The sequence below is a fragment of the Coffea arabica genome, chromosome 10e (genome assembly GCF_036785885.1).
Source record: "Coffea arabica cultivar ET-39 chromosome 10e, Coffea Arabica ET-39 HiFi, whole genome shotgun sequence".
NCBI classification, from domain to species: domain Eukaryota; kingdom Viridiplantae; phylum Streptophyta; class Magnoliopsida; order Gentianales; family Rubiaceae; genus Coffea; species Coffea arabica.
In genome coordinates this window covers 1,772,329-1,896,068 of record NC_092328.1, presented here as the reverse complement: position 1 = coordinate 1,896,068, position 123,740 = coordinate 1,772,329, and the positions used below count along the sequence as shown (strand labels likewise).

Below are 123,740 nucleotides of genomic sequence, written 5' to 3'. Positions count from 1 at the left end.
TGCATCACCAAACGTGGCAAAAGGCATTCTAGACGCTTGTTCGGCCATAATTTCGTCAAGTCGACCTTATGTTTTAGGTATATATACAGACAATCAAGCAACAATATATTCCAATCTGACTTAAATTGATTCTCCACCTTCGCGAGTCAACGACAAAATCGCAACCGAAAGTGGGGCATCATTCCTGAGGATGATTAGCGACTGGTTATACAGTAGTAAACATGCTCGAAGGCCAGATAATCAAAGCCTGTAGATGCTACGTATAGATAGGCTACAACTGTTATCTTTGAAGCTCTGAAGTAAATATCTTAACTAGCTAGCTACATTGTCCAAAAAGATACTATTCAAATAAGCTACAATTCAGAACTGTTAAAATTGTATGAAAAAATCTAAGAAAATATACTGCTAGCTTGATTAAAGTAATATTGAATAAAAAATATGGCCCCAGATTGTAGAGGTTTCGGGTTCTAATATACTGTTTCTTCCCTATTTCTTAAATTTCACTCCTTTCTTGTTAGAATTTTTTTTTTAAAAAAAAAAAAGTAATAATGAACACAAGAGCTAGCTACTTAGTTGTTTTTTTTTTTTTTTTTTTGGATAAGAAGCATTTTACAAGGTAGTTTTTTTTTTTTTTTGTGGCAAAGAATATTACCTTAAACAACACATTTCTCATTCTCATTCTAAAACAATCCCATGGTTTTTTTAATACCCTTTGTATTGCTTCACAATCATGTACTTTAATTTGTTTAACCATTGAATTGGCTTTGGCGTACATACATAGATTTCTTCTCTTAATTTGGGGGTTGAATGAGCAGTCAAAAAAAGAAAGTTTTAAGACGAGCTTTAACCAATTGGAAGACAGAGAAGCTTTTAACTTTGAAACCCACGGGTGCATTATTTTATTTTCTTTTACGTGTTCTGGATATGTGATTCTTAGTAATCAAGCTATACTGCGGGGAAGAATGAGCCATCGCTTCTTCTTTGTTCGACCATTAAACGAAGATAACAAAATTCTGTAGTGGCGTTAATTTTTTCGTCGGCCTCCATTTTTATGTGCCAGAGAATTATGCGAGTTCATTGATTCTATCGTAGTTTATCCCAGCGTGATCGCTTTCTGGCATAAAGCAGTTTGATTGACTCCTATAAAAAGATGCATAAATTTCTTTTTTCAAGAATCAGGTTTCCTCTTTTTGATATTCCGTGATGATCTCATGGCAGTAGTGTTTCTTGCAAATCGTACTGCAGTTCTTTCTGAGTAACTTGAAAATGTTTTGATGACATCCATCATATCAACTTAACAAACCATCCTAATCTTATGCTGCTTCAATTGCGGCCCTGCTGAGGAAAACGATAGATTTCTGCTGCATTGTATCCCACCTTTGAAACCACGATTGCCTTGAACCTGTAGGATGCGAAAGTTAGCAAGGAACGAAAAAGTGAGAGAATATTGAACTCCAAGTTGCATTGTTGTTGATAATTTTTTAGTTAGTTTATATGTAGGCCACATCGGCTAAAATGATAACACCGGAGATAAGGAGCATGATGTGCTTTTGAAGATGAAGCAGCACTAAGTTCAATAACAATAATAATATCATGCATCAACGACAATGATGGTCATAAAATAATTCAGCTCAAAAAGTGATATTCTACTGATAGCAATTTAATATTCTTTATTAGCACGTTATAATACTATGACAATAAGCGCATTAGGTACATCAGCCGTGTTTTGAATTTTGATGATGACACTACTGAATTCAATCTCTGTTTCGGGGAAATCTGGGATCCTGTCAATGGTAATACTACTAACTACTCAATATCGCGCGATAGTCCATTTCTTGCAATTAACGATCCCATGGACTTCAAATGTATAATTAATAGTTTGAGCTGGTGAGGTCGCGGCTGTTTAACTTTTACATGGGAATATTTTGTTTTCTTCAAATTTTCTTGAACAAAAGCAGGTCACAAGGGAACAAAAGCAGGTCACAAGGAGAAAAGAGATTGACGAACGTGCGTGCTGGATGGTTGGTTTATAACTGCAAGAAGAACCAAATTATTCGATACTCGAACTGAGCTCGGCTTGTTAAGAGTTCGTTCAAGTTTTTGATTTTTCAACTAATAAAGTGTGTTTGGATACCCCAATTATCCCAAATAATATTTCGCTTGCATCATAGATACATTTTCCAACACACCTTTTTATATTCCCAACCACCTTTTTATCTCACATATATCACATCACAAAAAGTGCTACAGTAATTATTTCAAATAATATTTCAAATAATACACTATCCAAACACACTAATTAATATATTTCGAACTTGAATAATATTTCGTGTTCGGTAACTTTCATATTCAGTTTGAACGTGGCTCAATTAGCATAAAATTAGATTTTTTATCTGTAAAAAAAATTCAAACTATTCGAAGTCAAAGTCGTTTGAACTTGTCTAATTAATAATCAAACCAGGCAAAGCTTGAACAGAATTTCAAACTCGTTAACGTAATCAAAAAAGTTTGAACATTGCAGTGTTCGGTTTGATTAGACTTATTTATACTCCTAGATTGGCAAACCCGAAAGAGAAAGCCAAACATTAGTCCATGCTTAATTAACTGCCTCTATAGGCCGGCTGTAACTGCCGAAAGAAAAAGCCAAGTCTGAAATGCCATTCCATATTCGCATTGCACTTATCTTGATAGCATGCTGTCATCCTATCATAAGCATTAAGCACAAACCTAATCCTGTGACTGTTTAGATTAAGGACAAATGTTGACTGCTGATGCAAAAAGGGACTTGCAAGTAGCTTAGCTAGAGCTTAGAAAGCACACCAGGACACAGAAACAGAGGATCGAGAGTGATGATGCTTCACTTTGCGTATGGGCCAAAGATGGACAGACAAAGATGTTAGAAGAGGTGGAACCGGAGGTTACCAATGCTCTTAGCAACGATTTTTCAAGGAAAGTGGGAGGACAGGTTAATGAAAATTACATGTGGCCTCATGTTCTTGAGACCACTATCCTTTTATATTCTCGATAGTTTGGGGCAAAAGTAAGTTGATTTCGTACAAGACATATTGTTAGAAGACAATGACATGAATTTGGTCTCAAGAAACAGAGAAAACCACATGGGGGAGATTGCAAGGCAAGTGGGAAAAATCTTTTAGATATTATTCCTGGAAAACATTCTGGTAAAATAAATAGTAAACGTTTTCTTCAATTGGTCGAAAATGGATTATTTACTCTAGATATGAACACCTACGGCGTAGGCATAAGATCCACTTCAATTGGCAATGAGTGATTAAAAAAAAAAAAACTGTTGACAAAGTGAGGTAAAACATGGTGAAGAGGAGGGTATTCCTAAATCTGTTGAGCCAGTCAACTTCACTTAAATCATTAAATAAACTCCCGCCTGTTTGGCAAATAAGTTTTTGATCAAATTTGTCTGCTACAAATTTTTTATTTACAGTAATATCAAAAAATTTCTCAAAGTTATTAAACTATATATTTCAAAATATCCAAAAATTTACACATTTAAAAAATTTTCCCCTACGACTTTTACAGTAAACTACAGTAAAATTTTAAATAAACACCAAAAAAACTCATTTGCCAACGGGGCCTATAGTATGCTTTGTCACCTAGAAAATTGGACTAAGAAAACAATTTTGCATTTTGAGGCTTTTCCAAGATATGTGCGACAATATTAAGGTATGCCCCTCTTTCCAAAAAAAAAATAAAAAAATTAAGGAATGCCCCAAATGTATAAATCCCATTGAGATGCATAGCATCTTTTGCCCCCCATGAATTTATTTATTTATTTCACTGGGACAAGTTCTTTGTCCCTATATATTTGCGCAAAACTATTTTCAAAATTCGACACCTTCGCCCCTTAAATGCTAATTAGATCTCGCTTGAGAGGTGAGATCCCATTTGGAGGAGAAAATGAAGGGCTACGATCTACAAAGTCACGGAAAAAACACAAAAAAAAAAAAAAAAGAGACATGATAATCAGACCGAGATTTTAATTTAACCAGTTAGCTTATTGATTCCTCAATACCATACACAAAAATGCAAAGCAACAATTATTTACTAGTCACTCTCCAATCTCCAAGTACAAAGTTTTAAAAACAAAAAAGAATTAAAATTTTCAATTAGCTCGGAATCCATTGTCGAGACCATTTGCATCTGGTCCATTTCGTTCACTATCATGTGAAGAAAACTTGGTCATGTAATGCTCAAACTTATCCACCACGCTTTCCGGCATCGACACAAGAACTCTAATAGCATCACATTCTCCGATAACCGGTAAGAACAAGCAGTAAATATCACTTGTTAGAGGGCCCATTTGCAAAGCCTTTCCTTCCCCAAAATCCAAGTCCTCTAATCCTAATTTTGACCACTGGGAAATTACCAAGCTGCAAGAAAGGTCCGTCTTCAACGTCTTGTCCTCCAAATGATCGATCATAGACTTCACATATTCCCCGGTTAAAATCGATTTTGCATGTTGCACCAATTTCACCCCACCATGCAGGTTGTCGTCCACCAATTCCTGGGCCGTGGCCTCGGCGCATCCTAGCACGAATGCATTCCCATAAAAGCCCTGCGGGATTTCGTAGTTTAATGTTTTTCTGATATTCACCGAAAAAAGAAGCTTCACTTTATTTGAGGATGGCAAGCCGAGCGCTTTAACCCAACATCGCCACGTGTGGGATGCCAAGACCTCAAAGGCGGTGCATTTTAGCGAGGGCATGCATTGCCTCCTGAGGTTAAGAATTTCGGAGGGGTTAAAAGTTATGGATGCGGGAACAAGGGGTTGAGATTCTAAATATTGGTAAATGTTGGGGTCCAATCGAGAAATGGGGTTGTCGGGTTTTGATTCGGTGAATGTGGGGTGAGGGAAAGTAACTTGTGCAGGATTTCGGGGTTTCAGCACGTGACGGAAGTGGGAAGGGGTGAGTGGTAGATCACTGTTAGGTCTCGTGACCAGGTGGGCCCAAGCATGCAGGAACTGGGACGTGCCAACGCCATCACAGAGACCGTGATTGATCGCAGTGCAGAGAATCATTCCTCCGCGACGGAGGTTGGTGACCTGGCATCAGTGAAAAAGTAAAAAAGAAAATTAGGTAAAAGTGAGGGTCTATTATATTGAAATTATGACGAGGGTACTCCTGTCATTTGATAAATTCTGAGAAAAAAAGAAAAGAAAAGAAAAGATTGAGGGTCACCGCACCAGCCGAGCTAATGAAAGGAACAGAAGAAAGAAAGCCAATATCGATTGCTGCAGAGTTCGTGGGGGGACACCCACTTTTTGGGTTGTACATGCTGGAGCCAGGACTTGTCTCAGACTCAGAGCAGTTATGCATCTATTAATATTTTCCTTATCCAACAGGGTAGCCTGGATTTGTTTTTTTTCTTTTATTCTACATATTTTTATGTTGTTTTTTTTTTTTTCGTCAAAGCCTTTCGTAAGGCTTTTGTGACTTTTACAAACCTAAACTCCGAGTAAATCTTTCAAAAGCCGACAACTCTTGAGGTTTCTCAGAAGACTTATAAACCCACTCAAATCCCCTCCCAACCTCGATGTGGAATAACCATCTAAGGAGGGCAGCTGCTACTAAGACCTAAAGAGATCCCATATTTTTATGTTGTTGATTAAGCTATACTGTGCTAAGTTGTAGTTAGAGGCGGGTAGGAATTTTATTGCTTTTCTTTTCTTTGATTTTGATAGAAAACAGATAAAGGCTATCACTAATCAATAGCTGAGCCAGCCATCACGAATGGCACTAGAAAAGCTTGGACGAAAAATCAACCGGTATGTCTTGAGTGTAACACGATTTTACGTTTTGGATAAGCGCACAAGCAACCCCATTAGAGCCCGTTTAGATCGCTATTTCCTAGAGTTCCGTGAAAAAAAAAACATATATATTATATCGATTTGACATATGTAAAATAAAAAAATTAATTAAAAAATGTGTCCTCGTGGAATTATAAATTACATTTGTCCTTTCTTACTGATTTATGAATTACATTTACATGCCAGATTTTATAGTACGGTACTTGGTACAAGGAGAGCTCAGAAACCAGAAAATGAACCATGATGAAGCCAAATTAGTTCGCCAAAAGGAGGAGGAGGCCAAAGAGTAAAATGTAAAGATGATATAAATAGAAAAGAGAATTGATGGTGTATGAAGAACTTGGGATTGCATACAGCAAAAAAGACAACAGGGGGACCCTACATGCAGTGGAGATCATATGAAGGTTGTTGTTAAAACAAAAGACTGGGAAACTTTCTTTAAGCTGCTTCAGTTTGGGAGTGGTGGCCGAGGGAAAGTTCCACATGTTAGTCTTGGAACCATCTCCACCCGGGATGTTTGATTGAAAATGAAATTTGAGTTATCTTAGGACCTTAAAAAAAAAATTTTTTTTTTTTCTTGAGGTATACAAATCCTTTCCCAAATTTATTCTATAATTGGTAAATCCTATTTTGCATATTTGAACCAGCTTCAATTCCTAAGCAGTGAATGGTGAGCATCTCCGAACAAACATGGAATATACAACACTAGTACCTTTTTACCTTGCTATCCGTTAGCATCATCCGATGTTGAAATCATACAAGAATAAATGGCGAGAAGATAATCAAGAGGCAAACTATTTTGGAAGCCAACAAAATAGTTTAATTAATATATGGGTTTGCTCTTTACTTCCTTAGCGTTCTAGTACTAGTGAACTTCTAACATTGGAAACACTAGTTGTCCTGCAGATACCATCAAATCAAAAACTAAAATAAAATCAAAGGAGTATTAATTCGAGACGCAAAAGCCATATGATCAGGAAACAAAATGAAGAATTAGCAAGTAGTAATTCGGGTTAATTATCAATTATCTGATAGGTACGATGACTATATATTATGTTCACTATGAGAAACAGAAAATCTGAAAGGATCATTTTGAGAAGCTGACCTGAACTACTAGAGGAGGTATATCCAAGAAACTTGGAGCTTCGACCTTGTACAAGAGTTTCCTAAAAGTCCTGTTTGGCTTTTGGAAAATTTCAGCAAACTCATCAGCAGTCAAATCCATAAAACCTTCAGCAAACACTGCACCTTCTCCATTGCACTCAACTTCAAGTTTATGATCATTCTCCGGGCTTTTCTTTAACCTCCCAGCTAATGGATAGTAATATACAAGAAGTCTGGAGAGAGCAACTTTAAGGCAATCAGTGTTTACAGACTTCCTGAATAGATAAAGATACTTGATCGAAAATCTGAGGAAATTTTGATCATCAAGATTTGAAAGATATAGAGAGTGCTGAGGTGTTCGGCTAGAGGGGGTGATTAACACAGGCTTGCATGAATAAAAACAATCTGGAAGTTCTGGAGATCTTAGCATATTGTGTTGTCTGCCTCTGCTCGTGATGAAGCAGAAAGAGGAAAAGGGGTGGAATGGATGGGTTGATTGAAAGAGAAGGGCAGCAGAGCAGAGAGATTTGAAGGGAAAGGAAGGAAAAATGGGACGATTGAAATCTACTGCTGGATATGGAGATGTACTACTAGATTCCTCCCTAGTGTAGGATATAGAGAATCATGGCCTTGTAGCGACTAGCAAGTGGAAATTGAAATGGTTTAGCATTCTTTGTGTCTCCAGACTTTATGTTTAGTAATCTCTTCAGTGACCCAAAAAAAAAAAAAAAAAGACTTTATAGTACTACAGGTTAATCTTTTTAGTGGATCAAAAGATTTGACATGTATGAAAGGGCAATTTCCCCCAAGCCATTTCTTTGGTTTTTTTTTTCCCCCTTATTACGCCCTAAAACAAAATTAAAGGGACACATTCCAATCACTTTGATTAAGATATGCATTGGCAGTTTTAAAACGAAAGAGAAAAGAGCTTTTAGTGCATGCTATGGATTAAAAAAAACTTAAAGACTTGTGCATGCCTCGATGACAATCATTCCTGTTGGTACAATGCTGCTTGATTTGTTAAACTAACCAAATCAAATTGTTCAAACTTGGACAGAAAACGAGCCTCCTCTCTTTGTTGAGTGCTTAGTTCTTTGATGCTTATCGATTTTCCATATCAATCATAACTCCCAGCCTATTCAAAGTCGACAGTGACGACGTATAAAGTTGATATCGGTAGTGGCAAACTGATGGAATGCAAGTCCATCGTGAAAACCACAAACTTGTGCTGCACAAAAACCACAGTATTAATTCAAAAACACTAGTGCCATGTATGACTTGCAGGTGGACCAAGAGAGAGCTTTGTTAAAGTGTAAGAATGACACCATATTTTGCTTCAGTCTTCGGTCGATATCCTTCTAGGAGATGCCACTATCGAGTAAGGTTTGTGGTTCATGCATAATAAAAGTAGTGTAATATATTGAAGAACCCCGTTTTTATTTGTGTACTAGAAGGAAAAAAAAAAAACTTGAAAGGGAGTCGAGCAAAATGTCGAAGTGTAATTTAAGAATTTCTTTTTTCTCAAGGAAGTAAAATTTAACCTACCCTTGATTTTAATTGCCAGTTTTATTTTGCCCTGGTTTCCAGAGGAGGGAGCTTGGCGTACGAAGGTAAACCACATCCTCAAATTGCTTTGTGGATAAAATCTTGTATTCCTGCAGTCGGCTTTTTGCGTTTAACTTGTATGGATGGAACGCAAAACTCTAACTTTATTATTAATTTTGACTAATCAATCATTGTAATCCCAAAACTTCCAAGACCTTGTTGTCAAAGTATGGGAACTTTTACCCTCAAATGTGCCGACGGACTCGTTGAGTTGTCCTCAGCCTCCAACTTCTTTGTACATTTCCGGAAAACAAATACCTACAAGAAGAGGAGAGATGATGTATTATCTTAATCCCATGCCTTAATGAACTAATCATATGCCTCGGGGCAAAACAATTCTAATTTTGAAATATTTTAAGTACAAACATAGTGAAAACTAATTCGTATTGGCTGGACTGTCAATTTAGGAGAAGTTTCAATATCGTCACCAATGGCAACCAAACTAGAAACCATATAAACAAGCAAAATTGACTGCAAGATTAATACAAGTAAAACCTTCCCTTTTCTCCACCTGGCCGTTTATTTATAGTTTTAATCTGTGTTCATGAAAGAATACCCCACTAGAATGAGTTGATAGGCATTTCACGAGATACTAGAAAAAGGCCAGCCAAAGCCAAACGGGCTAGAAATAACTCTAAGCAACTGATCAAACGCTGTAAAATTAGTAAAGACCATTCATTCATTCATTCTTAAAACCACACGCCAAATTCATTATTGTCGCCGAAAGGAAAGATATGTGCATGGACTACTTTAGACTTGCTGTCTGCTGTCTGGTGTTCTTTTGCTTGGAAGTTGGGAGACTCCATCATACGTTGCCAGTGTGGCACCACATATGATGAATGCTACACTCTTTTATCCCTTTTTTTTTTTTTTTTGGTATTTGAAACATATAATGCGTGAAACGCTAGTGACTTTGGAAAATGCAATTTGATTATTCAATTCCAAATTTCTTCCAAGAGAGTCCACAATTGGCAGAAACCTAATCGCTTTGTTGGTCTTTGAAAGAGTAGTCGTCTGCCTTTTGCCTGCCCAGCGCTCAAAAGAGGTGCAGCGGAATTGCCACTTTGCAAGTGAGAAGTTAGGGGTTGGAGTTCTATAGCATGTCTTATTAGCATTGTTTTAGTGGCCCTAATGTCAAAAATAGGTAAACATCTTTTCTTCTCAGGAAAAATGGTTAAACACCTCTCGTGCCTGCCTGCCTGCCTTGGATCATATTAGAGAATAATTAAGGGTAAAGTGCAGATAAACCCCTGCAGTTTTTCATATTATCACATAATTCCTTTGTAGTTTTAAATATACATATAACTCACTGTTGTTCTATGTAGTGAAAAATTGATTAAAAAAAACCAATAATTGTGGCAACTGAACTAGACTTGCTCCAAAAATGAGCTTGAAAATCCATAATATCAACTTATCCCCTGATGATGTGCATCACTATCCACCTTAGTTAAATAGTTTTTGCATGCATTCATCAACATAATTCTCTTATAATTTCGTGCAAGGTGGTTAGACAGCCGTTCAATTTAGTTCTTAAATAAGAGTAATATTGATATTTCAACAAACGACCTTGTTGAAGCTACTTTCCGTCAAGTTTTCACATTGCATAAAATCACACGGAGAATATGTGGATATTTTGAAACGTTAAGAAGGTCATGTGAGATAATTTGTGAATCCACAAGGGGGTTATGTGTAATTTGCCCAACAATTAAGGAGACTGATCGGTTTTGGTAGTGACAATATTGGAGGCTTGTGAACTCAAGAATTAACACTCTCAGAATTTGGATATCTAAAACATCAAAGAAAACTTGGTGAAGTAATGATCAATGCATGCAACACAAAAAAAAAAAAAAGAACGCATTGTCCTATGTGCACATTAATTAACATCAATTGTATGTACTACTAATTCAGGTATGAACGCTTGATTAGACCTACTATTTAAAGTGAAGCAGAAGTTTATTCTTCAAAAAATTTGAGATTCTTAAAGTAGGTTCAGCCCATCTATTCGTTTACTTTCCGTTCATCCATAGGCTTTTAGAATTGAAATCTGCAGAATCAAGTTCCTGTCATCTTGATGAGACGGTGTTCCCACACATTTGATACCACATACAAATGCACTTTAATGTGCCGTCTTTCTTGATGCCTGTTCAGCCCATCGGCATGATTGACGATATAGATGCTCCTGGAACTCTCATTTCGGCCTCTGATAAGAAGTGCCCAGTTTTAAATGTGTAAAAGAAAGCCCCAGTGGCATCAGAGACGGCCCTACGACGCTGTCATGTTCGTGGATGCCAAACGGAAATGTTGTGCTTTGCGTGTAAAACAATCACAACAAAAAAAAGCAAAAAGCTTGTAGAATCGAAAGCCCAAATGACGTACAAGAAAAAGAAAGCAGAGCCCAATCAGACTGAACGCTGCTGCACCTTGAAAACTCGATCCAACACTCAAAAGAACTCGTGACGGGCTGTAAGATTCAAATATGATTACAACAACTATTATCAGGACTCGGTAACTTTAGAGTATAAACTTCGCGGCTTTACGTCGATTATTAGAAGGTTCCATCCATCCCTTTGATGAGACGAGAATTACACTAACTTTTTTTTTCCCCTCCTGTTGAAATCATTAGCCCACCGGCAGGAGAGTGGAAAATTAAATGAAGCGCCTCAGAAATGTGAAAGTGACTTCACTAATCACTGGTATCAAGCCAAGTTCGAAATGTTTATACAATGTTCAAGATTGGAGACCCTTTATTATATGTACCAAGAAAAAAAATTAATGGAGAGGTTGTGGAAGGGGTAGGTGAGCGTTCTGCTTTGTGCCTAATACATTGAATCGGGTCAGTAAGAATTTGGTCCGTACAGTCTTTTAAATGTAGAAAAAGTTATCTCGTGAAACATGTTGTCTTGTCTCCCAACAATTTTTTTTTTTTTTTTGTCTAAATCCTTGTCCTAAGATTGCTAAAGACGACAAACGCTATTCTGATTGTATAAAATCTAGCTAATTTTATAAGCAGGAATACTACCAGCTAACACTATTTTCATTTATAATTTTGGGGGGGGGGGGGGGGGAGTCTGTTCTACTGTTTAAGGGAAGGTTGTGTGATTGTGAAAACCATTTAGTTGAAAGCATCCTCTTGCTTTGAATGGGAGTAAAATTTAGGCATAGATGATCGGAATTGAGTCTTGTAGATTGAGAAAAGCATCAACTGATCGATGCTGTGGGATACATCCTTCGTCAGCTTCTGGACTGGACTTGTTTTACTTTTCTCTTGTCTTCTTTTCTGGTTAATGCATCACGTGCTTGAAATGCTGGTGAGCTCGGAAACACCGCGGCAAATGTTGAACTAGTGCCTTTTGTAAAGTAGCCACTAGCTAGCTACCGCCAAGCTTTTTAAAGGGGTTGGGACTGTCCTCGGATGATGATGGATTAATTCTGCTAATCAATGCAAGCTTCTATTAATCCAAGAATAACTGGATAGTTTAGTTTTATCATCCACTGGCGGATGCTTTAATTTGTATCAGGAAATTTCAATAATTAATAATGTTTAATCAAGAAATTCTGCTAATCAACGGAAACTTCGTACTTGTATTAGTCAAGTATATAATATAAAGCTTTTCTGGAGCTACATCATGTATTTATCCCTGATAACTCTTCTCGAGCAGTGCTGTTACTGATACACACAGCGTTGAACAATTAACCTGACCAACTGCCCTGAACGAGAGCCTAAAAAAATTGTACATCGTTATCGAGATCTAATCTGTACGTACGACGAAACAATGCACAATTTGCCTTTGCACAAGTGATGAATCTCTTGATATTGTCATAATAAGTAGTACGTAGTAAATATGTCATTCTTTTTTAGGGTTTTTTTTTTGGCTCGAACAGTTGAATGACGGGATTCTAGATCCATCAAAGTCTCAAATACAGACACACAAGGTAACGAAGCATGCACGGACAAATTATTGCCACCAGTTGTCAAGCATACCGTAGCATTGTTAGAGGGTAAAAGTAAATTATAGGCAGATGAGTCCTGACTAAAAAGTTTGAAAAGGTTGGGAAGAGGAGCAGTTTCATAATTTTCTGCCTTTAATGTGAGCTAGTCACTTTAGTACGTACGTACTGTTCCTCATGCATGCACGATTTGACACAACTTGTGTGGGTTACCCTAGTCACAGTTGTGGCCGCTTTTAGTTCTAGGATGGCCACATTCAGTCATTTTCTTTGCTTTAACTGGAGAAGCAAGTCAGAATTGGACCACAATTTGGAGATGAAATCATAAAGCTAGATTTTCATGTGTTTAAAGAAAAACTACAACCGCTCTCACAAACATATTATCAATGTATGAGATACCACTATAATTAAGAAATTTGGGCTTTTTTTCACTTGTCAAGTAGTTGCAAGTCACAAAATCTTATGATGACATGAAATTGATGGTGGTTACAAAATATATATATATATATATATATATATATATATATATATATATATATATATATATATATATATATATATGATTTTTATGCCACAAATAATAAAAGTGATAGTATTCATTTACAGGATATAATTGATTTTGTGACTTGTAAATAAAGGCTACGATTTACATAGTCACAATTGATTTTAAACTATGTAAACCGTGACCCTCATTTACAAGTCATAATATCAATTGTGACTTGTAAATGAATGTCATTTATGTTATCTGTGACTTAAAATCGCACCTCTTGTGATTTAAAATCAACTTATTGCTACGTTCACCTGTTTCATATCACAAAAAGTAAGTTATTTGTGACTTCGATTCTAATTAATTTGGCTAAATTTCCTGCAGTGTACATGTAAAAGAAACTAGTTAATCAATACTACTAACTCTAGTCATATATTAATTGCAAGGAGGGAGATCAAGCAACCTAGATGATCAACGACTGCTTCATTCAAGAGCTTTACTTCACCTGCAGAGAAGAAACATTTCTTTAATTACAACTTACCAAGGGCCACGGCTATTTGAAACGAAAGCCCTCCGAATGTGGGCATGATACTATTATAGACATAGAAATCAAAACAAGTACTTAGTCGAGGGGATCTCATGCTCTCTTTCAACGTTCAAACAGACACCTTTGCCCTAGCCATTGCTTTCCTCTTTTTATGTTGGTCGCTATCAGGCCCTACAAACCGGCCAGCCTACTTTTCTTCCCAACACAAGAAATATATATATATATATATATATATATATATATATATATATATCTCCTTGATGAATAGCAATTAAGATGGATCCCAAATGTAGAATGGTATAGTTGTAAAGGAGTTCTTCATCAGTGTTTCGTTACTATAGGTGATGTAAGAGTTTGAGGTCATTTATTATAACTTGGCTCGAGCCTAGGCATGGCTTAGTTTTAGTACAACTTATTAAGGTTTGTATGTATTCACGCAAATTAAAAAGTTCTGTGGTCTATTCTGTAGTTTCGTCAGAGTTGAGCGGAAGCTTGTGACAAATTATCTAATAGTGTCGATTGGGGCCTTGACCATCACAATTGCAATTATAACTAATCCAGCATTTTGAAAGATAAATGCCTGTTGCTTTCACCCACTGGAAGTATAAGCTATCAAAGGAAGAGCAAAACCCAGGATTACGTACAGCCCACTGGTCCCTTCGCAAGTTGCAGCAGCTCTCTGTCTCTGCTATATAATTCAAAGCAAAAGTAATTAACCTTTGCGGCGATCAACATTTAATAATGCTACTTAATAAGAGTGGCCCTCTTCAAATTCCATCACTAATATCATACTCCCTCCGTCCCACTTTGATAGTCTTGTTTTCCTTTTTCGTCCGTCCCAAATTGTAGTCCACTTCCCCATTAAGGAATGTAGTAATCTTTCAAATTGTCTAAAATACTCTTATTAAATATCTTGTTATTAATACATTGTTATTAAATACTAACTCACTACATTGAATACATTGAGCTTTTCCAATGCACTCTTCGTGATTAGCATAAGGGTATTTTAGGAAATTATTAATCTAAATTTATGTTTCCAACCAAATTAATTACACTTTCTTAATCTGTGTAAAAAAAAAACCAAGACTAATAAAACGGGACGGAGGGAGTAACATAGAGATGTAATTAATACCTCCATTTCAGCTGCACCCGGAGGCCTATTGTAGTGGTCGAAAATGAAGAAATCATTACCAATAGAGTTCCGAATTTGCATTTCTATTATTTTTATTTAGGGATAATCACACTTTGCCTACCACCATTAACCTTACAAATATACACTTTACCCTTCTCCTCCATGAAGGCTAGTCAAGGTTTAAGATGCTTAAAAAAAAAAAAGGTAAGTTCAATAACATTAGTATCCTTTTCTTTATGAGATTAGTGATAGCTTACTAGCTACCATTTCGTTTGATTGCTAAAAAGATGTACATCTTCTCGATAGTAACTACTATACAAAAAAATATCAAATTGATAAAGGCTGAAAAAAGTGTACATTTAGTTTAATATATTTAAAATTTTTTCTGTTGGATCATCATGTTCACTTGTATATATGCCTTGTTCAATTTATAAGAATTTATATCAAACAACGAGGAAAAATAGCACAGTAATCACTACAATTAGCGAAATCTTGAAAAGAAAAGGTAATTCTAAATTTGTTAGTTTTAAAAAACAGTTTTTTGTTTTAGTTTATTTAAGCTGCTTAAATAATTATATTGTTATTTTTGTTTTCTGAATTAGTCAAATAGTAAATACTCAATCAAAATTGTAAAAAATGGTTGATATGCATTATTTTTAAACTTAGAGGAGGAAAATAGAGGTTAAACCAAGCTTTAATTTGTTTTCGGGGCAAAAAAAGGCCAACAATGTTGTTATCATAACACTCGCTCTTTATTTATGGAGTTAAAATTTCCAAAGTTAACTAGTTTTCATGGGATGTGTGAAGTGTTATTTTTCATTTTTTTTAAGGCAAGATGTGCGCAACGGATCTTCTGTCTCACACCTTGTGTCACTCTCTATCCCACTTTTTATTATATTACTATTTCTCCTTCATAAACATCATGTTTTAATTCTTTTTTGCTTCCTTAAAATCCAATAGCTATTAATTGAGTAATACACAAAATTTAACAAACTCAAAAAATCAAAATGCATAAAAAATGAGATTTTTTATGAACTTTCTGCTGTATTTTTTAATTTTCTATTATATATTACTTTTTTGAAACTGTTGTATTTATTTTTACTTAATTAATAGTTATTGGATCTTAAGAAAACAAAAAAGAATTAAAACATGATGTTTATGAAGGAGAAATAGCAATATACTCCCTCCCTTTTTTTATAACTGACGTTTAAGAAATTTGCTCTTAAGTACTTTTATCTGTCGTTTTACTATCCCCATGCAGCATTAATTATTTTTTCACAATTTTACCCTTTTATCTCTCTTTTCCAATACAGGTTCTTAATTAGTTTGCATTGCTTTTGACCTAGTAAAATAGCACCATTTAATACTCTAGTGAGAGAAAATATAGATGAATTGGATAATTAATGAGGGTACAAAAGGAAAGTAGTATACAGATTTAAGCAATGAAAAACTTTTCTTAATTGGTGTGCAAAACCTTAAACGTCAGTTATAAAAAAAGGGAGGGAGTAATAAAAAGTGAGACAGAAAGTGACACAAAATATGGGACAGAAGATCCGTTGCGCAAAACGTGACCGCCCAAAAGCTCTAGAGGGCAAAGCTTCATTAATTAATTCTATTATTGATGATGGCTTTGGGAGTTTGTCAAGGTGAAATAAGTCAAGGATGGACCATGGAGAGAAGCATATTCTTTGGAACTCATGGAATTCCTGTTGTCTATTTTGTCTGTTGCCGTCATTAATTTGGCCAACGCATCCTTGTATGTTCCTTTTTTTTTTTTTTTGGCCAATTTTTTCTTTCGGGGTCCCAAGAAAACTAGAAAAGCAAAGAAAGAGTGGACAAAATGCCAAACTCAAAAGAGAGAAAGTAATGCGAAGCAGTCGAGTTTTCTTCTTCTCGAAAATAACAGCGGCGTTTTGTTGGGCATCATCATCATCATCACCAAAACGAAACTTGGAAATAATCAAGAAGCTGATGACGCCAGGATTTTTGACGTATTTCCCTGGTAGCATTCTACAAACGTACTACATTTGACTTGCTAGGGGGAATGGACTATGGACTATATATGGAACATTGTCCATTGCAGAGGTGCCTGCGCTGTAACACACCACCACCACCACCTTAGTTGTCGCTTGTGACAATAATGTTATACTGTCGTGAACATTTTAACTTTGTCTCCTTAATGAAGCCAAAAAGAAGAGAGAGAGAGAGAGAGAGAGAGAGAGAGAGAGAGAGAGAGAGAGAGAGAGAGAGAGAGAGAGAGAGAGAGAGAGAGAGAGAGAGAGAGAGGAAAACATTTCAGAGTTCAGACTGGAGATACATTTTCCCGTTTTCCTTGAAATCTTCTTGGGACTCCTAGTCCATCAAACGACATTCTATGGTAATGTAGTATCCAGAGCTGGTGTGTCATCCCACCACCTTGGGTGGTCCAATGAATATGGTTGTTTTAGGAAGAGGATTTGGTTTCTCACAAAACCCAGACAAAATCACTTGGGAAACAACCCAGGAGACTAACGTATCGTAATGAGGATTTGGTTTCTCCGGAGTTTAGCTGTTGCATCAAATCTTTCGATTCGTGATTTTATGAGATACATTTATACAGCTGCGGGAGATACAAATGATATCTTTGTTGTAAAAAATAATTACGGATTCCTGTGACAGAAACACCACACATGGGGCTGCTTGACTCCGCAGGTTTTGGGTCTAAAGACTCTAAAAATAAAAGCTTCTGCTCAAGTCAAAAGAATCCCCAGATACGCATTCTCCTTGTTTTTGACTTTCAAGGCAGACAACGGCCTCATTTTGCAGTTGATGATGCTCATTGTCTCCAAATTACAGCTTGATATATTCCGTTCTGTCTCGAGCTTTCAATTGCAAATTCAATCGTTCATTCATCTAATTCTCGGGCAGCTGTTCTGTTTGTGAAAGAAAAATGTTAACCACGAGATCATAAAAGATTAACTAGGAGGAATGGTTATCTTCGGAATGAATGGAATTCTCTTCTTTATCGAGGGAAAAAAAAAAAAATCAACGACGTAAAGCTTTACCAAGCAAAGCATGCATCTTCAAGAACGCGGTTTGATTTTACCTATGCAGCTTCCTTTTTTTTTTCCTTGAATATATATATATTTTAGTTCTACTTGCTTAATATATACTATTTGAGGAGTGCCGACTCTAACGAACATTCCATCCAACTAAGCGTTAAAATCGATGAAATTAAAGATGGAGAAGAAAAAAAAAAAAAAACTAAGAACCTAGTACACACTTACCACGTCAAATAAAAAATGATACTGCAAGTAATGGAAGGGAAAAAGAATTAGTAAAATGGAGAACGTCATTATGCAGAAGAACAATAAATAAGGCAACAAAAGAATGTCGATCGAATTGCTTCTTAAATAACACATTCGTCTACCATGTAACTCGATTGAGATTGAATGTGTAGTTTTTAACTTTTAGCATTTACTTGTCATCCTGGAGAACATAATTGAACGGCGATGGTTATTTGAAGCAAGGCTTAGTAGCGTGTAGCACATTCAACAAGTCGAAAATGCCAAAATTCCAACCCACATGTCAACCCCACCACCCATAATCATCACACTCGATCATATCCCTTAGCACGAGAACAGCAAAAAAATATTTCACACCAGCAACAAGTTGGTTGTGCTTCATGATGTTTAAGGAAGGGTAGAACATTAATGGCTCAAAATATCTGAGTTATACATTAATTTGATCTTTTGTTAGGCTATCACAGTTGTCTTCGTTCTAACGTTAGTTTTTTTTTTTTTTTTTTTTCAAGCATAAAGTGGCCCTCGTATCAATAGTAGTTTCTCACTTATCGATCCCTCGAATCTATGACCTCTTGATTACATTACAGGTTAAGCATCTTAACTAGCTAGACCATATTTCAAAATATGGAACAGAAGCTGGAATAGACATATATGATGAAGAGCATCGACTTTAACCCTTAATGACTTGAATCTATGACTTTTCGATTGATTGATTACAGGTAAAACATCTTAACTCGGCCATATATACTTTGAAATATGGAACAGAAACTGGTACGGACATCATGATGAAGAGCATCGTTTTCTTTCTTTTTGGAACCAGAGTTAACCTTAAATGGGAAGGCCAGGCTGCCAGCTCCTAAAACAAATTTAATTTGTGGGGTTAAAAAGACAGAATCCAACAAAAGCTCTTATGCACACATTAAACACCGCCATTGATGGTGGGTATCTCCTTTTTTTGCACGCAAAATATATATATATTAATCCCACATGGCAAGCTTCTTCTCCATAATCACCCACATAAATTAAATTAACTAATTAAGAGTAGAGACAGAATATACCTCAAGGACATTGTTGGTTGATTATTTGCTTTGCTTTTCAATGTTTAGACATTGATGGACTATGCGGTCGACCACATGGATAAAGAACATAACTGCCATTTGAACTTTACTTTAAAAAAGAATTCCAATAATCTTTCGGTGGATCAGTATATGCAGGCTTTTGAATGCAGTCCCAAACTTGTAATTTACTGCTGTAACCAACGTTTCACTTATCCTGTAGCTAGCACTGAAAAAAGGAAAAGAAAAAAGGAAGAAGAAGAAGAAGAAGAAGAATTTGGTAGCTAGTGTATAAAATTAAGTTGAAGTGATTTCGAAAATTAAGAAAGAAACTTGAGGTCCAGGTGACATCATTTAAAAGGAACAATGGTGTATATAACGCAGCGATATCTTTCTTTCGATTTTTGGCGTGCGAGGATTGGATATTTAGATAAAAGGAACAAGTTAATCAGTTAATCTCATCATTTTCTTTTCTCAATTAATGGAATATAATATAGAGGGAGTATCAAAACTAGCAAGCCGTCCATTTATTGCCTGATCGACTACAAGTTGTTGATTGTTTTGCCACTCACATATATTATTAGTTTCCGTGATGTTTAGTAGTACATAATTGCTGATTTAACTCGAGGAAATCTAATAAAGTGCGATGTCGTCACCCTTTAAACCTATAAAAGAAAAAGAAAGAAAAAGGTTTGAGGACGTGCGATTATTATTATTCGTAAAAGAGTGCACCAACAAGAGTTCATATAGACTAGCTCCAAAAACGAACGATCTAGCTGTAGCAAAAGTTGTTTCTTTTGCAGCCAGAAAATAATTTTCTTCGAAGATAATTCCGACGCTAATCTGTTTTGTACGTACTTAATAAATACAACACGATTTCTAAGATATTATGCGCATATACCGCATTTTTCACTTCACTGAAAAGTGTAAATTTTAACACATATTCCTAGCATTCAAACAAGAAATAGTTGAGCAAAGTAGTTCATATGTATTAATTTCATGCTTGGCTTTACTTCACGAGCACAATGGGATTGAAACAATCAACTTAGCATTAAGAAAATTAGGGAAATAAACGTGTCTCTTTATAGTTTATTACGATTGTCACACTCAACTTTTTCAACCTCGAAGAAGTCATGCATTCATCTTAACCAAAATTTGTTGAACCAAATAGCACCTATTCGGATAGGAAATTTTTTTTTTTTAATCGCAAATATAATTTTTAAAATATTTAATTAATTTTTTATTTTATATGCATCATACTATTAAAAAATAATTATTTTAAACAATTTTAGATGATGGTAAAACGATTCTCATTTACCGCCAAGACGGTGGTGAAAACAAGGTAAGAAAATCTGTCAGAAAGCACAAGTGCATCTGCATTGATTTCATACAAAAAGTTTCGGTGTCTTCTTCTTCTATGGTTTGCTTCATACAGCTGGAACTTGGCGTTGGGCGGCCGTGGAAATCTCGTCTTCACCCCAGCCCCCCCCTCCCCCACTTCGCTAGTCTCATCGCTCATAGGAGATTTCAAAGCCCTTCACTTTTTCCCATTTTACCTTTTCATTTATTAACCATTAAATTATGGCCCTTCCCAACTTTTTTGTCTTTCCTTTCATTTTCATGCTTACCGTTTTTCTGCTATAAATCCTCCCCACCTCTACCTCAAAAACCTCTTCCTCTTCCTCTTCTCCTCTCCTCCTCCTTTTAGCCTTTGTACATCTTATTTCTACACAGCTGCCATCTTCTTCTTTGTAGTTTAAGTAAGGCTTTGCTTTCTCTGGGCTGCCTTGCTCTCTCTCCCTTCAGATTCTGCTTCCTTAGGGGTCTGATTTCTAGTTCAGTGTCCTCCTCCCTTTGCTTATTACCAAAAGCCCATTTGATATCTAGCTCATAAAGTTTCAATCTTGGCAGCAAAAGTTTCGATCTTGGCAAGAAAAAGATTGAATCTTTGTTGGTTTTTTTTTTCATACTTAACAAAAAAACTTTCTTTTGTCTCCATGAATCTTGAGGCTGCATATGTTCCAGTTTGAGACTCATGTCTCCTGTTGTTAGTGAAATCCTCCGTTCCGGGCTTATGATAAATTCCTCCCTCAGGCGCAGGACCCATCTCGTTCAATCTTTCTCTGTTGTTTTCCTCTACTGGTTTTATGTTTTCTCATAAACATCTCGCTCACTAGTGCTTGATTTATATATATATATATATGTATTAATAGTAATTAGTGCATAATAGGACATATCATAAAGCTGTTTTGCTGAAATAAATTTCTGGGATCTGCGTCTGTTTTTCTGGATTTGTAAGTTTAGGATTACTATTTTATATAGTATATCATAAGCTGCTTGGTGTAAATAGTGTAGTTCTGTCACCATGGCTTCCTCTAGTGGTAATTCTTCGGGGTCAACTTCTAGTCAGATCCAGAACTCTGGATCTGAAGGAGACCTTCAGCTGTTGATGGACCAAAGGAAGAGGAAGCGAATGCAATCCAATAGGGAATCTGCAAGGAGATCCCGAATGAGAAAACAGAAGCATTTGGATGATCTGACGGCCCAGGTGGCTCAAATCAAGGAGGAGAACAGCCAGATTCTCTCAACCATGAATATCACTACCCAACAGTTCTTGAATGTGGAGGCTGAAAATTCAGTCTTGAGGGCTCAGTTGACGGAACTAACTCAGAGACTGCAGTCTTTGAATGAGATCTTAAGTTACATGAATACCAGCAACGGCATGTTGGACACTCTGGAGCTTCAGCCCAATTCTGAGATTTTCATGAATAACCCGTGGAACTTGACTTATCCTAATCAGCCAATCATGGCCTCAGCTGATATGTTTCCTTATTAATTGGTGATTATTTTGATCATCAACTTGGCCTGCTGATCAATAGTATTTTGTTTGCCAACAGCCTTCACTGTGCCCATTGAATGTGGGGTGGAGAGGGGGATGACGAGCAGTAGCCGTCCTATTGAATTAAAAGTATATTATCTAGTTATAATTAGCATCTGAGATGTGGTGATGGAAAAATGCTCAAGCAGTCAAAAAAAAAAAAAAAAAAAAAAGAGTGATGTGGGGACTGGCTTAATTGGCGTGTAAATGATGCAGTATTACCATGGGAATTGAATCGTTTGTGTTGCTTACTGCTCTTTCAATTTTCACTTGATGTTTAATTATGTCCCCGTTTTTAGACTAGAATATATCTATTGTTATTGTTATTCTCGACTTTTGATGTGTAAGATCTTGCTAAACTTCTTGTTTAATTTGGCCATCTTTTTTTGTTTGTTTTTATTGTTTGGTTCCTGTTTCCTGGGAAATTAACGTTCCTTGAGAATTGAGTTTCAAAGGCTGTAGTAGTAGCTAGTATGATGAGCAATTGAGCATTAATTAAGAAGAAACTGGATTTATTCCGACGATTCTAGAAGTCATTATTATTATTATGGTGCTAGAGATCTCAATGGAAAAATTGGATATTGTACAAGAAAATTGGATTAGTTGAAGAAGTGGACGGTATGACTGAGATGGTTCCGGTGGCTAGTCATTGAATTGCTGGTGCTGCATTGATTCCTCTGTTGTCAAAGAATGGTAAATGACAAAGCAACCTGCCATTGCAACTACTCCTTCGGTTCTTCTTCTCCTTCTTTTAAATTTTTTTTTAAAAAAAAATGTTAATTCTATGAATACTGGAGAAACGAAAGTTAATTCTATGGGTCTACTTAGGTGGTGAAATTTTTTTTTTTCAGTTTCTATTATACTGGTTTTTTTTTTTTTTTTTTTAACAATTCTATCCATAGGAATTTTTGAAAACGTTACAAAATTTTTAAATGCACACCTAAAATTCTGAAAGGCACACCCAATTTTTCTGTCCTCTCACCACCTTTCTCAATCATTTTCACTTCTTCTGCAGTTGCCAAAGCCGGCTCACCCTTCCTTCCATTTTTTCGTCTCTCCCTCCCTTTCCTCCTCCCTTTTTCCCTTTCACCTTCCTCCCTTTTTCCTCTTCTCTCTTCCTCTCTTTTTTCATCCTTTCCCTTGCCACCCTCTCTTCCTCCTCTCTCTTCACCTGCCCATCTTCCATTTAACAAGAAAATGGTGGAATTTAAGAAGTGGAGAAGGAAAAGAAAGATTAGGATTCTGGACCTCTAAATCCTCAGGCAACCTTAAAATGGGAGGTTAACCCATTTTTTTCAACTTTTTTGAACCAAGAAAAATAATGAAGAAATTGTACTTAAAATCAATGATCAGATTAAGAATATGTTCAATAGAACTTTAATCTCTTGCATCATATAATTATTTGAAACCGCATAACCCCCCCCCCCCCCCCCCCCAAAAAGCCCCACCACCACTAGAAATTTGGCCAAGAAAACGACACCATTTTCTGAAAAGCCCAAACTTTCCGTGACACATGCTCTTTAGGGTCAATTTGATAACATAAAAAAGTACTGAATTTGAACCTTTTCAAACATTCAGATATTTTGAGTGTTTGATAAATGAAAATCTATTTGTTGAACTTGTATGTATTTTTTTGTTTTTGTTTTTCGTTTGTCCCAAATTGTAGTCCACTTTTCAATTGAAGAATGTAGTTGTCTTTTAATTTCTCTAAAATACCCTTATTTAATATATGTTGTTATTTACTATAAACTACCTTATTTAATATAGATTGTTAGTATTGAATGTAACCTACCCCATTTAATGCATTTAGATTTTCCAAAACACATTGATATATGAAAAGCCAAATTATTTAATGTAAGTGTATTTTAGGAAAATAGTAATCTAAATTTGTTTTTCCAATAAAGTTAACTACTTTTTCTTAAACTGTGTGAAAAAAAAAAACTAGAACTATCAAAATGGGACAGAGGGAGGGAGTAATTACTTCAACTACCATATTTTATCTACCAAATTTACCCTTATTTATTAATTATGTTCAAAATTTTTATTTAATTAAATAATATGATATTCTCTATCTAACGGTTTTCAGTTTCTCTTTTCTCCCTTTTTAATGACTTTCACATCTTCTCCATACTCCTCATATAATATATTTTCATCTTTTATATTAATTTGATCTAAAAATAAATATTGTCATTTTCATACCTAACAATTTTAATCTAATTAAATCATAGGTTCTATTTCTTTTTTGAATGAAAAGATATAAGGGCAAAATTGTCAAATTAAACTTATTAAACATTCAGTTATAAATATTTATCAAACAGTATAAATAGACTTAGTATTAAAATTAAGACATTCATATGTTTCTTTTCAATGCTTAAAATTCAACAAATTAATTATTTCAGTATTTGAATTTCAGAATTCAGATTCAATTTTATCAAACAAAACCTTAGTCGCCATCCCTTTGTGATCTACTGTGTTTTGCAAACCATTTTAAGGTTAGATCAGATCACAATTGCCAAACCTTTTGGGTTGGGAAAATGGCCAGGACAGGCTACATACCCAACGCAATAGGGAATCACGACAATATTTAAAGGTTAACAATGAAGGATAGTTGGCTGCAGGATTTGAACTTAAAAAGTATCCAAAGTTCCAAACTATATATATCAACTTATCTAATTCTATTCCATGGCATACTCAGTCTAATACAAGAGGTGCAAGCGAAAGAAATGTAGGCCCTTTTAATTATATGCCAAAAAATTCTTGTGGAGATACTTCGTTCTAGTCTTAATTACTGAAATTAGCTTACTTGATTATGGACCAGGACTAAATGATAATGATGTAGATGGGGACGAGTGAGGCCTGTCGCGATTAAACTTGGGCTTCCACTTTAGCACCCATTTGATTAAATTGAGTTTAGGCTTTTTTTTATGCCAGAGAAAAATTTGAAATTTTTTTTTTCTTGATAAATTAAAGGTCTTAAATTCAAAACCTTCTACTTACTATCCGTCCCACCTTATCATACAATCCAATACTTTCCGCAAAATGTGAATGCAGTACTAGTATCTTATAGTCCAATTAATCAATAGACAACAAGGAGGTTTCCATTATTTAGCTTCTAAGCACTTCTTTGAAGATTTTCAAATTATTTTTATTCAGTTGGTCCTACTGCATAATCTACTAACTATCACAGTCGCTGCATTTAAGAATTTCTTGGGATATCTGTACACTAAGCTGAGATTCAAAATCACATATAAAATTCTAGAATCTCTCTGTTTAATCATTTATTAAGAAATTGAACATATATTTCAGCAGCGGTTCAAGTGGGCAATCTGGGTGTACAATGAAGTAAAACAAATTTACCTAGGATTATTATCAACTCATGGTAACTTCTAATTTTTTTTCTCATAAAAATTTCATTTTAATTTGTATACTGGAAGCTGCAGACTCGTGTAAATTTTTTTTGTTTAAATGTTGTTCTGAAAGGAAGACTAATTAGTTTTTAATAATTTAAGATTTGAATTAGGCGTGAAATTTGGTGGAATTAAAACGGAGAGCAAGTGACACTCATACTAATCTCAAGGAAAGAAAGTGTATCATGCTGGGGCTCAGCCTAATCATGTAGAAATGGTGGTAATTTCCTTTGAAAAAGGGTAGAGGAACCCTCGAATGAATATTCTATCTGGGATTCCTGGTGTATCACAAGGAGGAGGGGAGGCCACCGCACTAAAGTTTTAGTGGCGCGAAATAATAACGAAGAAGATGACAATCAGATTGCAGTTGGGGTGGTCCGTTAACTGTTGATTTCAACTTAAATTCTTGATACTAGTATTTGACTTGTACAGGCTTTTCTGCAATGAAGTGGCTACCCAAGATCGATCTGTTTCATGGGCAACGGAATTATCGACCTTAAATGCAGTTCTCCATCGATTACATGGGCCCTGAATTATGGAATTTTCTTTCCATACACTCCCAACCAGAAACCAGAAAGTAGAAAGTAGAAAGATCTATTCCTGATGAAGATTAGGAACAGTCATTACTGGCTTTTCCTTCTCAAAAAAGCAAAGCTTAGCTTAGCTTCCTCTTAAATCTTTTACTCATTGTTACTCAACAGCTCGAGCTGCTTGTCTATCTAATCAAATAGAACTTGTCCCTGCTTCCATTCGCATCAGCATTTTCAGCAGCTCAAACTAGATGGAGGATTATATGGCGAATGTAGTTGTATTTGGTGTCATTTCATGGACAACATTGTTCTTGATAGCCAGAAGGATCTTTCCCAAACGTTCGTTTGATTTCTGCAATCGCCTGGTCTCAACAGTCCATGCAACTTTGGCAGTTGTTTTGGCTTGTCTTTCTGTTCAAGATTGGAGCAGCCCCGTTTCTCCCTTGGCCTCAAAATCTTCTCCAAGACAGGCACGTCACTGAATCCTTCCTCTGTAGGGTATCTAGTTGTGTATTAGTGCCAGTTATGCTTGCTCGTCTTTTTCTGCTGGTTTTCTTGCTGAACAAATTTGGAAGAAAACAAAGTTCAAGATTTCGAAAGAAATTGGTGATTCCCCTTTTAGTACTAAAGTAGTTTAAAGTTGTTGCAGATGCAAACGCTGGCGGTGACCACTGCTTATCTCATATATGATCTGGTCTGTTGCCAGTTTGACAAGAACGTCAAGATTGATAATGCAGTTCATCATTTAGTCAGTATTGTCGGACTTGGAGCAGGCCTTGCCCATCAGAGGGTATTTATTACTCGCTTTGGTACTTCTTTATTCTCTGTTCATTATAATTCACTCACATCAAAATTTTGTGATGCAGTGTGGAACAGAAATGGTGGCAGCATTATGGATTACGGAGATATCCAGTCCATTTCTGCACTTGAGGGAGATCCTCAAAGAGCTGGGCTACAAAAACACAGACTTCAATTTGGCTGTTGATGTCAGTTCATATCCCCATAACTCCCAACTTCATTATCTTCCAAATTTTGATATTATAAAATCTGTCAGTCACCCTGCATTAGAGTTACACATTCATTATCTGCAGTTAATTTGGTTGCATTATTTAGCAGAGAGCCGAAATGAAACTCTGGTATGTTACATGCCCATATTTATCTTGCTCCAATATCTGCTGTAACCATTTTTAATTTGGTACAGATCTTGTTTGCAATCGTCTTCACATCTGCAAGAATGATTGGTGGACCATATCTCACTTACGTGACTCTCTCCGCCGACAATCCGCTGCTCATAAAGGTAGTTTCTTTATCTAGTGAGAGTTTAATTTACCCTAGCACGGTACACTGCTACCATGCCCTTCGGCCTTGGAGAGACTGAATTTTCTCCGCTATCCTATTGTGTTTTACGCTGTATGAGCATCTTTTTTTTTTCTTCCTTTTATTTTCAGGCAATGGCTCTGGGGCTGCAGCTTGTCAGTGCTTTCTGGTTCTACAAGATTGCAAAAATGGTCATGCACAAACTATCTAGACGGACGTCATCCAGAAGGATGCAGTCAAGCTAGCCCCCTTGCCGGAAGTTCAGCGCCTTCATACTCTCTTGACTCCAAGAAATTCTACAATTACTTCTAAAGTGCTTCAAAAAGTTTTGAAGTTTGATGAGAGCTGACATTTCGAGAGGTGGTTATACACCAGTCAATCATATCATACAGTTTTCAAATTTTTAATGTCATTCCTATAAAAAGCGGCACATCTTTGACACTATCATAAAGATGATCAAGGTTTTCTGGTACTCTGATTTTCATTCCCCTCCCTATGTTATGATTTTGCAGTGACATGGATGGGGGAAGAGAAAAGTTTAAGCATTATTCTTTGCTTTACGCAGAACATCCTTTAAAACATCAGAAATTCTATGTGACATGTGGTGTTCCAGGAATATTTCTTTAACCCTCTCGTAGCCCTTTTTGCCCATTCTCAGCCTCATATTAACATCGGTTGAAAGTTTGATAATGTTCTCTGCAAGAGCTGTCACACCTTCTTTTCCAGCAGGATGCAGCCATCCGGTTGTTCCGTTTAGTACAATCTCCATTGTGCCTCCAGCAGCTGTGCCCTGTTATGAGAATAATTCATGTAACCAAACAATTTTACAGGCAGAACAGAGCTGAAATACAACAAATTTAGACTATTAACTACTTATCCCACGGAAATAATCTGTTTTACTAGATGTGTAGAGTTAATAATTTATCCTGCTGTGGGTTATCTGACATAATCAGTAGACCTTTTTCTCCATTATGTTTCGGTGGAAGCAAGAATGATCCTTGCCAAAGATGGTTGCATACAAATACATGATCTCACTGTCTAATAGCCTGAATATCAACTCAATCAAGAAGCCGATTTAAAAGGCAGAGGATGTTCACTTTTCCATTTCTAGTAGAATAATTAATACCATTCACAATAAAAAGGTTGATCATTCAGATGCTGAATTAGGTGGAGAATTCACGGATGAGTAAATTGTAATAATAGAAAAACTAAAATTCTAGCTCAAGCAATGTCATTTAAATGGTTTAATACGAAAAAGAAATGGATACAAAATGAAAAAGAAACAGGGAGAACGGTTTAAGGCTCACAAGTACAGGTAGCTGGAAAGCCATAGCTTCAATAGTAATCCTCCCAAAGCATTCTCCCCTGGCCTACATTTTAAGAAAAGGTTAAGGAGTCGAAATTCTGCAGAGAATATAACAAAAACCACGTACAGAGAATCAACATGAAAGATCAACAAAATTAAAACTGCTGGATTACTACATGTGAGCATAAAGTACCATGTGAATGAAGTAATCTTCCAACATTTATTGAAGCAAAGTGGCCATAAAGTACCATTACGATCATAGTGATCAACTAGGTTATCGCTTAAAACCCAACGGCAACGCATTAAAATGAGGTGAATTAGCAGAAAGTACCTGAGAGTTCTGGACAAGCACATCAATTGAAGCAAGGTAAGGAGATACATTAAGGGTTTTATTCACAAAGTGGACCCGGTCGTGAATCCTTTTCTCCACTACAAAGTTACGAAGTTCTGTTTCAAATTTGGTCTGCGCATTCATGTCACTTCCAACTACTACTGCATGTAATGATGGAACCTGCAGTTTCTTCTCTTGAATAATTTGCAGACTCTCATAGAATGACCGGAGGAACAGATCCTGACCTTTCCCACGAGAAACACCTAGAATAGTACAATGCCATTGCTCAGGAGATACATATCGAAAGGAACTTTGCAAATGAATTTCAACAAAGAAGACATAACTTTTAAAGTAAGTGCCATAATAGTGAGCACAATACAGTAGACAATACTTCTCTCTCATAAAAAAAAAAAGTGAAAGAAGGTCATGGAGAATGGAATCTTCTGATTAGAAGGTGAGGAAAAAGTTATAAAAGATAAATTACCAGCACAACATATTTTAGAATTCAAGCAGGCAGCATAATGGTCCAATGATTTGCTTACATCTACATAAGTTATATCAACACAACCGCACAAATGGGTAAAGAATCTCCAAGGATGAACTGAAGTCAAAAACATGCCAAAAATATAAGGTAGCGACACTGAAGGGTTTCAACTTATTGAAAGAATAAAAGAAGTTTGTAAGTTACATTCAGTTGGAGAAGATACAGGCATCACCCACAATAATCTATTTTCAAATTAGAAACCAGCAGTGGAGCACAAAATGCAGGTGAATCCATAACATTATTTCATACATCCGCTGTCCGTATGTGAGTTCTTAACCTGACTATCTAATATGTATCCACGCATTGCTATCATGCTTTGATGGCTACTACATAAGACCACAACAAATTTTAATTGGAGAAAGAAGGTAATGAAGGAGAATATATTTTTCATGAACCAGAAAACATACTATTGATAATGGCAAATACTAAATCTTCTTTTCGCACTCCAAGTGATTCCCTGACATGCTCATGAAGGACTCTTCTTGCCACGGTGTCTTCAGCCACTTCCATCAAGTCATTGCTATTCCCAAGGTGCACAACATAGGTATCAGGCATCTTAATTCTGCACCATTTGAAGTAAAGATAAATACCGGACAGGAAATGCATTAGGGATTACTTATTACATGTTGTAGAGCATTTTAAGAATGTTACCCTAAACGCTCTTGGGTCCTATTCTTCCAGTAATCTGCTGTGGTGTGCGAGTCAATCATGGCACCTGCAACAAAAGGGAGGTGCTTAACATACTCTAGTTTAAAGTAATGCCCTCGCATTTCATGAATCCACCACAAAACCTTGGGAAGAACACGAGAAACATCTTCCTTCAAGACAGCATCGAGCCACTTCCCAGCAACAGCAGTATTTAAAATGATCATATCAGCTTTTAGAGCAGTATCAATAGCCTCCTGACCCTTAGCTGGAAAAACCTAAAGACATATAACTAAGCACGTAAAGTCAAAGCTACAAATAACCCAACTGAGAATTGAAAAAATATATATATTTAAATCGAAGCAGAAATATGACATAAAAACTTAATAGCATGCTTCCTAGGACTACCTTTACTCCTTTTTCCAGCATTTTGTGTTCCAAGCTGTAAATAACTTCATCCGGTTCCACGGGTTTTTGATTAGTAAGCCACACAACTTCTGTGCCAACTCCACTTAACAAGAATGCAAGTTCCATTAATAGCAAAGGACCACCTAATTATCGTTTAAGAGAGCAACAAAGAAAAAGCTTCAGTTTTTCTATCGCCTGTAGCCTCAAGGTTATGAAATAACACAATATAATGGACCCAATTATGAGAATCCCACAAAAAATATATAATCCTGCATATCCATCTCAATTGTACTCAAAGAGTTTGGCATCAGTAGAGGAAGCCAAAGTAAAAAAGAGTACCAGAAAGGGAGAGTTCGTGGGAGACTAGGAGAACGAGTTTGAACTTCATGAAAGCCAGAGGATTTTCTTGGAATCTCATTGAAGGAATTGGCTTTAACCGATTGAAACTTTCTGTCTGGACATACCCGTGGGCATTGCAAGAATCATAAGCCGCTTTGATGAAGAAAATAATTGCGGTGAAGAGGACTATCAATAGCAGAACCATCAGTGGCCATCCTCTCACCGCCGCCGAATTCTTGGCCATCCTGCTAAGCTGTAAATATGAGCATTCAGATGTCAGCGGTGTAGTTTGCCCAGTACCCGGCGTCGGTTGACCAGAGCTAACAAGTCTCAGAAGTTTAATGAGAGGTTTCTGATAATTTCATTGAACCCTCTTAAAGTTTTAAAAATTATATTTACCGCCCTTATCCTCCTAGAGTGGCAATGCTAACTTTAACATTTTAATTAAAATCCATACAAAGGTATGCATATACAAAGAATGGTTTATAATTATTTTTTCTTTTCCTTTTTGTCTTTTTATTCCTCATTTTTATATTTTTACTAGTAAAACTATAGAAAACCATGAACACCAACTACCCTAAATGTTGAATTAGTGACCATTTTTTTTAAACAACTTTGAAAGTGATCAAGTTGTTATTTGTCAAAAAAATTTTTTTTTTGGTATCAAAAGCAACACTAATTCAAAAAGAAATGATAAAAAATATTATCAAATTTTGGTAATTCCATCAATCCAAAAATTCACGCAGTTTAAAAGTCTTATGATGATATTTTCTTCTCCGATTTAGAAAGAATATGTATCTATGGTAAAGCACCATTAAAAGCATTGTGTCATAACGATAGAATTATTGTCATAATTGCTTATCAAACAAAAAAAAAATGAAATTGAAAACTTGATACTCTTTTCTTATACTTGTGCGAAACATATTATAATTGCTTTGAAAAGTAATTAAACTTTATGAGCTGAGGGTATTTTGGAGGTATTCATTCAAATTGTTGACCAAGTCTGAGATTTGTAGTTATCAAAAGTAACGAATCAAAATAGATCGATGTAATTTTTGAAATTTCAAGAGAATTCAATAAAATTATCAAAAACCTCAAGGATGGTTCATGAGATTATCTCAAAACAAATATCATAGTTGAGCATATTTGTTTTCCCCGCTCCTTTGTGCTATTATAATTGAGCAATTTGAAGGGACTTATACAGGGTTTATAATGCTCAACGAGTCACCTGAAAATTTTTGTCAAAAAATGTTGGTGAGTTGTTGTGTCCATTTCATGAAAATTTTAAACATCATTTATGTTTTTAGATTTTTGCTCATTCCTTAACTCGGGCTTTTGTAGAATTTCTTGTAACACTTTAAATGATATCTCTGGAAAGAATAATTTAGCATACCCACTAAAACAGCTTATCCCTGCTTGGCTAAAGTTCAATTTACTTGTGATTCGTCCGACCTAGATCAGATTGATAATAATTTAAAAACATAATGCACGCAAGGGGGAAAGCAACAAAAAGAAAACCTTTTTGAAGTATAAGAACATTTTCATACTAGCAGATTTAGTTGCGCTATTTCATATATACTGGATGATGGAGCTGTGAATTTTCAAAAGAACCTTGACACATATAGGAGCTTTGGGGGCATCTGTTGCCATTGTTTGCATGCATAATGTCCTGGTGACTCAGTTAGATGTTCCTCTTTTTGATGAAGAAAAATGGATTTGTTGATAAAGGCAAGTCTTTTCACAATTGAGCAAGTCTTTTTTCGCAATTGAAAACTTCGATTTGCCAGTTTGCAGTTTTTGCTTTCTAATCATCATCAGAGAAGTTTGCAGTTTTCCTGCAGATATTAGATGGCGTACGCACAAGTTTATTTATTATCTACTTTGTAATTGATGAAGGCCATAAGCCACCTTCTTGTATATAATTGTGTATAAGTGTCTAACAATTGTATATAATTGTAAGCGGCATTCCCATATCCTTTTTCAGTCTCCTGATTTGCGAATGTACCTATAAAACAAGAATATACCTGCAGGATTACAAGAACGGGGTGGATTTTTATCTCATGACCTTTGGGCTATACCAAGTCTGTTTGAATATATTGCTTGACGTGGGGCAATATATTTACAAGTGCTGTGATATTACAAACACAAAATTTAATTGAGAATCGAATTTTGGTACAACACCGAAAAGGGTTTTCTTTTATTTCAAGTTTTACTTTTCACGTAAGTGGATAACTTCCAATCACCCGGTTGGATTTTGGGACGGTAGATTTTCAGGCTTTCTTGAGACAGTGGAATGCGTGAACTAGATTTGTCTAGAAAGTCCAAGCTGCTTTATGTAGGTTGCATTTGAAGGCTTCGTTTTTGCAGTGTACGTGACACATCGCAATTCAAGAACCAAGCAAAATTTCTAATAAGCAGAGGAAGACAGGAAAGTATTTATTACTATTTGGTGAATCTACACATTTTCTTAAAGAGTAAGAAGATAAATGCATGATCTTCAGAACACTAGAGCATCTTCAAGACATTGAAAACTTCCCAGAACAATCCAAATTTGAATAACAGGAATTACAAACTTCGGAGTAAATCCAACGCAAACTGCAATATTGGATGGTAGACACGCAAGTCTTTTTTAGTTGATGCGACGACAGTTGTTCCTAATTTCACCTTTCGAGCCGGTAAGAGGTTTAATGTTGCCCATCTTTATCATAGAATTAGCAAATTGGTGGAAGAAGAGGGATTCATCTGCAGCATAGCTTTTCACCAATTCCATAGTCCTGGCCACTTTTCCAGTCAGGAGCACTTCATCAGAATTGAGAAGGCCTTTGCCATACAATATGAGCTTGTAGTATGTGTTGTCAAATTTGACTGGGGATGCAATGTCCAGGGGCGAGATGTTATTATCACCTCCACTGTTCGGACAAACAGCTTTCAGACCGTTGTAATAGGTTCTCTCCAATGTCATGTCTGGTTGGTTGTTTCCATTTTGATTGTAAAGCCTCTGCCTGAATGTCACACATCTTGCCACCCCTATGGTGTGGCCACCTGGAACAAAAACACAGCATCATCAGGCAAGTTCTTGGACTTACCATCTTGCAATTTTCTTTCCACCCTGAATACTGATCTTAAGAATCATTAGCCAAGCCAATAAATAGGAAAGTTGCCAACTGCGGGTATATTCTTTATTTTGTAACTATCTCACCTGAAAGAGCCACAAGATCTTGTTCATTGAGACCTTGGCGCTGGAAGAAGGTTATGAGGTTTTGGATGGTAGAATTTGGTGCAGGAATGTCACTGTTTGATTTACTCAGGCTTGCTGTTCTTGAGTCTCTCCTCCCCAGTGGGACTTCCCAATGCGGTCCACCACTCTGTTTCACCATATTTACTAGCATTAATTTGCTAGCACACACTCAGAAATTAATTTCGAACAATTTACCACCCCGGTGATCTGACTATAACTTGGGGCTGGCCGCTGGGAGTTTCACATTCTAGTTAATAAATGGAGCTAATATATGTTCGATATAGCAAAAAGAAAAAAGCCATAGGACTCTTTAATCTTAAATGGTCCCAAGTTGCTTACTAATACAGTTGAATCGCGTGCAGCAAGGGCAAGAACATCTGCGCAGGAGACTGTATGAGGACAAACTTGCTCAAGCCTAGCCTTAATTTCATCAATCACTTCAAATCCCCGGATAGAATTCTTGTTTGGTCCAGAATTCTTCTCACTTTGTATTGTTGCACTATCATCTAAGAGTATTGATGCGTCACAACCCTGCAAGAAACAGAACATAAAATGGAGCCTGATCAAACCAAGGGAGTTTTACAAACTCTTATGTTTTAATTATTAGTCTCATGGTCCAAGGAAAGTTTCTGTTGTTAATCCGTGCAAGCTTCGGGAGTGCAATGGTACCTGCACAAAGCAATCATGAAAATGGAGCCTGAGCAACGAAGCTGGCATTCGGGGATCTTGTGCAATGGCCCTCTCCAGAACGGACATGACAATTTCATTAGCTTGTGGGCACGAGAACTGATAGAATTCTGGGAAAAGACCAGGGTAGCCAGCGCCACCACGACCAAAAGGGAAAGCTTGGGATGGATTGCAAAAGAGAAAAGCTGCTAAAATGAGGCTTAAAACAACCATTCGAGTAGCCATTTGTCTGGAGCTGAAATCCTATGTAGTTAGATCTTTTTTAGAACTAGTTTGTTTTGTGGACTTCATAAGCAAAATCACGTGGATTTATACATGCAAATCCACAGTAATCCTAATCAACTACTTCATTACCAAATCCTCTAATAAAAATGGCTTGAATGGTCATCTCTAGCGTCAATGCGTGCAATGTACTTGCACTTCTGACAGAAATGGAATTGAGAGAGTCCCATTCCCCCGACAGTGCTTTTGGTTTCAGTTTCACCTGCTCCATTGAACAAAATTGCGAATGGTACACTGGTTGTTCTGTTTATCCGAACTTTTTTGACTGATTAAATTGTCATCATGCAGTAAAAACTTTTTCTTTCCAATTCTAAATTAGGACCTGAATAAAACAGAACCAGCGAAAGATATTCAGACATGCCATTTCCCCTACACTAATGGTTTAATTATTCTGTCCATAGAAACTCCCCTCTTTGGTTGAGTTGATAGAATAATTACCGGGAAAGAGTCTTCAAGGAACTGGAAAAATTCAATTCTTTTTATGGTTTTTGGCGCACAAAGGATCATTTCTTCTACAATGCCGAAGCACCGACTCCTGTGATTCTATACATCTGAAAATTACACCTACCTTACCAAGAGTCAAGGCTCAAGATGAGGGGTGGTTCAGATGGTGACGAGAGGCCAAGACCAAGTATACGGTATGGGCTGGTTTAATGTTCACAATGATCCTATGCATACACAATGGATGCCAGTCGCACAGGTAATCTTACTCTTATATTCTAAAACCAGCCAAAAGAGAAAAACGGAATTGCACGCTTTCATAATTTGCTGCTGGCAAATCAACCCTTGTAATAGGATTGGGCCAGTGGTACTTGCTAGTATACTTTTCTTCCCATTTTCTTCCTTAAAAACATTGGAAGGGGAGACCACTACCAAATCATGGTTCCATCAAAACTGATGTATTATTATTTAACGCCAAACATGGCAGGTTTCAGACCAATCAATTAAGAGGACAGGCGCACCCTACCCCGATCAAAAGTTTCATGAAACATTAGATTAGGATATCTGGTGCTTAGAGGAACACATCCAAAGGACTCCCACAGAAGCTAAAAGTGAGTGGACATGCCAACATCTACAAGCTCTATGTACAAAGATGCATGTACAAAGATGATTACAACCAAGCCTTATCTTGTGACAAGACACTCTGAAGAAGGATGACATTTCATGAAATCATTAGGTCAACAATGAGCAATGACAATCTTCTTTATCGCCATTGTTTCCTTTGCCCTAGATGAGTTGCTTTTCGTGTTTGACAGTTGGCCATGAAAGCATCAAAGTAGTTTGGTATTCATGAATTGGTCTTCAAACAACCCATCGCATCCGAACATCATTTGTACAAATCCAAAGTCATGATACACACATCTGCCTCATTGGCGTCAGAAGCCTTGCAAACCGGAGAGGCACATGGGCTTTAACCACTGCTCCCTTGTCGATGTATTCCTGGTAACAGAAAAAGGAGAATTCGTATTTGTAAGAGAAGTAAGATGGGACAAGTATGTTAAAACAAGCATCCTTGCAATGTATAAAATGCACTCACAGTTTTCTCAACCATCCCTACACGATGGATGGTACTAAGAAGTTCCCCTTTGTCAAAAGGGATCAAAGCCTCAACCCAGACCATTGTATTCTGCTAGACAAATGTGTTTCATCATTTAAACAAGAATAATACACTTGTCCTAGAATACCTAGTTAACATGAATTTGATCTTTTCTTCTGTACAAAGTGAAAGTAAAAACCAGTTCAGCACCTTAAGCTTTTCCTGGACCACATTGCAGAAATCATCTAACCCTTCTCCAGTTAGAGCAGATATGCATACAACATCTTCTCCCCTCTTGGCTTCCAATTTTGTTTTTTCAGGATGTTCAGCTTTATCAACCTAGAAAACATGAAGGGTGAGGAAGATGCACAGAATAATTTACAAAACAAAGATACATACAAAAAGAGGTCATGGCGACGATAAACTACATTATGATGAAATCTCCTCAATCATGCAATTGAAAAGTGAATTAGGAAGGATGTTTTAATGTCATTGGAAATGTATGAAGTTTTAGGCCCGAATATGTGGATGACTCCCATTACCTTGTTCCAGACCATCAACTTTGGAATCGATGTGGCATCAAGTTCAGAAAGAACTTTCTCCACAGCCTCTATTTGTTGCTCTGCCAGTGGGTGGCTGAACTAAACAAAACAGATATCAGTAGCTAATGATACTTGTGCTTAAGTAATGCTTTTGGTTTATGAACTATACCTTATATCCACCACATGCACAAGAAGTGATGACTCTGAAATTTCTTCTAGTGTAGCCCTAAAGGCAGCAACCTACAACAAAAAGACTACGTCAAAGTAAAACACAGAGAAAATATTTAATCCAGAATTTAGTAAGATCCTACAAGCACATCAAGATGCATAAGAGATAAGAGCCAATGCTCTCGGGACGAAAAAAAGCTTACCAGGGTTGTAGGTAGCTTTTGGATAAATCCAACAGTGTCTGTAAGAAGAAATTCCTTCCCATTTTTCATCTGAATTGAAGACACATCAATTAACAGCCATACTTAATCTATTTCCATCGCATAGAACTACTGGCCACTTGTAAATAAATATTCACAAACAAATTATCATCAACCTCTAACTGCAACATATTCACATCAGATATTCTAAAGGAATGTCTAAATGAAAAGATTTTTGCTTTGATTATGAGACAGGAAACCAGTTCTAAACCATGGGAACAAGTATGAAAAATCAAAGCTTCTTCAAGTGTTGTTAACCTGTACTCTTCGTGTAGTAGGGTCAAGTGTAGCAAATAATCGGTTCTCAGCAAGGACGTTTGCACCTGTTAATTGATTTAGTAGTGTACTCTTTCCAGCATTGGTGTACCCAACCTAAATGGTGCAGCTGGATACAATTAGATAACATGTTCATTCTGGTTGTCATTATTTATAGGTTTGATTAAAAAAGGAAAAAAAAAAGTATACGCTATTTATTCCTCACCAAAGATACAACAGGAACAGGGACAGAGATGCGCCTAGTCCTATACTGCTTTCGATGTTTCCGAACCGATTCCAGCTCCTTTTTTAGAACACCAATCTGCCAGTTCAACAAAAACAAAAATCTTAAGCCTAACACATGAGGAGAAACCAATTCAAGAAGCAAAGCATAAGCTAGACTGCAGAGCAAGCAACTTACTTGAGTGCGTAGGATTCTCTTGTCCACTTCTATTTGTTTCTCACCCATACCTTTCACCTTGCCTCCAGCTTGTCGCTCAAGATGCGTCCACATTCTTGTGAGCCGTGGCAACTGGTATTCCATTTGAGCCAATGAAACCTGAAAGATTATCCCACTGAGCATCAAAACATGCAAAATGATACAGAAATATAAGTACCAGTAAAGATTTACCTGTAATGCAGCTTCACGGGTTGCTGCCCGCTGGTTGAAAATATCCAGAATGAGGGCTGTCCGATCACACACTCTGACATCTCCACCGAAAACCTTCTCCAGATTTCGCAACTGTCTAAATTGATCATTAAATATGTAAAAGATACAGATACCAGATCTCGCAATTTCCTTCATTAAACCATAACCCTGCCTTATATCACCTTATATCACTACAAAACCATAAATGTCTTCATAAGCATCTAGAGTAATCTCCGTCTAGTTATCCGTTGTTAGGAAGTTAAAATATATTTGACATACTTCACCATCAATCTTGCTCCTTATTTGTCATAAAAATAATTGCATTGTCTTTTTTTTTTTAATTGGGTGTGAACATTTTATCATACCATGCAAAGTATGGGTCGCTAGCTCATTAACCTGTAAAAGTTAAACATAAGAAGCAGTACTGTTCTTGAAGTATTTAATGATTCATTTTATCTCTAAAAACTCGCAATACAAACTTTCAACAAAAAAAAAGAAAATGGACATTTGACTCAAAAACAGTGATGATATCAAGCTAAATTCAGGAGGCACCAACCCTGGTGAAAGCTCGTCATCAAATATCACAGTCTCAACACCAAATGCTTGAATTGTGGTCTTGATTTCTGCAACTTTCCCAGATCCTATATATGTCCTTGGATTCGGATTGGAAAGTCTGCACCATGAAATAACAAAGACATTACGTTCCATACACATAGGAATAAGAAAGAGATTGCTATCCCAAGTCGCTCAAAAGCTTTTCTTTTAAGAAGACTCAGCCTCATCTAAAATTCTAGATAGCTACAAGTTGTTGTTCACTATTCAACTAAAGAAACATTAACACTAATTTCAGGTGCTTTTAGTAATCTAGCTAGGAGCAAATCATGCAAATGCATAGGTTCTTTCATAGAGTTTGCGAAGTTGTATTTACAGCATTACGCCTCACTAGTTACATACAGAATAGGAAAAAGTGAAAGCAAATACTCACTTCTGATGCGTGGAACCAACAACCAATAGTCCAGCAGTGTCAGCTAGCTGGGCAAGTTCTTTAAGTGATTCCTCTGTACCAAATGAATCTTCTTTATCACCTTTGCAAGCAACACCAACAAGATAGGCTTTCTCTTCAAGAACCTAAAGTACCCACCAAAAAATAAAATCATAATTTCCCCACTAAAAATGTTATCTTTTCAAACAGAACAATGTTCTGTCAGTTCCGGAACTAGAATAAAGCAGGGAAACTGCAATCAAGAAAGCCACAGGGATGGAACTACAAAAACACAACAAAACAAAAGAATGAATCAGAATCGTTTCCTTTCCTTCTCAAAGCAGAGTTGAAACTGAACCCAACAAAGAAAGGTGAAAAAACAGGAAGGGCCCGAGTTTATATACTACCTCTTTTCCGTTTCTAAGAGTGAACCTATTATCATCATCAGACTCTTTTTCTTCCTTGTCAGCAAGTTGTTTCTTTCTGGGACGGGTGTTGGGTACTTCTTCCTCTAACACAGTAGCTGCTACTCCATCATCAAGAATGGCTTCCTTGATTTCTTGGTGGGTGGTATCCTCAACAACTGCTGGGTAGTTTGGTAGTGAAACGGTGTCGTCAGGAGGAGGAAGGATTCCAGTTCCCTCCTCTTGAACAGCCCTCACAGAATGGTTATGCTTCTGCTGCCTAGTAGAATTGTTGTAATTGAGAAAGTGACTGGGCAGGGTGGTGAATTGAAGATACCTCGTATGCTTTGGAATCAGCCATCGAAAAGCGGGTTCTGAAGTTGGAATCGATGGTTTAAAGATTGAGCAAAAGCACAAGCTCATGATAGATTCTGGGAGGAATTTTGGTGAGGAGTAATGGCCAGTAAAATATCAAGTTTATCAGTCCTCTGTTTCCTCTGGAGTCTGGACTGTAAAGCTTAGAGCTTGCCCATGTTCGTCCTTTGTGGATTTTGGGACTGGCGACGGAAGCGGGACGTACCGTTCACGCCTTTAAGTGTTGGATAGGATATCAGGCGAAGTGTGATGCTAAGCCCACAGCCAAAATGAGCCCATGCCCATCCTAGTGAACTCAAACCTGCCCCTATCTCGGCCCGTAAGCTGGTTAGCCTGGCTTCTCATTAGCATCCTTTTTTCTTTTAAACAAAAAAAAAAAAATCTTTTTCTACGGAAGAGGTAAGATTTAAAAAGTAGAAAGGGGAAGAGAGGTTAGAATTCATGAGCTCTAAGTTTGGAGTTTCAATTTCAACTATTAGATCAAGATCTCCTTAATTGTTAATACTTTATATTAGCAAAGATGTAGTACAATTTGATTAGCGAAATCACTATTTGTTTACAATTTTTTTTTATAGTATTATGAGGGTTGGAGATGAACTTCTAGACCAGACAAGTGCGATACTACATTTCCTAAATTTTTTTTGAATGAAAGAAGCACAATGCTTCCTTATAATGTATAATGTATTAAATGGTGTTTGAACTCCAACAATGAAACATTATTGTTATTTTACCAAGAAAGTTACTTTATCTAATTTCCAAATGTAGTAAGTTTAATTGCAGAAGTTATATCTTCTGCAAAAAAAAAAATTGCAGAAGCGGGTTTGTTTGGATTGTTTCATATTTTCCCAATTTTATTTGCTTACATCATCTTTACAATTTCCAATACACCTTTTTATCTTCCCAATATCTTTTTATCTCACATACATCACATCACAAAAAATGCTACAGTAAAAATATCTCAAATAATCCCAAATAACTTACAATCCAAACAGACCAAAATTATTGTTGACTAGTAATAGCGAAGTAAGACCATCAATAGAGCTGGGTCAATTCGAGTTTGGCCTATTTGGTTCAAAAAAAATTCACTATGTCTAAATTTTAATTGGGTCAGATAAAGTTTGGGCCTAAATCTTAGACTCAAACTAAATGTGAGTCGAGTTTGGGTCAAACTAGGCTTGTGACGCCTCAAAAAAAAAATGAGTTTGAGAATCCAGAAATTTTCTAATTTTCTAGGGTTTATTTTTTTAATTGCCCGTCTTTTCTACATTTTCTTGATTAGAAAAATTCCCCAAATAAAGTTTATGAGCAAAGATAGTTTTAAAATGATTTTTCTAGTATCGATTAGTTTTTGAGAAATTAAGAGCGTATTTTGAACGTGGGACCCGCAAGTGCGGTAAATGCATTATATTTTTGACAACTTGTTGGAAATTTATATTAAGTGATATTATTTTATAAAGTGTTAACATATTTGTATTGGAGAGACAAAAGGATAGAGTTGCATTAAAAAGGGTGACAAGTGTCACCTTCCTATTCAACCTTGACTTTGACCATTATTTCTTACCGTTACTAATACTTAATTTTGACCCAAAAAGCACCTAAATTTCTGCAAGCTTGGCCGAACCTCTTGGAGCAAAAATACAAGAAGAAAGCCTTCAACTCCAACTTCATTTCTTGCTCAATCTTGTGAATCAACCGTTAAACTTTCAAATTCCTCCACAAAAGTCACTTGTTTAGGAAGATTGAAGGTAGTGGTGGAGTGATTAGAGAAGGCAAAGGACTAAGCCATCAACTTTCTTGATATTTCAAAGTTCATGTCTAGCAATCTTTTCTTTGTTCTTGATTATGCTAAATTAGTGACTTGTGATGGCTAAAGAGATGGTTTGATGGATTATATCTTGAGTTGTGGTTGACTTGATGAAGTTTTATCATTTTTGGGGATTTTTCTGTTTTAATATGAACATGATTGTGTGGTTATATATGATGATTGGAAATGATGTTTAAGAACTCTATGAGGTGGAAAAAGTGGTCAATTGCAAACAATTTCTGTTTTGGAAGAAATCTTGGAAAGTTAGGGTTTGATGTTCTTCATTCTGCCCGAATTTGTAGCTCATAGATAGAGGCCGAATTGGCCTTAGCTTAAAACATGAAAGTCGTAGGGAATGACATTTTATAGGTGCCTACAAAATTTCAGGTCAATCGGAGTAGCGTAGAATGAGAAAAGTCGAAATTACTATTACTGTTCTGGTTTTACCCTAATGTAAGAATTGCACCTGTAATTGGTTGTTTTGGCTGAAATTGCTTCCGAATTGGTTGTTGAGGTCTTCTGATGAAATTTAGCCCTGTTTCTTAGCTTTCAGCTGGTTTTGGAATTTATGGATTTGGACTTGGATAGAATGATTTATGATGTTTCCGCTAGAATGCGATCTGTGAATCTGTTTTTCCGGTTCTGGTGTAGTTTCTTGCATTTTTGACCTGGTTACACTCGAAACTGGGTTGAGTGACCTTCTGCAATATTATAGCCCTGTCTCTTAGCTTCGAAACGGTGTATCTTGCACCTTCATCCGACAATCATAGTGCCTTTGGTGCCATTACCGCAAAAGGATGTCAAAAGCTATTTTTCTGGTTTTTGAGCTTAACTTTCATTTCCGAACTTTTCCCTAGCTTGACTTGTACTAGTACTACTTGGAGCTTGCTGAATGACTATTGGATGAACTTGTTGTTGTGTGTGTACCTTTGGGACTGGCTGAGGAAATAATGAAGCCATGATGGCTGGAAAAGTTAGCTAAACACAAAGGGCATGCTGCCCAAATTTACGCTCGAAGACTAGAGAACTATACTTGCAACTTGAGTAAGGGTTAAGAGTGATTATTACTTGAACCGTCTAGAGTACTTAAGTCTTCTTGTTCCGAGATATATAAGTAAGGATTTGGCCAAACTTGTACCCTTGAGAAATGAAATAATGATTGCTCGAAGTACGTTTTCCTTGCACTTTCGACTCGCATGACAATTTCAAGTATAAATGTTACAAAGTTTTATCATTTAAAAAGTGAGCGAGTATTTCACGAGTATTCTCCAAGTGAATTTCCATTTATTGATTCTTATTGAACGAAACGTATAAGTTTCGAATTCTAGTCATGTTTCAAAGTTCTCAAACTGAGTTTTATCGCAGATTTGGACTCCGAACCCGGAGTATAACCTGAAAGTGACCAGTAAATGCACTATATCTTTTGGTGAGTGCTTTCAAATACTGAATTGAACTTGATACTTGTACTTGAGACGTGACCAATATGATTACATGCCACATGCGTGAATTGTTAAGGCAAAAGTGTACTTTATCGCACTTGCCCTTACATGATATATACTTGTTTATTATTGCAATTGACTTGACATACTTGTTATGATGCGCGCACTTCCTGGAATTCCAGAAACCCTGTGGCAAGTTACTTAAGTCGAGCCAGCAAGGGCTTGGTCGATTGGGTAACGAACCCTGGGTCTCTTGTTTTGTCGAGTGGAGTGATATCTCCTCGACTAATCGGTATACTCGAGTATTACCACCGTGTTTCTTGAGGATTTTGGGCCCAGCTGAGGGTTTGAACGGTGGACGGAGAGTCGTGTAAGTGGTGTTCTACTGGATGGGTTACTTACTTGAAAGTTGACGGAGTGTCAACTACTACGTGATCAAGCTTCTGGTAATGCAATGGGAATTTGGCTCCTGAGATCCATCTGTATCCTTATACTTTGGAGTGATTATTGTTTATTGGATTATTGTTTCTTTTGAAAAATTTCTACACTCGCTCATTTTAAGATTGCTACTTGACGTGTTATTGCTCACATTTATGAACTCTTCATGCTCGTTACTTTGTTATATCGAAAACTTATACTTATAAATAATGGTCAATTTGCTATTTGGAACCTCACTGGGCTTTTAGCTCATTCCACTCCATTTATTTTCCTTTCAGGGGTACGAGCGAGGTGTGAGATATGTAAAGTCTAGCATAAACTAGTTGTTTTGACTTTTGACTTATACTCGCGTTATTTCTCGAATAGAATGTTTTGTATTTAGATTGTATACGCCTTGAATCAGTTTGAGTATATTGAGAGGCTCAAGCCCAATTAAAGTTCAGCTCATATACGAGTATAATTTTATATATCAAATATGTATTATAATACGTAATTATACATATTTTGACATAAAATGTTAATAATTTATATATAAATTTGTATTAATTCATAATTATAAAATATATAGGAAAATATTATTTGCACTCTTATTTTTGTTAATCACACTCTCACTATTATTCTAACTATTTAGTTTTCATTTATTAGACTATATGATAAAGTAAATTGTGAGAGTGCAAATAATAAAAAATGGAGTGCAAATAACATTTTTAATATATATTATATATAATTATGTATTTAATTATGAATTTTGGCCAATCCCAATTTGGATCCAAAACTCATATAATATATAATAGTATGAGTTGAGATTGAGCCCTTTAATATGAACCTGAAGCCCTAAAGCCCAAAATTTGAAAATCTATATAATTTGTGAGCCAAGATTGAACTTACTAAAAGTCGACTCAAAAAGTCTAATTGACACCAACAACCATAAATAATACACACACACACTATCTAAGGGAACCCACAGCCCAACCTAAAAGGCATGCTGACTTTTAGGTTATATTGAGGATTTTAAGTAGTACACGCACACCACTTACAATCGATGTAACCTATGTGGAATAGAGGAAATACCAAAACTATTGCCAAATGCTCACCAAAAAGTCTAATTGATACTTACAGCAAAGTACCAACTCATATGCAAAAGTTAACACTTTGTTTGGGTAAATTGAACTCTTTATTAGCAAAAGTTTTCTCTTGAATAGATTAGATATGTAATGTAACTTCATCAACAAAACGTATCAATTCACTACAAAAAAGTTACTGCTTCTAAGTAAAATGTTTAACTTAATCGGAAAACTTATTAAAAATATACAAGCAATCTCCCAAATAGTGGTAGTTTTTTAAAAGAGTTTTCAAATAATAAGAATTTTGAAACAATTTATTCAGTAAATGCATTCTTTATACAATGTATTCACTAAATGCTCTTTTATATATATATATATATAACTATTTAGAAAAAATCAACGAACGCATTTGATGAATGCAACTTTTGAATAAACATTGCATTCAATGAACACGTTTTTGCCTTTTACAAAGAGATTTAAAAACTACCACATTTTGAGAATTTTTTTTTTTTTTAAAAAATCACTCTTCAAGAATTCACTCTTTTATATACCTATTCACTGGGGAAAAAAAATCCCACTCTAATTAGAAAGATGATATCATGCTCCACTTTGCTAGAACTCTACAAAAATGTACTGATTCATTACTATAACATACCACCTGACAGATAGAAATTACAACTCCTTGAGCAAAAATGTACCACTTGACTAGAAATTACCCAATTGATTGCGAAAAATACAAAAACAATACTGATGCTATCCGTTGTTGGGTTTTTTCCCCCTATTTTCCCTCTCAGAGGAACTTAAACTTATATAGCTTACAAAAGATAATTTCTTAATTTTTTGTGGGTTGTATAGACAGTAAGTCTGTCCAAAATACTGCCACCGAGAGATAAATGTAGTCCTCCTTGATTTACTATTTTTGACCAAAAAAGGTAGGAAGGGAATACATGTCATTTCATGTACTGGAGAAGAGATTTTACATCACAAGAAGAGTTTTGAGGAAATCCAAGTGCATTGACTAATCCATCAATTCCGGATATCAACAGGACTAAGATATCCTTTCTGTCTGCATTTTCCTCAGAATTCCAAAAATGACAGTCATAGCCAGCAATTGTCCAGGAGCATTATCCTGTTCCATCATGTCAAATGTCACTGGCCTCCATGTCTTGTTCATCAAAACTTCTTCCTGGAAATGCTGCCTACATATATAACATGGTCCAGATCAGTGACTGAATAGCCTCCAAGATGTCTAGGCTTCAGAGCATGACAAACATCAATTATTTGTTCTTTTATGCCATTTTACTGCTGCACTTTTGAGGAAATAGGACTTGTAAATAGACGTGTAATGTTAAATCAGTGAGATGGAATAAACTGGGAATGGGAAGCATCGATCTACCCCGCAATTAGATCTTTCTGCTTTTCAGTCCTCAGCAGAATCTGCAAAACCTTCACGGGATATTGATGGATTGGATTCAACAAAAGACTCCGCAAACTCCTCCTTGTACATTTCTTCGATCATTGGCTTCCACAGCCGAACTCGGGCATTTATGAACCAATTAGAAACCTGAGAAGCAAATCATGAAAATGACTTGTGTTGATACCCTCATTGGTCAATACCTGTGTATACTAGTATTTGATTGAGAGGAAGAGTTACTTGATTCTTTGACAGGCCCGTTTGTGATGCCAATGTTAGCTTTTCGGAGTCATTTGGGTAACTGCTGTAGAACCTTACTATCAGTAGGGGTAGAACTGTAGAAGCTATAGAACATGGAATCATTAGAGGAAAGAAAGAAATACATACGGATGTAGAAAATGTTCGAAAAGCCAAGACCGAAGAATTGCCACTGAAGTTTCTGGTAGTCCTCTGATTGGTCTCCATGCTTGTCTTGAGCTTTGGATCATGCTCAGCTGTTGTAGAGACAATCTGCTGTGCCTATTCTCTTGATCAAACAAGCTAAGCTGCGACATGTCCGAGCTAATTTTTGGCATGTCTTCTGATATCTTTCGCTTTGTGACATAAATTTGGGATAAAATTGCCTCTCTTAAGCAGCAGAAATGCCTGGACATTGCTTGAAGTGCAAGAGCAGTGTATGATTTACCTGCTCCTAAGCCTGCTATCATCTCAAATGATGACACCAACTCATCCATATGGTGATAATATTGCTCATACCTTCTTTCCACCTAAACACGGAGGAGACAATTAACATGAAAACAAAGTTATGATAGTGCGCAAACTAAACAGTTTTTGGAAAAAGTAAACCATTAGAAGCATTGGGTTGATTCCAACCTCCTCCAGCAACGCAATGAGCTTTAAAAGCTTGGCTTGAAGTTCATGTTTCTCGGTGAATACTTCATTGTTAGGAAACTCCAAATTTATTTCAGAGCGAAGTTTCAAAGAGCCCCGTTTGCTGCTGCTGGATAATCTCCTAGCATATTTCTCATTGCTTAAGTCAATGGCCTTGCTTCCAACCTTAACCACTTCATCCAGAAGCCACTGAGCAGGTCTCAGATATTTGGAATTGCTAATGGCAACAACCAGAGCTTCAGTTCCGTAGGAGATGCAAGAGGATTGATGATTTGGCGAAGTTGAAGATGCAGCAAAAACACTTCCTCCAAAAGAGTAACTACTGTTTATGCTGTCGCCGCGGGGATTGCAAGCTTCTCTTGCATTGTCTCCAGAAATTATGTATCCAGGATCCACGAGAGTAGAATTCAAGGTTCTCTGCCTTCCAGCCACGGGAGAAACGAGTGTACGGGTGCCTAGGGACAGTGACAGCCTCTGGGCGTGGTAATTAGCCTCATTTGATGCCCCAAGAAGATCCATGAGATGTCTAGGGTGGTTAACATCAGATTCGTCAGTCAGCTGAGGAGCATTGACAATATCTATGGATCTGGGAATCCTTTCCCCGAAACACTGAAGGCTAGGCGTGGAACCAAGTGAATCATATGTACTCCCTCCACTCAAACCATTTGCATAAGCATCAAAATGTTCCCCACCAAACTGATTTTGGCTAGCAATGGAGTTTGAAATGATGAACTGGTGTAAGATACTTGTATTAGGATTTGACGGCGAATCTTGTGAAACCATACTTAAAATATTGGAAGATGAATTCTACCAACTATGAGAAGAAACTTAATCAAAGCCAATTTTTAAATTGGCCTTGGGGGTGAAATGTGCAAGATTTAAAGGTTCTAAGATGACGAGTTTACTTTCTTTCAATTTTGTGGGAACAAAGTAGAAAGAAGGTTTGAGACCTCTAAAACGAGGAAAATGCAAGAGCAATGGTATGACATGGAACTAGCGTTTTATAGTTACAACTGAAACTGTTGTAAATTTGTAATGTAACACAGAACAATTTGACATTTTTGCGGGGAAGATCAATGCATCATCTATCACTATAGCATACAACAATGTTGTATATGCTACGCATAAAATGGGCAAAATAAAGCGAAGAACCAGGAAGAGATTTAGGAGTTACTGGGAGGATTGACACACAACCAGGATCAAAAATGATGCAGAACTCAAGTACACGTGAGACAACAAAATCTATGGATACAAACAGAAGAACAGAAGCGTTCAATGAGCAAGTATATGAATAAAAAGAGAGGAAGAGAAGAAGAGGAGGTACATTAACCAGGAAAATTAGGATGACAAGTCCGTATATAAAATGAACTCTAAGCAAGCATAATTAAAGAGCTTACATATTGTCAGGTGAGCAAATTTCGAAAAGAACAAAGGTTATGACTTGTGAGGGGCAAAGAAATATACATGAATGCGACAATAGTTCATTCAAGAAAGAAAGCAAAGATTCCCTGCTTCCTCCTCTGTGTGTGTGTGTTTTTATCCTTCTTTTTTTTTTTGTGTGTGTGTGTGAATGTATGCAGCAGCTTAAGCTATAGGACCTAGCTAGAAGTATATAGGGCTCTGCAAGTTCCCAGCGAAGCTAGACGCAATTAGCCAAGTGAAAATGCTGAAAAGGACGGGAAAATATGGTCCCCCTCCTTCCCTGACTAGAAAACAAGCAGCAAAAGCACCAACACAGGTTCAGCTTTAATGCTTACTGTTGCATTTCTTTGGAAGACTCAAAAAGCGCTTTCAGCTACAAAAAACTTCTCAGTCTCTCTCCCCATAGTCAGTACAGTAGTCACACAGAAGAAGTAAAAAAAACCGAGATAAGATGGTTTTTCTGAAGGTCTCTCTCTGCTATCAGTAAAAGGAAAGGAAAAAGCATCGTGTCTTTAGCACACTCGCAGTTTTAAGATTGTCTGATAGTGAATCTGTAACCATATGGGAATATCTAGTCATTTTATTGTTAGCTGATGTTATCATGCATAAAGATGTTGAAGGGACACTGCAATTCACAATCTACCAAGGGGAAATGTGCGCAGAAACTACAAATGACTTTGTCATGAACTGATGACGCTCATAAAAAGATAGGACTCTGCTCGACCATACTGATTTTATGTTGTTACATTACAATGTAGGCATTGCTTTTTGCCGGGTTTTGGACACTTTTCTTGTCTAAAGGGAAATGAAACTTGCATCCCAGTTTTCTCCTTTCTTGTTTCTCCTCAACCTCCTTCCCTTCCGTTTTAATCAGTGAATATGGTATAACCATATTGATGCGCTCAGAAAAATGGGGTGATGGATTCTAAGTAGTAGACCTTGGGGAGACAGTCATCCATCCTTTATTGTATTGGCCCCCGCTCTCCACCTGTTACCCTTCTGAATATTATAGTTGTATTGGTTTAGAACCTCAAGGCCCACTTACTGATTAAAGTGTCTGCACCATCTGAACGGCAAGTAAATACCAAAGAGAAGTTTGGCTACGCTAGCTCTCCTGTAGCTGATCATCGGCTTCCCAACCAAACACCCCAGTAGAAGATGAAATAAATATGAACAAATTATGACTAGTTAAAAGAACAACAACTTTGAGGCAAAAGCATTTTCAATCCTTTTAAGGTTCGCAATTCCGCTTAAGCATTACTGCACTGCTGTGTTGCTCAATGCATCCCATATGTGCTTACAGACCAGATTGCTATCATACACGACAAATCAAAACCTCCTTCAAACAGAGTTTGGAGCAATTAGTTGGCCGGAAAATGATTGCATGACTCCTTGTTTTGTCAAAATTGATCCTTGAACTAATCTGTTGGCTGAAAACTGATCGACTGCAGTTTCTTGTTCGTAACGCTTTGGTGGGTGATACTTTTCTAGCTGGCTAATAGCGGGATAACTCATTACAGGTTTTGAGCTCTGATCTTGAAAAGAGCACTCGGGACGAGCATAATTTTTCCCAAATACATTGCCCGAATGAGCTTCATTGATTTGATGTTATTAGTATCATTTTCCAGATATTCAATAAACCATCCTGGAACCTACTTCCAGATATTCAGGCGGGTCAGCCTCCTCGATAAGGAAACACAAGTAAAGTATTTCGTGTTTATAGACAATAAATAACTTTAAAACCGTCCATTTACTAGTTCTAAAGGATTTGATATACCAAAGAATACGCAAGAATGTTTGTACCGTCTTTATAAATGGGCTAATCATTCACCAATTTCTTTTCTATTATACAGCAGATTATCCATATGCATATTTACAGGCATGTTAACCCATTTCGTCAATAATTTCAGGCAGAAAAAGCCTGGAATTCATGAATCCAGCCAAAGCTTCTTTCAGACACTGTCTCAGTCTCTTGCGCTCACGCAGGCACACGCACATTTACAGATGCTTTTAACTGTGGTTTTTGCTGTAAGAGATATTAAGAATCCAATGACAAAAATGCAGGAGACCATATTCTCACAGAACAAAATCAGATAGCAAATGAGGGTGGGAAAATCTTTCTTGTTGGTTTATTGCATCTAGACAATAGTATTCTGCTTTGTCGAGGCCCACAGAAGAAGCAACTGTGTCATCCACTCCTGTATGTGTTCCATCAGATATAGGTTGTGAATCTTTTGAAGGATGCTGTAATCCTAGTGCAAGGGAGACTTGATTGCCTACTGGACCAGCCAACATGCAGAAATTATGCGCATTAGCATCAGAACTAATGCTTACATCACCAGTCTGCTTAGACCTTATGGTCTCAATGGCGCCAACTTTATGATCAGCCATGCTAACTACATCATCTCTACTTGATTTATTCACATGATCCATGTCATTTTCTTCGAGAGAACCCGCCTGAAAGCCCATTCTTGTTGCGTAGGCATGTACTTTAAGGTCAGAAGTGACATCATTCCTCAGCTCGCTAGACTGCGCCAATCGGCCACCATCAGCACTGGGAGACATCAAGCTTTCATGAAGCTCTTCTCCCGTGTCCTCAGATTCTGACTTCAATCTTCCTGTTGGTTGTCCATGTTCTTGAGAAGATTTAGAATCGGCTTCCATGTCAACAAACTCCTCTTTGTACATCTCCTCAATCATGGGTTTCCAAAGACGAACTCGTGCATTGATAAACCAGTTTGCAACCTGAACCAAAGACGAGATTATGGAATGCCAATTGACTATGACCGTTTATAAAGATAGAAATATTTCTTCGCTCATCTTTAAAGTGCCGATAAGATGATATAGGCGTTGGCAAAAGCAATCGTCTATCTAAACTGAAACATATTAAGGAAGCATGTTTCTAATGAATGCTATATTGCTATGCTTAGCTTCAAAATTTGAGGAACAATGGTGAGGAAAGAATAGCAGGACATTGCGATAAGCTACCGGTGAGAGATGAAGTCTACTCTAATAAAGATCAAGTTCCGGAGTCAGTGCAGTAGAAGCCAACAACTAACAAGCTTCTTTATTAGCAATGCTTCATCATCTTCGAGATTTTTCTAACACTTTGCAAGGACAAAGAATGACACAGATTTCAAGTGTAAATTTATACCTGGCTTCTGGTCAAGCCTGTCTGTCTTGCTAGCATAATTTTCTCAGAATCCTTGGGGTAACTGACGAAACACATAATATTAGATTAGTTAGAAACCACGATATCTATAATTGACAAAAACAAATGAGATGTAATTTAACCAAATACATACGGATGAAGGAAATGTTCGAAAAGCCAAGCACGAAGGACTGAAACAGCAGTCTCAGGCAAGCCTCTTTGTGGCCTCCAAGGTTGTCTCATCACACCAAATTGCTGAAGTGCCCTTTGTTGCCTCAACTGCTGGTCCAGATGGCGGAGACGAGATAATCCTCCACCTTGACCATTGGGAACTGTACCTTCCTCGCCTAAGCTTTGCTGCACAACTTGAATCTGGTTCTTGATTGAATCGCGTAAGCAACGGAATTGGCGGGAAATTGTCCTACGAGCAAGTGCTGTATATGATCTAGCAGCCCCACATCCAGCCACAATTTCAAAAGAGGATACTAGAACTTGCATCTGCTGGTAATATTGTTTATATCTCCTATCCACCTGGAATGGGGCAACAAGAAAATCTTCAGAAGATATTTCACCAAAATACATAGGAAACTCAGTATAAGACTAATTACATTCTACATAACCAACAATGGGTTAACAAAAGATAGAGATCTTCTGAAGTTACCCACAAAAAACACGGGAATAAGAACGCAAAACTATAGCTAATTCTGGAGTTCAGTGGATAGTTTTCCCTACTTGAGAGTTAACATCTTATTTCACTCACTCTATATTATGGAGAACAAGACGTTCAGAGGAGACAATATGATCACAGAGCATGCCATACAGAGGAATTTAAGCCAAACGTGATGGGTTCTTTTAATGGAAACACAAAATTAGACAGGCTAAATTCGGAAAATTATTCATATTTGACCAATGGTGTGCTTTTTCAATGAACTATGGCTGAATTTGTTATCTTTTGGAAGCATAGCTGCAAAAAGTTCCCACTTTAATGATGGAGAATATTAAAAAATACCAAAGAAGTTAACATGATGAATAAAGCATCTTAAGGAAATGAATGCAGCAGCCAGCTGAAAATTATATTAAAAAAATACCAAAGAAGGCAACATGATGAATAAAGCATCTTAAGGAAATGAATGAAGCAGCCAGCTGAAGATTTTGTCCCTACCTCATCCAACATGGAGAAAAGTTTAGTCAACTTGTTCTGCAGATCATTCCGTTCAGCAGGTGAAAGCACATCAGAAGAGATCCCAGTCTTAGAAGGGATTCCAGATTGATATTCAGCTTTCAACTTGGTCGCTTCTGTGACACCAAGACCAGAGGACTGGAACTCATTGCATTTTTCCGACTGGTTCAGGGCCTGGTGAACATTAACCACTTCATCGAGTAACTCTTTAGCTGCCTTGAGATACTTGGAGTTGTATATCGCTCCTGAAACAACTGTTTCCTCGTGTAGTTTTGGATCAGAATTAATCCCTTTGGAGCTTAAGGAAGACTGAGGTTCATACACTGCTCCAACTTTGGAGCTATTGTTAACTCTTCCAGCTAGATCAAATGACAAGTATTCAGCTGTTTTAAGTTCACTACTTTCAGAAAAGCGATCAGCTAGATGCTCAACATGGGAACTCAACAGAGAAGAAAGGCCTGAATTTGAATAAGGGTTTTGATACGAAGGCATCTCAACTGAGGACGCTGCCTGACTGCCCAAGCTGAGAGATAATCCTTGATTCTGAAGATTCTGGTCAGCGTTTTGGAGATGGAGCAGTTTTTTAGTGAAAATTTGATCCACCACAACAGCATTACTATCTGAAAAATTGGGAGCAAAATTGAGATGCTCGTTAATTGGTTGCATCATAACAGGGTTACCATGTGGGGCAATGAATAGCATCTCTTCTCTGCTTTCAACAGATTGAGCTTCAACAAAGTTGTGTGCTTGCAAGGAAGTTCCAGAAAACAACTCAGGACGCAATGAGGCAGTAGACGGCGGGTTTGGATATATTATTTCAGGAAGATCTGATGATTGATAGGAAGTAAGTTTTGGATTCAGCAAATATTGAGTCTGCAGGACATCTTGTTGACTGGTTAAGTTTGGATAATAAGCAGACATCTTGTTCTTGCACTGCCACAGAAACCCCTAGTGCCAGTTCAATAGCTTCAAGTAAAGTACAAATCATTACCCATGCTCTTGATTCTGATAAACAGCTGAAACTCTTTGGATGCTGGAAATGAGAAATGGAAGAACATCATTGATAGAACCATTCTAAAAGAAGTCAACAGTTGTTGGGTGAGATAAAACCAGAATAACTATTCTTTCTTTCTTTCTTTCTGCCTGGTTCTTTTCTTGGTTCCTGTTTTGACTTAGGAGGAGGTGCTTCTGAATTCCAATGACATTAATCTTGGAATCTCTCATACACAACTCTTTCAGTTCAGAACCATCAAGTTCGCAGCATTCAAAAGCATAACTTACAGTAAGCGTGATAATTTTAACTTGAGCAAAAAGATAGACCATAAAAAGGAAACAAAGGAAGCCGAAATCTTTTATCCTTGCTCAGACAAACTGGGAAATGGATTCCAGAAAATACTTGGAGAAGAAAGTAAGTTCACATACAGATAAAGGCTTAAAATTCTGTAACATGAATCACCCGGAAGAGCAGAAAGCTTTTGTATCTTCGTGATCATGAATGATGATGGTCGTCATCATTGAGATAGGCAATAATACCCAAATCACAAACATCATCAAGAAACAAGCTATCTACATTAACCCCTTTTAGTATATCATTTAATCACCGCATGAACCAAGAAACAGAAAGAGTAAAGGGAAAGGTTAACAAAAAGAAGTGAGGACTACCTGGAAAACAAATGCTCCTGTGATTGCCCTGAATTGGGGGAGCAGACAGAAGCAGAGAGTGATTGAAACAGGGATTCAATTGGTTCAAAACCAAGTCTTTCTCCGGATGGAGACAAAAACTGATCCAAATATCCCAAACACACCAACCCTCCTTATCATTGAACAATGACACCAACCATATAAATACTCAAAAAAGGCCAATAATAATTAAACAGAAAGCAAGGATGACAAGCTCCAACCTTCCGTTCTAGAGTTTAAGACAGTGGTACCATATTCCCTATATGAATCATTCCACCTTTCTCACGTGGGGACAAAAAAGTACAATCCCAACAAGACTTGTCAGCCAGTACCTTCTTTTTCTCCTGTTGGGAACATTTTTATTTCCCCCTTTTTTTTTTTTTTTTATTTCCAACAAGAACTCAACATTGAAAAACATTCGTAGTGGTTGTTTTGGGGGATTTGTCAATGTTAGTATTAGCTTGATGGTTGGAGGTTTTGAACCGGTAACCACCAGTTGGTGGACCTAAACACTCGTTCTTAAGTTTAAGGCTCCAACCGTTAGTTGAAATCATGCACAGTATTATAATCATTTTTAATCGATATCTCTTGCCATCAAATACTACTCTTTATCTTCAACCAGTTTTGTATTTAAAACTACTGAAATGCTGGTATATTCATATTCTTCCACCCATTGAACTTAAAAAAATGACACCATACCTAGAACTAGCACTTGTAAACAACACACACACAGCTTTGGTTTCTTGCGTGTCGGGACAACGTCACATAATCTTTTGGCCTGATTTAATAATGATGACCAATATGAATGGCAACATTGGGAAGACTCTTTTTAACTATAGAGGGAATTCAAACTCTTTAATCCTTAAAAAAAACCGGACAATATGTCCTTTTTTGTTGTTGTTGTAATAGTAGTAGATTGACATGCACGGATGAGCTAAGTTGTGGGCTTGTTTGGGGACGCATGGTTAGGTGAAGTCGTGAACGAGACAGATCCAATTCGATGACAAACTAACACGTTTTCAAACCCGACACGTGTATTTCTACGATATGTCATTTTTTTTTTTTTTATCATTTTATGTGCCGAATCTTACACGCATCGGCGCCGGCGGCCAGTCCAGCGGGGCCTTTCTTAACTTGAGCGGAAGAATCGGCAAATACAAAGAACATCTATATATATAGTAGGACATAAATTCTTATTGGATGACAAATTCATCCACTCTTACCTTTAGGCCTCTCCGTGGTTTAACCTTTTCTCACTTTTACAACAAACCAACTCATATGTTCTTGGTAACCCATGAAATTGTCGGTGCGTGCAATGTCGTACTTGCAACTCCAAATTATAAAATCCTATCCGATGCAATGTTCGATTACATGTATAACCCTAATACTTGTGTAAACTACAATTGAATGAGGGGTACAACTACAAACCACCCTGCTCGAGTTTAACAATCTATCTAGTGTTAAAAGAGTGCTAAACTTGGCTTGTTTTGATGAAAAACTTGGCTTGTTATGTTCATCAAGCTGAACTTGAGGGAGTTTAGTTTATATGGAATCAAGCTCGAGTAGTTTTAATTTTTTTTTTCTCTTCTTTTACATATGAATTTCAAATTTTATAGTATACAAGCCAAATTCTAATTGAATATAAAACTTTATCGAACATTTCACAAAAATACTGTTCGTGTTTGACTTATCAATTGGCAACTCAAATTTCTATCAACTCGAGTGTATCACAGTTTTTTTTTTTTTTTTTTTGCGTTTTGTGAGGGGGTGTTTTTTTCTGTAGGGGGGGGGGGGGGGGGGGGGGACGGGGACGGTTCATATAAAAAAGAAGGATAAAAGAACAAAATAACAAAAATGGAATTGCAGCAAAACGAGAAAAGATTATAACCTCAATTTCTATTGTTTCTTTTTTCCTTTTGTTTTAAATTTTTTTCAACAATTTAAAAAGCAGGGACGGGAAGAGAGATTTAAACCAAAACCACTAAATTCTAAGATCTCAGCCTTAACTACTAGAACAATACCTCCTTGCCCAATAGCTCTATTGTTTCGATTATGAACTAAAATAAATAAGGTAATTTACAGGTTGTGCTTCTCTTCTTAGCCTACGATGGTAGCCATAATACTTTGGGCGGCAGGGCGGTTTTATGATGTAACTGTGATGTGCAGGAGAATTTATGCATATAAATCTAAAGGGATCTAATCTGTAATTTGTCCAGATATCAGGGGTATATTCTTCTAGCAGGGTCTAAACTCAATCAAAGTATCAAACCCTTTCATATGAACGGTTTATGCGCTCATAGAAAGGGGATGAGAAAAAAATACAAATTATCAGTCAATTGACAATAAACACTGCTTATTTTCACTTTGAGTTTTAGGTCAACAATGAAGCATGGCTGCAGAAATCATAGGCCGTATCTAAGAGTGGAAGACAGAACCTTAGACCACAGAAATGCTAGAAACTACTGTTAATGTTGTGTAGCTGTTGTAACTTAAGCCATTTGATTCTCATTACAAGAAAGAGAGAGAGAGAGAGAGAGAGAGAGAGAATGTTGGACCATATATACTTGAAAGAGACTAGAATGTTAAAAAAGGGAAAGATGCCAAACTACAAAGCTAAACAAGAAATTATCAGTAAAGAAGTAATCAATCAAACGGGTTTTGTTTCTTGCTCTGGAAAATTGGTTATGATGGTCTAATGCAATGGTGACATAAAGAGTACATAAATCAGCCCATCAAAATGATTACTCTCAGTTTAGCGAATACTAGTCTATAAAAACTTGCCGATCCTTTCCGACTTCCTTTTGACCCAAAAAGATAATCTTGCTTACTAGTTCCAGGCTCACATTCGCAATCACATTGCCTGAGAGCATGGGGATTACGACAGGGACATAGGATTGCCAGAAATGTATCTCTACCATTGACTCTGGACGTTTACATCATTTGGTATTCCATGGCACATGAGAAGATGACCCTTAGCCTTCCTCCAGCAGCGACATCTGGAAGTTAACGCAGGTCAACCACATGAAAACAATTCCTAGATTTCATTTAATATAATTCTTCGTAAGCTAATGGTTATATTTATGGATTGAAAAGGTGCTATGAGCAAATCAGAAGATTGTTTACTTATGATCGAATAATTAAAAAAAAAAAATTTAGCTTGTTGGGATGCTTACATTCTTGTGGCACTTCATTCACTATGATCTTCAGTTATCTTCTGATTCAAATTGATTCCCAAATTTTCTCAAAGCAATAGAATATATTGTTTTTCTTCTCACCGATGTTCCTGCAGCCACCAATTTTACCGCCTGCAATCTCACCCATTATGGTTACTGCTAATTCTGCTTCATAGCTTTGTGATTTTACAGGAGCAAAAAAAAAAGGCTATAAAAGATGTACAGATTTAGCTCTGCTATGCTACATGAAATATTTAATATACAAAAATACAGTTGGCATGCTGGATCTTTTATGTCATGTTTGATTAACTGGTACAGTCAACATGCTGTTCTTAGTCGAAGACATTTCTGACTGCAGTTTGATTTGATTTATAGATGAAAAAAACCAAGAATTAGTGCATGTCAATAGTTTATCAGATGACACAATGCTCCTCAATATTGTGGTTCTGTACGTTATAAAAGATTGAGTACATTCCAGCTTCCAGTGAATATGATATTGTGCAGGTTCAATTAATGTAAGAAGTTCAATCAGATGGAAAGCATGAAATAGAGTTAATGCCCTGAAATGCAAAACACAAATCTGAACATGTTAAAAAGAGGACTATGAAAGAGTAGACCTTTTGGAGATCATTACAGTGTGAGAACAAGTATGGTCATGGAGAAAGAATACCTCTGAAAGAGAATTCCCTTTTGAGATCATTTCTCTCAGATCATTTTCCAGCTCAGATTCTGACGGAATTTCATCCACACAAGTTGTCTTTCCTTCAATGATGAATGTAATTTCTCCCTTGGGCTGGTTTGTTAAGAAGGCTTCTTGGGCTTCCTTGACGGTGCCTCGCCAAAACTAAAGTAAAACTCAAAACATAAGCCGCCCTCAAATTGATTAACAAATGGCTCTGATATATGTTAATATGATACTTTACCAAACTACGTAAATCCAAACGAGCAAAATTCATAAAAGAAACATAGCACCTCTCAGTTTTTATGCAATCAACAATATCATCGACCAGTATCATGGCTTACTGGATGGATCTTTCAAGTGCACGGACAGTAGAGTCAGTATTTCTAGATGAAGCACCTTAATGCCAGATATAGTGTGTGTTGAATCAAGGAACCTGAAGGCTTGGCCAAGTTAAGATTGAAAAGTTTCTGATATTAAAAGTAAAGCACCTTTTAATTTCCTTTATAACACCATTCATTGTCACGCAAGAATCAAGCCTATCCTCCAAAATTCTAAGTGTTTTTGGTGTCGATGTGTTTCCTATAGATCCAGCAATTTTGATTACGCTTTAAATATGGGGATTCCCACAGGGTGCATCCCATCAGAGCTCCCATGGTGCGTTTGTATCCTTAAAAGAGAGAAGGCAAGACATACACTTTTGAGGAATGCTTATTAATCCACTAGTTTCGTGATGGGTTATGCAGTTCAACAGTTTAAAGATCCAAAGAAAGACCAAGGAGAGACCATTTATTGGTGACAAATTTAGAGAGAACCAACCTCTTCGTGTACTTTGGTCATCTCTCGAGCCATAACACATTGCCTACAACACCCAAAACAAGTTGTTATTATAGAATCCTAAAACACAAACTTCCACAGTCTAGTTTTGGAAACAAAATAGACCAAGAAAATACCACGTGAAGCTGAAGTTTTACCTAGAGGCACCAAAAAGACAATTAATTTCTTCAAGAAATTGAGAAAGCTTGTGAGGAGGAATGAAAAAAATTTGAGTTGCTGCTTCATTAGCTGAAATCAAGAGTCTCTCCTTTCTGGAACCAGCATGTTTAGGTAGAAAGCCAACTGCATGGATATACAATACCAGGCATCTGAATTATGAACTTGCATAATCTCATCAATGTTTCCTGGTGTTCAAGCAAAACATATTGACACCTTACCAAATGTAAATTCATTTGTAGATAGTCCAGAGGCAGAAAGAGCAGCTACCAAAGCAGAAGGGCCGGGAATAGGGATAACAGGTATGCCCTTACTTACACACAACTTGGCCTGCATCATATTCCCGAATGATCAATGTCATCATTATGGAAAGATCATGAAGGATGCCATTCGTTAACGTAATGAATTGCTCTTTGCTAACACGAAATGTACTACTATCTACAAAACATATTGCCTCCTACAATATCAAAATAAAATGTGCAGGCCATGAAAAATCAATTGCAGAAGACACAGAAACAAGATATATTTTAACCAGCAATCCTGTTCTGAAGATCTAGGAGCACAACGGGTCAGCAGAACATAAACTAGCAGCACTCGTACTCACCAACTCTGTACCAGGGTCACTGATGCCAGGTGTCCCAGCATCACTGATTAAGGCCACAATTTCACCATCTTTCAACCTTTTCAATACTTGTTGTTCCCTTTGAGCTTCATTGAACTTGTGATAACTCAGCTGAAAATCTAAAGTACACGATCAGAGATATCTAAATACATGTATTACATAACAACCATCCAAAAAGGACAAAAATTCAGGCTACACATACAAGTGGTGTACTTATAGAGTAATGTTGAAGTAACTTCCCAGAATGCCTTGTATCTTCTGAAAGTATCACATCGGCTGATTTCAAGACTCTCAGAGCTCTGTATTTGTCAATTGAACGAAACCCCACGATGATAAGGAGATCAAAAACTGGAACTTGATTTAAATGCAAGTGAATTCTTGAGTTTAAAGGGAAGCAAAGAAAATGGTATTATTGATGCTCACCTAAGGGTAATGTCTTCAAGATTTCCAATTGGTGTCGCCACTAGATATAAGCCTGGTTTTAAAGTACCCTAAAATATATTTCAAAAAAAAAAAAAGTGAAAACCTTTTGTCTTTACTAAGCATCAAATACCTACACAACCATTTCCTAGTGTTTAATAAACAAGAAATGGGACAAAACGACATCGAAAAGGTTCAGTCTTTACAGAAAATGTGCCTGAATTATCTAGGAAAAAGAATAAAAAAGAGAAACAATAAACAGAGCATTGAATTCAGTTCAAGAAATTTGAAAATTTTACTTGTTTAGAGGACTCTGATGGGGAGTGATCAATAGAACAGGAGGAGAATGCAAGTTTGGGATGAGGAGCATAAAGGATTCGATAAGGCACGGATGCCGAACGAAGAGCTGAGGTGTAAACTGAGCAAAAAGAGCCTCGCCATCGGATAGTGGCAGAGATAGAGGAGGAAGATACCACCATTGATTGAAACCAGCCTCTCAACAACATTAGCAGCTTCTCCCCGCTGCAACTCTTGTTAGTATTCGACTATTTTCTACTGTTATGATCATCAAGTGGGCTCAGGAGAAGATAAACTCGACTGTGTTGTTGATACCCACTTGATAGAATAGAACTGCAATAAAATGTCCGCTTGAAATTTTTCGGTGAAATGTCTGCAGTGCAGAATTTTACTCCATGGAAGAGTAACTTTGGATAAATTTTTTGACTCACCGAGGGAGAAGAGCGGTGTAGGGGTGGGCTTAAAAGGACCGAGGAATGAGATGCTAATGAGCATTTTGGGCTTCGAAACACAAGTTGAGCATCATGTCAATACGTGAGAGAGAATTTGTAAACAGTTTCATTTTTTGGGTGTAGAGCGGCCCAGATCCGTTTTTCAAGCAACTCACCGTGACGTGATGATATATATTGAACCATGTAAATGAAATTTCCTGCTCAGCACTTTTTTGGTCCCTTGCTTGTGGGATTGGGCTTGTTGCCAGTTGTTGACTGTTTTAACTACAATAGATTCTAATCAGTTTTGGAGTTATTCTCGATTGCTTTTGTATTTTGATTATCAATTTTTTAATCACTCAAAAAAGTTAAAATTCATAATCACCTCAAATGTAACTTTGGCTTATTATGATTATTTTCTACAATCAATTTCTATAATCAAAATTTATAAAATCTAAAACAATAGAGAACAAGGCCTTTATGTATGTATTGGTGTATCCCATAATGGATCCTCTCACTGCTAAAACCTTTTGCATAATTAATGGTTAGGTTAAGAAGAGTGACCAACAACTCAGTTAAAGAAACTAGTCAATTAGGGAAGAGAGGAGGATTTGAATTATGAATTTAACAAACAATTTTAAGAAAAGTACTAAATGTAAATTTATGCCAAGCAACCATTTGAAAGCTTAAATGATTTAATCTTATCTCATTTCTCCCTAGCAAATTAACATAAAAGGGGTAGACAATCAAGTTAACTCACTTTATTTCTTGTTCTAATTCCCAACAACAATTATGGACTGATGAGAGGAACTAGAAAGCATGTATGCAATCATCAAAACTATAAAAATCGAACAAAGTAGAAATAAATACTTGATTAATTGTTTCTTCCGTTCAGCTGTGAATTGAACTTTGAACGAGTAAAAAAAAAAAAAAAAAGTTGGAAGAATTGAGAAATTAGAGCACAACAAAAATTAAAGCAGGGCTTCGATGGGGTTTTACAATACAATGAATACATACATCATTCATGTTTTGGACAGGAGCTAAAGAGGAATGAAGTCGACAGAAAATGACAAAGAAAACGAGTGATTGAGGTGAGTGGTACTAAATATGTGATGGCAACAGGTTGGAGTTGCTAATACCAGCCGAGCACGCAAAAGGGGCCAAAATATGTCATAATCTTGATGGGGAATTACTACTTGATCTGTTTCTTTCTTTCTTTCTTTGCCAAAAACCGATCGAGATGACCACTTATTGGCCAGATAAGCTGAGGATTGATGTAAGATTGAGTGTGGACTTAACCTCACTTTGATGTGATGTAATAATAATTAATCTAGAAGAGGTAGAGAAGATTGTACCACTTAAGATTCGCAGAAATTAATTCAGATAAACCCACGTCCTCTTATCATAAATTAATATTCTTTCTTTCATCATGCATCTTGTCACTAGGAGCGCCGCGCGGAAGATTTGTACTCTATCAGTTACTTTGGTACGTACATGTCCAGCAATTATAGGAGGATACATATATATATATCCGTATAACTTTCGTTTTCTTGAACGAGTCGAGTTAATTAGACAGTATACGTAATACATATTGTCCAGTAACTGCAGAGGGGATAGGAAACCAAAAAGCACCGGCGCCCCAAATCTTTGACAGTCATACCTGAATCACGCCGCCACACATTCCTTCATATTATTGAGCATTTGTTTAGCTCTCGTATTCGAAATTTGTCTCGTTTACCAGTTCTGCTGCAGAAATCAACATCTGAAATCTGCTTTGTTTTGTTATTATTTCGCTTTTTGGGTTATTTTAATACGGACTCCGGCGAGTGATGCCGGCCGAATTCGTGTTCATCAGTACTGCAGATTTTACAGTTTACATGATTAATATATAATAGAATTGTGATGCCATCATGCACACATATACATAGAAAATGAACAATCAAACAAGGTAGCTATAAAAAAACAAAAAAGACCATCTCAGCTGATTGGGAAGCTGTGCATGTATTTTCCATTTTCTTTGACGTAATGCATGAAAAATCTGGTCAATAATGGTGTTCCTGATTCGAGAGGGGCGAAAATAGCCTTGTCAAGATTCTTACCCTGGCAACTTGTGAGACAATATCAAAATCAACACTACTACGTACTACTACTGTGTTTTATATTTCACGTAAACTTCCAACTTATTCCTTCATATATATATATATACACAAAGCTACGAAACAAAAAGATGGAAAGAAAAGATAATATGAAAAGGTGAAAGCCACTGGGACAAACCCAACAGTCAATAACATGAGACAAACAAAGAGGTTAGAAAATTGGAAAGAGCCATTACAATCTTGAGAGGGACCTGAGTGAATGATTAAGCAGTTATAGCTGTCAGATGCCAAAGCAAATTAAATACAGTGCCCAAATAATAGACTTCCAGTAGTAGAGAACAGCAGTAATAAAAAGGATCAATTGATCCCTGCCCATGACAGCCCATGGGACCCTTAATTTGTGCTGCTATCATGATGTAGCACCTGATAACAGCCATCTCACGCCCATTATGCTGTAATAATCAACCCAGATTCTGCTAGATATTATTCCCTCTGGCCTACATTTAATTTGCATTGCATGCAACGTTTTTAATTTAATGATCTATGACATGTTTAGGGTTTATAATTGCATGCTTCTATTATTTATTCGTGTGTATTAGATGGAGAGGGAGAAAGGAAGAAGCGTCAAGTAATTGTAAAAAATCCACCAATTCATCTTTCCTGTTATGTCATTTTTCCTCGAGAACTCTAGGCATAAAGGCATAATGCATGGGCAAATTGGCACCTGAAAAAGATGGAGATTTTTCTTCATCTCAGGAAAATCTTGTACGTACCAGCGGCGATTATCATTGCTGTTTGATTCGACAGCATAACCTATACATATATGTGTGTGTATATATATATTAACTCTTCCACTCATTCGCGCGTCTTTTCCACGTCTAACTATCAAACACAAGATTCAAACACTAAATTGACACTGAAAAAGACTTTGAAAATCCTATTTTGATCACTAGGCCGACTCCGGTGATTACAGCTTTATATATTTATGCTAGACTTTGCGAGTATAAAGGAGATCAAAGCACACATCTTCGTGGAATCTAATTAAAACACGAGAATTTTCACCCTTAGTTCATGAATGCCATATCATTAGCAGTTCAATTTATCCATTTCCTTTGCAGTCAATGTAGCTATTAATCTATTATCAAGATCCAACCCAAAACCTTAAAGTATTGGATCAATGGATCATTCCCACTTATATGTTCCTCATTCTACTCATCTCTTTCCGACGTGGGATATTGATTCACACTTGATATCCCAACAATTTCCCCCTCAATTGTGAATCTCTTCCACATCGGACCTCTCTCTCTAGCCCATCCACTCCATCAAGCCCACTTCAATCTGGAGTGTATGATTCTTGCTTCAAGTGCCCACATGCCCTTGCCTTATCCAAGCCACGCCTTATCACTCCCACTGGCTTTTTATCCTGGAGTCACTGCCGAATCGAACCATCAGCTCTGATACCACTTGTTGGGCTCAGAGAGAGCCAAACTCGGGGAGAATTTAACCATGAGTTAGAATGGGAACCACAACCATGGGTTTGACACCACATCCAACCCAAAACCTTAAGGCATTGGGTCTATGGATCATTCCCACTTATATGTTTCTCATTCTACTCATCTCTTTCCGATGTGGGATATTGATTCACACTTGATATCCCAACATGTTTCATTGCATATATATTAAGAAGAACATTCTCCCCATTTTCTTTGCTTAAATTGCTAAAATCATCGAGGTGAAACTCGATATAGCCAAAATACAATAATGAAGCACATAGTAAGGCACACAATCTTGTAGTTTATGCATTGCCAGGTCTTCCGTTGGTTTTAATGCTCAATATATCTGTGAATTTTGGGAAAAGACGAAAAAGAAAGTGACTTACTAGATTGAATTAGTAAGAAATAAACAAAAGATGATGACTAAAGAAATGAAGAGGGCCACGATTTCCTTCACGAGCCAGAACGAAACCAATTCAAGACCTACTATCGGACAAGGGAAACTGGGATATTTCTTAGTAATTCTGTAAAGCTGTGTACAAACTCGGAACAGCTGCTCAGATTCAGGAGAAGAACGAGTCTCGACATTCAAGTAGTAGTCAGCTTAATGCTGTTAGACACATGAATCAACAAAATACTAGTAGTATTTTACTGTCATTGGTACAAAATACTAGTAGTATTTCTACGTTGATCGAAAACATGTAGTACTATATAATATATGACGCGATCTTAAACCGATCCCTAGATCGAGTATTAGGAACTGGATACAAATGTTTTCAACAATAATTTGTCAAGAGTGAACTATATACAAACAGATGATCGATCACGAGAATCATCTCAAATTCTCTTCTGTTCTCTTTGGGACTTTTCTGAACTTAGATTCAAACATGGTGGCTAATTAACCAAGAACAAGCTTTCCAAACGAAACAATCACCCTCCTGAAACCTGTCCCGATCGAGAACATTAACGTTAAGCTCATCGAATCAGTGGATACAAATGTTTTGACCAATCATTTGCCAAGAGAAAATGATAAACCACCAATTAATGATATACTTTATTACAAGAATCATCTCAAATTCTTTTCTGTTTTCTTTTAGATTTTCTGAACCTTGGTACTAACAAAATAGCTAATTAACCAACTATATATAAACTTTCTAAACGAATTAAACACCTCCAGCCCTTCCCAAAAAAAGAAATAATAATAAAACATAATTAAACCCATGCAAGTTAATTTATAGTAAGATTATTCCGTCACATAAGATAATTCCAGTGAGGTGGATAGAGCATCACGGTGGATATATTCCAGATTTAAAGGTGGCCCATTAATCGGGAACATGCTCAAATGGAACCATGTGTGTAGCGTACGATTTTGTCTTACAACACGTACGAAGCTTGAGAAAGTTCAGCTGGCCAATCTTGCATGTATTATCTCTTCTTCAATGAACGCTTTGTTATCATGTCCATGTGTGTCGTCATGTTCTGGTGTTTTCAGTGATTCCATGAAACTTCCCTCTGTTAATCACTTCGGAGATCGATTTTCCAGTTTGGCTGTAGTTGTGATCTTATATATGAAGCTCATCCTCCACGAGCACGGAGCACCGAAAAAGTTCATAATTATGTTAAATGTCTCTTCCATTCTGTCCTCCTGCTGGCGACCAACATGCCGCTGAAAAACAAAAACAAAATGATGATAAAAAACATACTCATATGGGACGTAATTATAACGTGTGGCATCACCATATGGTTGTGTCACTCGTTTTATTTGTCTCCCCAACTTCATTACAATATTGTCGTACGTGCCACCATTTTTTCTTTGGTTCGTATGGCATTCAAATTTAATTAAAACCCATACCAGGAGAATTTGGAGTCAAGATCTTTAATGTTTCAATTGCATCTAATTTTGATTGAATTTTCTAATTAAAGAAAAGGTGCTTTTCAATTCTTGTTCGACTAATTAGGTAGAATTCCTAATTAAGGACTTGTTTGGCGTATAAGTTTTTGGCCTAGTTTGCCTGCTACAAGTTTTTTAACAACTTTAACTATGGTAACTTCAAAAAATTTCTTAAAAATTTTAAGCTATACATTTCAAAATATCCAAAAATTTATACGTTTCAAAAATTTTTCTTACAACATTTACAGTAAACTACAGTAAAGTTTTAGACAAACACTCAAAAAACTCATTTGTCAAACGTGGCCTGAGTCCCTCGCGCGCGTGTGTGTATATATAAATATGATTGTATCGACCTTTGGATTTGAGCAGCTAATCTAATTCGTAAAATCATGCAGCGGCTATATAAATGCACTAACTAATGTTTCCTGAATTTGTGACACGCACATTTTATTGTATGCACTATATCCACCTTTTACGAGATCTCTTGGATATGGAAACCCTAAAGTTGCTGTAAGCTTTTTTCGTACAATCTATCTTTCAAGTTCTAAAGCAACAATAACTGGAGTAGAAAAGAATCAAATCTGAGGAATAATAAGGTTGTCAGCGAAAAAAAAAGAGGATTAGTCTCTCTTGCGGATCGAAACAAAAGTAGCTGTCTTCTTCTTTTTTCACTAGCGGCTCTCTACGAAGTGCCACTTGAGTAGGTCCATGTTGCCTTTTGCTCGACACTTTTGAAAGGGAGAAAAAATACGGGTTCTGCCCAAAAGAGAGACAAAATGATGGAATGATATGGCAAAGAGATACAGAATATTGACAATCGATTTCAGCCAGCCACCGGAATTCCAGAATATGGGTTACTTAACAGCTAGCTGAAGAAGTACCCCCACTGCGCCGGGTGACAAAATATAATTGCGCAGCTTCGCATTTTCTCTTGTAGGTTGACGAGAAATAAGATCTAAGAGCTAGCGTACGTAAAGATATTATATGAGATACACCAGCTAGTGTAAAGAACTTAAACAACCAAGAACAGAAGCAACAAATATCCAAAAACCCAAAAGGTACGTAAAAAGCCAAGAAGATGATTCTCATGAGAAGGAAAGGATCTGTTTTGTTGTCTTAGTATGAAAGTCTTATTGAAACTCCAACACCCTCTTCTTTGATCTTCGTTACATATTCTATCCCCCCCCCCCCCTCTTAAAAGGAAAAAGAAATAAGGCACATTAAGCTGCATGTTTTGTGATTGATTCTTGATGGATATGTCGTCATGAAGACGTGATTCCAAAATCAGATATGTGGCTTCTTAGATGCTCGAAACGATCAAAAGAAGTCCTGCTGGTAATCAATCTTTGTCAGGTAATCGGAGGAGCAAATGGTATAGGGAAGGTTACAAGAAGTTGAGTTCAGCCACCACTCACGTTAAAATCAGTAGATTTGTGCTACTTTTGGCAAGATTGCATGGGAAATGCTTGATTTCCTTCAGAAAAAGAATTAACCACAAGTAAACAAATATACCAGAAGCATAATGGGAAGGTACTCATTAATGGAGTACACAGGTTTATGAAATTGCGGATCACGTAACAAGAAATATATTTGATTTTGGAATCACATCTCGATGACAGCAATTGAAATTCTTATCAAAAAGCAAGGGATTCTTCTTAAAGGAGAAATTTTTTTTTTTTTGCTTATGTCAAGGAGTGGTGGACATAATCACTCAAGCGGTGTCTGTTTGAGTCGCGAATTGAAACTTCCTGTCGTTGGCAATTTGCAAAGATCGGATTGTACTTTTGAGCATTATTCAATTTTAGCCACTTAGGTATAAAATAATAAATTTGGTTGTTGGCATAGAAGATTCGTATTCCAATTAGCAACAAAAGATATGCCTAGATCTCCCGCATCTTTCTTTCTTTCTTTTTTTTTTTTTTATGAAAAAGGAAGCCAACAAAGTTTTTAACTCAAACTATATATATCATTTCTAATTAAGTATAAACTTCTGACCTACCTGCTCTTGTTTTGGACATTTTGGTTGATTTCCGGCCGGAACCCCTTCGTCACTCACTGCTGAGTTTGTTAATAGAGCAGTCGTTTTTCTCAAGCAAATAAATGCACTCCCGTTAATTATCCTCCAACTCAATGATCAGGAAAAACAAAATCCAATCTTTTCTCTTCCCGAACACATATATGAAGAACTTCAAAAACACGCAACCATATTCTTTCATATTTACTTTTTCTCTAGTTTCTTACATCTTACCTTGCTTCTTTTTTTTTCTTTTTTTTTTCCTTTTCTGGACGGATTTCAATTTCTAACTTAATAAAACATGGTTATATTCTAGTCTACCCAAGTTGAGATATATATTGTAAATTTATTGGGAAACATTTTTTTTTATTTTCTCTATTTTTGGTTGTTCAAAAGCCATATCTAACATCAATTCATTAGCTCATCACAAGATCTATATATAGAACCCTTAAATTTATTTTTTATCCGATTTTTGGTTGTTCAAAAGCCATATCTAACATCAATTCATTAGCTCATCACAAGATCTATATATAGAACCCTTAAATTTATTTTTTATCCGATTTGTTGTTGTTCAAAAGCCACATCTAACATCAATTCATTAGCTCATCAACTCTGTTTGGATGGGAGTGTTTTTCAAATACAATAAAAATTTTTAAAAAGTACTTTAAAAATTTTTCAAAATACATTCTACAAACTCTTCGACTCTTAAATATCCCAAAATATACTCTAAAAATATCCCAAAATATACTCTAAAAACTCTGTTACAGCAAAATTTTTCAAAAACACCTCAAAAACAGCTAATCCAAACGGATGCTCTTTGCCATATATAGTACCAAGTACCAATTTTTACTCTTCTAGAGAGAGTACTAGAAGATAGATGGCCAAACTGGTGAGGGTTCTTCTTCCTTGTTAAATATATATATATTGGACATATGGTTCACATTATGCTCATTGATTGACTGGTCTATCTACGTACTAATTTATGTATTTATAGCACAGTTTGGTTGAACGACCAACGTCAGCTCAAACGTGTAATAAGTTGATAGCCACAAAACCAGTTGCCATCAGGCTATTAAATCACACTAACTTCAGCTTTTGATTAACAGTCCAAATTTAGGCAAACTTGCTAATTCAGATGTCAAGCGGATGATTTCTCACATAGCCGTGGTGGATCCACTTATCTCTGCATGTGGTTGACCATGACGTACTGATTTTCCTCCTGTCGACTACTAACCACTTCCTAAACGAGGCTGCTGCCGTATGATTTGGAGAATTTGTGGAGTTACTCGTCAACTATGGCTTCTTTTTTCTTTTTTTTTTTTTGGCGAAATTCCATTTGGAGTTGCCTTCCTTCCTTCCTTCGAGCAGCCGCCAAAGACCCTAGTAATGAGCCAAAATCCATGAGCTTCAACACATATGATGTACCTTTCCAAGTACGAAAGGAATATTTGCTAAATTTAAGTGTTTTGTAACGTGAAGCAAAATATAGGCTATATATATAGCCAACAGTTTAAGTACAATGGATTCAAAATTGGTGGCTTCTCAGTTAATAATTTAATCTGATGGGAATCCACGGCGGTATCTCATGTATATGTGCCTGAAATCAAAGAGTATTATAGTGCTGTGAGTTATCAAGAGGCATCTATGTTACGTAGGAGTGATTATATCAAGACTGAGTGATTATATCGCAAATCTCGTTATTTTCTCTCTTTTTTTTTTCCGTTCATTCATTGGTAATCTTTGAAGAATCTATCGTCTACATGATCAAGTGGACATAATCATTGATTTCTGTTGAGCATTAAGGTAGCCAGTAAAGGGCTAGCTTGCCAACTAGCTAGCTCGATGTAGACTGATGTGAACAAACTAGGAATTTAAAATTTCTGGCTACACCATGGCAAAGCCGAGCTTGCTGACAATTAATGTAAAAAGTGTATGACAACTTGTAATGGCTTTTTATTCTGCTCGTTGCTTCCATTTTGCAGTTAATTTTATCAATTAGGTTATTTATTCCCAAGTATTGAAGAACTTTGCAGATAAAATGCCTAATGCATATGATGTAAAAAAAAAATTTGCAATATAGTGCACGAGTCTTCTTGTAAAGTTGAGTAGAGAGAAAATTGCAATAAGAGAACTCACTATCTCAATCTATTTGAAAGGAAACTAATAACTAAAGCAGTGTCATGCCAAATGCCAAATGCCAACCAGGGAAAGAATATGTTTTTGTAAATAATAAAAGCTCATATTATTGGAATAGAAAGGATGGACCGGCCACTTGCAACGATTGCCAGTAACGAGGGACTAGTGGACATACAGATCTAATTAAATCAAGAGAGTATTATAGCATAATTTTTAAATTTTTTTCACTGCAGGTGAGATTTGAACTCTCACATACAGTCCAAAAAGGGATTTAATCCCCTCCCTGTAGCCACTGAGCCGGTGGTTGGCCAGTTGCAACATAATTGGAGGCTAACTCACCGCAAGTACACTAATTAGCATTTTCCATGATACATAACCTTATCAGGAAACAGGAATAAACCCATTAATAAAATGTGCAAAAGTACAGAGAGAGAGAGAGAGAGAGAGAGAGATACAATCTAAGCCTAGATATGACATCCCTGATACGATATATCCTTGGAATTCAAAATTACTTACCACCTCTTCTCTTCTAAACTCCAAACTCCAACGTAGTTTCAGTGATAATGACCCCATCATTCACTTCCATCCATCCATCCATCAGTTCCCACCACTTCCAACCCCAGAAAGAGACTAATCTCTTAAACAAAACTTAAAAGCTCTCTCTCTCTCCCCCCCCCCCCCCCCCCCCCCCCCCCCCCCCCCCCCCCCCCCTCTTCAAATACCAACCACCTACTCAAAAAAACAAAAACAAAAACAACCAAAAGAAAAAGTGGAAGAACAGGATGCCAATACAACAGAATCACCACCCTCTGTTGGTATTTGACCTGCCTCCCATCCCATGCAGCAATTGCATTGCAATCTTTTTCCAGTTTCTAGTAACATGAGTATATGCTAAAATGCTGCTACTCTAGCACAGTCTCCTTTTCACGATACAATCTTCGTCCAGTCTCTGCAGCCACGTGAACCTTTCCTCGCTCCTGTCCCCACATAGATCCCTCCGTATCCCTTTGTGGGGTCCCTTCTCACCTCCTTACCCCACATCCTGTGGACCCCACTACCTCCCCACACGTGAACAGCGCCCACCGCCCCTTCCTGAGTTCCTTTCCCACTCCCCTCACAGCACCAGGCAGAAAGAAACTTTCTTCTCTATACCCTATAGCATAGTCTATGCCATCCCATGTCCTATAAATATAAAACCTGTACCTCATATCCTAGACACGACTCGCAATACGGACCCGAGTTCCCAACCCAACTGCCCCTTTTTTTTTTTCTTGCTCGCAATACAAACTCGAGTCTCTAAAACGATACGCTACTCTTTTTCAGAGATCAAAGAATCATGCAAGCTTTCTAGCTAACGCAGAGAAAAAAGCGCATAACCTTATTTCGCTTTTTGCCCCTGATTTCGATCTCTAGCAAAAGCTGAGAATACAGAATCTTTGCATGCTGCATAGTAAATCTTTAAAAGCGCAATCCCAGCTTACGTTTGCCCCGCGACTCCCCACTACTGCTGCAAAGATATTATCCTTCCTTTTCCACGACTCTCACGACAATCTTCCACCGGTGTGCACATTTTCTTATCCTTATTCTCTTCCCCCTTCCCTCTCCTATATATAAATATATTCTTTCGTCGGCACTGATATCAATTGCAGAACTTAAAGCCCCAAACCCAAGGCTCTGCGTCGTAAAGCATTCATGATGGCTGCCAAGCTTCTTTTAATGTTGGCAATATGTCGATGGATAGTGACTGTTGGATTAATGCTGGACCCGACGGAGCTTCTGCTGCTGGGAGTCGAAGAACGGCTCAGCGTGGATCCGTTGGACCTGGAAAGCGCTTCTCTAGACTTCGGTGGCTTGCATAGAGCCGAGCCATGGGCGGTGCTTCATCCGGCTTCGGCTCAGGACGTTGCCTGGCTGGTCAAAGCGGCGTACGACTCGAGTCATGGGTTTACCGTGTCGGCTAGGGGTCACGGGCATTCCATAAACGGGCAGGCTATGACGACTAACGGAGTTGTGATTCAAATGAGTAGTGGCTCCGGCGAAAGGAGGAGGCTTGGCATCGGGCGGCCGGTTGCACCCAGGGTTTATGAGAAATTCATGTACGTGGACGTATGGGGAGGAGAGCTATGGATAGATGTGTTGAGGTCCACCTTAGAATATGGACTCGCACCAAAATCATGGACAGATTACTTGTACCTTTCCGTGGGTGGTACGCTCTCCAATGCTGGCATCAGCGGACAAGCTTTCAATCATGGCCCTCAAATTAGCAATGTCTATGAGCTCGATGTCGTTACGGGTTCGTCATCACTTCTTCATCCAAATTGACTTGATTGTCCTGTTTTTTGTCGACATGCCTTGAATACAGAAAAAGGAAAAGGAGAAGAAGAAAAATAAAATTTTATGGGTTCTCCTTTTTTTTTTTTTTATGGGTTCTCCTTTTTTTTTTTCGTGGGGTGGAGGGATTCTCTTTGTTGGGGTTGGGGGGTGGGGGTTGAAAGAAAGTGATTGTTAGTTAGAATATTTGGTGTAGAGATGACCGAGATGGTAAGTAAGTAATAAGGCCGGTTTTGTTTCTTCAAAATATATAATCTTATGTCTCTATTTTTTGCAGTAGCTGTAGTTGGAGTCTCTGTTTGTCTGAGGTGGTTTCTTGTATGTCATCAAACGAGTACTTGACATGGTCTACAGCATATTCTCACATGGGTGGTTTTTTGTTTTATCCAAATGATCTCTCACTAATTGAATGTTCTTACGTTTGATGCAATGATTGTAATTCGTATGTCACAAATTATATCTGATTTTTGGATTCGCCCCATGACTGTAAACTAGCAATTATCGTCTTTGGCTTGATACGGGAATTTTTTTTTTTTTTTTTTTGGCAAAACAGGCAAAGGGGAACTATTGACGTGCTCAGAAGAAGATAACTCAGACTTGTTTCATGCCGTTCTTGGTGGTCTTGGACAATTTGGGATCATCACTAGGGCTAGAATTGCTCTCGAGCCAGCACCCCAAATGGTAAAACTCGGTTTCCATACGTATCATTTACTAATATTCCAGCTAGCCAGGTAGAAATTTTCTTTTTTTCAAGTCTCTGTCTCCTCATACGGGCATATACACACTAACTAGGTTTCGACCAATTAACGAAAGTGTAACAGTAATCATAACCTTTTAATTGTGGGTTAAATTAAATCCAGTCGGGATCTTGGCTGGTTCCGTTCCATGGTGGGACAGATAATTTTGTTGCTAAACTTCTTTTCCAACTTGTATTAATTAATGAGGAGCTAAAGAGGAAGCAAGTATGTGGTGAGCTAAAAGGGTGTGAAGATTGGTTGGGTCCATATGTTCTTTTTAACCCCATTCATTCGAACGGCTGTCCCAAAGCTGGCAATGTTGTTGACGCTTCATTTTTAGCTTTCAAACCTAGTCATTTTCTCTCACTTTTCTTTTGATTTTTGGACTATCAGGTGAGGTGGATACGAGTGCTGTATTCGAATTTCTCCACTTTCACTCATGACCAGGAGTATCTAATCTCCTTGCATGGTCAATCAGACAGCCAGAAATTCGACTATGTGGAAGGTTTTGCTATTGTCGATGAAGGCCTGATCAACAACTGGAGATCTTCCTTTTTTTCTCCAAGAAATCCTGTGAAGATTTCGTCTATTGATGCTAAGGGCAATGGTGGCGTGTTATACTGCTTGGAGGTTACTAGAAACTATGGAGGTTTAGATGCCGATACCATCGATGAGGTGATTAATTTGCTACAAACCAACTACGTGAAAGCACTCTTTTCTTTATTTAAGCCACTTCAATTATTTGCTTGTTTATCGTATTTAATTACAAACTCACACATGCTTATGTTAATGTGCTCTGCATGTGTATAAGGAAAGCAAAAGCAACAAAAGAAACACCTAGCTATAATTAAAGTGGTCTCTTAACCTTTTTTTTTTTTTTTTTTTTTGCTTTTTTAAAAAAGAAAATATGGAGAAACGAGACCCGCTGTGATTGATTGTTGATTCATTCTGTTGTAAGAGTCCATTTTTTGTCCCCCCTGATCCTACGTTTTCTTTCGTAGCAGTAGTAGTATTCTTTAGAGCAAGCCAATCTAGATCGAAGAGTAGAATAGCTAAAGAGGGACCTAAATTCAGGCAAAAGAAGCTTCTTTCTTCTTCTCCAATGGTGCTGAATAATTTACGTCCGGAGAAAAAATTAAATCTTTTTGTGATTTTTTTTCATTGTACAAGCACCCACACAAAATAAAACAAGAAAAATAACCATGTTTAAGTATGTCCCTTTTCTTAATCAATGTTAGAACATTCTACTTGCATCCCTGTTGTTGTTTAGACTTCGTACATATCCAAACCATATGCGCACTCACGCGCGCACACACATATATATATAAGAATATGTGTATATATTTTTTTCGTTGCCATGGTAATTAATTTTTCCTCCCTCCTATAATACTACCGGCCGGTGATTACTATAATACGATTAGGTTAGTTTTTTAAGTACCTAGCATTGTTTAAAGGCTACATCGGTCCATCAAAGGATGAAGCGCAATAAAACACACGAGATCTTCTGCAATCTAGCCATGAGCATTATTAGTCGCTGATTTAATGTTTTAAGAAAGGGTTGTAGAGTACGGATTAAAATATTACTGAATCTAAGCCGTCCATCCACCAAATTATTCCCCCTAATCATTCACTTTTTGCATTAAAATATGCACATATAATTGGAGAGTTGCATGAAACCAAAGTTATCCTGCCAAAAGCACCACCAGCTGCTTTTTCGTACTTTGAGTCGTTTTTTTTTTTTATAAGTTGCTTTAGTTCCTTGGATTCAGAATTTTCTTTTTTTTTTAAAAATAAAAAAAGCTGAGCGCTTTAGTACTTGCAATTTGAGAAGTGGTTTTTTTTTTTTTTTTAATTCTAATAATTTGTGCAATTCGCAGGAAGTGGACGCTCTATTGACGAAGCTAAATTTTATTCCAAACACGGTTTTTACAACGGACCTTCCCTATGTGGATTTCTTGGACCGGGTTCACAAGGCCGAGCTAACTCTCCGGTCCAAGGGTTTATGGGATGTACCACACCCGTGGCTCAATTTGTTTGTACCCAAATCAAGGATCGCAGACTTCGACAGAGGGGTATTCAAAGGCATCTTAGGCAGTAAGAATAGGACCAGTGGTCCGATTTTGATCTACCCCATGAACAAAAACAAGTAAGCCCCTAAAATCCTTCTTCAATTTTATATGTTGATCCGTAATTTTTTTTTTGGTTCAACAATGAGTTTATGAACCCTGCGCATAGATGCATGCCCTGCAGGCACAGTATATATGGTATGATAAGTGATCAACTACCAACACAACCATCATCTCTATCTCTATATTTGGCTACATAAAATATTGAGGTTTAGGGCATCATATCCCTTCGATTTCAACTGTCTCCGAGCAATTATACTTGGGTTTTGCATATATGTTTTTTTATATTATAAACATATATAATTCGGTTAGATTGTGGTTTGTAGGCATATGTCTCGGTATTCCTTGTCTTTATTATTTGATTGAATCGTAACTGTCTGGAAACTAATATAGAATTAGGATAATCTGAACTACTAGATTCGAGTACTACTTGCAGGTCTGGTCTGAGTGAATTTGTTGTGTTGATTTCTTCCTTTCATCAGCCTTATCCTTATAGTTGTTGCTGACGTCCAAAGAAGAACATGAATCTATGATCTAATCAACTAGACCCCAAAGATTATTTAGAATCAGGAAACTTTGACGTTGATGTACCCACCCTTTCGTAATGTGTTGACAACATGACAAGATTTGGATCACAGAAACAAACGCAGTATATGTATATATAGATATACACTTGTGCATCGTGTAATTAATGACACTTCTCCATCAGGGTTACAGAATATTACTAACTTAACTTAACTACTAGCTAGGATCGTTTTCTTGAGAACAAAACAGTAGTATATAATTCACAGTTTTGACCAACTGGTTTGCTGTAATTGGTGGATTAATCCTCCTTAGTAAAAAGGGAAAAGAATAGCACATATATATATATATATGTATATGTATAGGTTGACGAGGAGGGTTTTCTGCATTACTTTTTGGGTGGTTGGTTTTAACTTTTAAGACCCCTTTCCTCCACCCGAAGTTGAAAACTCTTGTAATAACTAAGACCCCCTAAGGGGTTTGTTTGGATAGTGAAATTATTCCAAACTATATTTCACTTGAATCATAAACGCATTTCTTAATGCATCTTTTTATATTTTCAACCAACTTTTTATCTCACATATATCACATCATGAAAAAAGTGTTACGGTAATTATTATAAATAATTCCTTAAATATTCGCCATTAGACTCTTTGAGTTCTTTAGTCTTTTTCGAAGTCACCAAACAAAACATGAAAAGTTCTGTTTGAACTACTTGTACTGCTCATTCAATAGATAGATTGTGAGCAGGGTTGCAATAAGAAATTTGAGTAGGGGAAAATAATACTCCATTGGAAAGGAATGCCCCATCAATCCATTGTCTCTTCTCTACTTGGCAACTGGCATGGCCTGTGAAACGTGGCACTTACAGTGGTACACGTGGCCGTCATGCAATCAACCAACATAGCAATATGGATCCAGATTTTCGGCCAGGTCGGAGCTATAGCGTGATGACCACCCCAAAACCTCTCGTTATTTTATTCTTAAATTCTGACTGCAATAAGACAAAATCAAACGGTAGAGATGGGCCAAGTTGGAAGATCTTCATGTCAGCTGATCTTGCCTACCGGACCCCCCCCCCTCCTCCCCCAATACTGTCGTCTTACAACATAGTCCCAACAAACTTTGCCGTTTGTACAGGTAGGTAATATGTATGACCCTGTGCAGCGTGCACCAATCACGCCTTCTGTTGGACCTTCCATCAATTCCAAAACCATCAATCCACTGCCATCTATGCAGGATCCATGTTTGATGCTAAAAAAGTTTAAGTGATTTCTTTTGATACTTGCAAAATATATTTACTGAGTTTATTGATACATACATACATATATATATATATGTGCGCGCGCGCGCGCTGTGTTCTTACGTAATTGTCGTGTACGTACGTAGGTGGGACGAGAAAACTTCAGCGGTGACGCCGGAGGAAGATGTGTTTTACTTGGTGGCATTGCTGAGGTCTGCATTGGACAATGGCGATGAGACACAGACGTTAGACTACTTGAGCGATCAGAACCGACGGATCCTAAGGTTCTGTGATGATGCGGGAATCAACGTCAAGCAGTACCTTCCTTATTACACCACGCAGCAGCAATGGAGGGACCACTTTGGCCATAAATGGGCCCAATTTTACCAAAGAAAATTGGAGTTCGACCCCAGACATATTTTGGCCACCGGCCAACGTATTTTTAAGCCTTCTTTCAATCCGACCTCAGCTTCATGGTGACCGCCACGATTGAGGAACGATAATAGCAGCAGCAGCACTCAGCAGCGAATTGATTAGATTAGATAAGCGACGTCTGAGAATTTCCCATATCTTATCTTTGTACAGATGGGCAAATAGTTAAAAAGAATCTTGGCAATTTTTGCCGGGTTAATCGCTTAATTGTATCAATTGATATATTTTTAGCAATACTATGATTACCAAATAGCACGCAGGATTATTAGACGTGAGGTCTTTTCTTTCCCTTTTTTTTTTTTTTCCTTGATGTAACGGTACTGTTTTTAAGGTTTTATAAGGTGGTAACAGTTAAGGGTGGGGTCTAATTGTCTGTTTCGCATATGTAAATGTTATTCTCCCGTGACGATCGTTATAATGACGAAACAGTTTTTACCTGAGATTACATGTTATCACACTTTTAACGACCATTTGATTACTTCTTAGACCCATCCACTTGAATAGAATAATGTCTAAAAACTTGGTAGTAAGTTTCTCATTTAAAATAGTAAGTTAACATAGTAAATTAGTAACTTTTATGTCTCACAAAATAAATTGAAATAAATATAAAAATTACTTTTTAAATAAATAAATCACTACTTTTATCTTCCATACTTACCTTTTATAGAGTAGGTTTGGTTCAAATAATAGTAATTTTTCCAGATAAATAGTAAATCTTACCGATAACATGGTAAATTTGATCATTATGCGTTTTCTATCTATCCATGTTATCGGTAAGATTTACTATTTATCTGGAAAAATTACTATTATTTGTCTTTTTGTCTAGATTCTTGTTGGTCTTTTGAGTTTTTGTCCCTACCTATATCACCAGATCCATTCAACACGTAATTTGCTTTTTTCTTAATTAACAATTTGCTTATTAAGTTTTTTGATCAAGAAATTTGATGGATTGGTGTTTAGCATACTTGTTAGGATTGGTCATATGATGCATTTAAGAAGAACTATATGCTATACTTCTAAAATGCTGCTCTTCCCCGTATACCTACGTAAATTCGTGAGCTTCTCCTTGATGGTAATGAAATAGAAAAGACGGAGGATCAGCATTTTAAATTTCTTGGATGATTGTGATGGAGACTAATATTTACCCTAGTCTTTTACAATCATTACCAATTCCTACTCATGCATGATCCCACATTGGCATGGACTTCATTGAAAAACTACCCTTATATGGAGGTTTTGAGACAATACTCGCGGTGGTACGGTGCACGGGCTGACTAAAGTTTGGCCATGTCATACCCTTGACCTATCGTTTCTCAACATTGCAGGTGGCACAAACATTCTTAGACAACATCTACAAACTCCATGGATTACCAGAATTTATCATCACTGACAGGGATAAACCAATGTTTGGAGTCCTTTCTCCAATGTATGACAGGAGACGTACGTTTTCAGTGGAGCAAATAGCTCAGTTTAGCGGAATGGTGGTACAATTCCTCATTCCATGCTAGCTTGAAATCTTCACCATTTGAGGCACTTTATGGCTACAAAACCTTTGCCATTGCCCACGAGACCTCGCTTTGATACCATTATACCAACAGCTGACACACTAGTACAAGATAAGATTCACATGCTTCAAACCATTAAAGAACACTTGGCCAAAGCTCAAAACAAGATAAAGATTTTGGCTGGTAAACATAGAATTCAGAGGCAGTTTTCTGTTAGAGACTAGGCATATTTAAAACTACAACCTTATAGGCAACAAATAGTGTGGCATTAAGGAAGAGTTTTAAGCTAATTGCAAAATATTTTGGCCCTTTTTAGATTGGAGAAATGATCAGTGCAGTAGCTTACAAGTTCTAACTACCTGCTGGAGTAAGAATTCACCCCATCTTCCACGTATCCCTCTTGAAGAAAAAAGTTGGGGCCATAGATGAATGTCACACCTAACCTGCTGTAACTTGACTCTAATGATCAGCGTGTTAGAACTAGCTGCAATCCTCAAACGCAGGGTCATTATGAGGAATCAATAGCCAGTCATCCAATATCTGATTAAATGGCACCAATTAAGTGATGAAGAATCCTTTGAATTGCTATTTTTTGATTTGATGTATATAAGATAAAAAGTTAATTGAAAAATGTGTTTACGAGAAATGTAAAATTTTTTTTTAAAAAAAAATGCCTTTCCAAACAAGGCCTAAAACTTTTATTGAAAAACAGTTTCCTCAGTTTCAGCCTCAAGGACAAGGCCCTTTTCACTGGCAAGGAGGAATTTGCCATGCATAGAAGGACATTATAGCAAATATTATGAATTAATGGCCTTAATGGTAAATAAATAGAGTTAGTAACTATCAGAAGAGTTATGTTCCGTTTGATAAAACTAAATTTGAATTTTGAAATTTAGACATTGAAACAATTAATTTGCTGAATTTTAAACACCAAAAAGAAATATATGAATGTCTAAATTTTAATATTCAATTTATTTATACTATTTGATGAACATTTATGAGTGAAGGATTAATAAGTTAAATTGTACAATTTTGCCCTTCTATCTTTTCATCTAAAAACGAAATAGAACCTATGATTTAATTAATTTAAAATTGTTAGGTATGAAAATGATAATATTTATTTTAAAATCAAATTAATATAAAAGATGAAGTATATTATACGAGGAGTATGGAGAAAACGTGAAAGTCGTTAGATAGGGAGAAAAGATAAGTAGAAAATCGTTAGACCTGATAATATAAGGTTGTTTAATTAGATAAGAATTTTGAATATAAAATATCAGATTATTTAATTAAATAAGAATTTTGAATATAATTAACAATTAAGGGTAGATTTGATAGATAATATACGGTAATTGAAGTAAATCCATTGATTCTTATCAGGATTCAAGATTCAGTTATGATTTTTGTACTGAACAAAATACACACAAGTTCAGGATCACTTAACAAATTTAAATCAAATACACAAAATATTTGAATGTCTAAAAAAGTTCAATTTCAGAAATTTTTTTATATTGTCAAATAGATCCTTAGTTAGAAATATTGAGATTCAATTAGTCAGTGAAAAATTACTGAGACTTAATGTCCACCAAAAAGAAACCAAATTTCTCTTTGAACTATAGGTCGGAATTCAAAAAAGGTATCAGAGCACCCTTTAGCCTAGTTAGATTTTTATATATACTAACCCCTCGTGCACATCTCTCTAGTCTAACTTCCCGGTAGAGTATTGTAGATTAGGTTAAACTTGAAGAAAAAGACGAGCAGCTCAGACGAATTTTACCGGCCACCGGCCAAACTTGAAGAGTAAGACAACTCCGTAATTCTGTCTCTTTCTATTCTCTCTCCCTCTCAATTTCCCGCTCTTTTCATTTCAGTTCTTATTCTCATTTCTTCTAACTGCAACTCGGTCACGAACTTGAGTTCTTGACAGCACATTCACCAAAAAATGACTTAGCACATTAATTTGTGCTTGACGACGCTCTTCTGCTTGTCAATTTAACGAAGCCCTTTCCTCCCTCCTTAGTCCAGTGAGAGTAGCGACGAGAAGGTTCTTTACAAAACGAGAATACAATACAAAACGAAAAACTAGAAAAAAAATGTCCTCGGAGAAGTTCTCGGCTACACTGAGTATAGGGGATCTGAATGATTATATAGCACCATCTCAGGGATGCGTTGTTTCGTTCAAGGCTAATTCCAATTCTAATCCCAAGCCTTCTACTTCCTCCTGCTCTTCCAGGCTCGATAAATCTTATGCTGGGGTGAATTACTTCTTTTTCCTCGACCTTTTTTTTTCCATTTTTTGGTTGATTTCTGGATAATCATACATCAGTGTTATGATACGGATTTTAATTTCAGCTCCTAAATTTTTTAAACTGTAAAGTAGTCATTATCTTCTTCCAGCTATCTTAGTTAATCTCAATTTTTTTAAAAATTCCCAACGAAGGAATTTGCTGATTGCTGGTCTGGTTATTCTGGGGGTTTTTGGTCTAGTAATTATGAAGGAGCAATTTTTTCCTTGTTTTCTACCAGAACATACGTTTACTTAAATGGTGAGTTTGTGAAATCGATATTAAATGAAAAGAGGCATATCTTCTTACATGATTATCGGAATTTCACCTTCGTTTTGTCTAATTCTTTGTAATCTTTGTTAATGGGCAGAACTCTGCTAAACTTGGGTCAGCTATCAAACCATTGGAAACTGAACCTGTAAAAATTTCACTCAATGACTGTCTAGCTTGCAGGTATTATTTCTTTCTCCACCTTCATCGGTCCTCTCTCCTTTCATCATTTGAACTCTATTTTTAAATTACAGATAGCTATAGCAAGTGGCAATACCTTTATATTCTTGTTTGCTTCATCTTAAAGCAAATCTGGTATTAATGTCTTACGTTTTCAACAATGCATATAATTTTTACATTGCTGAATGAGAATATATACGGTAACGATTTCATAGTAATAAATGCCTGTTTAAGGATAATGATGGTGCAGATTCTGACGGTCATCATTGTGGATATAGAACAGCTGTTCATTACTGTTTCTAGCTGTTGAGGTGACATTTTGACACGTTAGTCTAGACGTTGAAAGAGCTCAAGTAGAATTGTGGTGACTCGTACATATATAGATCCATATTTTGGACTGACAACAATGCTGAGTTTTCGTCTTTTACCTTTATTTTCAAGGCTGATTTCTGCATTGGTATTTCTCTGACTATCAGTTTCATAACATGAGTTGCTTATCACTCCATTACTCTATTAGGTTTAACAGTTATAATACACAAACTATTGAAATGAAAAAGTGGTCAGGAACTCATTATGAGGTTCACAACATGAGTTACTTATTACTTCATTACTCTATTAGGTTTGACATGCATCGGACATGAAATGTTGAAACAAAAAAATTGGTCAGGAACTCATTATGTGCATGGTGATCTTTGCAGTGGGTGCATAACCTCGTCCAAGACTGTGATGCTTGAGAAGAAGAGCTTAGATGAATTTCTTTCTAATATCAATAAAGGAAAGGCTGTCATTGTCTCTGTGTCTCCCCAGTCTAGAGCTTCTCTTGGTGTTGCCTTTGGCCTTTCTCCGCTTCAGGCAAGTTTATTTTCATACGTAGTGTTATGGATAGCAAACTAAATGAGCTTTTCATGTTGCATTTTAATCTTATAATGGCTTTATATGCCTATGACAATCCTTGCGTTTCAATCCAGGTTTTCAAAAAGCTGACGACGTTATTTAAGGCGTTGGGAGTGAAAGCTGTTTTTGATACCAGCTGCAGCAGAGACTTGACACTTATTGAATCTTGTTATGAATTCATAACTAGATATAGACAATGTCATTCTACTACTGATAAGAAATCCAAATTGGGCCTACCCTTGATTTCTTCTGCCTGTCCAGGTATACCTAACATCCTATTCCTTATTGACTTTTATTCTTGTTACCAGCCAAGAAACCTTGATATTTATAGTTTTACTGAGGATCAACATGTAAACAGCTTTTAGTGGAGCTACTGTTTTGCCGTTTTGCATTCTTTTTCTTTGTTGTATTCTTCTCATTGGCCTGGCTATTTAAGTGCCTGCTCGACTCTTTTATGTGTTTGTTATATGATTGTGATTGTTCATTCTTTAAATGCAGCTTGGATAAACTATGCTGAAAAAAATCTTGGGTCATATATTTTGCCTAATATTTCATCAGTCAAGAGCCCTCAACAAATCATTGGAGCTATTATTAAGAACCACATCTGTCAGATGCTGTACCAAAGGTAATATACCATACGAGTGCCGAAGTCTATGACCATTCTTTGTCCTGATTATTTACACCTTTTGGCACTTAAATCTTGGACTAGTTACTTGACCATTGCTATGATGCTGAGAGCTGAGCTCTGTTTAAGAGAAGTTCAGGATATATGGGGATAAGATAGTAAATAGTGCCATCAATATATATTATTGCGAGTACTTACTCCTTGTGTGCTTGAAATGTGGAACAGTGGAATAGTCACTTTACTATTGCTACGAAGCTTCTGATTCAGCTCCTTTTAATACAACTTCAGGATAAATAGTACCATCACTTCCTTCCCAGATTAGAACTTCACATTTAGAGGTCCTAACGTAATGGTGTATTGATGGTCTAATTACATATTTGTAAGCGGTCTGCAAGAAACTGCACTGGTCCTTTTTTGTGCCTTTTGCTTGTTGACTCTTTCGAGTTTGAGAGTGGTTACTGGAGCTAGCAAGTTGTTCTTCTTGTTCAGGACAGGCAAACAAGTAAACTAGTTGCTTGGTTGCCGTATATGTATGCTGTTTACCCATTTGGTGTTCATCTGCATGAAGGAATCACTGATGTTGATACTGGATGCACGGAGATTATATCCCAGTACTTTATTACATGGATTAAATTTCACTGTTGACAGTGATTTGTTCATGAGAGGCCGGAGGATATATACCATGTAACAGTGATGCCATGTTATGACAAAAAACTCGAGGCTGTTAGGGATGCCTTTGTATTTCAACTTGATGCACAAGGTGAAAAGATCGTGGAGGTGGATTCAGTGTTAACGACAGTAGAGTTGTTAGATCTGATAAAGGTAATTTTTGATTTCTTTAAATGGTAAAATGGGCTAGCGCCAAGGGAGAATATATACTTTTCTAAGATCGAATTCAGTCCTGTGGTTGATGGCATTGTTTATTATTTGGAAGCATGGTCCCTTCCCCACTTTCTCCATCCTCCATCACTTTATCAAAAACATTTCTTCAAGCATTTGTGCTTTTGTGGCTTTTTTCTCCTGGAAAGTGGGTTGTTGCGGATGTTTGGACATTTATTGACATGCTTCCTGAATTTGATTTTTTGCAGTCAAAGTCAGTTGATTTTGCAAGCTTAGAAGAGTTGCCGCTAGACAACTTGTAAGAAAACTTGTCACTTTTTTCAATTTCTCTTGTTCTGCAAGAGCAACCGTTGACAATACTAGTTTTCACTTCCTACAGGTTAACGAATCTTGATGACGGCAACCTCCTTTATGGCGTCCGTGGAAGCTCTGGAGGATATGCGGAGACAATATTTCGTTATGCTGCTAAAAATCTTTTTGGCAAGGAAATTGTTGGTCCTCTCAACTTCAAGACTATAAGAAATCCTAATTTCCAAGAAGTGACACTTGAAGTAAGTCTGTCCATTTGTCATATTTGCTCTATCAACTCACAAGAATGGGAAGACTGGGTCCTTTCTAATATTTAAATGTCTAGTGGACTTGTAGCTGTGCATGGGTATCTGGAGTCTCACCATCCTATCAGGAACTAAATTGATTGACACCTCCTTAGACAGCTGACCATTCCTTGTGAACCGCATCTCTTGTTGAGTTAGCATCCATTTGTATGGAGATACTTAAAGTTCTTCCATGATCTCAAATATACATGTATCTAGTTTTGGCTGGCACTGAATTGCATGATAGCTGCTTCAAATTGTAATTTATACTATCAACAAATTACTAATGATGATTACTCTTCTGGACATTAGATGGCCTTGTAAGTTCCAAAACTTGATCTACATTAAGTTGTAATTTTTGCTCATGTTAATCTGCAGGTAGAAGGAGAGACCGTCTTGAAGTTTGCTCTCTGTTATGGTTTGCAAAACCTGATACAGGTTGTTAAGAAAATTGATTCTGGAGAATGTGAATATCAGTTTTTGGAGATCATGGCTTGTCCCTCAGGTAGATGTGTTCTTAAGCTGCTCGTTTGCAAGTCATATTAATTGATTTGTGCTATAGCATATTAAAAAATTTATGTGATATTGTGTCTTTTCCACTAGCAGGATGCCTAAATGGTGGAGGTCAAATCAAGCGTAAGCCTGGTGAATCTGTCCAGTCGTTGGAATTGAAATATCTGGAAAATGTAAGTCCAGGATTCAGACTTTGTACTCTCTGATTTCAATCTCTCTATTCTGTTTTGGCTTGGAAGTCCATCCCCCATTTAACACACACAGAAAAAGAAATTTATCTCCATGGCATGCTTAGAGGACCATGTGCTCTCTCTTTGAACTCGGCGGATGAGAGCAAAAGATGAATTCAACTTTCTGTACAGCATGACCGGTTAATTGACCTTCCCCCACTGATGCCCGTGGTTTATAGAGAGCTCCACCATTTTCCTATTTATGTCTGCCATCTACCTTACGATTTCTTGGTAGAGTAGTCAAACTGTTATTCATCCAATATTTTATACATATTGTCAATGTGGAAGGTATGTTGTATTAGCATGTCCAGTATTATGTGCACTAGTGGTGGGGAATGTTCATGCTTTCTGCTCCTCTTGCTGTTTAATAAGGGTTCAAGCAACTGGTAAATTTTTTTGGTTAGGTTATTGAGGCTGACCCTTTTGAAAATCCCATCATTAAAGGATTATATACTGAATGGCTTGATCAACCTGGTTCAGAGAAAGCAACTAAATACATGCATACAGAATACCACCCTAGAGTGAAAAGCAGAACTTCTCAGTTGCAGGACTGGTGAGCCAACAGCTTTGACGAGCGTCTGATGATCTCAACTACAATTCTGGTGAACCACTCTTCAAGCACATGTTCTAGTTTCTTCGTGTGGCTGTTTCTTTTGTTGATGTTTGTCTCCTTTCGTACCAAATCATATCATCTATGACCATCACATGTATCCTTTTTATTTAATATCCAGTAATGAAAGAAGATCGAAAATGATGGAGCATCCAGAGCCATCACTTTTGCCTTTGGGTTGACAAGAGGCCGGCTTGTACCACACCTAGAGCTGGCAAACTAGACCCTCCTTGGCCTTTAAACTAATCAAGTATAGCATTCACGGACCACCCACTCAAAACCACAATTTATACTTGTTCTTTCTATCTATAATATGATGCTCAAAACCAACCCCAAAAACAAAAAAATCATATTAATCGAAGTCGCCCTTACCCAATTTATAACGGGCCCATAAGCGATGGATCCTATGTAGACCCAAAAGAAAAGCCATACCCACAATTGCGCTGACGTTTGTTCCAGCTTTCCCATCATGTTTAGGAAAAGAGAGAAGCATTTTAATTTTATGCTGTCAATTTTTTCTAGGGTCCGGTCGTAATAATGGAGCCATTATTGTTATTGTTTTCCCTTCTGGATTTCCAATAAAGGGCGAATAAATCTGAAGTCAGAAGAAGAATAAATAAAGCACTGGAATATATTACCCTTATCCATCATTTTTTGACTTGTGAGAATTTTAAATCTGATGCTCCAACTTGACAAATATAAAACATTATTGAATCAGCTGTCCATTTTCATTCACTCTCTCTCTCTCTCTCCCTTTTTTTTTTTTTTTTGTTTTGTAAGATTCCCATTTGTTCGATCTTATCAGCGGAGAGTTGATCATCTCGCGAAATTATTCCAGTTTTGGTTCACTCATTTCCTAAACACCGGAAATCTTTCGTTTCTATCTCTTCAGCAGAAGTTATGAAACAATCAAATCATTCACGGTTTTGATGCACGGGATTATTTTGACATTAAAAGACATTTCTTTATTACTTACTTTTCCCGTATATTAGCAGACATTGGATAGTGGATTTTGAATAAGGTCATTTATATAAATTTTTTTGTTGGTTTACTTTTCTGTCTCATTGGCCCAATGGCATATTGCTATACAGTAAGGATTCGAACTCAAGACTAATGTCCTGAGGCCTCAACCAGTTTTGTTTTTTTTTTTTTTGGTCTAAATTAAGCACTCCAAATTCTGTGAGTTTTAAAAAAAGAAGAGAAAATTGTCAGTAATATATAAGGATCTAATTATGGAAGTTTAGATTCTGTTTCGACTGCTACTTTTTGGGAGAAAATTCTTCATTTTTTATGAATATTTATTTTACATACTATTTTTCAATCAACATTTTACTTCACATATATTATATTTTAAGAAGCATCACAATAATTTTCTCCAAAATTTCTTTAGAAATCGCAATCCACACAACCTCTTGTATTCTTCTTGTATTCTTGCAAGAGACTAGAGGCAACCCTCCTCGCGCTCACATGACAGTAAGGTAGGGAGTTTAGGATAGAAAAGAGAAGAAGGGAAAACTTAAGTCACGAGAGAAGAGAAGAGAAGGGATTGTTATGTTGTTTGGGAGTTTTGAAAATTAATAAAATATTTTTGGATATGAAAGTCATTAAATATTTGTTCAAGACATTTTTAAGAACAAAATAGGTATATTAAAAAGTTTTCACAAGTTTCTTCCAACTTTCTCTCCATTTCTCTCTAATTTGGGAGGAAAAATTTTGCGTACTATTCGTCCTCTCAAATCCTTCGATTTCCCTTCTTTTCTTTCATATTAAAAACTAACAAATAAAGGAAAAGTTAACTTTCTCTTCTTTTCTGCCCAAACAAACTTTAAACGGGCAAAACTGAAATTTTCAAAGTAAAAATTTATTCCCCACTAAAAAAAAAAAAAAAAGGGCGTTCCAGACCAGTTAAAAGTTGAGCATGATCTCGCCCCTCCCCAGTAGACAGTCTCGCTAACACATGCGCCCACTCACCCATCCCACTCTCTCTCAATAGACTTTTTCTCTCTGCATTGGGGAAAAAAAAAAAATATCGGACGCCATGAGTAGCTCTTCTCCTTCTTCCCGTAAGGTAAAACCTATTCCTGTACATGCATAAGAACGTTAGTTTTCAAATTTTTGTTTTTGGTTAAAACTGTTGATTATGTTATCTAAATATTTGGGAGATTTTAATTGGGGGTTTTAAAATGAGGCCTAGGGTTTGAGCAAGATCGCATGCAACCGCCTACAGAAGGAGCTGGTGGAGTGGCAGGTGAATCCCCCGGCTGGATTTAAGCACAAAGTTACTGATAATTTACAAAGGTTCTTTCTTTTCTTTTTCCTTTTCCCCCTTGTCCTCAGAACCATTGCTCAGAATTTCGAAATGAATGTATAAATGATGATGGGGTTGGAGTACAGGTGGATAATTGAAGTCAACGGTGCACCGGGAACGCTTTATGCTAATGAGACTTATCAGCTTCAGGTTGATTTCCCCGAGCATTACCCTATGGAAGCCCCTCAGGTTAAATGCAAGTCCCTTTTTTTTTAATGTTTTAATTTTCAAAAAATTTCTGAGGGAAATTTTGTTTCGGGCTTTTATGATGTGGGTTTTGTTGGGCTTTTGATTTTATAAGAAATTATGGGATTTTGCTGCTTTTAATAGCTTTTGCGTGGTGGTTCAGTTTTTAAGTAGCATTCTCATATTTGTCAATATTATTATTTTTGGTTTGGGATTGTTGAGCAGGTTATTTTTCTTTCTCCGGCTCCACTGCACCCTCATATTTATAGCAACGGACATATCTGTTTAGGTTTGTATCGTTACTCCTTTTGCTTACTTTCATTGGCACTTATGTTCAACGTTGATTGTCGTCTTCTGCCCTCTTAGATTCCTTTTCCCTTCTTGGTTAAACGATGATGATGCAGTGAATTGTTTCAGAATAGAAGAGAAAATTGAAGGATACTAATTTCATGAAATGGCTTTGGTTTGTTGTTACATGTATTACTGCTTTTTCATCAAGAAAGAGGGAATATATTTCTAAGCTATAGAGTACATGTTAGTGATTGAAATGAATAAACTTCCCTCTATAGGTTTATCTTATAATGTTAAAATTGGATGGGTTATGAAGCCAAAGATAGATTTTCTGTGGATTTTACGTTCAGAGACATTAGGGTAAAGTTGTTGGCTACTTTGGTTTAAAGAATGTTGGATTTACTTTCCTTGGACCATTGGGAAAGTTATTGGAGTTTCATATATGTGAAGAATGTCATACATTTGATGTTAGCTAGATGTCTTACATTCCTTGGACATTTTGGAAAGTTTTGGTTCTCATTCTAAGTCCCGAGGGTTATATATTTGATGATTTGGGGTAAAAGTTTGATGTTTGTGGTGCTTGCATCTGGAGGCGTTTTGTTTCCCTGGTCTGTGGTTGTAATTAGCTACGGGATGATACATTTGCCTGAAGAATGGTGTACACTTGTGTTTATTCATCGTCTAGCAATGTGCTTATGGTCCTGCCCAGAGTTTCTAAGTTTTGAACAAGATGAGTTGGCATGGATGTTTGTCATGCAAATCTCTCTCAATCATGCTGAACTGCAAATCAATTGAACATTATCTAACTTTGTTATTGATATAGCAGTGGCTTGAAGGCAGTTTAGTGCAGGACTCGTTTTAATTTTATATATATATATATATATATCTTGTTTGCTCTGTTTAGTTATTATCTTTACCCACAGATAAACAGACTGTTAACCATAATTATACCATATTGGGTATAAATGATTACAAAACTCAGATTTCAGAATGGAAGGATGAAAATTTAGGTTCAGATTGGAAGGATAAAAAACTGAGCTTCAGATTGGAAAGATGAATTAGTAATTTTGTAGTTATGCTTCTGCATGTGTTAATATTAGTCTTCTATGCAATTCAATCATGGTACTTCAGAATAAAAAATACTAGTTAAACTCTTGCTGCTTCTCATATCATGGTTGTGACGGTGGCAGACATTTTGTATGACTCCTGGTCCCCAGCAATGACTGTCAGTTCGATTTGCATCAGCATTCTTTCCATGTTATCAAGCTCTACTGTAAAGGTGTGTTTGGTCTGAAGTTTTCTGCTGTGCTTCCTTTATCAATATGCTTGAGCAGTGCTCCTTTTAGTGAAATTTTTTTCTCTCACAAGGTTTTTCCTTTGCAGCAACGCCCAGCGGATAATGATCGCTATGTGAAGAATTGTAGAAATGGCAGATCTCCAAAGGAGACACGATGGTGGTTCCATGATGATAAGGTGTAATGACCCATTGTTACTGATTGCTGTTAAGACCTCTAACACTACCTTATCCATGTTTGGGTCCAAAAAGTTTACGTTTCTTTCCTGGTCGATGGATTAGGAAGGTCGAGGACTTTCTAAAACTTTTAGAAAAGGAACCCTGTATTGGAATGCCCTAGTTGGTTTCCGGGCTATGTTAAGTCTAAGCAAATATATAAAAGCTGCTGTAAGGTGGCGATCTTTGGTGTATGCTGTATAGCTGTATTAATATTATTAATTGGCTGTGTGAATCGGAACCCAGCTGCTGTTGTTACGTTGCCTTGGGAGCTAGGAACGTCAAGTCTGAAGATGTGCTCGCCCTCGCCCTTCTCTACGCCTTTCAAATAGTGTGTTACAAATATCACACCTTTAAAAAAAAAAAAAAAAAACCCAAACGGCATCTTGACATGGCTGATTTATGTTTGGTGTTGAGCGATGGTGCTTGCAGAAATCATCTAGAGCCGAAGGCATGTGCTTCCGTGGAGTACATTCAGATGATGTCTTGTGTGGATTTGGCTTGTTACAAGGTGATGGCACACCTTGATACGCTCTATCTTGATTGAAATTGAAGAGTTTCCTCGGCAAGCTTAGCTTCATTGCACAGACTAGAGAGCTGTGTCTCTGCAAACTAATAGCGCAACTAACACAGCCGCAGTAAGAGTGTCATAATGCAGAAGAGGAGTAGGGAGCGTCAAACTTGGTCAAGGTTGGATGTCCTATTTCTCAGTAATTATCTCGAGAGGATAAAAATTGAAAGTTAAACAATACTGAAATCAGTACTGCTGTTCCTGCAGTTCTCGGATGTAATCTTCAGCTAAATGGATACAAAAAAAAGGGAAAAAACTGAAGCATGAATGAATGATCAAGAGAATATTTTCGTGAGGTATGATGGTCTGGAGGATCTTTGATTCCCCAGCCAATGTTGCATATGCACTCCGATGGCATCCAGGTACATCCCACTCTTCCCATGAAACCCTACCACCTTTCCTTCTGTGGTTGTTGAGCTGAAATAGTTTCCCAACTCCTCGCCAAACGGACCACACATCCTCCTACTCGTGTGAAATGTTAAAGATTTGATGACCTGTGTCCTCTGGTCTTTGTTGACAGGACCATAGTATCCACTTACTCGAGTTAATACCTCATGAGGATACTCTAGTTTTACCTGTAGTAGATGAACAGAACGATGTTGGAAACCATAATAGTAAGGCGAGGCAGTGGGTAGAAAAGATAAAAATGCATGTGTGTGTTTGCAAAGTAAGCAATCAGCTCAGCCTCAGTGGGCAAAATTAGCTTACTACTGAACGTAATGTTTTTACCCTGGTTGCTGTTACTCCACCATTACCACCATGTCTCACTGACCACACAGATTGTCCGTTTCTATCATACTCAATTTCCATGCTGCAGATGGCCTCTCTCACAGTCAAAATAATCTGTTTAATCCCTGTGAATACTCCATCGTCCCATGGTTTCCCACCCACACCGCCCCATGGACCTGGTCCGTAAGGAGCTGGATCTTTCACTACTCGCTGGACAGCCTGAGAAGAAAGAGTAACAAAATTTGAAGGACCAAGCCGGAGTGTTGTCACCTGAAAAAAAAAAAACAAAAAACAAAAAAAGAGAGTACCTCCTGCATTAGTCCGTGCCTTCCTAATTTGAAGGACCATTGTGGAGTGTTGTCAGCTTCATTGATAGACGGCCCTCTCTGAGCAATGGAGCCGGATGGAGAACTTGATACTGGAGTGGCTTTGCCTTCTAATACATGAACACCAATTGCATCAAGAAACAATCCCTTCCGTCCATGAATTCCCACAATCACTCCCCCTCTTAGTTTGGTCGAAAATGATTGTCCTTGTTCATCTCCAAAGGGACCGTGTTTCCAGTTTGTAGTATGGAAAGTCAGAGATTTGATAATATTAGGCCCCATACCCATTGCAGGGCCATAGTGGCCTGTTATGTGAGTCAAGATTTCAGATGGATAGTTGAAGACTATCTGCCAAATGTTGAAAAATTTCAGTGCTCAAATGATACAGAGCTACAACAAAACCAGTATAAACCAGCGTGCCTCTGACATGGCAACTAAGCAGTATTTCATTTTACCTTGTCAGATTTATATCCACCACTACCGCCATTTTTGCTTCCCCATTGAGGCTGCCCGTTCAGATCATAACAAACTCTTATGGAAACGATTCCTATGTTTCTAGATAAGTGAATTTCCCGGATTCCGTCATAGACTCCATCATCAAACAGAGTGCCACCGTTACCACCCCAGGGTCCATATGTCATGACTCCTTGTACATTTTCTGAGGGTACTCTCGAAATCTTGGACGGAACCACATCGACATCCTGGAATATGGTTGCATAAAGAATCATATTCAGCAGCATCGTACAAAGGAATAGTGCAAAACTAAGTTGTAAAGCGGTCTATGTACCTTGTTTTGGGATTCCACCCGGCTGAACTCGCTTGAGTTTGAAGTTTGCCTCGACCAATTTTCTGGAGTAGAATTACTACGATACTGCCCCTTCTGCCTCACTGCAAGAATCAGGTCATAGCTATTCCCGAGATTACCTTGTAGCATTGAGTACTCGTATGTTTCCGCCCCCTGGACAACATAGTTTTGCGAATGCATTATGGAATTTGATGGAATCAGGTTGGTGAGAGGCTCCAAATGAACTCCTATAGCATCTAGAAACCAGCCACAGTTTCCATGGAACCCTACAATTTTGCCTTGTGTCATTGGAAATGTGAAGTACGTCCCCTGTTCGATACCATAAGGTCCGTATGATCTTTTGTTGCTTTCAAATGTAAGAGATCGAATAAAGATAGGCCCCCATTCTTGCAAGCTACCATAAAATCCATGAATGGACGTTAGAAACTCGTTCGGATAATCTAGCCTGACCTGCAAATCATGCAAACAGTGACATACAAGCAAACTTTGGCAATCAGCATATGATCAGATAACATGAGGTTAGTCATTAAGAAACTGATACGGAAGAAGCCAACCGCTCAACCATATTTTGAGAAACTCACCTTGTCAATTTTAGCGCCTCCATTGCCGCCATGCTTTTCTGACCACATTGAGGTGCCATTCCTATCATATTCAATCTGAATGCAGTCAATGCCTGCACCATGAGCTATCACCAATTGCCTTACAGTGGAGTATACTCCATCGTCCCAGTGATATCCATCTTGACCTCCCCATGGACCTACAGAAATGGAATGTTTTCCGTATTCCTGAAAACGATAATTCATTACTAATGCGATAAACAACATTAGAGAAAAGTTCATTTGATAGCCATTATTATTATTATTGTAACAAAATTTAGTCTTACCATCATTAAGTGCAGAGGGCCAGCGGTAGACTGTCAGAGCTTGAATGCTTGTGGAATGACGGTGAAGAACTGAAGATGCATCTAAATATATGGAGCCGATGACAGAGGAGTTTGTAGTGATGATTGTGAAAAGTTTCAGGTGCTTGACTAGGAATTCGGTGATCCCCTTTAGGAGGGAAACAGTACAAAAGTAAAGAATTTGATTCCCAAACATGACAAAGCCTTGATAAATACCGTATTCCCGCTGTAAAAGCGACATTGGTGAGGGGACGCCTGTATTCTATAATAAAGCCAAAAATCTAAATGCTCCACTTTCGTTGTAAGCATAAACGTCTTGATCATCCGAACCTCCATTTTCATGGCTGCAACACAGCTATACCGCAGAAGACTTGATTCTTATTTTTTTTTCCAGACCACATATCCAGAATAGATTCTGTAAAGTTTGTCTTGGTACATTTTCACTTGAAGCTGATTTATGAGGCTTCTTTTGTTGCTATAAGCTGTCGGGAAAGTATATTCTCTTATCTGATGTGAAGTGGTGCTCTGAGTTCTTGTCTTATTCCTCAATAAGGAACAAAAAATGGGCTAAGGGTAGGGTGGGGTGGGGAGGACAAATTTTCCACCCGTGGATAAGTTCGATTTCAAATTTCCAGAATAACTTTGCTTCTGGTAAAGCTCTTCAATTGAATAACACGCAATGTTTATCCTCCAGTTAGATTGTAAAACGTCAGTACTACTTTTGAAGGGTCATTGTGAGCTATGCGTACGTTGAATGACCCATATTCTGATCATTTTTTCATTTGATGAAAGGAGAACAAAGTACCTACTGTTTTTAAAAAAAAAAAAAAAATTGCAGGATTATACATTAATTAGGAATGTCATAATCTTGTAATTACAGAACACCTGCAGGCTGCCAACTGTCCAAGTAGAAGAGTGAAAATCATTTTATCATTACAGAACGCGGTATGCAGTTTGACCGCTGTTACACAGTTGCAATATTATGTACATTCTGGAGCGGTATTGTTACACAGCCTGGTATCAAAACTTTAGATTTCAGATGACTCGCTCATTTACAAATGACAATATCCAAAATTATGTGACAACGCTGCTGCAATATCTACAAAAAGAATAGCAACTCAAGAAGTCAATTACCATGGTATCAGATCCTGTTCTTACAGGAGAATTGGCTTCCTTACCTTCAGCTACACTTCAGCCCTTCAACTTGTGCCTCTGTGATTTCCTTGAGAAAGTATAATGCTATCAACAGAACAATTGTTGTGTTCATCCCCAAACTACCAATAATCATTGCAAGAACAGTGCCCATCTCTAAAATGGTGCAAGCACTTCGAGTCACACAGATATATTTCACGCCTATAGGTATTTGAAATAAATTTGGCAGTCTCATGGCAGCCTTTGCACATTCTCATGTTCTTCACAACTCGCATACACATGGATGCACTTGAAGATTTAGAGAGGGCAAAAGCAAATGCAAGTTTTTCACTATGAACCCCACTTAATGCTTCACTCTCCTCTTCCTCAACCGGAAGCCCATTTGACAAATCGGACCTCTTGCTCTTTGGAGCCATGCGCTTTATCCAAGAGTGCATCACCCAATTAATCTGCTGACATTGAGAGCCACCAACAAAGGACTGCACTGTGTTTTCGTCTTCAATCCAGCTCCAACCAAGACATTCCTTAGCATCTTTCATTTTTCTAGGCTCTTTTGCTTTAAAAGAATCCTCAGGAATCCCAGATAATGCATACAATTGTAAGACCAACTGATAGATCAAAGCATTTTCTGGTTCGAGCTCCAGTAACCGTTCCCCAGCATAGACAGCCAATTCAATATTTCCATGAACACGACTAGCAGTTAGTAAGGCAGCCCAGATAGAAGAATTGGGCTCAATTGTCATGTTGTTAATGAAATCAACTGCATCTTCCAGCATACCAGAGCGTCCAAATAAATTTACCATTGCTGCACAATGGTCTAAACATGGTAATATATGATGCTCTTCTATCATTCTAGAGAAAATACAGTTTCCCTCACCAACCATTCTAGCTAAACCATATGCCGAAATCATACTCACAAAAGTACCTCTATTTGGTTTAAGTTCAGTATGACTCATGTCGTTAAACAGCTCAATTGCATCAACTGCGCGACCATGTATAACGTAACCAGCAATCAGTGTGTTCCAGGTGATTATATCTTTTGCCAACAAACTGTTGAATATGGTTCTGGAATACTTTATATTACCTGACTTGGCAAAAGTATCGATAAGAGAATTTGCAACTGACAATTCACAATCCAAATTTCTGCGCAACACACAACAGTGCAATTCCTTCACCTTTTTTGCTGCAATCAAATTGGCACAAGCAGGTAAAATGCTCAAAATGGTAAATGAATTTGGTTTTACACATAAAGATTGCATTTGTCGGAAAATCCCCAATGCTTTATCTTTGTTTCCGGTTAGCAAGTAGCCTGCTATAAGAGCATTCCAAGATGCTGTGTCCTGCTTGATATGTCCATCCTTCTCCATTCTTTGGAAAAGATCCATGGCCTGATCGTCATCTCCATTTTGCATGTAACCGGAAATCAACGTGTTCCATGTGATTACAGTTGGCTTCACATCTGACTCCCGCATTTTCCTAAAACGGTCGTGGGCTTTCCCACAATATCCAGCTTGGCAATATCCTCCGATCATTGAGTTCCAAGTGTACATATCTCTTGCTGACATCATGTCAAAGACTTGCCTAGCAGCCTCAACTTTAGCACATTTAGAGTACATATCAACTAGTGAATTTCCCACCAATAGATTTTCACCAAATCCAGCCTTCAACGCCCATGCATGCAATTCTCTCCCCTTCTTTAAATCTTTTAGAGAGGCGTACATAGAGAGCAAACTGATAAGTGTGACGTCATTTGGCTGAACCCTGGCCAAAAGCATTTTCTCAAAACATTCCAAAGCCTCAGTCTTTCGATTAAACTGAGCAAACCCAGAAATCAGACAAGTCCAAGTAAAAACATCTGGCAGTATCCCGCAACTTTGCATCTCTATCATCATTTCCATCACCACATCATATTTCCCCAACTGGCTATAGCTTGATATGAGTATATTCCAAGTCACCAAACTTGGCTCAAACCCTTCTTCACGCATTAACTCGAAGAATCTCCGAGCCTTCTCAAGCTCACCCTTTTGGCAGTACCCTGTTATGATTGAATTCCAAGAGACTGTATCCTTCAGCACCATACTATCAAAAAACCTTTTCGCCAAATCTGAAAACCCGCACTTTGCATAGACGGCCAAAATTGCATTATTCACGCGTAATTGAAAATTCATCCCACATTTTATCACAACGCCATGAATCAACCTCCCTGTTTCAACATCCCCACTATTCCCACATGCCTGTAAGATCTTTGGAAACAAAAATTCATCTGGAACAATACCATCTTCCATCATCATCAAGTAAAACAGCTCAACCACCTCATCCCATTTTCTCTCCCTCGTACACGCACCAATCATTGCCGACCACGCGTACAAATTCCTCTCAGACATTTCATCGAACATCTTGTATGCATCCTCAAGAGATCCACATTTCGCATACATGCCTACAATCTTGGTTTCAGTAAAAGGATCCAAGTCTTTCAGTAGATGTTTCATACGGGTATGAAGTTTACGGCCCAAATGAATTGACTGAGAATCAACGCAAGACTGGATTAGGTACGAGAAGGTTTTGGCACTTACCATGGACCCACACTGCGCTATAGAGTCCAGAGATGCTATGGCTTCAGTTAGGCGTCCATTTCTGCAGAGGTAGGTCAAGTGGGCATCCACAATAGTAAGGTGGGCGTTTCTGGGGATATATTTGAAAGGGAGCCTGGATTTTACAGGATTTTGTGAAATTTCAGGAAATTTGGGGGTTACAGTTTTGCATGGAAGGATTGTACCCTCCATTGGAGAGTGGTTTCTTGGTAAAGTCTGCTGTGCTTTGCAAGATGATTCAGAGCTGCAGAAGCTGGACAGCCACACAAAATGGAGAAGATTGTCTACAGTCGGTCGCGCAACGGGAGCTGCTTTGTCCAATAACAGAACGACACGTGCCGTCAACTGGGATCGATGGCCTGTACTGTTGGGCTTAGTGTCCAACGCTTCTGGAGAAAACCAATAAGAACTACGAAGAGGTCAATGGACTCCCGAACCTTTTGGGCCCAAAAGCGGCCCGTTTAAATTAAATTGCTTCGGCTTAACCATTTTTGCGTGGTCGAGCATTTTATTAATAGTAATCTCCGTAAATTATCGGATTGGCTCAAACGGAGCCAGGGTTATTCATTTGGGATTGAACTAAACTTTGTTCCAATATATATATATTTTTTTAAATGAGTGAAATGTCTCGAACTTGAACCTCTCACTAACACACTTTATAGCGCGCTCTGTATGTCTCCGTATCATCTAACCCAATATTCCATTTTAAGTGTTATTGCCAATTCACCACCACTCAGTTGCTTCCTCATGTTAGAAGAACTAAATCATACACACTGACAGATTACAAATTAAATCAGAACTTTTGTCAAAACAGTGGAAAATGTTGAAACATAAAATTGGTAGTCCCTTGTGCAAACCGAACGTCACTTGGAGCTTCACATACATTTTTTGAACAAAGAAGATAACAGGGAGTTATTTAGATTATTACGTTGAAACTAGATTTTGTGACCATCAACAATCAATCACATTTATAAGTGTGTTTGGATAGCAAATTTTTTCAAATAATAATAATATTTCGCTTGCATCATAAATATATTTCATAATCAAACTTTTCATATATATATTTTTTTGAAGTCGCCTTTTGATACTTTCAATCATATTTTTATCTCACATACATCATATCATAAAACGTAATTATTTTAAATAATATTCTATTCAAACACATTAACGCGTCCTCTTTGCTTTGCTGTTGGATTCAGAGTTTGAATTCGGAATCAATAACATATTTATTACTTGAATTGTTAGGTTGAACCAAGATCTTTGGGCTCAAAGCGTCCGTCACTAGTGAATCCAGCACCATCGATGAAGGAAAATTGCGGCCAGTTTCGTTGTGCGTATTGAGGCAATCGAGAGAGTAAAGTAGGCATTAGAACTTGTGAATAAACTGACGTAGACGAAACGAAATGGCGAGAGGGACAAACGGCGGATGTACGGTGCCTCTGTTTAGTTTCTCCAAATGGCAAAGGGAAGAGTGTAAAGTCAAATCAAGACTTAATTATATATAGAGAGGACGACATTGAGATGAACGATACTGCCCTGTGCGGTTTCTATTCCACGTCGATAAAATTGGAGGTTGGGGTTAGATTTATAAGTCTCTCACGGGACTCCCAAAGTTACTGGCTTTTGGAGTTACTGTGGGGAGTTAGGTTTATTTGTCGAAACTCTTACTTTCAGTAAGAAAATGTTAGAAAGAAAGTCATTCTCAGGGGTTTGGGGGGTCTTTATCTTCTAGCAGCAGGGCACCCTGTGGGGTTTCTATCCCACATCGGTAAAATTGGGGGTTGGGGTTAGATTTATAAGTCAGGGTCTTTATGTTCTAGCAGCAGGGCACCCTGTGGGGTTTCTATCCCACATCGGTAAAATTGGGGGTTGGGGTTAGATTTATAAGTCCCTCGCAGGACTCCCAAAGTTACCGGCTTTTGGAGTTACTGTGGGGAGTTAGGTTTATTTGTCGAAACTGGTGTGTTTGGACAGTTGAATAATGATTAAAAATTATTTATTTATATCACAAATATATTTTTTAATATATTTTTTTATTTCACATACATTACATCATAAAAAATATTACAGTAATTATTTCAATTAATATTCCAAATAACCTCTTATCCAAACACGCTTGAGCAGGCAACCATGGAACGGAGGTTTACCTAGAAAGAGGTAACGAGGTTTATTAATTGATCGTCAAGTTGATTCAAAAAAAACAAGATCGAGATCCAATTTTTGCTCTAAGACAGCAGTCCAGTGTCCGGTGATTCACACTAATCGAGCATAGGCCCGTTGTCTTAGGATTAGGCCTATTAATTATGTTCCTGAAAACTATCTTCCTTCGCCCAAAAAAAAGCCCAAAAATCTCAAACCTTTTTCTTTTAGCACAAAAATCTAAAAGGTAGCAAAATTCTTTTTCTAATTTCTCTTGCTAGTTTGTGTGCATGGTATCCTAATCCTAGTTTACTTAGTAAGTGAGTGATATTGATCTATATTATTAGAAGTTCAAGCATTACTCTATTATACATAGTAGAGTTATTAGTTAAACGAGCAAAAAATGTTCCACTTCTACATTAGGTATTCTTAAATGCTGCACTCCATGATGCATGCATACCTGTGAGTTACAAGTGACCATCTTATCAATTAAATAAAAATTTCTAGTTGAAACACTAAAATATACAACAATTGCAAATTTTGTCAAAGAAGTAGTTTGTTTCTTTTGTCTGCCTTAATACGCAGTATGGCCTTACTTAAACAAGTAATAATCCAAGTTTTTATCAACAATGCCCAAAGAATGCTTCCAACCAAGATCACATTTCAGGAATGTGATCATTCGTGTAATAACAAATCAGGGTTGTAGACAAGTACAGTAGATTACTGCTTTTGAAAGCATGAGGACGGCAACTTTCCACCTTGCATTGTAAATGCTGCTTTTCGTGATATGAATGTACAGAAAGTTTCTTTTTCCTTCAAAAAAAAAAAAAAAAAGAAGCTTGAGGAGCGGCCCTCAAATTTTGGTTTTTTTTTTTTAAGCTTTCAGTCCACAACATAAATGTCCCACAGGGATAAAAGTTAGCGCGGAGTTCAAAGCAATAACACCATGGTGAATCATAAGGACGGGATTTCTGACTTTCTTCCAATTCAAATCTTCCTCCTCTCATTCTTTACTAGCATTCAAACACTTGAATGGATAATATTTTAAGCTCAAGATTCATAATCCCCAATTAAATATTTGATTTCCAGCCCGTGTTTCTGTTTATGACGAAACAACCCCTGGCATTTAAGCAAGTTTTGCTGCATCATTATCTATGCATACTGCTAATTCAAACCACAATCTTTTTTTTTCAGCCCCTGATCTAAACTCAAAATGATTTTCGAAATTGCTGACGTACTAGTAATTCGTACGGTAATTATGAATAAGGGAAAAATGAGGAAGAAGAATCCAAGTTATGTACTCCTACAGGAGTAATAGAAGTGGTGCTCGCTGTCAATAGTTGGACACTCTGGCTTCTGCAGAGTGGCATTGATACTGGAAGATTACGAGTGTTCTCCTTCTGGACTTCCACACTTTCTTCTTCCACCCTCTCTCTCTTTCAAACTTCCCTCCTTATATGTACGAGTTTTCAGAAGACAAACAAGCAACAAGGATAGACTTCTTGAGAGCAAAGTTACAATGGAAACCGACTCAATTTCCAAAATGGTCATTTTCTTCTTCAGCATTGCTTTGTTAATGGGCGCTCAGCTAATCCAGTGCAGTGTCACTTATGATAAGAGGGCAATTATCATCAATGGGCACAGGAGAATTCTTCTCTCTGGCTCGATACATTATCCAAGAAGTACCCCTGAGGTACTTTCCATACTATTCTTGATTTTTTATTTGTGGATGCTGTGTTAAAGTTTGTCGCTTTCTTGTGATTTTAAATGGACAATGTTAATCTTTGTGAAGTATGATGATATGGGTTGTTTGCAGATGTGGGAAGATCTTGTAATCAAGGCTAAAAATGCTGGCTTGGATGTTATTGATACCTATGTTTTCTGGAATATCCATGAGCCTACCCAGGGAAATGTGAGTCTCCTAGATCTCCTTTTGCACTTTTATTCTTTTGCATTTTTGGACAGGAGTCGAGGACCTTTCTAATGCTTTAACAATTTTTTGCCTTTGAATCTTATTTAGTATAATTTTGAGGGAAGATATGATCTTGTACGCTTTCTAAAGACGGTGCAAAAAGTTGGACTCTATGTTCATTTACGCATTGGACCTTATGTCTGTGCAGAGTGGAACTTTGGGTAATTGATGCGGCCTTTATCTTTCCATTCTATCCTTTTTTTCGAAAACCTTGATTTTGTTGATGCTTCTTGCTTCATTATAATTAACTATTTTTTTTTTTCATGTTAAAGCTTCATTTTAGTGTTTTTTGTCCAATATTTTCTTCTTGAAGCTAATTGAACTTCATGAGCTCCTGACTTTTCTGATGCTCTTAATTCAGAGGATTTCCTGTTTGGTTGAAATATGTTCCTGGAATCAGCTTCAGAACAGATAATGAGCCCTTCAAGGTTTTATCAGCTAAACCATTCTTTATTTTTTATCTCCACTCTATAAAGCTTCATGACAATTTGATGTTTACTAATTTTTTAATTCCACGTAACTGAGAAATTTAATAATATATCGGTGTTTTTCTGCACTTAAATGGGAAGGTGATTCTAATTAGAACCTGTGAATGGAAAATGACAGGAAAGGTATCAACTACTAACTTATGGGTACTCATTGACACTCACTTTGTTTTTCTTGGGGTAAAGGTGGCAATGCAGAAGTTCAGCCAGAAAATTGTTGGGATGATGAAGAGTGAGGGCCTGTTTGAATCTCAGGGCGGTCCCATAATCCTATCTCAGGTAAATATCATGTAGGTCATGTGACATGATGTCCGAATGTTCTATTCATGTGTGGAGTCTGTACTTGGCAAATGCAAAAGCTGGAGAAGAAAACGGTCAGATATCATTTACAGCATTCAGGCTCATAGCATTGCTTTTCTACTTTGACTCTCATTTGTATAGATTGAGAACGAGTATGGAACAACAGAAAAAAGACTTGGAGCAGCTGGTTCGGCATACTTAAAGTGGGCTGCAGGAATGGCGATTGGATTAGATACTGGGGTTCCATGGGTCATGTGCAAACAAGATGATGCACCTGATCCAATTGTAAGTACTGCTTCAAGTGCACAGATGCTATAGGCCACCGTTTCTTCCTTTTTAACTCACTTTGATCCATGCACAGATAAATGCATGCAATGGTTTTTATTGCGACACATTTTTGCCCAATAAACCATATAAGCCCACAATGTGGACTGAGGCTTGGAGTGGCTGGTAATTGTTACTTAAGGAATCAGATCCATTGTAATTTGTTCATGATAAAAAGTATGTCCTGTTGTTCAGTTCATTGATTTGTGGTTTCTTCTTTTTCTCTAATTGAGAAAGGTTCACGCAATTTGGTGGGACAATAAGTCACCGCCCAGTCCAGGATCTGGCATTTGCAGTTGTTCGTTTCATACAAAGGGGTGGCTCATTTGTTAACTATTACATGGTAAGCGATTTTATCATGGATAAACTTGAATATATTTCGAATCTTACAAAGTTTACAGCTTGACTAATAAGCTTATGTAGCGTTTTAAGGTTCTTCTATCAATTCACATTAAGTCATTCACCCTTTTTGTGACAGTTCCATGGAGGGACAAACTATGGGCGCACTGCTGCTGGTCTTTTCGTTACAACCAGTTATGACTATGATGCTCCAATTGATGAATATGGTAAGTGGCAAATCTAATGCAATATTGTTATATAAGAAATTCAAACTTACGCAGGATGCATATTTTTAACAAGAAATACTTGACCCAGCAAAAATGTCAAGGACGATGAATGATTAGCAGTAATTTTGTATCTTTTTTTCATATCTCAATTACTTTTGAAGATATTATCTATGGTATTTGTCTTTTTAGTTGAACCTTTAAGCAACTCTTCAGGTCTGCTAAGGCAACCCAAGTATGGCCACTTGAAGGAGCTTCATACGGCTATTAAAATGTGTGAACCAGCTCTGGTTTCTTCAGATCCTGCTATTACTACTTTGGGAAGCTCTCAAGAGGTCATCCCTTATATGTACCTTTTATTTCTCATTTAAATAATAATATGCAAAATATGTTAACTTAGATCTTATTATTGTTTTTCTCTAACTTGTTCTTTCAGGCCCATGTATACTCTTCTGCCAAGGGTGGCTGTGCTGCCTTTCTCTCAAACTATGACAGCAATTCTGCTGCGAGGGTGACATTCAACAATATGCACTACAATCTTCCTCCTTGGTCCATCAGCATCCTTCCTGACTGCAAAAACGTTATCTTTAACACTGCAAAAGTGAGTGGAGTTTACTTTAAAATCAGCCTAAAGCAATCATCAAATTAACATATGTACCAAAATGTGTTTGGTTTAAAGTTCTGTCCATCTAAACCCACCAGAGAAGACATAATCAAACTAATTACTTTCTGACTCCCCTTTTTGAGCTGGCTGAATGGTGCTTTAGTTTTACTAAAATAGATCAATTTATGGCCATGAAGGTTGCAACTCAAACTTCACATATACAAATGTCACCAACGAACACTCAACCACACTCCTGGGAGACCTATGGTGAAGACATATCTTCTCTGGAAGACGGTTCAACTTTGACAGCTGTTGGACTTCTGGAGCAGCTGAATATCACAAGAGATAACACTGATTATTTGTGGTACATGACCAGGTAAATATAATCTTGATCACCTTTAAAACTACCTCCCCAAACTTTAATTCTCCATCTCATATGCTGCTTCGTGATTTCAACTATTAAGCAAAACTTCGGGAAGTACTCCTTGTATGGAATTACAATTTCATTGATATGAAAAGAGGATGGTAAAAACATGATAGTTGCTAATGCATGTTCATCATTAAGTACAAGTGTAGTCTTTCAAGACATTTTTGAGGTTTTCAAGTCATTATGAATGGTAATCTTTTGGATCCCCATCTCCAATGGGTCCAACTTAATAATACTTTTCTTCTTGCAATCCAGCATTGACATCAGTCCATCAGAGTCATTTTTTCGGGGAGGACAAAACCCAACTCTCTTTGTGCAGTCAAGAGGTCATGCAGTACATGTCTTTATAAATGGAAAGCTATCAGGTAATATGTCCAGGTTACTCTTAACCAGGACTCATGTTCTTTAACAGTAGATCTTAGCTGAAACCTTCTGCACTTCACTCCATTATACAGGATCAGCTTACGGTACACATCAGAGTATTAGTGTTAGATTCAATGGACCTGTAAACCTTCTAGCTGGAACGAATAGGATTGCCCTGCTGAGTATAGCTGTCGGACTACCAGTAAGTAGTTTCTCAATCAGTTTGCTTCAAATTGTAACTTGGTCTAAGACTTATCAAGAAGTCATGATTGACTAATTGAGCTCCATGGTCCTGGTGTTCTTCAAAACCAAAGGAAAGTCAATAGAACTCAACTTCTCTGCTTCATAAACAAGTAGACTTATCTATGATAAATAATGATGGCATTGTTGCATTACTTTGAAGAACAACGGCATACATTTTGAGAATTGGAACATAGGAATTCTGGGGCCAGTGGTGCTGCATGGTCTTGACCAAGGTCACAAAGAATTATCGTGGCAAAAATGGACCTACAAGGTAATTGCGACAGAGTAGGTCGTTTTTGTATATTCTTGTCAATGTGTCCTAAAATCCCTTTTTCTTACATAGGTTGGCTTGAAAGGAGAGTTAATGAATTTAGTCTCTCCAAATGGGGTCTCCTCTGTTGAATGGATACCTGGGTCATTGGTGGTCAATGGTCAGCAGCCTCTAAAATGGTACAAGGTAAAATATTAATAAATCACAGACTATGAAATGTTCAATAGGTGCTGACTGGAGGAACTTGAAGCTCATCTGACACTTGCAGGCTTACTTTGATGCTCCAATGGGGAATGAGCCCTTGGCCTTGGACATGAAAAGCATGGGTAAGGGTCAAGTATGGATCAATGGGCAAAGTATTGGAAGATATTGGATAACTAATGCAAATGGTAACTGTGGCACTTGCCAATATTCTGGAACATTCCGAGTTTCAAAATGTCAACTGGGCTGCGGTCAACCAACACAGCATTGGTAATATTCTGTCATTCCTATCATTTTATCTTTAGGTACTCCTTGAAAATAAGGTTAGTTTAACTTAAGAATAGGATGTAGTAAATGTTTCTCTTCACCTTTGAACTTGTCTATCAGGTACCATGTGCCCAGGTCCTGGTTGAAGCCATCCCAGAATTTGCTGGTGCTTTTTGAAGAAATAGGTGGAGATGCATCAAAAATATCTCTAGTGAAGAGAGCAACTACAAGTGTTTGTGCTAGTGCGCAAGAGCACCGCCCCACCATAGTAAATTGGCATATTGACAGCAATGGAGAGAGTGAAATGCTTCGCCAGGCCAAAATTCACCTGGAGTGTGCAGCAGGACAGACTATTTCAGGCATCAAGTTTGCAAGTTTCGGGACTCCTTCAGGAACATGTGGTGCCTATCAGCTAGGAACTTGCCATGCAAAAAATTCGCATGCAGTTATAGAAAAGGCACTTATACAAGACTCCTCTTTTTCACTATATGTTAACATATTCTCACATACTTCAAACCAAATTTGCCAGCGAGATATTTATACTGATGAAGTTGCAATCTTGCAGATGTGCCTTGGGCAAGAAAATTGCAGGGCCACGGTCTCTGACAATTTCTTTGGGTCTGATCCGTGCCCAAATCAGTTGAAGAGATTATCTGTTGAAGCAATTTGTTCAACCTCAGTTTCCAAATTTTCAGATTCCATTATGGGGTGAGTGGTGGTAGATTGTAAAGAATATGGATAGCAGTATAATGAAGATTATTCACGTAGAAGAGGAACGAAGGGAGGAAAGAAGCAGTGCTGCTGAAGGTGGATAAGGAAGAGTTTTGACTTTCCGGATTGACAAATTGATGGACAGTCTTGAACCATGGCCTTCAGTTGCTCCGAAGTTCACTGTATCCCAATTGTCCATAGTTTTGGAGAGTTCATTAATTTTGGAGGGTAGGCAGGAACGAGCGATAACTTGTTCAAATAAGCCATCAATTCCAAGTGTAATTATTCTCCAGCAGTTTTGAGCCTAGTTGATAGTCGTTTAAGATCTCCTTCCTCAAATTTAAGTCATCTGAAAATTTTCAGTGTTGCAACTTACAACAATATTCCGAGCCTCAAGAAAATGAAGTAATCCAGAAAATGTCGTATACTGATTTTAGTAGCTGATCTGTCTAATTCATCGGGAAACGGCTAAGAGGACCCTTTGTGCCGATAGTTGGCACTTTTTTGTTGTGCAAGGCTGTTATGAGCTTTAATTCTCTTCATTATCTTATGGCCAAGACCAAGGATGATCCCCTTTCCCTCTTCATTTGAGGCGTTTGGTTTGATTATAATTGAGGCCTTCAAAGGTGAGCTCCATTCATCGTCTGCCCACGGCCATTCCCAGCCAACTATTTACATTTTGTAGCTCGGGGGTTCCAGAATCCAGAGTGAAGGGTGCAAATTACTTGGTAGGGCAATTTTTCTCTAGACTATGTCGGAGAACTATGCATAAGAGTTACCAGTTAGAACACAATGACCTCTCGAGGAAGTTCGGATCAGAGGGACAAAAGCTGATGAGAATAAGGATTAAGGAGAGTAGATTACTAGATAAACGAGGAATTTGATTATTTATAGAAAAGTAACATCTAGCAGATACTGGATGAAAACCATGGAAAAGTAAACACACAACCACATCCACTACATCTAGAAATTTATAACATCCTTGCTACGACAATCACTGACGGATAAAGTTCTTTATTAAAAAGTTTGTTTCCATGGTGAATCAAACTGAAACAGAAGCAGTAGTAGCAGCAGCAGCAGGAGTAGCAGTATCAGCAGCAGTAGCATGCTTGGTAATAACTTGCAGAAGTTCATCTTTCTTTGCACCGACAAATTTGTCCACAATGTTTCCATCCCTGAAGAAGATGAACGTCGGCATTGCCTCCACTTCATATTTCTCAGCAACAGTCTGCACATGCAATTAAAAATTCAGCCAAGAAATCCACTAAAGAAAGAGAAAAATCGCTAATCCACTCAGTAAGCTAAGCTGTTTATTTTTTAAAAAAATATTAGTACGATAACACGCAATTAGAAAGAGAAATCCACCTTCAGTTCATCCACATCTACTTTGAGAAAGATGACATGGGGAAGCTTCTTGGCAAACTCTGCTAGAATTGGAGCAATGAAACGGCAAGGTCCACACCATGAAGCTGTAAAATCCACCACAACCTATAAAAAGGTTCAAGTCATGGTACATATTAGAACCTTGAAGTAGTGCCAGAAGATTAATGCATAAAAGATGCAGTAATCGGTAAAACACATGGAAGGTACTCAATATAGCTGATACAACGTAGACCTTTACCAACAGCAAACTGCAGTATCCTGCTAGCTCAAGAAGAATACAGGTTTCAACTTTTCATGCACACAAAACATGTAGAATTTAGAAGAGTAGTCAAGAACCTCAAGTTATCACAATTGCTTCAGGTTAAAATCATTAAAAGCATCCATAAGAACCAGTCTCATTCCCCCCTCGGGCATGAAAAATTATACTCCATAGGTATGACCGATCCCACCTCTGTTAATTTGCTGTTGTCGTATGAGAAGGTATTCTATCTCTCCGGAACAGACGCATTTTTACTAGATATGAAGGTCAGTAAGTGGAGAACCAAATCAGAGCACAAGAAACACAAGACAAAGGAAAAGACACATACTACTAAGCTCAGTTAACAGTAATATTTTGGTTAAATCACTTAGCTTTCAAAATTCATTTCATGCTAACAAACAAACCTGGTCTGAAGCATCATAAGCCAGGATTTCGCAAATGATTGGATTTAAGCCAGGATTTTGCAAAACATTAAACTTAAACCACAACTACAGAAGGAAACAACGCAGAGACATCCCTGCATATAGCATACTATGAGCAAGTAACTCGACCCAAAGCCAAAAAACTACTACATCAACTCCACCACACCCTCTCGCAAAGAAAAAAGAAAAAATCTTTGGGGCAAGCTCACATCTTTACACAACAAAATATGCACCTAGCAAAACTTACCATCTTCAAAAATAAAAAAAAAAAAACCAAACGAAGAAAAACAACAATCGAGAGAAAGAATCAACAACCAAAATTTAAGGAATTAACACCAAAAGAACAAAAAAAAAAAGACGATTAGTACAGAATAGAGTAACAAACGCTTAATCAGTAATATTCCAAAATTCCTATTACAGGTATGCATCCAACCAGAGTAAACCTAATACTATAAAAGCACGAAAAAATTGAGGTACGATTACTGAAGTTCGAGAATCCCATCTCTTAAATTCGACCACAGCATCCAAACTATTAAGGGCGACAATTTCCCAAAAAAAAAAAAAAAAGGCATATAATCAAGAAGCCCCAAAGCTTATAGTAATATAGCATACCAGCTTCTTGGATTCAACGCCCTTGGTGAAATGCTCATTCCATTGATCAACGCTGTGGCAACCGATCACTTGTCCCTCTTCTGCTGCCATTGTTTACTCCACTCTTGGAATCACAGAAAACCCACAAAAAGATTTCTACTTGGTCTGTTTTGTCTCTTGCTTTCTTGGAACGCTAATGCTTTTTTCCCAACGCCAAACCGGCCTTCTTATAGAGGGGGGGAAAACAGGGACGGTTATGCATTTATTATTGTAGTATTATCGTGCGAGGAAATATTGCGGAAAATCCTATTAAGTATTGCTGTATTTACTACTATAGTATGCTAGAAGGAAAAGAAAATGACAATAATACTTAGTATTGTGTATTGGTGGTAATGCACGTATTGTAAGACTACTGCTGACCTAATTGCTTACTGCAATTTGCAAACTAGTACCTTATGACAGGTGGTGGGATGTCATCCAATTTTCTTTCTTGCAACCTACTTAACGTCACATGTGTAAAGGCCAAAATGGTCTTCGTATCTCTACATAGAATGAATTAATGATGAGTAGGCTGATTGTTTGTGGGATTATACCTCGGATAGGACTTTTCTACAGGCATGCATCAGCAGCGGGATTAAATGTATGTCATATGTATTAAAAAAAAAATTGAGAGTCTAAATTGAGATTTTTTTTAGATATTTTATGCATCCAAATTCGTGTATATACATATTAGTTGTGTTTAAATAGAAGATTATTTGATATAATTATTGTAATATTTTTATTTTTTTTTTGTAATATGATTCGTGTAAAATAATAAATAATAAAATTTTTAAAAAAATATATATTTGTAATGCAAGTAAAATAATATTTTAAATAATTATAATATCCAGACACACCCCCTAATTTATCTATTAGTATAGCAAAGATTTTACACATAATCAATTTATTAATTGCTTGTTTGCAAAGCAATGACTAAGGGATGTTCTCATTGTAAGAAAATATGACGACATGGTGACGTTTGGTCACATTACAGCAAATAAATGAATTTAAATTTCTCTTATGTGACATTTGTTTAATTATAATGATGTATAATACACGATCAATAACGATCATCATGCTTAACCAAAATCGATAGGGAGGGTAAACTTGATTAAATCAGAACAATAAAGTTTGAAGAAGCGACGAGAAAATTCTAGAACCCGAAACTAAGAGGGAAGCAAGTGTAGTCATGCACCCCTAAAAAGAAAACAAAAAAGTGAAAAAAGGAAGAAAGAAAAAGGAGGACACGTGCATCGCCTTGGTTGGTTTGAGTGGAGTGTGTGGTTTGGAGAGCAGCGAGTGTGAAACACAGGCGGTATCCGGAAATTGTCCACATGGAAATTGTCTGGACTGACTCTGGAATCAAGAAGAGCCATCCATTTTTTGTTCGGACGGTCGGCAATGGATGACCTTCCCCATTGCATACTCATGATGATGGCTCATGCGTTGCGTTGCGTACCCAATGATATTGCAAACCCCCGCTGGCAGGTCACAAGGGTGGAACTTAAGTCCCTTCGACGGTAGGCAAGGGTTCAAATTTTACTTACAATAAAAAAAAAATTTAAAAATAATGTCATAACATTCCTTTGATTTAGTTGGGTTGTATACCCTTAGGCTTCCCCTCTACTATAGCCTCCTTAGGCTCCTCCTCCTCCCTATATTAGGATAGAGTAAGTTATACAAATATATCGTTGCTGAAAAAAAAAAATATTGCAAACCCATATATGAACATCCAAGAAGCAAATACTTTTTTTTTTTTTGGTCATTCATCGCTATTTTTATCTATATCATACTCTATCCTAATCTATCTAAGAAAAGGCTCAACTGAACCTATGGGTGACAGGTGAAGACTGAATCACCACCGGATCAAACGGATGCACTACGCACCCGTCTGAATTTTTTAAAAGGGCCACTACGAAAATGTTGGATTATTTTCTTGTAATGCACCGGTTTTGTTCCCCAAATTTTACACTTAATCACAAGGCAATGAAGCTGATGATAACAATATTGATTTTCTTTTTTTTTTTTGACAAGAATATTGATTTTAATTACCATGTTTACATTTTTCAAATCCTCAAATTTTTTTTTTTGGGTTTAAAGGAAACTCTAAAAACTGATTGAGAGGAAGGAAAAAGTAGGAAAAAAATTGGATGACCTCATCAACTGTTTCATTAATATCATCATTGCCAGTTAAATCAGCGACAATTTCTCATCTTTCTGGGACACGGACAGCTTGTCATCTTCGTCACGACTCGCGGGTCTTTGTCACAGGGCCGCGGATAGGGCATGGAAGCCCAGGACTTGGAACAGCCCATTGATGTGAAAGTAGTGGGCTAACTACTGCCACCATTTTCCGGACGGTGAGTAGCCCAACTAAACTAAAGTTCAGGAAAAGTATCTGACAGAGCTCCTGTCCAAGCCCAGGCTGGTGCAAGCCTGTTAGTCCAAATGGTAAAAGAAGCCTGACAACGTCTTGAGAAGGAATAAACTTTTGACCAAAAAATAATAATAATAATAAATAAATAAATAAGAGAAGGAATAAACTCTTGGAAACATACGCGTTTGTATAAATGATTGTTTGGAAAAAAAATTACTATTTTGAATAATGTTGCAGTAATTTTGGAATGTGATTGATACATGTGAAGTAAAAAAAAAAAGTACTGATTTAATTGAGAAGGTAAAAATTGATTGAAAAATATATTTATAATACGAGTAAAATAATATTTATGAAATAAAAAAATAATGCAGCATTCAATCTATCTTATTCACCTCTTTAGTGAGTCGTAGTTATATGCGACGTCTGTGGATCCCCATTCCACATCCCTATCTTATTAGTGGAATTTATGCCACTTTGAAGTTTGCAAAACCATAAATTTACGAGTGAAATCTCCACCAAGCAAGTTTTTGCATTTCTTCCCTGCCCCAAGAAATGAAGAGCTGCAAAAATCTGAACACAAATCTGCTTAGATTTTTTTTTGACTTGAGAAGGTTGAGGAAAATGACGGAAATGAACTCTCGAGTCAATGGACAGGCCAAACCTTCCAAACCATTCACTTCTGAATCTTGTTCTCTTCCCTCGCAGAAAAAAAAAAATTGAATACTCCAAACATTCATTCTTAATTTTTTTTTCAGACTTTTAAAATTAGTTAATTAAACCTAATTCCAGATTTAATCCCAAAAGCCGACAACTCTTGCGGCAAACCTGAAGACTTAACTACTCAATCCCCCAACCCGAAGAAACGACGTGAGACTACGAAAAAATTAATAAAACATACTCTGTTAGACCTCATAGAAGAACCCACTACTCCAGATACCTCCCTGCGTCTTTGTCTTCTATTCATTCTCATTAAAAAAAAAACGCCGCATTCATTCTCATTAGTGCAGCGTTTTTTCCAGTTCTCCTCTTATGATAAATTAATAATAATAAAAAAGAAAATTTCCAAAGTGTCCAATTAAAATTGCACGTGCCCCACAAGGTCCGGATAAATGCAATTTCCACGTGTAATCTTCTAAACCACAGCCCAGACATACCCCACCACAACACAAAATCTCAATTCCCCTGATTCGTATTCTCTCCTCCCGTTATTATTAGGGATAATTTCAGAAACCTCCCTTCAGGTTTCTTATAATATCACTCCAGAAGTTTTGAAAATCTCACTTACCTTCCTTATATTGACATTTCTTATAACATTTTAACTCCTTTGTAGAAAATAGAGGAAAAATAAGACTTTTGTTTCAATACTACCCTTATATTATCCTACTTATGGAATTTATAACAACAACAAAAAATAAAACAAGGTTAAATTTTTATAAGGTGTAAAATTCTTGATATAAGCTATTTATTTTAGTTGTATTGAAATAAAAGCAAAATTTATACATTGAAAAATCCACACGTATGAAGAGATTATTTTAATTTTTAATATAACTTAAACTACACCATGAATTAAAACATATTTTTCCAAAAAAATTCTTGACTTCCTTAATTGTAACCGTGCATGAAATTTTTTTAAGGTATTATTTACTCTCTAAAATTCTCCTAAGTGGTTGATCTTGATTAAATTTAATTTATGCATATCCTTTGCTATTCTACCATGACTTCAATGTAAACAAATATGGACCATTATTAACTAGCAATTTTTTTAATTTACATTTTTTGCTTTTAAAATCTTATTTTGCTTTGACTTTTTGGTTAAAAAGTTAATAAGAGCAATGGTAATGATGTTAATTTATGATATTTGATAGGAATCTTTAGTCTTGTCAAGTTGATAATGGAGATAAGTGAGATTTTTAAAAATTTAAAGGGAGGTGAGTGATATTATAACAAACTTCAAGGGAGGTTTCTGAAATTATCCCTTATTATTTTCCCCACCTCACATCTCAGCTCCCACTCAATACCTCAATTCCACCACCATCACCTTCCTGCATTTGATTAGATTAAAGCCACAGTTTTTATGCTTTTCTCATTCCCTTTTTTCCTTTGTTGTCTGAGGCTCTGAACTCCGAGCTCAGTCACTAACTACTCAGTACTGCTACTACTCTACCATGCCAATCAACAATTTTTCTTCTCCTAATTACTACTCCTACTATTATTCTCGTCGCAATTCTATTTCCATGCCTTCTTCTCTTCTCATTTTCTAACTTTTGTTCCTCTTTTTTACTTCTTTTCTTTTGATAGGAAGAAAAAAAAAGCTTAGCTTCCAAAAATATATTTCCAATATGGCTCTGCCTCAAATCTTGCCATCCACTTCTTCTTCAATAATCCCAAGCAAATCCCACTTAAACCCCCCTGCTAATTCCCACTTAAACCATCCCCTTAAACCCTTCGTTTCTTCCCCATCAGCACCACCGCCACTTCACCACCGCCAGTGGCGGCGCAGACCCAATCTCCTCCGCTGCTCTGCCTCCTCATTCTCCGAGAAACATCACACCAACTCCCCCAAATCCGACGACGTTGTCGAGCTCCCGCTCTTCCCTCTCCCTCTCGTCCTCTTTCCCGGCGCAATCCTCCCTCTTCAGATCTTCGAGTTCCGCTACAGGATCATGATGCATACCCTCCTTCAGACTGACCTCCGTTTCGGCGTGATTTACGCCGATGCCGCCACCGGCACCGCCGACGTGGGCTGCGTCGGGGAGGTCGTCAAACACGAGCGTCTCGTCGACGACCGGTTCTTCTTGATCTGTAAAGGCCAAGAAAGGTTCCGGGTAACGAAACTGCTTCGGACTAAACCATATTTGGTCGCCGAGGTGACGTGGCTGGAGGACCGCCCGTCGGCCAATGGGGACGAAGACTTGAACTCCTTAGCTAACGAAGTCGAGACTTACATGAAGGATGTGATACGTTTATCCAACAGGCTCAACGGGAAGCCCGAAAAGGAGGTCCAAGATTTGCGGAGGAATCTGTTTCCGACGCCGTTTTCGTTTTTTGTGGGGTCGACGTTTGAAGGGGCGCCCAGGGAACAGCAGGCGTTGCTGGAGTTGGAGGACACGGCCACGAGATTGAAGAGGGAGAAGGAGACTTTGAGGAATACTTTGAATTATTTAACCGCGGCTTCTGCGGTAAAGGACGTTTTTCCATCATCTTGAAAATGTCGAACTTTATACGATTATTATGAAGAATTATATGTTATGGATATTGTAAATGTTGATAGATGGATGCAGAATTACTATAATGGGCAGCTTTCAAATTTTTTCTTTAGCTAATCAGATTAATGCAATGCAACATAGTAAATGAATATGAGTCGAAACCGTAAAGTGGTAGAATAATACTAATAATAATAATAAGCAGAAAAGAACTTGAGAAACTTTATCCGTTTTTCTTCCCCATAGTAAAGCTGGGATTTTTTCCCCCTGTTAACAATTATCTTGGATTGTTTGCTTGGTTTGTATCTAATCAACATGTCTTTGGATTGTGGTACTGAGTCTGTGTGATATGTGATAGCTAGTGGTGTCTTGTAATCGTGAATTTCATGAGGAACTGCTGATTGGCAATTGAATTCTTCTTATTATATTGCATGTTTCGAGTAGTCTAGCAGGGGAGCAAGTGAAGAATACAGGAACTAGAGTAACTAGACTTTCAATACATGATGGAAGTGGATGAGATAGTTTGAAGGAATCCTAAAGTTTGTTTTCTGTGCCTTTTGTGGGATTGCAGATGTCTTTTTCTTATGATAAGCACAAGTAGTGATTGATGGTAGCTTTTTGTTGATTGTGATGAGTGAGATGATCGTGGAGATAGGAACATCCCAAGGTGATTTTCTAGTATTATTGCTGTTGGTTTATGCCACTATGTTGTGCTAATTTTGCTTAGAAACATTTTACATGCAATTGGTGCAAGTGACGGTGATACGCCAAACAATCAGCTCCAGTAAGGCAGTTGAGCTTTGTTTTACAATTATATTGTGCTCTGGCCTGTGTGATTGAGCATTCGAGAAAAAGTTTGCTGTGACCTTTAAATGTGGAAAATCTAGTTGCTATAAATCTTTGGAACTCCTGACTTTTTAAGACTTTCTCTCAAAGCATACGAAGCATTTGCACTCATTTATTTATTTAGGAATTCTCCAGCAGTCAAGCTTGATGTTCCCTTTTATATTATGCTTCTGATGGTTCCACCTTTTTTTTTTTTTGCCCTTTTGGAGGCTTTTTATTCATGGCTCTATTGCTTAGAACGGTTGTGCATCAGATTTTCTGTTCTGTAATCTGTAATAACATTGGTCTTTCAACATGCTGAGAGTCTTCAAACACTCTTTCAAATCCTCTGAGGTTTCTGTTGGAAATGTGGAGAACATTTGTCACAACAGAGCTTCCACACAGAGCGTCGTGGCAGGACCGTTATTTGGAACTAGCAGATGCCATGGTGGAACTTTTCGGCACAATAGAGCCCCTTCTGTTGCGCACGGTGTTGTGGTGGAACCATCTATCATTTTATTGGAACCAAGCAGATTTCTTGTGCAATAATTTCAAACTGAAACTACTACAGTGTGCTCGTCAATATCATCCTCTGTGAAGGTGTAGGTGGGACTTTTATTTGCGGGTCGTGGTCCTTCATGGTGTTCCCTTGTTGTCCCAGTAATTGTGTGTTTCTCTTTTTCCAAATTTTAATGAGATTTGCTCGTATAAAGATTCAGGAGATAGATCCATGGAACATTATTATTATTCTCTTTTCCTCGAGATATCACCGTTTCTGACTGGTATTTGAAGGTTTTCTGTGTGTGCACCTTCCCATATCGTAGCTCTACAATTTAAACTGCTTAAGAGAGATCCCAAAAAGTTACGTAGCATGCACATAGTTTAGCAAACTGGGAGATTTGTTGCGCATACAAAGGGGCTATGCCAACTCCTGACTTAAAGACAGATTGTTCAAAATTGTTTAGTGTGAGGGTTTGTTTATGACGAAGTAACAGCTTCCCGTACAGTAGAACAGATTGGAAGATGCAGAAAAGTTGTGGCAGACGTGTTAGCGCCATTCACCCCAGGAACACAATTGGTTTAAACTTGGAAGTTACTGGTGAAATCCAGGAAAATTCCTTATCTAGTGGCATAAGACCTATCACAATGCTCCTTTAAAGACCTCATCAATACCTATCACAAGAAGAAAAGATTAAGGAATGACAATTACGTTACAGATCCCAGACATTCTTGTCATTGCCAAAGATACCACACTCGATCTTAACCATATAATATCTTGTAAACAAAACATATTGACAACCAAAGCCAGATGCCATGTGTTGGCAGCGTACGACATCAATAGGAGAAGCAGATGCATTTCAAGGCAACAAGATTATACACAGATGAAGCTCCCAACAAACTAAACTCAAATCTCGCGGATGAAATCCATTCTATTTTACAGTACCAGAGCGAAATCAGGAGCTTCTTATATGAGGAGCAACAAATGACGAGCACCAATTCTACTCAAGATTCAGTGGTAAATACAGCTATACTTCAGTATGTAGAACATTATGCAACTTCAAAGTAATCCAGTACACATTTATGAAAAGCTCATATCTGGTACTGATACATGCTACAAGAAGGCACTATTAGACTACTTCTAGTTCGCAAAGAGGGAACTCCAATCACCAAATTTTCCGGAACGGCCTCCATTCTTAAGCTGTTTAACCAACGTGGAATTCCCCATTCTCTGCAATCACATTTACACCTCTGTCAGATGAATCAAAGAATAAAACTACAGCGAATCATCATGTCAGGCATTGCAAATAAGATGGATGCTGCTTTACAGCATGATAAAGCTGCTGCTATCGAACAATATGCAATGAAGAAGGTAAACTTAGAGCAATCAAAAAGTGTCAGTACCAATGATTATGGTGGCAGTAAAGAAAGGGACAGGATTTTATCACAAGTATGAACATTTGATATGGCCAGGAGACATCGAAAAACACAGAAGTGTAATCAATGCCCATGCTACCAAAGGGTGCGACAGTTGCACAACAAAGTAGCTTCAACTGTACTCAAAGATTTCAACTAAATGAAATGGGTTGCAATGACATAATTGAATAATGAACCGGATGACGTCGATCTGGGAATGAGTTATTGAGCAAAACTTGAGAATCTCAAGTTAATGATCCACAATAGCTAAGCAGACTTGTTCATCCATTGAGAAAAGTTCAAAAAACTCTCTCCAAGCCTTTAATTTTCTAGCATTCTGCTGCTAATGAATTCAAGGCCTCATCAACCGGATTCTATATGGATGACAGCGTTGCCTATTCTGCTTTAGTGGATACTAAGCCAGGACACCTGTACTCATTTTAAGCAAGTGGATATGATGAATTTAAAACGTACCCTCAGACACAAATTCCTTTTGGTGTCACAAATTGGATAATCATGAGGGCAACAGTGAAGACGGTCCTTACAGCAGACAGCAGAATCCAGATCACAACACTTCCATGACAAGCATAAACCCAGAAATTCCATTGAACAGCAGCAGGTTTCACCTGCAGGGCAGGAGGAGAAGAGGCTACATTTTGTGGGACCTGGAGGAGGGGATGGTGGAGGATTGAGGCTACTTTTAGTAGGATAGGATGCCATCATGTTAATCCCACATACACCTGCTGAATTGCCAGAATTTCGAATTATGTGAATATAACCATTTATTCCCCAACTCGTTCCCCATGAATTCTTCACGATCCAGTAATCCGCGCCATTTTTAGAATCATAACCAACAATCAAAACAGCATGGTCCAAAGAGGTAGAGCATGGCCCTGTAAATATCCCCTGCAACATAGTTTTAGAACAGATTATAATTTGGTTTCACCTGGAATTTAGTAAAATGTGATGGAATTTGATAGAAGCACCAACCCCAGAGTATAACTGAAATCCTCTTTCACTGCCACATATCCCAACACTCACAGGTTGTGCTGCTACAGCTTGTAGAAGCTCTTGCTCATTATTTGCTGGTACATCTATGTAACCATCTATACTCACAACACGTCTTTTCAACTGAAATGGTGAATAACAACTGGTTGTCAAGCTAGCTTTGGATGTCAGAAGATGTATGAGAAATTCTAAACTCAAGATCAGATAGAATGCAGAAACTAGAAACCTTGTTACTGTTGCATGTCCCGTCCCGACCTTTAAAAGGGTAATCCTGTTCAGTGTCAATTCCACCATTTTTTACAACAAATTCATAGGTATAGTCCATGAGTCCACCATTGCAGCCATTGTTATAAGATCTATCACAGTCAATTAACTCCTGTTCTGACAGGCTTACTAAAGATCCAGTGACAATCTCATTGATACCTTCAATTGCACCGGTAGCTGAAAATGCCCAACATGCACCTAAATAACATAACTAAGAAGTGAGCAGGACTATGGCAGTTGATAGGTAAGAAGATCAATTGGAGTTCCCTCAAGTAAAAATCAAAAGATAAGGCAGAAATTCTCATCCTTAATCACAAATTCTAAAATTGGAAATTGAAGCTACCACTACTTTATGTACATTTTGTCTAGCCAAAACTTCTCAAGAATCAGAAGACATGGAATTCAAGATCCGAATTCAGAGAAAGCTCTTAGTCATCATCAGTGCAATACCCAGTTAAATTTTTTCACCAGCCAAATGAAGTTCCAACTTTCTAGACAAAGAATAAAACTTTGCTGAAAAGCTTGAGGTACAGATCAGGAGTTACTCTGACAATTCCTACAGAGTTGCTACTTAGGTCACTTCCGTCCACTTCTTTCATACTAGATCTGTTTGTTTAGTTGCTACTTAGATCTAGATTAGTACTTCGTCTTTTTTATCATTCTGGAAAAGGCTAACCGCTCTCCACATATACACAGACTTCGACCAACAAACTAAGTACAGGTGATCAACAAATCAAATACCAAATGAAGTCAAAGGTACCGTGCATAGACTAGTAAATTGAAAAAAAAAAAAAAAAAACATAAGCATACCATCTTCAAACAACCCCATAATTTTAGATAAAGAGATAAAGACTGAAACTTTGTATCTCAACAAGATCATGATAAGATGAACACAACTCTGGATATATGGGAAAGAAAAAACTATACAAGAAGAAACAATCACATACCACAGCTTCCCTGGTCTTTGACATTGGTGACAGCTCCTTTATTCCTCCAATCCAGGGATGAAGGGATATCATATTTACCAACAGCACCAGAAGCTCCAATTGATGATGACCCACGATTCAATCTAATTAAACCATCGGCAGAAGCCGAGAAACCCAAATACTTAGCTTTGAACTCATGGTGAGTGAGATCGGCAAAGGCGTTGAGGGAGAGGGTGTATGTGGAATTTGCCAAACTGTTATGTTTTGTAACATAGTCATAGTTGTCTTCAAAGACTCTGAGTCTGTACTGTTTTTCTTCCTCCGAAGGATAAGTCTTCCCATGTTGTTTGCACCAATTCTCAAAAAGATCAGCTGTGAGTGAAGATTTGCATATGGGCGGATGAAATACTAGCAAAACAACCGTCAAATACGACCAAAACCAACTCATTCTTCTATTTTGGGAAGAATGATGGAAGGAATTAAGATTGTGATTTTCTCAGTTCTTGAGTTTGGAGACACTAACGATTGATTCTCCTCGGAATGTGGTGGAACCAAGGAGCTGGAGAAACATGCGCCTTTTTATTATTGGTTGGATTTTTGTGCCTAGGAAATTTCCAAGTTTGCCGCGACCAGCAGGGACATAAGGGGATGACCACACACAAGTGTACAGCAGTTAACTGTACCGATCAGTCGAAGTCAATTGGTCGAATCCAATCATGGACCTTTTTTTCTTCGTTCGTGGTAATTAATGCTAACAAATGATTCCCTCATTTTGCCCTCATTTTGGTGGTTGCTCAATTAAACACGTCTTTCTCGTCGGGCACCCAATAAAGAAAAAATTATCTATCGAGCGAACCATCATGTATTAAATCTAGATAATATGACTTTTCAGTTTTTCTGCTGCTCGAGAAGTTACTAGGTGTTTTTCCTTCTTCTGTCTCCACCTACCCATTACCCAGTGTTTTGTCTTCTTTTCTAGTTGTTACCATACACACCACACGGCTGGAATAACTCAAAACTTGCGCCTAAAATTGAATGCTATATCAATTAGCATTTACATTTACCTTAAAATTTCAACCAACCAACCAAGTTAATATGATTGATTTTCCTATAGTTTCTGAGAATTTTATGGCCCTATAGGTTTTCATATGGTAAGTTCCTTTCATTTTTGTTTCTTCTCTTAGGTGATCTTTTTGCCTTCCACTAATATCACCTCGCTCATAGATGCCATTGACTTCAATGGAAGTGGAACGAAGTAAAAGAAGAAATGGAGAACCTGCAACCAGCTAAAGTTGCCGAAGGCCATACTGGCAGTACAAAAGTCATTAGCTAGCATAGAAAATATATCTGACTGACTTTCTTTTACTGCGATTTTCACCATTCTAACATGTTGAAAGTTTGTGGAGCATGGCATGGCATGATAAATATGTTAAGGCAAAACCTGAATGTGTTACAATCTAGAACCTATTTGCCTCATCAAAAGCTATGGTTTTGTTTTTTCCCCCTCATATTCGTGTGCTGATATTTTCGCATTTCACTGTCTTATTTGATAATCCAATTTAATATTTAAATTTAATATTCACATCTTGATATGTTCAAATGTATTTGATAATAACAAATATAAAGTCTTAATTAATTAAATGGCTCTAAATTGTTTAAGCAAACCTCACTTAAATAAAAAAATAAAACGTCTTAATTAATTAAATGCCTCTAAATTATTTAGACAAAACTTACTTAAAACAACAAGTGATAAGTTGTTTATTTATCATTTAACGCACAATACTCTCAAATATTAATATTTCAATACTTAATAATTTAGTAACTTAACAATTTCAAATTTCAAATTATAGATTTCAGTTTTTATCAAATGCATCTTCAGTCACAGCCAACTAAACAATCATACTGAGTCCACAGGTGTCTTCACATGACATGAGGGGCTTGTCCAAGGCTATCATACTCTATTTTATTTATTTATTTATTTGTTTTTATTGGACACTCTTAACCTTGAGAGAGATGGTTGAACTTATCTATATTACGACGCTGTGAAATTAGAGTTCTCATAAGATGTACATAAAAATATTTTGAACAAAAATACAAGTGCTCAAAACTTTGGTTCGATAAAGAAATGTAGTGAAAGAGATAGAAGAAATAGAACGAATAGAACCTCAAAATCAACAAACAGAAGAACGAAAAAAGAAAAATCCCTTTTTTCCTTTCAAGAAGAACAAAATAAGGTCATTTCATTGCGAAGGTGGCTAGAAATCGTCCAACACACACAATTGGAAACTAAAATAAAAAATGAAAAAAATTATGGATGACACTAAAGCCCAATTGCCCACGAAAAAATTTAGGGGAATCTAAAGTTCATGGGCTATTTTGTAACAATCCAATGTCTAAATTAATCATCTGGGCTCTTTCAAGGGACATTTATTTGCCCAATGGTAAGGAAAAACCACTTAACCAGCAAGGAGGGGATACGATGCAAAACAGCAAATTTGATTTTCTTTTATTAATGGGATAATTTCACAAACCTCCCCTAAACTTGTTCAATCATCCTCGTCAAAATCATACCAGTCACAAAAATGGTGACAAATTTCTCCCTCAGTTGGTGCCTTTCTATAATGGGCTATTGATCAGCTTAATTAGACATCAAATTTCTATTAACTAATTCAGATGCATTTGTTCCCCAAATTTACTTTCAGTTATCACAATGTAAGCAAAGGGCCTCAAATCTCTATTAGGGGAGATTAGTGAAATTTTTAAAACTTTGAGAGGTGTCAGTGCAAGTGTTAGAAACCTCAGAGGAGGTTTGTGAAATTATCCCTTTATTAATGGCGGTTCTCCCATGAAGGAGCCTACAAAAATGCGAGTCCAGCGTCGTATTTCCTATAAAAACCTAATTCTGTTCCTATAAAAGTTAATTCTTTTTCAAACTAGTAGTATTTTTTTTTTTTCAGTGCAAATCCTGTGCCCAAAACTATGCTTTAAAATCTGAAATTGTTACAGTCACCATCTCCCTGGAAAGATCGATCTTTAGCGCCCCTTCCTCGTTAATAAAAAAAAGGCCAAATTTCCTAACCATGGACCAGCGTCTACCAGCACGATACAGTACGTCAAATACACTGAAGCTATGAGACACGTATCTCTGCCACGCCACGCTATTCTTCATATTTAAGCACACAAAGAAATACGCTACGAACATCTTTTTCTCTTTTTTTTATTTCCCTTAAAAACAGCAGCATAGATTCTCCGGATAATATCTTGTCGGTGCCAATTATGGATATTGATCCTCGGCAATACGAGAATGTCGTAAGCTCCGCTTGTTTTCCTCAATCTGGGTTTATCCTATTTCTCTCGATTTTTTTTTTAAATTTTTTGAATTTGTCATTGATGTTGACTTTCTGAACGAACTCGAATGAGCAAGGGTTTGCCAGTTTTGATTTTAATTGGGGTTTTGGAAATTAATTGTGGGTTTTTTCCTCGGAGCCCAGCAAAAGTATAACAAAGAAAATTATAAGGTACGAGGGTTTTGGAGAA

At 37.2% G+C, this 123,740-nt stretch overlaps 18 protein-coding genes and 2 long non-coding RNA genes across 37 annotated transcripts in view; 8 read left to right on the top strand and 12 right to left on the bottom strand.

Annotated features, from left to right (window-relative positions):
* Positions 1 to 3,990: 3,990 nt before the first annotated feature.
* Positions 3,991 to 7,630, bottom strand: LOC113711723 (alcohol acyltransferase 9-like). Its single transcript, XM_027234906.2, has 2 exons — positions 6,948 to 7,630; positions 3,991 to 5,077 (listed from the first exon to the last, which is right to left on the bottom strand). Exons 1-2 carry the CDS (start codon positions 7,374 to 7,376, stop codon positions 4,136 to 4,138), a joined length of 1,371 nt encoding a protein of 456 aa, XP_027090707.1. The 5' UTR covers positions 7,377 to 7,630; the 3' UTR covers positions 3,991 to 4,135.
* A 9,517-nt stretch (positions 7,631 to 17,147) lies between these two features.
* Positions 17,148 to 19,306, bottom strand: LOC140015529 (uncharacterized). Its single transcript, XR_011822170.1, has 2 exons — positions 19,008 to 19,306; positions 17,148 to 17,577 (listed from the first exon to the last, which is right to left on the bottom strand). It is a non-coding gene; the product is annotated as an uncharacterized lncRNA (long non-coding RNA).
* A 1,215-nt stretch (positions 19,307 to 20,521) lies between these two features.
* Positions 20,522 to 22,151, top strand: LOC113712448 (bZIP transcription factor 44-like). Its single transcript, XM_027235877.2, has one exon. The coding sequence runs from the start codon at positions 21,370 to 21,372 to the stop codon at positions 21,838 to 21,840; it is 471 nt and encodes a 156-aa protein (XP_027091678.1). The 5' UTR covers positions 20,522 to 21,369; the 3' UTR covers positions 21,841 to 22,151.
* A 3,267-nt stretch (positions 22,152 to 25,418) lies between these two features.
* Positions 25,419 to 27,608, top strand: LOC113710870 (uncharacterized). The gene is made up of 5 exons (XM_027233929.2): positions 25,419 to 26,289; positions 26,469 to 26,609; positions 26,686 to 26,805; positions 27,021 to 27,116; positions 27,268 to 27,608. Exons 1-5 carry the CDS (start codon positions 26,071 to 26,073, stop codon positions 27,379 to 27,381), a joined length of 690 nt encoding a protein of 229 aa, XP_027089730.1. The 5' UTR covers positions 25,419 to 26,070; the 3' UTR covers positions 27,382 to 27,608.
* On the bottom strand, positions 27,524 to 31,050 carry LOC113710869 (uncharacterized). The gene is made up of 7 exons (XM_027233928.2): positions 30,710 to 31,050; positions 30,371 to 30,513; positions 29,969 to 30,240; positions 29,725 to 29,879; positions 28,774 to 29,036; positions 28,444 to 28,506; positions 27,524 to 27,926 (listed from the first exon to the last, which is right to left on the bottom strand). Exons 1-7 carry the CDS (start codon positions 30,951 to 30,953, stop codon positions 27,675 to 27,677), a joined length of 1,392 nt encoding a protein of 463 aa, XP_027089729.1. The 5' UTR covers positions 30,954 to 31,050; the 3' UTR covers positions 27,524 to 27,674.
* A 2,082-nt stretch (positions 31,051 to 33,132) lies between these two features.
* On the bottom strand, positions 33,133 to 34,883 carry LOC113710854 (peroxidase 9). The gene is made up of 4 exons (XM_027233906.2): positions 34,617 to 34,883; positions 34,287 to 34,478; positions 33,909 to 34,074; positions 33,133 to 33,751 (listed from the first exon to the last, which is right to left on the bottom strand). Exons 1-4 carry the CDS (start codon positions 34,857 to 34,859, stop codon positions 33,339 to 33,341), a joined length of 1,014 nt encoding a protein of 337 aa, XP_027089707.1. The 5' UTR covers positions 34,860 to 34,883; the 3' UTR covers positions 33,133 to 33,338.
* Positions 34,884 to 35,799: 916 nt separating this feature from the next.
* Positions 35,800 to 40,287, bottom strand: LOC113712777 (uncharacterized). The gene is made up of 13 exons (XM_027236342.2): positions 39,717 to 40,287; positions 39,313 to 39,455; positions 38,884 to 39,000; positions 38,310 to 38,424; positions 38,100 to 38,237; positions 37,905 to 38,000; positions 37,682 to 37,795; positions 37,367 to 37,435; positions 37,165 to 37,235; positions 36,996 to 37,089; positions 36,664 to 36,792; positions 36,454 to 36,543; positions 35,800 to 36,356 (listed from the first exon to the last, which is right to left on the bottom strand). Exons 1-13 carry the CDS (start codon positions 40,134 to 40,136, stop codon positions 36,264 to 36,266), a joined length of 1,689 nt encoding a protein of 562 aa, XP_027092143.1. The 5' UTR covers positions 40,137 to 40,287; the 3' UTR covers positions 35,800 to 36,263.
* Positions 40,288 to 45,457: 5,170 nt separating this feature from the next.
* Positions 45,458 to 48,688, bottom strand: LOC113712125 (BEL1-like homeodomain protein 11). 4 transcript variants are annotated; one of them, XM_072066869.1, is made up of 5 exons: positions 47,121 to 48,688; positions 46,635 to 47,014; positions 46,488 to 46,551; positions 46,230 to 46,397; positions 45,458 to 46,138 (listed from the first exon to the last, which is right to left on the bottom strand). In XM_072066869.1, the coding sequence occupies exons 1-4, from the start codon at positions 47,919 to 47,921 to the stop codon at positions 46,254 to 46,256; spliced, it is 1,389 nt and encodes a 462-aa protein (XP_071922970.1). In that variant the 5' UTR covers positions 47,922 to 48,688; the 3' UTR covers positions 45,458 to 46,138; positions 46,230 to 46,253. The 4 variants fall into 4 exon arrangements, with proteins under 4 accessions (XP_071922970.1, XP_027091216.2, XP_027091217.2 ...); XM_027235415.2 differs by having other exon boundaries at positions 45,458 to 46,032; XM_027235416.2 differs by having other exon boundaries at positions 45,458 to 46,032; positions 46,488 to 46,548.
* A 1,656-nt stretch (positions 48,689 to 50,344) lies between these two features.
* Positions 50,345 to 56,223, bottom strand: LOC113711746 (BEL1-like homeodomain protein 10). Its single transcript, XM_027234936.2, has 5 exons — positions 54,554 to 56,223; positions 52,874 to 53,924; positions 51,866 to 52,242; positions 51,715 to 51,775; positions 50,345 to 51,305 (listed from the first exon to the last, which is right to left on the bottom strand). Exons 2-5 carry the CDS (start codon positions 53,810 to 53,812, stop codon positions 50,637 to 50,639), a joined length of 2,046 nt encoding a protein of 681 aa, XP_027090737.2. The 5' UTR covers positions 53,813 to 53,924; positions 54,554 to 56,223; the 3' UTR covers positions 50,345 to 50,636.
* Positions 56,224 to 57,109: 886 nt separating this feature from the next.
* Positions 57,110 to 61,317, bottom strand: LOC113710957 (uncharacterized). Of its 2 annotated transcripts, XM_027234051.2 has the most exons (10): positions 60,758 to 61,310; positions 60,462 to 60,529; positions 60,241 to 60,337; positions 60,021 to 60,149; positions 59,638 to 59,746; positions 59,398 to 59,542; positions 59,243 to 59,285; positions 58,415 to 58,588; positions 57,745 to 57,876; positions 57,110 to 57,567 (listed from the first exon to the last, which is right to left on the bottom strand). In XM_027234051.2, exons 1-9 carry the CDS (start codon positions 60,962 to 60,964, stop codon positions 57,775 to 57,777), a joined length of 1,074 nt encoding a protein of 357 aa, XP_027089852.2. In that variant the 5' UTR covers positions 60,965 to 61,310; the 3' UTR covers positions 57,110 to 57,567; positions 57,745 to 57,774. The 2 variants fall into 2 exon arrangements, with proteins under 2 accessions (XP_027089852.2, XP_027089853.1); XM_027234052.2 differs by lacking the exon at positions 57,745 to 57,876 and having other exon boundaries at positions 60,758 to 61,317.
* An 8,241-nt stretch (positions 61,318 to 69,558) lies between these two features.
* Positions 69,559 to 71,530, bottom strand: LOC140015341 (uncharacterized). Its single transcript, XR_011821964.1, has 2 exons — positions 71,333 to 71,530; positions 69,559 to 70,060 (listed from the first exon to the last, which is right to left on the bottom strand). It is a non-coding gene; the product is annotated as an uncharacterized lncRNA (long non-coding RNA).
* A 496-nt stretch (positions 71,531 to 72,026) lies between these two features.
* On the top strand, positions 72,027 to 78,647 carry LOC113711027 (cytokinin dehydrogenase 5). Its single transcript, XM_027234163.2, has 6 exons — positions 72,027 to 72,376; positions 72,466 to 73,109; positions 73,701 to 73,828; positions 74,278 to 74,559; positions 75,762 to 76,030; positions 77,922 to 78,647. The coding sequence occupies exons 2-6, from the start codon at positions 72,509 to 72,511 to the stop codon at positions 78,253 to 78,255; spliced, it is 1,614 nt and encodes a 537-aa protein (XP_027089964.2). The 5' UTR covers positions 72,027 to 72,376; positions 72,466 to 72,508; the 3' UTR covers positions 78,256 to 78,647.
* A 2,719-nt stretch (positions 78,648 to 81,366) lies between these two features.
* LOC113711971 (protein NAR1-like) lies at positions 81,367 to 86,937 on the top strand. Of its 10 annotated transcripts, none has more exons than XM_072068190.1 (11): positions 81,367 to 81,512; positions 82,368 to 82,450; positions 83,146 to 83,299; positions 83,416 to 83,602; positions 83,840 to 83,966; positions 84,632 to 84,788; positions 85,055 to 85,104; positions 85,186 to 85,357; positions 85,778 to 85,904; positions 86,003 to 86,085; positions 86,547 to 86,937. In XM_072068190.1, the coding sequence occupies exons 3-11, from the start codon at positions 83,174 to 83,176 to the stop codon at positions 86,697 to 86,699; spliced, it is 1,182 nt and encodes a 393-aa protein (XP_071924291.1). In that variant the 5' UTR covers positions 81,367 to 81,512; positions 82,368 to 82,450; positions 83,146 to 83,173; the 3' UTR covers positions 86,700 to 86,937. The 10 variants fall into 10 exon arrangements, with proteins under 10 accessions (XP_071924291.1, XP_027091035.1, XP_071924288.1 ...); XM_027235234.2 differs by lacking the exon at positions 81,367 to 81,512 and adding an exon at positions 81,530 to 81,967 and having other exon boundaries at positions 86,006 to 86,085; positions 86,685 to 86,937; XM_072068187.1 differs by lacking the exon at positions 81,367 to 81,512 and adding an exon at positions 81,530 to 81,967 and having other exon boundaries at positions 86,006 to 86,085; positions 86,623 to 86,937.
* A 1,733-nt stretch (positions 86,938 to 88,670) lies between these two features.
* On the top strand, positions 88,671 to 91,241 carry LOC113712133 (probable ubiquitin-conjugating enzyme E2 16). The gene is made up of 6 exons (XM_027235423.2): positions 88,671 to 88,820; positions 88,947 to 89,050; positions 89,147 to 89,249; positions 89,472 to 89,535; positions 90,728 to 90,816; positions 90,921 to 91,241. Exons 1-6 carry the CDS (start codon positions 88,791 to 88,793, stop codon positions 91,014 to 91,016), a joined length of 486 nt encoding a protein of 161 aa, XP_027091224.1. The 5' UTR covers positions 88,671 to 88,790; the 3' UTR covers positions 91,017 to 91,241.
* Positions 91,242 to 91,728: 487 nt separating this feature from the next.
* LOC113712134 (uncharacterized) lies at positions 91,729 to 98,504 on the bottom strand. The gene is made up of 7 exons (XM_027235424.2): positions 96,445 to 98,504; positions 94,060 to 94,283; positions 93,461 to 93,928; positions 93,129 to 93,374; positions 92,656 to 93,021; positions 92,348 to 92,566; positions 91,729 to 92,193 (listed from the first exon to the last, which is right to left on the bottom strand). The coding sequence occupies exons 1-7, from the start codon at positions 98,312 to 98,314 to the stop codon at positions 91,894 to 91,896; spliced, it is 3,693 nt and encodes a 1,230-aa protein (XP_027091225.1). The 5' UTR covers positions 98,315 to 98,504; the 3' UTR covers positions 91,729 to 91,893.
* A 2,877-nt stretch (positions 98,505 to 101,381) lies between these two features.
* Positions 101,382 to 107,529, top strand: LOC113710921 (beta-galactosidase 3). Its single transcript, XM_027233996.2, has 19 exons — positions 101,382 to 101,954; positions 102,078 to 102,173; positions 102,282 to 102,394; positions 102,595 to 102,661; positions 102,905 to 102,997; positions 103,160 to 103,303; positions 103,380 to 103,468; positions 103,580 to 103,685; positions 103,821 to 103,908; positions 104,122 to 104,240; positions 104,342 to 104,506; positions 104,707 to 104,885; positions 105,192 to 105,301; positions 105,392 to 105,501; positions 105,703 to 105,813; positions 105,886 to 105,999; positions 106,082 to 106,284; positions 106,402 to 106,738; positions 106,847 to 107,529. Exons 1-19 carry the CDS (start codon positions 101,781 to 101,783, stop codon positions 106,991 to 106,993), a joined length of 2,565 nt encoding a protein of 854 aa, XP_027089797.1. The 5' UTR covers positions 101,382 to 101,780; the 3' UTR covers positions 106,994 to 107,529.
* Positions 107,530 to 107,852: 323 nt separating this feature from the next.
* LOC113712570 (thioredoxin H-type) lies at positions 107,853 to 109,982 on the bottom strand. Its single transcript, XM_027236055.2, has 3 exons — positions 109,669 to 109,982; positions 108,358 to 108,480; positions 107,853 to 108,220 (listed from the first exon to the last, which is right to left on the bottom strand). Exons 1-3 carry the CDS (start codon positions 109,756 to 109,758, stop codon positions 108,035 to 108,037), a joined length of 399 nt encoding a protein of 132 aa, XP_027091856.1. The 5' UTR covers positions 109,759 to 109,982; the 3' UTR covers positions 107,853 to 108,034.
* Positions 109,983 to 114,110: 4,128 nt separating this feature from the next.
* LOC113712689 (uncharacterized) lies at positions 114,111 to 116,816 on the top strand. 3 transcript variants are annotated; one of them, XR_003453324.2, is made up of 3 exons: positions 114,112 to 115,242; positions 115,838 to 115,933; positions 116,322 to 116,816. XR_003453324.2 is itself a non-coding variant. In XM_027236201.2 (2 exons), the coding sequence occupies exons 1-2, from the start codon at positions 114,403 to 114,405 to the stop codon at positions 116,379 to 116,381; spliced, it is 900 nt and encodes a 299-aa protein (XP_027092002.1). In that variant the 5' UTR covers positions 114,111 to 114,402; the 3' UTR covers positions 116,382 to 116,816. The 3 variants fall into 3 exon arrangements, 2 of the variants coding, with proteins under 2 accessions (XP_027092002.1, XP_027092003.1); XM_027236201.2 differs by lacking the exon at positions 115,838 to 115,933 and having other exon boundaries at positions 114,111 to 115,242; XM_027236202.2 differs by lacking the exon at positions 116,322 to 116,816 and having other exon boundaries at positions 115,838 to 116,148.
* Positions 116,817 to 117,430: 614 nt separating this feature from the next.
* Positions 117,431 to 120,908, bottom strand: LOC113712688 (low-temperature-induced cysteine proteinase). The gene is made up of 5 exons (XM_027236200.2): positions 120,225 to 120,908; positions 119,240 to 119,475; positions 118,996 to 119,136; positions 118,480 to 118,911; positions 117,431 to 117,820 (listed from the first exon to the last, which is right to left on the bottom strand). The coding sequence occupies exons 1-5, from the start codon at positions 120,649 to 120,651 to the stop codon at positions 117,731 to 117,733; spliced, it is 1,326 nt and encodes a 441-aa protein (XP_027092001.1). The 5' UTR covers positions 120,652 to 120,908; the 3' UTR covers positions 117,431 to 117,730.
* Positions 120,909 to 123,339: 2,431 nt separating this feature from the next.
* The window catches only part of LOC113711639 (uncharacterized), a 3,871-nt gene continuing 3,470 nt past the window's right edge, over positions 123,340 to 123,740 (top strand). The window contains exon 1 of one of the 3 annotated variants that reach the window (XM_027234798.2): positions 123,340 to 123,512. In XM_027234798.2, coding sequence (XP_027090599.1) covers positions 123,480 to 123,512 — 33 coding nt within the window. In that variant the 5' untranslated portion in view covers positions 123,340 to 123,479. Of the gene's footprint in view, positions 123,513 to 123,597; positions 123,722 to 123,740 lie in introns of those variants that run through there. The other 2 variants (XM_027234800.2, XM_072066839.1) reach the window with 2 other exon arrangements.

Bases quoted from the DNA above. Each gene is read 5' to 3' on its own strand.
- LOC113711723 (XM_027234906.2), bottom strand. From the start codon at position 7,376: ATGCTAAGATCTCCAGAACTTCCAGATTGTTTTTATTCATGCAAGCCT. The intron at 5,078-6,947 runs GTCAGCTTCTCA...CACTGATGCCAG, and splicing joins TACCTCCTCTAGTAGTTCAG to GTCACCAACCTCCGTCGCGG.
- LOC113712448 (XM_027235877.2), top strand. From the start codon at position 21,370: ATGGCTTCCTCTAGTGGTAATTCTTCGGGGTCAACTTCTAGTCAGATC.
- LOC113710870 (XM_027233929.2), top strand. From the start codon at position 26,071: ATGGAGGATTATATGGCGAATGTAGTTGTATTTGGTGTCATTTCATGG. The intron at 26,290-26,468 runs GCACGTCACTGA...AAGTTGTTGCAG, and splicing joins CAAAATCTTCTCCAAGACAG to ATGCAAACGCTGGCGGTGAC. The intron at 26,806-27,020 runs GTCAGTTCATAT...AATTTGGTACAG, and splicing joins ACTTCAATTTGGCTGTTGAT to ATCTTGTTTGCAATCGTCTT.
- LOC113710869 (XM_027233928.2), bottom strand. From the start codon at position 30,953: ATGGCCAAGAATTCGGCGGCGGTGAGAGGATGGCCACTGATGGTTCTG. The intron at 30,514-30,709 runs GTACTCTTTTTT...AACGATAATTAG, and splicing joins CCACGAACTCTCCCTTTCTG to GTGGTCCTTTGCTATTAATG. The intron at 28,507-28,773 runs GTACTTTCTGCT...CTTAAAATGTAG, and splicing joins TGCTTGTCCAGAACTCTCAG to GCCAGGGGAGAATGCTTTGG.
- LOC113710854 (XM_027233906.2), bottom strand. From the start codon at position 34,859: ATGGCTACTCGAATGGTTGTTTTAAGCCTCATTTTAGCAGCTTTTCTC. The intron at 34,075-34,286 runs GTAAGCAACTTG...ATGGTGAAACAG, and splicing joins CACGCGATTCAACTGTATTA to AGTGGTGGACCGCATTGGGA. The intron at 33,752-33,908 runs GTGAGATAGTTA...TTTTTGTTCCAG, and splicing joins AGATCTTGTGGCTCTTTCAG to GTGGCCACACCATAGGGGTG.
- LOC113712777 (XM_027236342.2), bottom strand. From the start codon at position 40,136: ATGAGCTTGTGCTTTTGCTCAATCTTTAAACCATCGATTCCAACTTCA. The intron at 39,456-39,716 runs GTAGTATATAAA...TGGGTACTTTAG, and splicing joins CTCTTAGAAACGGAAAAGAG to GTTCTTGAAGAGAAAGCCTA. The intron at 39,001-39,312 runs GTGAGTATTTGC...TTCATGGTGCAG, and splicing joins GTTGGTTCCACGCATCAGAA to ACTTTCCAATCCGAATCCAA.
- LOC113712125 (XM_072066869.1), bottom strand. From the start codon at position 47,921: ATGGTTTCACAAGATTCGCCGTCAAATCCTAATACAAGTATCTTACAC. The intron at 47,015-47,120 runs GTTGGAATCAAC...CTCCGTGTTTAG, and splicing joins TCATTGCGTTGCTGGAGGAG to GTGGAAAGAAGGTATGAGCA. The intron at 46,552-46,634 runs GTATGTATTTCT...AAGGTTCTACAG, and splicing joins TTCGAACATTTTCTACATCC to CAGTTACCCAAATGACTCCG.
- LOC113711746 (XM_027234936.2), bottom strand. From the start codon at position 53,812: ATGTCTGCTTATTATCCAAACTTAACCAGTCAACAAGATGTCCTGCAG. The intron at 51,776-51,865 runs GTATGTATTTGG...GTGTTTCGTCAG, and splicing joins TTCGAACATTTCCTTCATCC to TTACCCCAAGGATTCTGAGA. The intron at 51,306-51,714 runs GTATAAATTTAC...TCTTTGGTTCAG, and splicing joins CAGGCTTGACCAGAAGCCAG to GTTGCAAACTGGTTTATCAA.
- LOC113710957 (XM_027234051.2), bottom strand. From the start codon at position 60,964: ATGTTGTTGAGAGGCTGGTTTCAATCAATGGTGGTATCTTCCTCCTCT. The intron at 59,747-60,020 runs GTGAGTACGAGT...AATATGATGCAG, and splicing joins GTGACCCTGGTACAGAGTTG to GCCAAGTTGTGTGTAAGTAA. The intron at 59,543-59,637 runs GTAAGGTGTCAA...ATATCCATGCAG, and splicing joins TACAAATGAATTTACATTTG to TTGGCTTTCTACCTAAACAT.
- LOC113711027 (XM_027234163.2), top strand. From the start codon at position 72,509: ATGATGGCTGCCAAGCTTCTTTTAATGTTGGCAATATGTCGATGGATA. The intron at 73,829-74,277 runs GTAAAACTCGGT...TTGGACTATCAG, and splicing joins TCGAGCCAGCACCCCAAATG to GTGAGGTGGATACGAGTGCT. The intron at 74,560-75,761 runs GTGATTAATTTG...TGCAATTCGCAG, and splicing joins ATGCCGATACCATCGATGAG to GAAGTGGACGCTCTATTGAC.
- LOC113711971 (XM_072068183.1), top strand. From the start codon at position 81,806: ATGTCCTCGGAGAAGTTCTCGGCTACACTGAGTATAGGGGATCTGAAT. The intron at 83,300-83,415 runs GCAAGTTTATTT...GTTTCAATCCAG, and splicing joins TTGGCCTTTCTCCGCTTCAG to GTTTTCAAAAAGCTGACGAC. The intron at 83,603-83,839 runs GTATACCTAACA...CTTTAAATGCAG, and splicing joins GATTTCTTCTGCCTGTCCAG to CTTGGATAAACTATGCTGAA.
- LOC113712133 (XM_027235423.2), top strand. From the start codon at position 88,791: ATGAGTAGCTCTTCTCCTTCTTCCCGTAAG. The intron at 89,051-89,146 runs GTTCTTTCTTTT...GTTGGAGTACAG, and splicing joins GTTACTGATAATTTACAAAG to GTGGATAATTGAAGTCAACG. The intron at 90,817-90,920 runs GTGTGTTTGGTC...TTTCCTTTGCAG, and splicing joins TATCAAGCTCTACTGTAAAG to CAACGCCCAGCGGATAATGA.
- LOC113712134 (XM_027235424.2), bottom strand. From the start codon at position 98,314: ATGGAGGGTACAATCCTTCCATGCAAAACTGTAACCCCCAAATTTCCT. The intron at 93,929-94,059 runs GTGAGTTTCTCA...CATGATTTGCAG, and splicing joins GAGGCGCTAAAATTGACAAG to GTCAGGCTAGATTATCCGAA. The intron at 92,567-92,655 runs GTACTCTCTTTT...CTTTCTTCTCAG, and splicing joins GGCACGGACTAATGCAGGAG to GCTGTCCAGCGAGTAGTGAA.
- LOC113710921 (XM_027233996.2), top strand. From the start codon at position 101,781: ATGGAAACCGACTCAATTTCCAAAATGGTCATTTTCTTCTTCAGCATT. The intron at 103,469-103,579 runs GTAATTGTTACT...TAATTGAGAAAG, and splicing joins ACTGAGGCTTGGAGTGGCTG to GTTCACGCAATTTGGTGGGA. The intron at 105,814-105,885 runs GTAATTGCGACA...TTTCTTACATAG, and splicing joins GGCAAAAATGGACCTACAAG to GTTGGCTTGAAAGGAGAGTT.
- LOC113712570 (XM_027236055.2), bottom strand. From the start codon at position 109,758: ATGGCAGCAGAAGAGGGACAAGTGATCGGTTGCCACAGCGTTGATCAA. The intron at 108,481-109,668 runs GTATGCTATATT...ACCTTTTTATAG, and splicing joins GCGTTGAATCCAAGAAGCTG to GTTGTGGTGGATTTTACAGC. The intron at 108,221-108,357 runs GTGGATTTCTCT...TTGCATGTGCAG, and splicing joins TAGATGTGGATGAACTGAAG to ACTGTTGCTGAGAAATATGA.
- LOC113712689 (XM_027236201.2), top strand. From the start codon at position 114,403: ATGGCTCTGCCTCAAATCTTGCCATCCACTTCTTCTTCAATAATCCCA. The intron at 115,243-116,321 runs GTAAAGGACGTT...GCCCTTTTGGAG, and splicing joins ATTTAACCGCGGCTTCTGCG to GCTTTTTATTCATGGCTCTA.
- LOC113712688 (XM_027236200.2), bottom strand. From the start codon at position 120,651: ATGAGTTGGTTTTGGTCGTATTTGACGGTTGTTTTGCTAGTATTTCAT. The intron at 119,137-119,239 runs GTTTCTAGTTTC...TCACCATTTCAG, and splicing joins GGACATGCAACAGTAACAAG to TTGAAAAGACGTGTTGTGAG. The intron at 117,821-118,479 runs GTACGTTTTAAA...ATGTGATTGCAG, and splicing joins AAAGGAATTTGTGTCTGAGG to AGAATGGGGAATTCCACGTT.